Genomic DNA, 144179 nt, shown 5'->3' with positions numbered 1-144179 from the left:
ATCATTAGAGCAAAATCATAGTGCATTTTATTATGAAAACAATGCCACACATTAATCTACTAACACCATTGATAATGTATTTGAGGATCACTTCTCTCCAGAGAACCAAATAAAAAAAGCTTGGTCATCCTCCCAGATGGTTTGCACGCCATTTTCATCAGGTCTGCTCTGGCCGCCAAGCAGGTTTATGAACAGACCGTCACTGGTCTGGGGTGGACCCAATCTATATTCACTGGTGCTCGGAGATGTAGAGAAAGGAGCTAAAAGGGCAGAAGATCAGTAAGCGAGGCATCGATCAGCCATTAGGCGTTTACATGTATTTGGGAAGATCCTTCTCCACCACCTGGAAAGAAAGCAAGAGTAGAAGTTGACATCCATTGTCTGAATGACAGTAAATTATCACCTGGAGAGACATCACAATACACACATAGTATGTGAAGTTACAGCTATAGTAACATACAAATCTTGCACTGTTTTTGTGTGAATTATATACTAGAAATAATGTCAGCTTAGTGTCCTCTCTCACTCTTTCCTTTCGGAATAGTCATTCAACTTATTCATCTCATTTGCTTTAACTTATTCATATTCACAACACAACAGTGGAACATTTTTTTCCTGTACACAATGTTATATCTATCTATCTAGTAAATAAAAACATGTATAAAAACAAAACAGAAAAACTCTTCCCAGGCCTCTGAAGAAAAATAGCCACATGAGATAAATATAAAGTGTGCAACAGTGGGGAGAACAAGTATTTGATACACTGGGCGCCCAGATAGCTCAGTTGGTAGAGCAGGCGCCCATATATAGAGGTTAAACTCCTCAACGTAGTGGGCCCAAGTTCAAATGTTATGTCACTCCCCTCTCTCTCCCTTTTTACGTCTTCATCTGTCAAAATAAATGTCCCAAAAAATAATCCTTAAAAAAAAAAAAAAGTACTTGATTCACTGCTGATTTTTCAGGTTTTTCTACTTACAAAGCATGTACATGTCTGTCATTTTTATCATAGGTACACTTCAACTGTGAGAGACAACTCTAAAACTGTTTGATTGAGTGTGTGGACAGGTGTCTTTTATACAGGTAACGAGTTCAAACAGGTGCAGTTAATAGAGGTAACGAGTGGAGAACAGGAGGGCTTCTTAAAGAAAAACTAACAGGTCTGTGAGAGCTGGAATTCTTACTGGATGGTTGGTGATCAGATACTGATGTCATGCAATAAAATGCAAATTAATTATTTAAAAATCATACAATTTGATTTTCTGGATTTTTGTTTTAGATTCCCACTCTCACAGTTGAAGTGTACCTATGATAAAAATGAAAGACCTCTACATGCTTTATAAGTAGGAAAACCTGCAAAATCGGCAGTGTATCAAATACTCGTTCTCCCCACTGTGTGTATGCTCCTCGATGCTGCAGGCCAGGGTTCGACTCCGACCCGCGGCCCTTTGCTGCATGTCATTCCTCCTCTCTCTCCCCCCTTTCATGTCTTCATCTGTCCTGTCAAAAATAAAGGCAGAAAATACCCCGAAAAATAATAGAAGGTAGATACATACACTGGGATCATCCAGGGGTCCGTATCTCTTCACTACCTGACCTTCTCTGTTGATCAAAAACTGAAGAGAAAGAGGAAACATAGAAAACTCAAAATCAGTGAAAATGAAATTTATGAACAAAGAATTATTTTCCGTTTTCCTTTCAGAATTAAAAACTTGTATGGTACATGTAGAGTCTACTTTCAATAAGAATTCTGTACGCTATTTGTAAATACTATTAAAAAAAGGGCGTGTGCTAAGCACGGATGCACAAGAATACAGCAATAGATTAATCATTTTCAGCTCTATCAACCTTGGTGGTGTCTAAATACATAATAAATAACTGATATGAAATATTTACCTTAGTGAAATTCCACTTGATACTGCTGCAGGAATGGAAAAAAAAATCACACATTAGAAAATAATCACTGAGTAAACACCATGACGGGTCTGGCTCCATTTTAATCAAAAACATATTCCCCAGTTTGTGGATGATGCCATTATAGTATCAATATGCCTGTGATATCACCACTTACTTTCCCATGAAGCCTTTCCCGTTCGGCTGTTCTTTCAGCCACTTCCACAAAGGATGAGCGGTGTCCCCGTTCACATCAATCTTACTGAACATGTCAAAATGAGCGTTGTAGGAACGGGCAAAATCCTTGATCTGAGTTTCGTTGCCAGGCTCCTTCAAAGTAAAACAAGTTGAGAGAAATCATTAATACAACTGGTCAGCACTATTTAAGCACCATGTAAAGTGCCCTACTAATCCAATGCCAATAAAGCAAATGGTGGCTTAATTTACAAAAATATCAGGGTTTTTCCTTCATAGAGGAATTTTTGGCAGCCCCAAAAGAAGTTTTAGCCAGCCCCCAAGGAAAATCAACAGCGACAAAATTATAACAATTGACAGTACAAATAGTAATTCAAATCCTCACAGAATGTATTTAGGAGCAATTTTCCAAATAACCATTAAACAAGCAGAACATAAACTTGAATATATGAAAGCTAAACTCAGTTGTATCTGCAGAGTCAGTCAGTACTGAACCCTCCCCGTGATTGTACCTCCAGTTTTTAATTCTTTTTTTTAAAGCAGTTTTGATATTGTTGGTTTTATGTACATTATATACATTTTTGTTGATCAAATTGTCAGAAATAACAGCAAAATGCAGTGATTTCTGTTAAATAAGGTAACACAGACTCATTCAATTAAATACATATTCCAAAAAAAACAACACAAAAACAACATTTATCAGTAACATACCTGGTTCCCAAACTGGTTAGAAGGGAAGCCAAGGATGCTCAAACCTCTCTCAGCGTACGTAGCGTGCATCACTGCAAACTGAGAGTAGTTTACTGGGGTTTTGCCTCATTTAGAGGCAACATTGGTGATGATGACAACATTCCCCCTGAAAATACAAAGAGGCACACATACATCATTTTTGGTGATGGTAGGCTTATGTATTAGGATGTTGTAGCACATTTGTGTCTTAGAAATGTACCTGTATTTTTCCAAGGAAACCAAATTGCCATCAATATCTATTGCCGAGAAGTCATAAATAGACGTGGCCATCTGCCAGTCCTCTGTCGGAGCAGACTGTAAAGGGGAAAGAAATGAGTTATGGGAGCTTACTTTTAAAATGCACACAAGATAACAAGCTGTATATGGTTTTAACATAAAATAAATGGAAAATAAAATAAAGAACACATCCAATCATTCCACAAAATCTGTCATTGTCCAAAAGCAAGCGCCAGTACTGCAACACAAGTTCTCCTCTCAATTGTTCCTACCATAGCCTGCAGCAGGACAGAGAAGAGGACAGTGGACCCTATCAGGCGCATGACTACCCTTCAAGAAGGTCCTCTGAAGGCAGAAAGCGTTCAAATCTGTAAACCCCCTGAGCGGATTCAGCTACAACCTCACCGTCAGACCCAAATCCCACTACAAGCAGAGAGAGCACACAATCCGCTGTCCTCATGTACAGGGAGCGGCTGATCATTAACAGAATTGATCGGCTGTGATTGTCCAATGGGTCCCTCTCAAATCGAAAAAATACACATGTAGTCCACAGTCCACAACATTATCACAGCCTTATCAAGAAAGTTGACCCCTTATGAAAGCTAAAATGTAGGCCATGTGGGGTTTAGCCTCATGTGACCAGGGCAAAGGCCAACAGTCTGAAGAAATACATAAACTCATTATGCAAGTTGCTTAATATTGGAATTGAAAACAAAAAGTTGCATCAGTGAATGAGCACACATAACCTCCTTAATATTACATCCATCATTAAAATCCCCCAAACACTTGTTAATTCTACCAAATATTCCCAATCTGGGAAAACAACAGAGTTGGTGTTTCAAGCAATTACAAAACACTAGTTTATGTTTTGTGAACAGCTCTGTACCTGCCCATGTACTTCTCCAGAATGGTAATACAGCAGTAGAAGCACCGGGCAAAGCATTGCACAACACAGGCAACACACAGATCTGATTATTTCACACTGATCTGGCTACGTGGGAATCCTGCTTTATGGCTTTGACAAAAGGTTACAATATATACACATTACTCCATTAAAATCTTTACAGATACTTTACTGTTTGATCAAAATATACATTTAAGTAAAGAAAAAACTTAATGTAATGAAAATGACAAATGAAATGTGTTATGAGAGGGAAAGTAATGAATATTGTCAATTGAGGGTATGGAATATAGACAAAACTACTTCTGGCCAGGAGTCCCCTTCACATTCATATAAATACCTGTATTTTTGGTACACTGGTTTACTAAGGTGGAAAGTAGGCTACCTAAGTACATTCCTACTCAAGTACTGTATTTACGTTGAACTTTCACTTGAATCACTCCATTTGTAGACTACTTTACACTTCTATTCCACTACATTTATTTTTCAGACACATAGTTCCTAGTTTCTTTGATATTTTATTATGATAGTTTTGTGTTTGTTTTGCTTCTATATTACAAATCCGGTTGTAACGGCCAACGTCCTTGTGACCCTCTCAATGACTGTACATATGTTGCTGTACTTCGAAGACTGATTTAAGCCTATCAGCTGATACCAGCAGACAGATGGAGCGTGTTGATCCAGATACATCCAGAGTTACAAACCACACATGTGCCCCTTCCACACTGCAGCCCCCTCAGTTATGTAATACGCAGTTCCCACAGTGCGCTGCCTGTGTCACGTTAGTGCGCCACCAGGCGGTCGGGGAACAGAATGAGAAAGAGATCGGATGTGTTGTGCAACGTCACGAGTATTTACATACAGACAGTATCTTTACCAAAAATCCCTCATTGATGGTGAGGAATTGGTAAAGGAAAAACGGTGATTGTTATAGTTAGATAATAGTCTGACATCACTGTTTACGCAAATTAGAAATCACAGGAGCACCCACACCACACATACCAAGTACCGTAGTTTACGTTACCGTTTGGGATAAAACGAAGTACAGTACCATCGTTAGTAGTACTCCACAACTGGCCACAGCCCCAAAAGTCAAAACAGCAAATAACGGCCTCATTCTTTAGATAGGAGAGGCCACATTTATTCCAATATAGCTGTACTGTGACTGTTCTGTGACTGCTAGTACTGCACGACTCCGCCCCGCGGTTTGTTATCAAACACTTTCTTTAACTGTCTATGGTGAAACAGCGGTGGGTGAGCACCGGAAACAGGAAACAACACCTATGGTCGGAATCGGAATCATACAACCATTATTAAAAAATATATTATTATTATTATCACTATTGTCATTATAGCATAACTTAATTTTTATATTTTTTATTGTTATTTGTATTATTATTATACAGACAATGATGCAAGTCAAATCGTACGTATTTTGTCAAATTCCACACACACGTTGCGTCATCAGCTTGCGTCAATAGAAACGTGCGTCGCACACACACACACTGGCCTGCCCGCAAGAGAGAAAGTGTTAAATTAACAAAAATAAACTTGAGATTAAACCTAGAGCAGGTGGGACGATATGGATGACGAAGAGGAAACATACAGGCTGTGGAAGATTCGCAAAACCATCATGCAGGTGCGTTTGTGTGAATGTTGTTGTTTCTTTTAGCTTACTTTAGCATGTAGCTTAGCTAGCTAAACCGGAGGTTCCGCTCTGTAACGTCGGATACGTGAGGTTTTCTGGATTTCGATCGTAAGTGTAGGGTAGTTTATCGGGTTTGTATTGACAAGCTGTTTTTTGTTTGTAGCTGAGGATTTTGTCAGTGTAATTTAACCGCTGAGTAGCTTGCTTTGCAGGAGAACTGCGTTAGCTCATTTGTTCAGGAAGCAACACAACGTTACAGTTTACTAGGACTGAGAGACTTAAATACTTTACTAAATAAAGACGCAGCCTCAAGGCTGGAACCTATTTTGCCTTCTCGTCGCTGTTAGAGGTCAGCACCTAAACAGGCTTAGGAGGGAAGAGTCTGTAGTCTGTTCTAGTTTTGCTTCTTAAATACGGTATGACGGTTTGTCCTGGGCACTCCCCCACTTGATGGTCTCCCCTTCCCTCCCCCTCAGCTGTGTCATGACAGAGGCTACCTGGTGACACAGGACGAGTTGGACCAGACACTGGAGGAGTTTAAGAGTCAGTTTGGAGACAAGCCCAGCGAGGGTCGCCCCAGGCGCACAGACCTCACTGTGCTGGTGGCACACAACGATGACCCCACCGACCAGATGTTTGTTTTCTTTCCTGGTAGGTTCAAATCTATTATTAGATAGAATAACAGGCGGCTACCAGTCCTTTTATTCATATTTATATACATACACACACATACCGTGGCTTGCATAAGTTTACACACCCGTGCTGAAGTTGATTTACAAAGAGCAATAAAAAAAAAAAATCTTTTGAAAATTGATCTTCATGTCTTAATTGAAAAATAAATGAAAATCCAACCTTTTAAGGACACCAATTTTCTTTGTAAATGAATTATGTATTATAAATAAATAAATGCTCTTCCTTAAAATACAGGGGGCATAAGTATACACACCCCTTTGTTAAATTCCGGTAGAGGCAGGCACATTTTTAGGATCCTGGAACCATGAAGTTACTGGTCTTTAAAAATAAAAATGGGCCTGTCTTTAAATTGGTGTCCTTAAAAGGTTGGATTTTCCTACACTTTTTGAATTAAGGCATTAGATCAATTTCCAAAAGTTGTTTTTTTTATCACTCTTTTTAATCAACTTTAGCATGGGTGTGTAAACTTGTATAAAAAAAATACACAAATTGTACTGGAACTAAAGATGAGACCAGTATATAATATTAAGTAGGGAGTAAAACTGTGTTGAGCATCGTATCTATGGATATGCAGCTATGTGGTATTATGAAGTCATCTTTTTCTTCCCTTTTCAGAGGAGCCCAAGGTGGGAATCAAGACGATTAAGATGTACTGTCAGAGGATGCAGGAGGAGAACATCACACGGGCGATCATTGTTGTTCAAATGGGCATGACACCATCAGCCAAACAGGTAAGCGCCTGCGTTGTAGAACATTGTAACCAAGGCAACACAAAAATGTATATAAAATGGATTAAACATGTGATTTCTGATCATGTCTTGTAATTCTGCTGCGACTTACTTGCAGTTTCTCTTTCTGTTTTGGATCTTGCTCTCCTGGTTAACATATTTAATGAAATGTCTCCTTACAGTCTCTAGTTGACATGGCACCCAAATACATATTGGAACAGTTTCTACAACAGGAGCTGCTTATTAACATCACAGAGCATGAGGTAAACAACAGATTGATAAATCCATTGTATTAAAATCCCATTGAAACTATGAATTATCTTTCAGACAATGCGTCAGAGGTAGAATTACATTTTTGATTTGTGTTTCAGCTTGTTCCAGAGCACATTGTGATGACAAAAGAGGAAGTGACTGAACTTCTGGCAAGATAGTATCCTTGTACACACGGAACTAATACATTTCAAAATGATTTGCCTGCATCTTCAGAATACTCACTATCAGTAATAATGTATGACAAATCGGTTGATTTACCTAAAGACCACCATCAAGCTGTATTTAGTGTCTTCATGAGACTCAACTCTAAAGTATGTATTTGTAATCTTCCTTTAACATTTTTACCTCAGTAAATTAAAGGAAAGTCAGTTGCCTAGGATCCAGGCCGGGGACCCTGTGGCTCGCTACTTTGGCTTGAAAAGAGGACAGGTAACACATCTAGGACACGCTTTTTATTACATGGTGCTGTGTATTTGATCCTGGGTTGTTCCTCTAAAGGCTCTGACGCACCAACCCAACGGACCGACTGCCTCCCCGAGTTGGTCAAAAAAAGTGCCTCGGAACACACCGGAAGGACACTGACTTGAGTGTACGTTCTGCGAGACGTAATACGTCTCCAGATCAGCAGTGTTCCCTTAATCTGTGTTGTTGCTCAAATCGGCAGCTGATTGGACAAATGCATCACCTGGGTCTTACTTCTCCAGAATTTCAAACCCAGACCGTCATGGTTGGCTTGTTTGGAATACAGTCTCAAAGTTTACAAAAATAGTTAGCCAAAATGTGTTTCTGAAAACATTTTAAGCGAGAAATAGGCCACGCAGATGCTGAATCTGTCTTCATTTCAGATCGAGAAAGGTCAGTTTAAAAATATTTTCATCCGATTTTGAGAGGTGTTAGTCACACTCATCCCACTTCTCATTTCTCATTTCCGAGTTAGCACTCCACCAATCAGATTGGTCATTGATTCTGTCTGGCTAGTCCACACAGCATTCCGGAACGGCAGAAAAACATGCTCTGGTTTATTGCCATTTCTTTAAACCAATCACAATCGTCTTGGGCGGTGCTAAGCTCCGCACGGAGCCTCTGCAAAATAGCCTCGGGAAGTTAACTTGTTTTGGTGGAACATGTACGTTCAAAAGAACTCAGATTGGACTGAGTCTAGCTAGCTGTAGTTAACCATAGTCTTCCTAAATCTACCAGAGTTTAGAATTCCCTCACAAAGAAAGTGAAAGGAAGTTGACATCGGCAAACAGACGTGCATCCGGCTGAATTTCCTGCGGCACCCGAGCAATCCCGGAAGTGGAACGTTGAGGATATAGACTATTCCTCTTCAGTAAGAGTGTGATCACACAAACAGATTTACTCATTACATAACGTTTTTACGTAAGTAGAATGTTATTACAACTAACAGGACTGGCACGTAATAAACTGGACTTGTTTTTTTAATACACATGAAAGTTATATGCATGTAATGTTGTTCCATAGCTGTATTTTCAAATTACCCTTTACTCATTTGCAAATATACAATATATACAATACCCAACATGGGTGGGGTGTTTTTTCTACAATTTTTCCAGGTAGTAAAGATCATCAGACCTAGTGAAACAGCTGGAAGGTACATCACATACAGACTGGTGCAGTGACAGACAGGTAAGGGTTACGAATACATTTGCAGGGTGTTATGAAAGGTCAAGACAGTCACACTGATCAAATTCAGCTTGTGATATTAAACAGATGCAATTTTTGTGTTGTACAATTTATTTTTTATGTAGCATAACCATATAAAGATCCTACGTAGGTTTGTTTTACTTTGGTTGAGGCTGTCCTGGGATTTACATGAGGTCTCCACTCTGTGCTTTTAAGACTAAGGTAGAAGTTGTCCCATCCAAAATGTTACAGCTAAATGTGTAGGAAGGTCAGAGATGTTTGACAGACACCATCTATACATGCCCACTCAGATCTAATCAGCCGAAGTGTTGCTAATTTTAATAAACCTGCTTTGTATCATATTCTTCAGGATCAACATTTAGGAGGACCAGTGAAGGAAACGTCTTTATCACTCAACCTTCTGCTTTTGACTTGTTTAAATTGTTTTTTTTTTAAATTACTTATTTTGTAAAATAAAACTATTCAAAATGGAGTCAGATGTTGTATTTGCAAGAGGATTTCATTCACGTCACCTTTTGTGTACAGTATTTAACAAACTTCAAATTACTGAAAGCAGGGGACACAGTAATAATTCTATCTACATCATACTGCGATAGTTTTAGATGCCTACCTTTTTTTTCCTTTTGAAAGCCTTGAAAGCCATGCTGGACTGACTGAACTGGCCGGGTTATTGTGCCTGGTATGTTGCAGTAAAATCTACCACAGACACGCACACACTGCAATAGTGTTCCTCTAGTACCCTCCCCACTACCTGGTCAGTGCACATTGGCCACTGAGAATGGTTGGTAGTACCTACCTACCTCATTTGGGTATTGTTCTTCCTGCTCACCTTTAACTGTTCCCCATTTGTCTTTACTTTGCCCTGTAAAATACACGTCAAAACATGGTCGTAGATAGCATCAAACTTAGCTTTTAAAATAAAATGTTTATTAAAATAGGTCAAACATCCATAAAAAGGTAATACAGGCAACATTTATAAAAGAGACTATTAATTCTTTTTTTAAATTTATTTTAGTGCTGAAAAAAACCCAGCAGCACTTTGAGAATTGGCTTTTGCTACCCACCTTCTCAAGCTTGCAAGAGCAAAAATTAGAAACACTTTCAAATACAAACTATATAATTGGAGTCAACTTCATGAAATGACAAGATTAAATTGCATCAAATATCAGTAAGCATGCAAAGGTTTCACTGCTGGGATAAAATCGATACAGCTGCAAACACCTAAACATTAAAAACTTAAATCTTGCTGTACACAACAGCCTTCTCAGATGAAGGATTCGCTGGATTTCAATTACTAAAACAAGATCAATAATCCAGTTACTCAGCTCAAACTAAAAGAACACACACTCTAAATATTAGACAAACTCAGGCTCACTGTCCCGGTTTCTGGTCAGGGGTAACTTCTTTCCACACAGACGTGCCAGTTGAAGCCCAGACAAGCTTAACTTTGGGGAGCATGGATACTTGTTGTTGTTCTGGTTCACATTGAGCTCGGCCAGAGAGGCGCTCAGGTCCTGCTCTGCCCCGGTTTCATCGTCTGGAGGCCCGCTGTCTGGCAGCGCAGGGGGCTCTGCTACGTCGTGGTCCTGATCGGCGTCTTGTTCCGGGTCCGTTTGGGTTACAGACTGGCTGGACAGGTCCAGACTGTCCCTGTAGCTCAGCTGATCGTCGTCCATGCTCACCTCGCTCTCCTGCTTCACCAGGCCGTGGCACTGTGTAGTCCTCTGACCACTCTCGTCCAGCTCCGAGTCGGAGTCCGGGAGCTGCTCACTAGACCCCAGCGACCCTAAAGAACTTCCTGTGGAGATGAAGAGGCCAATGGTTGCTCAGCTTTTAACACATGCTAAACATAAAGGCCACATCCTAGCAATAATTACATTTTAAAGAAGGGAAAAATGTAGTTTGCCTACTTTTGAATATCATAAAGTCAACGGGAACCACAAGAAGATGTGAACTTTTTTTGATTTACAATCATTTAAAAAGAAGGTTAGTTGATTTACATTTGCAACATTATTTTACAACCTAGGCTTTCTGAACACTTACCACATCCCTCCTCCAACTTGTCAGATTCTGGTTTATTTGGCTCCTCACTGTCTCCATCCTCCTCTCTATCAGCAGAGCTCCCGATCTTCTTATCTGCAATACTTTCCTGAACCAGGTGGGGAAGGAAATTAAGAGATTGTTATCAAGAAAAACCATGTGAAAGTTTTTTTTTAGCCCTTTTAAAAAAATTTATATAGACAGAACATCAAAACTTGCAAATCAGGAGGGAAAAGCTGTATGTCATAACTCTGGATGAGAAAATTGATGTAGCGCTTCTGTTGTTTTGCCTCTTGGCAGAGGTAAACCAGGTTCTGTTCATGCTGTAGACTGTAAAAATGAGGTTCATGCTCATAAGTAATTTGCTGAAGCACATTAAAAGGGTGGCCTCACATAGCGACCAGTTTAGTTCAACTGAATGATAATGTGCTGAAATGCAAATATTTGGCTGGAGTGTCAAATCCTCAGGACCATAAAACAGGTAGTCACATTCATTGCCTGTTCATTTATTGCATTTCATTTTCATATTTTTTTATAAGGCCCACAACACCAAAAAAGTCTCAGGTGTGTATTTCAGTGTCCAATTTACCACAGTTACTATCACAAAATACACACACACCTACCTGCAGAGTGGAGGTGGAATCAGAGCGACAGGTTTTGTTGGACTGAGAGGTCTTGGACTGGAAGATAGCTGAATAGAAGACTATGAGGGCCTCCACGATGCGGGCCTGGTGGGGGTAATCAACCAGAGAGGACAGGGAGATCGTGGCCCCAGTCGGACGGGGACGCATCAGGGAGGGACCAAACACAATACCCAAGTTACTGGGACTCATCTTGTTATCTTCCTCTAGTTCTGCGATTCTGGAGGGAAGGAGGAGGAATAAATAAAGAGAGCCTAGTCTTTTATCTTCCTGTTCTTTTTTTTTTTTTTTTTTTTTTGAAATGACTGACCTCCGGAGGTGGCGAATGATGTAGCGCAGTGTAGCAACGTTAGCCTTGGGCAGCTCCTTCAGTAGCTCCTTCAGCTTGTTGACCAGGACCAGGACCTCTGGGTCGGTGTCTGGGCCCAGATCCACCAGCTCCGGACCCTTGCCCGCTGCTGGGTTTGTACTGTTTGACTCAGCCTCCTCTCCTGAGGGGAATGCGTCACCATGCAGACTCTCCTTCGCCAAACCCATCAGACTGTTGTACAGGCGGAACAGCATGATGGGCTCTGGCAGCTGGGGGTGACGGATGCAGGAAGCGTTAGAGGGGCTGAATTAAGTAACAACCTTTAAAAGTATGGGGTAGCAAGAAAGGTGTGCTAATGACTACAGAGCTACTTTCATTTCGAGCAATTAAATTTAACCAGATAATTAAGAGAGGGATCATTAAAAACCCTCAAAGTCAACATGTCAGCCAGGGCCTAGGTAACTGCCAGCGAGGAATGCTTTGCTCAGATAAAATAAACTGCAGTTTTTACAAAACAAATCTGACTTTGACTTATTTAAAAAAGGAAACACAAAACATTTGTGAGTTCAGCTCTCAAACTGATTTACTAACAGTTTATCTGGTTATTAAAGAGCAACTAAAGTCCAAAATAATATTGTTCTAAACTTGTGAGTGCAAGATTAACAAAAAAGGATGAGGAATTCCATACATTTAATTTGATTTTTACTTTACTTGTTGATGGACCCATTAAGTACTTTTGTATTAATCTCTTTCAATTATCATTACTATAAATTAATTAACTACTTTATAATAACTATAATAAGTATAATAGCTAGATTTAACACCTAGACTGCTTTTAATTATTATATTAGAAAGAAAAACGTTGTGACAATCCAATTAATATATTGATGGTAATGCAATGGTGTATTAGCAAAATGTACTATAATACTGCTATACTAAGTAGGAGATAAACTACGTTATTCAGGTACATTTCTTTACAAGCTGCCACCATGATAGCTGCCATGGTTCCCGAGGCCCACACATCACCTGAGCATACTGTGTTTTACTCTTGCATGTGTACCTGTCTGAGGTAAAGCTTGAGGACGTTGCTAATGTCATGTGGTGAACACTGGGACAGCTCCACCAGCTCCTTGCCATTCTCAAAGGCCTGACACAGCTTCTCCACACGAGTCTTCACCCCGTTCACCCTGTAGATGCCCTGCAAGGAGGAGGCGGACAGTTTAAATACCTCATGGCAAAGATTCAGACATGCGGCTCTCACTTTAAAAGGTCTCATGACATGGTGCTCTTTGGATGCTTTTAGATAGACCTTAGTGGTCCCCTAATAACATATCTGAAGTCTCTTTCCCAAAATGCAGCCTTGGTGCAGAATTACAGCCACTAGAACCTCTCTCACAATGAGTTTTCCTTAGTATGTGTCACTTCTGAGTCTGTCGCTTTTGAGGAGTAGGGGGGGGGGGGGGGGGGGCAAGGTGGAGGCTGGGGGTGTGGCCTTGACCAACTGCCACTTTGCTCGTTTGAAAAGCCATGATTGATCGAGGTCATAAGGGGCAAGATTCCAGATCGGCCCATCTGAGCTTTCATTTTCTCAAAGCCAGAGCAGGATACCCAGGGCTCGGTTTACACCTATCACCATTTCTAGTCACTGGGGGACCATAGGCAGGCTGGGGGAGCTCAATGTTAAAAAACAACAACTCAAAAGTAAAATTGTCACGCCATGAGACTTAACAAATGGTAGAAATTCACTTTCTCACCTTCATCTTCAGAGCCCGTCTCTCTATCTCAGAGATACACTTGGTGATGATGAAGGGAATGCCGTCACTGGCACAGCTGGCTACCTGAGAGAAGTCCCTGCCAAACAACTGCAGACGGCCCTGCAGCTTCTTATGGCCGCATTGAATGGCCAAAGTCTCCAAACAGCGCTTGTGACAGGCCAGGAAACACTGAGGATAGAAGAGGAGATGCTGACCTCATCAATCTGGTCTGATCTTTAGTGAAATGCTTTGCGAACTGTAGATCTGCATCCCAAGTCTCTCTCTGCAGGTTGGATGTTAGGAGACAAGAAGCAGGACTCACCTCCTCGCACTCGGCCCCCTGAAAGTAAACATAGCTGTCGCACTCTCGGCACTTTGAAGGAGTCCGTAGCTTCCTCAGTCGGTGGGTCTGGGCTGCTTTAGACAGGCCGATGTTACGGAAAGGTCGGGTGGACACTACTACATCAGGATCCATGCCGTTCATGTCTGAGGACAAAGACCCACATCATAATCAGAGTAACAGTGGGACCCCCTTGAAAACAAGGTGATACACATTAAGCAGGTTTTTCTTCTGTATGGCAATGTTATTGAATAATCACATCAATAGTGATTACAATCTTACTTGGAGCTTCAAATGAAGGCACATTCCTGTCTTTCTCGTCTGCGTCCTCATTGGACGACATTGTTCCAGTGGATGATGTCCGAGCAATTTTACTGATGTCACCTAGGACCATTATACAGATTAAATATGATCGTTCACATATAAAAAGACACTTACAGCGTCCCTTTAGGTGGAAAAACCAATAGCATCTCCCTTGTGGTTATTTATCAAAGAGATATTCTGTGAATCAGTTTCAACAAGTTCTCACTCACTTTTGCTGGCAGTAGGAGACTCTAGGGCTCCCTCTCCTCCAACGCTGTCATCGCTCACTGTTGAACCCCACGACTTGTGGCCCTGTCCTAGGGATAACCAAGGGACATGAATATTATTATTATTATAGTCGTATCAGAATAATGAGATTACATGGCTAAATCGAGCCACTGTCAACCATCTTAGACTGGATAATTCAAAAAACATCTAAACTTGTAACTCTTGTATCCGTTTACTCTTGAAATATGGAATGAAATGAGCAAATGAACCATAGGCAAAAATTGACTGGATGTCTCAAAAATACTCCTCTTTACAAAACTACAGCTCAGTAACTTCTACGGCAGCAGCAGGCAACACTTACTCTTGCGGTGAGCCTCTGTGTCTCGGCTGTCTCCAGCTGCTGTCTCCACACTGGTGGCAGCACCATCCGTGTGGCTCGTCTGCTCTGTGTTGAAACTGTCATTCCTTGGTCTGTGGCCATGGCTACAATGTAGAATTATAAGACTATTTATTTGATATTTTTGGTTAATACACGTGTAAAAGTGAGCCAACAAAATCTGCCTACCAGCACATATCAAGCTCTTATAATCAACAGTCTATGTCTTGTTTGTTTAATCTGAATAAAAATCTGAGTGTTTGACATTGGGGTTTGTGCCAGACTTGGCTAGCGGTTTCCTCCTGTTTCCAGTCTTTGCTCTAAGCTAACCTAACTGTAGCTTCATATTTACTGTACAGATGAGAGCGATTTCAATATGGAAGAGAATATTTCTCCAAATGTATAAACGTTTTCTTTAGGGTTTAAACTGAAATCCTGGATAAATGTGGCTCTGACTGAAGCTCTTACTGTGACGATGAGCTGAAGGGACTGTAGCTCTCAAATGTGTATTGAACAGCCGGCTGCTCTGGTAACTGCAGGTCACGCACGTGTGCGGCATACTGCTGGCCTGGGTCGTACAGCTTACTGCTCTCACACAGAGTCTGGTAGTGGACGGGCAAGGCTACGGTCTGCATGTGCATGAGCTGGTAGTACGAGATGGTCGCCTGGTGGGGGAAAGAGTTACAACAAAAAGGATCAGCAAAGAGTTTGTCCCCTTCTGGCGCAATTTAGGCTTGGTTAGAAAAGGTCGACATTGTTGTTTTGTAATAATGAGGTTTGTGTGTGTGTGTGTGTGTGTGTGTGTGTGTGCGTGCGTTTGTTCTGACCGAGCGGATGGTCTGGTCGCTCTGTTTGATGACGTCCTGCAGTTGTCTCAGCACTGTGACCTTTGTGTGCTCCAGCTCCTGCTGCTGAGTGGTGGCATCTGCTATACATGTCCGGTAGGTGGCCTCCGCTTCATCTGACTGCAAACACACACACACATTTTACTTCCTGCATTCTTGTTATTTTCTGGGTTAATCAGTCAGATTTGAACATGGATAAGTCAATGAAGTGACATTGTGGCAGGAAGATAGTCAAATCAATTTCAACATAAACACGCATCACTGAAAAAGAACTTGCTCTTAAAATTTTTTAACATGTAAATCCTTTTTCATTCCACAGTGATGAAGCTCTGAAACAACAGAGCAATAGAATAAAGTTACTGATAAGAACCTTGTTGCGAGCCTCTTCCTCTAATCGTTTCTTCTTCTCCACAGACTTTGCTGTAGATCCTCCTCCTTCTTCCTCAGCTCGAGAGGCTGCCATTTTGGCCTTGTCGTACTCCTCGCAGCGGACCATGAAGGCTTGCTTGGCTTTCCGCAGGTTTGCTTCGCACTCCATCTAAACAAAGACAAATCATGTTTGGTCCTTACAATATCTTATTGTTATTAAGAGATGAATACAGTCTATTCTTAACATGTGGTCATCTGTACAAAATAGGAGGTCGTACTAGTTTTCTCTTAGCTCGAATCCAGTGTTCCTTGATCTCCTTCCGTCTCTTTTCGTGATCTTGCTTCCGCTGCATCAGAGGCTGCACAGACAAACGCATCTGATCAATACAATTGTGCGCAGGGGCAAAACACTCCCTTATTCAAGAAGGGCCACAATTCACAGATGTTGTAAAAGTGTTCACGTTTACCTGGATGAAGGTCTGGTTGTGCAGGGTGGCGTTGGCCTGCTGTAGGCCCACACTCTGCTCCTGGTCCTGCTCCAGAGCCAGAGAGTAGATGGAGAAGAGGGGCATTTGGGGCTGAAAGGAAGTCAACACAAAGACGGAAAGAGAAGCTTTGATTTCCAACACAAACACATGGTATTGCTTTTAAGTGTACCCAAGTTTTTGACATTCAATATCACAGATAACCAGTGAGAGAGATTCAGAGGTAAAATCAATAAGATTTACATGTGTTATGTTGTGTTTGCAGGACTGGTACAATCTCTGGAGGCCTTTGGAGAACTCAGTCTCTGGTAAAATAGAAGAAATGAGAACATGTGTTAGCAAGTTTTTCTACAGTGGTTCATGTACTAGGGCTGCATTACCAATTACCTTAAGTCAATGATTAATCTATATCTTTTCACAACTGATCGTATAGCTCAGTGCATCTCAAACATTTTCAATAATGTCCCCCCTTTGAAATCTTTTTTCAGCCAAGTACCCCCTGAATAGCGCAAGACATTTACAAGATTTATTTTCTTTTTCGGCCTTTATTTGACATAACAGCTTAGATTTGAAAGGGAAGAGCGAGGGGGAATGACCCAGGTGCCCCGCAAGACATTTTTGGTAGGAGAAAAAAAAAAAAAAAAAGGCTATGTAAAAAGGAGGTACAATACAGCACTGCCCCATCAGTGTTGATAAGATAGATGAATGGATGCATAAAAAGAAATGTCACGTACCCCCTGCATGACTCCTAAGTACCCCTAGGTGTACCAGTACCATTTGAGAAACACTGCTTTAGCTTATAAAACATTAAATTAAAAATGGCAAACACCAATCACAACTTGTGCAATTTCCCACTCACCAAGTGAGATTCTCTTCTCCACGTAGGTCATCAGGTCCTTCATGTACTTAGAGATGGTTTTGGCATAGAGCAGAGCAGAGTCCACCCCTCCTTCGCTGTTTTGCAGGATCACATCCACTGCCTCAGCTCTGCCTACACATCGACATACCCAAACAAAGGTCACTGCACATGAACAAGCACAGTTTGTTGCTATTACAACATAAAACCGTGTTTGCTGATTAGGATTTGTTGGAGGAAAAAGGTTTGCAGAAGAGGTGTAAAGATTCTGAGTGAGGATCAACAACATCCTTTAATTTTGAATACTGTAACTTTTTTCTCAGATTTTCTGTGATGAAGACTGAGTTTCTGCAGCTGACACTGTTGCTGTAAAACATGTTGCTGTATCACAGTCAGCAGGGGGAGACCTACCCAACATTCAGTGTGTGGAACAACATGTCAAAGCTTCCATGACCTGAATTTAGGTTGGATCCTTACTTTCTAATGTAAACGGATGACAGAGTACACAGACAAATGGGAGTGAATGTAAGGTCAGAGGTGTAGCGCCATCACATATCCCTGAGGGACAGAAAGAAGTCAGCCATAGCCAAGTGGGGGAGCAGCTGATCGCCTTACCAATGTCCTGCAGGTCGCCCCTGAACTGTCCCCCGTCTGCTCCCTGGCCTGTCGCAGCGTACAAGTTCTCCATCGACTACACAGCACAAAGATGATTCATTACTGACAACACACGTTAACACTTCACGTCATCAACTAAGGGATTTTTAGTTTGGAGTGGAAATCACCCTAGTGATAGTTGATTGAGGTGTACAAACTAGAGCACAATTTTACATAGTTTCTGACCCTGTTAGAAAACTAACTATTTTATTATTAATTTGGCATAAAAAAACCCACTGGTGATAAACTCACCCTGCTCTTCTCAGAGGGCAGCAGGGAGAGCAATGTGCTACTGTCCACCTCTCCCATCAGCAGTTCAGACACACTGAGGACAAACAACAAAGACACCTTTACATTGGCAAATATGACAAGTACATATATTGATGTGGTGAGAGGTCACGGTGAATAGAAAAGGGGCAGTAATAATGATCTGTGTAAAAAAAAACAAAAAACTAGCAAATGGCAGATTTAAAAAAAAATTGATTAACTCGCTTGTTGAAATACAGACTAGACAAAAAAGATGCATCTCCATCTTGGTGTATTACTGTTTATAACAGAAAACAATTGTCAAACAGAGGAAGAGAGGAGGAGAGAATGAGGAAACAGACACATCAGGCAGATTTCAACGGCTCTGCCAGCTCACTTCCTCCTCAAGCTCTGTGACAGATGTCTAAACTCTGAAATGGCACAGACTAGCATGTGATACACTGTATCACAGACACTGTTGGTGCACTCTACTCCAGTTACACATTCCTTTACTCTGGCTTTATTTCAATTTATCATATTTTTAAAGATTAAAAACGTTCAGGTTATATAAAAATATATATTTTTTTTAAACATTTAATGATTTCATAGTTTTTACGTTTAATAGTATGTTTAGTCTCAAATTCTTCATTCTTATTCATTCTAGTGATTGATTGTATCATCAGTATGTAGCAATCTGTTCACTTGGAGCTGCCAGGTAGTCAACAGCAATTTCAACTTTTGGTTTTGTGTCATACGGTAGAAGAAAAGAACCACTTCCTGTTTTCGGCTCTGCCTGATGCAAATGTGTCACCATCGCTGCACTTCTCTCTCCAATTCCCAATAACAGACTACTTTGTACGCATTGACACACACATACCCACTACCTGACACTTGCTTACTGTCTGTTAAAGAGGTAATACCGGGTCAGATACACTGGTAGCCATTGTCATTGTAGCAAGAACAACAATAACTTTATCATACAAGTAGTGATCACCATCTAGATACTTTAGGATGAAAAAATGTTGTAATTTCAATAAATCAGGCAATTGTGAAGATGTATTAGATACTCACTTGCTGCTAAAAGCAACTGCAATAGTTTCAATTGCCTTCTCAAAGTCCTTTTTATCGGCCTCGTTGCAGGCCTCATAGTGGAAACCTGAAAAATCACAACCATGTTCAAGTTTCAATTGTGGTTTAAAATGCACTGCTGACAACAATAACCATCACACCTGCACACCAGTTACATCAAGGTACACGTACAGCATTACCAAAGGCTGTGGAACAGTGGAAGTCATTTCTAGCAAACTGGTTTAAAAACAACAACAACAAAAAAAAAAAAACAAACAAACAAACATGTATTCATTGATCCTGTACTTTTTGTTTTCACTACTTTTCGATTCATGGCTGAAGGATTCTCCGCACAACGGACTGACCTTTGACTTTGGATATGAGCTTGCCAGCAGCAGTGAGGATCTCCACGGTGTTGAGCAGAGGGTAGGTGTTGATGACCTGCCGCAGCACCCGTAGGACCTCCCCCAAACACTCGTGAGCCACGGGCCGCTGACTCTCCTTACCTGGACAAGAGGGAGAAAAGAGAAAAGTATGGTTAGACGAGGAAAAGAGAAGACTGTAGTGCAGTTATAGCTTAACCACATCCTGGTATTCCATAAACTACGAGGCATTTGCCAAATATTTTCTAGCGGATACTTTTAGTACTGGTTAAGATTTTTTCTAGTATTCATTTATTTTTTATATCAACACAATATGATAATTGAATTGTAGAGACTTGTAGCTTGTTTCAGACAGGCAGGAACCCCATCACATCAAAGTTAAATTGTAAATAATGGCATTGCAAACAGGGATCAATTAATGGCTCTCAGATGTCAGAGTGTCTTTGAATGCATCAATAAGGGAAGTGTTCAGTCCATGCTAGCAAATGCATTACAACCCGTTGGTAATATTGGACCAAAAATAAGTTGTTTTCATCTATTTAAAAAAAAAGGAAACTTTTTTTTCTTTCTTTTTTAGCAGAGACAAGTTATGCGTTTGTGCTGATTAAACAAAATGTAGTTAAGGTGGCAGATTTCTTTGTTACCTTAGGACCGTAAACCAGGCTAGCCATTTCCCCATCTTTCCAGTATTTATGCTAAGCCAAGTTAAGAGGCTCCTGGCTGTAGCTTCATATTAACCGTACACATATGAGAGTGATAGATCTTCTCATCAAACTCTCTGAAAGACTGCAACCATGCCTATTTCTCAAACTGTCAAACTATTCTTTTAACTCTCTGCAGGTCAGCGTTTCTGTATAGCGGATAGAGACGGCCAATCTGAGCACAAACGGTTAGGTCAGTGATAATGGGCAAACATGTCTCCAGAGTGTCAGACAGGTTGAGTCATCCTACACAGTGTCAGCTCCTCTGCTTTGATGTCACTTGACGGACGGAAGGACGGGCACACGCACGCCAAGAGTGTCTGAGCAGCAGAGGCCAATAAGAACAGCGTGACCTGAGAGGATGTGGTCATCTCTATTGTATTGCAAGATTAGAAACTAACTCTGGTGTTGCGCTACACCTGCTGTCTGCAGCTCATTAAAACAAATCACCTTACTCTCCACTTGCTTGCTCTGATGTTAATGGAATAAAATGGGACCTATAGAAGCCACAAGGTTCCAGAGTAAGTGATACATGGACGGTAAATAAACTGTGATTGCGCTGCTGATTAAAGAGGAGGCATCGCAGCAATGCAGCCAACCTATCAGAGGAGGAAGTGTGGACGAGGCCCTTCTGTCAGAAGCTATCCATCATGGCTTCCTGTTTAGAAAGCACACTGGGTGGAGAACAAGACAGAACAGAGCCAGATAACAGCAGACAGAAAGACACACAAACAAAATGTCTTTTCCGTTTCATCTGAACCACAAAACTCCGCTCTGAAAAAGCCTTTGTTCAACCGTCAAAACCTCCACGTTAAAAAACAAAAACTGTTGTTCTCAAATTCAACGTTTGTTTAGCAGAAGTGGTGGTATTTCACTCTATGAGGATAGGTAGAGGTGTTTGCCATTTTAAGCTGCGCAGCATCACACAGGAGGGGGCGAGTGTGTGAATGAGGCTGAAATAAACAAGAAGCTGGCTTCCTGCTGGAGACAAGAGTGCGGTCGACTCTGCGGGCGCAGCGGAAACGCAGCCCTTTACTTGGAGAGAGGGCGCTCACAGCCATTTGTGTGAGGTGGCTCCACCCCTCTTCCTCCCCCCCCACATGCACTACGCACACGTGTCGGTGAAGATGACTGATGTAAGTTTAGCAAAAACCTTTTGTAGATACCTTACGTCTTTTCTGTGCAAGTCCCTTGTCAAAACTAACTGGATTGTGCAACAGGCCAACACTATTGTTCTGTCTGCAAACCTATTATACACATGTATACAACACAAAAAGAAACAATGAACTATTGTTGTACTAGCCACAAGATAAAAATCATAACTAGCTACACACACACACACACACACAAAGGCAACCGTTTTGTCTTCAGTGATGAAAACAAGCATTACTTGTGTCTTTAGTTCTGTGATCGCAGCACAGAGAGCGCTTAGTTAAAACCCACAACACACCCTCAAACCCTTTTCTGAACCAGCTGACAAGACAGGAGCCCAACTAATTTCAATGGTAAATATTTGGGATCTTCTACTTACTATGTATGAAGTCAATGTTTCTGTGGGTTGATTCGTAAAGCGGATCTGTCCAGCGCTCACCTTCAGCCAGCACGACGTCCTTCAGTTTCTCCACAGCCTCTGCAAAGCGTGCCACGTCCCTCAGCAGTGCTGGGATGTCCTCAACCTCGATGGCTGTGCTCTCTGGACCCTCAGACGAAGCAGTGGGGGTCAAGGCCCCTTTCCCCTGGCCTTTAGTGAACACCCATGACTGGAGCGGGAAACCTGAGGAGACACAGTACAAATGCATTAGGTCACTCACCAAGCAAACAGATTTTAGTTCTCTTTTGGAAAATTTTGGCTTTTTAGCCAAGTTAGATAAGACGATCAATGCCACGCTCATATCTGTCCTGTATGGGGTCACATCCTTAGCCTTACAGGAGGTAACACAATCCATCTACCAGAACCCTTCAAATCTCACTAATTAACATTTTATATCTTGTTAATGTAACTTATGACAACTAAATTAAAGCAATTAGTTGCTTCTTGGTCAGGAGCAGTTACTTCCGCGACTCTGCCAGCCAAGAAATAGTCCAGCACATCATCGCCTGATAAACTAATTGCATTTTACACTTTTTTGATTTTTTAAAGTTGTTAAGATACACAAACCATATATAGTATGTTAGTTAGCGAGCATTAACAAGGTGCTGACTGGCAGATGCGGTTACCTTTAGACAGAGCCAGACTAGCAGTTTCCCGGTTAGCTATTGAAAGCTAAGCAGCTGCATGCTAACGCTTCAAAAGTAACAGACATGAGGGGCATCGAGCTTCTTATACAACTCTGCCAAAACATGAACAAGCGTAGTTCCCAAATTGTCTAACTATTCCTTTAAATGTGAGGCTTTGCTGCTGTTCTATTCAACATCATTGTAAATTTGGCATCAATTGACAAGTCAAACTATTTGAGAATGTCAACTTTTGTCTCTGAGACATTGTGATGGATATTTTTTTTTTTTACATTGGAGACTACACTATATATTGGGGGGAAAAAGAATTCACCAAATCAATCAGTAATTAAAACTGGGATGCTGGGACTGCCACCTCTCCATACCTTGAGGCTTCAAAATCCACCTTCAGACTTTAGAGTCTGATCAAACAATTTAATAAAAAAAATTATCCTTCTGAAATCTTTTGCTTGTTAAATTTCAGGTAGGTAGAAGGTGTATTTTGTGCACTGTACTGTATGTGTGCGGTCTTTCTCCAGATTTTACTTTCTGTGAGAATGATTTGCAAGGCTGACAGGAAGTGGATCTGGGACCTCAACAAGGTGATAAATAATTCCAAATGTTGTGAACCAGACCTGCAGCGCTGGCATGTCTGCTCAGCGCAGTCGGTCTCTTCAGGGTGGCAACAGGGGACGGGCAGCCCACTCCTTGCATCGCCGCCAGCTTGCCGTGCTGGATGCTGGGGGTGCTTGGGCAGGACAGGGAGACGTCCTGGAACCCGGCAGAGGTCGGGGTCAGAGTTGATGAGGAAGAAAAGAATGAGGGTGAGGAAGAAGGGTGGTGTCGCCCGCATCTTTCCGAGGCTGCTCTTGAAGGATGGACAGCTGAGAGAGGGACAGGAAGAGGAAAAAAAAAAAGTTCACGACAAACATGATTTTCATCGCAACTTGAACGTCATGGAGGTCAACAAAATGGCTTGTCTTCATTCTTGTGGCCTTAAAACACAGCAGCGCTGTTGTTGGTAAACACACATGTGAAGACTTTCACAAGATCCTGTGTCGTGTTGCGAAACACTTCCTGACTCCAAGCTGTTGTCGGGTGTGGCAAACAGAGCCGGGTGTAGAAATGTACTGTTTGGAATAAGAACAGTGATATTTTTCAGAGAAAATACCTTCTCACCTGCCTACAGTACAGTGCCTACAGTTCCCTACTACTGCATCTCATCTCCCACTTATGGCAGACTTTTATCATTACAGTTTGGGGCCTGACATGTGTATCTCCGGCAAAGCGGAGCACTGCTTACTGCTACAAATAGTACTAACATTTGACAAGAAAGCATTCTATACATTTGTCGTATGTGTTGCACACATAAGATGCCATGCATATACTCAAACATACCTGCTTAAGCCATACGTTGGGCTTGTTGGGCAGTATGTCCAGTTTGTCCTTGCCTTTAGTCTCAGCTTTCCTAACTCTCTGACTGGTAGAGTAGGGGTTGTAGCTGTTTTTGCCACCACGTTTCAGCATGCTCCTTCTCCCCCTACAGCTCTGTCCCCATTCTAACTAAGCACAAGTTAACTTTAAGAACTGATCTCAACAGAGCATTCACACACACACACACACACACACACACCTGCAGTCTGACACTGCTTTAGTGGTTACCCCCCCCTCCACAAAAGATATACTTCCTATGAGGCAGAGGAGTCAACCACACATCTGCATCATAATGAATGTTTGAGTAGTTTCACACTGTGTCAGACTACAGTTATCACACCAGTCACAATGCGCGCACAACACTTGCCTTAGCAAAACTTATCTGGTGTTAGAAGTCCCCCCCCCCTCCAACACACACACACACACACACACACACACACACACACACACACACACCACACACACACACACACACACACACACACACACACACCCCCACACACACACATCACCCCTTGTCCGGCGCCCTCTCTGTAGCCTGTCCCCTCCAGCTGAAGTTTATCTGACACACACACCACACACACACACACACCCCAGCAGACAGGACAAACCAGAAGTGATGCGCTACTCACGGACTGTGCGCTGCTCTGCGGCCCGGGGCTTCCTGCTCGGCTCTTCTTCGAGATGGATGGCGTCTTGATAAGTTCCCGTTTCTTCCTGAACATCTTCAGCGTGCCTTTGCCGTCCATGCTGACTTCTTTTAGTTTTGCGTACAGCCCCCCACCCACCCCCCGACTCGCCACTTGGCTGGTCTGCCGCTCGTGTTCAGCGGAGCTCGGTACCATCCAGGCCGACGTGGAGCCACGATAACTGTCTGTCTGTCTTCCTCCTGCCGCTGTCGCACATCGAGCCGCGCAGACTCACTGACAGAGAGACAGAGAGACAGACAGCTCACCGCAAACTATTCGCTCCCGGCATCCGCTCTGCGCGCGTGCGTTCAGTTTCCTCAAGAGGAGGAGGAGGAGGAGGAGGGGATGAAATATATCTTTTCACTCGGTTTTGGGATGGTTAATTGCGTTTAAATTACACTCAAAACACTGTATTCCAGAACGTAAACTTTCTCATTAATTCAAACTAATTGAAAGGAAAAATTAACTACGTCCTGGCGCGAACTAAACAGTTGCTTTGTTCAAATTCACAGCAATCAGCTCATCCTGACACACGTGCGTTTTCAACACGTGACCCAAAGATTCCGCGTGCACCTGCTCCAGACATCAAATAAAACCAAAAACATGACAAACCCCTGATGTATGTTTTTAATATTCCTCCCTTTGCCCATGTGAGTTTATGATACTTTGATTTAATGCAAATGTATTTAAGAATATTTCCCATGTGAGCATAATATCAACGGATAATTAAATGTTTATAAACTATAGTTTTTCAGGAAAAGCTTCTGTACAAGATCAGGTAAAAATGCAGAAGTCACCTTACATTACTGTTTATTTTGTGTGTTAGTGGTATATGTTAACAGACAAATGTGCAAGGCATAAGATAAACCAGAACATAGTTGCAACAAAATTAACCTAACAGTCATAGAATAATCGAACATTTTCTTTTTAAAAAGTCATGGCATAGAATGTCAAATGAAGTCGTAGTATAGTATGTCAAAGAAGGTCTAGAAGAACATGACAACTCCACAAAAAGGGGTCGGCCCAGACTGGGAATCTTAACTAGGACAGAGTCACTGAGCCACTGTGCCACCAAATAGAGTATCTTAAAAACAGTCATGGTGTAGTATGTCAACCAAAAGTGATACAAAAAGTCTAATTATAGTGTGCCCGGGAAAATCTGGAAAAACATGCAAACTCCACATAAAAAGGACAAGCCCAGATAGAAGGTCTGCTGTGCCTACTTACTGGTGCAAGCCACTGTGCCACCAAATAAAATATGTTGAAAACGGTCATGGTATAGCATGCAAAAAAAGTGGCCAAAGGTACTGTACGTTTATCTCTTGAGACTAACAACGTCAGCGTGGCCTCCATCCGCAGGTTCAAACTCCTCTGAGACATTTCAGCTTTTAGAGTTATGAGTCCCTTTATGTTTGGAGAGTTGATAAACTATTTTTACTTTTTGTCCTAAAAGATGACAGAAACACTTTTATTGATTTCTTCCTCTGAGGCGTTTTAATGAGTTCAGGCACAGGCTTCTATCCATAGGAGACTCCTTTGTGAAACAGAAAACCCCAAATGGCAAAAGGTGGGACTTGAACTCAAAAACCATCTGACTGTGGAGCAGTTTCTTTCCAGTTGTACTTCCAGAATTCTGGAAAATTGTCTCAATATTTAAATGAAGATCCAACTTTAAAGTCATTTCACTTATGCAAAGTAGGTTTTAGGTTATTTATGGAAAGATAAATGCATTACACTATATTTAAGGGTTTGATAGGTTATCAAATAACTCTTAGTGTTAGGGTTTTTTTCAAATTTTATCTGCACATTTAAGATGTTTTAAAGGATTATCGGCATGTTTGAGAGATTTTAAGAGGCAACAAAAAGGAAAAGACAAGGTTGACGAAGGTGAAGATTCTTCTTTTTCTTTTTTTGGGTCTTTACCCCTGGAGATGGTCCAGTGGAGAAGAACGCCAACCGACTACCAGGACATGGACAGTCAAGACATATGCAGGTACTGTATGCCACACAGGACAGTTTGTTAAGAATCAACGTGTAAGTCATTTTCAACGGTGGAGCAGTGTCTTATCCAGTTGAGCTCTCAGGACTCTGAAGTTATCTCAATATTTCAACTGAGGTTCAACTTTACAGTCGCTTCACTTTTATAGAAAAGCAGGTTTTAGGTTATTTCATGGATAGATAAATTCATTACACCATATTAAAGGGTTTGATAGGTTATCGCTTATGTCTTGGAAAGTGTTGTTTTTTTTTTTTTTTCAAGGATTATCTACAGTTTTTAGATGTTTTTTAAAGGGCAACAAAAGTAAAAGACCAGGTTGATGAAAGTGATGTTTCTTCTTTCTCTTTGTTAATCACCCTCGGAGATGGTCCAGTGGGGAAGGATCCCGCCTCAGGTGTGTCACACAGAAATGGTTGTGAAGGTTTTAGGCTGTGCATGTCGTGTATAATGATTATTAAGTGTCATAAAAATAGTCATGGTATAGTATGTCAAAAAAAAGTCTGGAAGAACATGCAAACAAAGAAAGGGCCAGCCCAGACTGGGAATCAAACCTGTGTCAGAGTCCGGAGTGCCTGCTGGCTGGTGCTAGCTGGACTGGTGCTAACCACTGAGCCACAAAAAAGTCGTAGTATAGTACAGTATGTCGAGAATAATCACAGTATTGTATGTTGAAAAAAAATCAGCGTATCGATAAAAAAGTGATATGTCAAAAATAGTAATTATACAGTATGTGGAAAAAGTCATAGTATGACTTTTTTTACTTCATATACTAGGATTATTTTTTATTGCATTTTTCTTATGTATGTATGCAAGTATGTAGTAAAAAAAAAACAAAAAAAAAAGTCTGGAAGAACATGCAAACTCCACACTAAGAGGCCCAGCCTGGACTGGGGAATGAACCAAGGCTGAGAGTCTGCAGTGTGTACTTGCTGGTGCTAGTTGGAGAAGTGCTATCCACTGAGCCACCATGCCATCAAATAACTCGTGTTGAAAACAGTCCTAGCATAGTATGTTGAAAAACAGAAACAGGGATAATCCCAAAAATCTAAAAGATATCCAAAAGCTGAATAATTTTCTAATAGCTGAAGGTTTTGTGAATAGCTTAAAGTTTAAATGACGTCTGTAGATGAAATTATGGAGGAGGAGTAGCATTTCGAAGTGGAAGAAGCTTAAAGAGGATTTAAAGATTGCTCCACTGACTTACAATGTAAAAAGAAAAAAAAGCTTACTATTTTAAAAAGTATAAATGGTGGACAAAAGTTGAATACAAGCACAATTTCCTTAAAGAGCTGAACATTTTGATATCGGAATGGTTTCTGTAGTTGAAAGTATGCAGAAGAAGTAAGCGACCGTAAATCGTATGGAAGAATCCAATAACAATACTGTAAATGCTGCTGAATTAGCATCCACACAATTATGGTTTTGCCACATTGTACGATTGAACAAACCCACTTTTAAAATTTAGGGAAACAGTTTAATGTAGAAAAAAGTTTATAAGGCATCCAAACAATTCACAGATGTTCTGGTATATTTCTATGAAAAGACTCATTCAGTATGATTTCTAACACAACTATAGTGGTAGATCAGGCGCACACGTCCCTTCGAGGTTTATGCCTTGAGGCAGAGGTCCAGGATTCAAATACAACCTGTGATGATTTGCATGTTTTCCCCCTCTTTCTCACTTAACTGTCCTGTCAAAAACTAAAAAGGTGGAAAAGCCCAAAAAATAATCTTGTTACAGTAGCAATAACACACTGGGGCAAATTGATTTGTTTGACATGGAGTTATTGAAATAAAAATAAGGCACTTTGTTCTCAACATTGTTGTGAGAACCTTTCTTTAGATGTAAAACCTCTAGTAATGTCAAATTTGTAGAAATCGCCAATATTACACACCTAAACAAGGGCCTTAGTGTACATTTTCGGAAAAAATGTACAAAAGGATCCCAAAGAGTTTCTTGTGTGAATGAAGTAGTTTCCATTTCCTTGTTTGATTAGCAGACTCCATCTGTAATCCTCCATTCAAACTCTAGAGTTCTGTTGCAGGACCCCATTCAAAGTCATCCGCCTCGCCCTCGTCATCTTCAGAGCTATCGCTGCCTCGGATCTGTGTGCGTCGGAACTGGACGGCTTGGTGATGGTGTGCTAGCCTATCAAAGAGCAGGAGAGAAGGGTCAAAATTAGCACGTTAGCCTCAGTCTGGCTTTACTCTGAAACACCAAAACCGCAGGAGAAGACCTACACGATGAACTGAGGGCCCTTCTTCTCTTCAGCTTGTGCCTGTGGCTCTGCAGAGCGAGTCTAGAAGAGAGGACATGATGGGTTTTATACATTTACTTTGTCACTTTAGTTTTGCACAATTCTTAACATAAACAACTACGTTTAAACATAAGAAAAAACACATTATATCTTAACTCAAACAGCACTATAATGGTGTTTCTGGACTTTTAAGTGCATTTTCTATGACTCAGATATCCTTTACAGTACTGACAACCATATTCCAAAACATTTATTTTTATATTAATAGACTTTCCAGGCAAGAAAAGTTTACTTGTAGACTATGCAGTCAAACAAGGGAGAAAAAAGGATTAAAAGGAAAAAAAGTGAATGTAGCTTTTTCTTTATAAAAAAAGCACTATTTGATTGCCAACCCTCATATTTGAGATGTTCCCCCCCCCCCCCCCCGAGCATTTAAAATACACAGCATAGGCACAGTTAAAGTACACTGGGGCTGCAAATAACAATTGTTCTCATTATCGATTAATCTGCAAATCTTTATTAACAATAATTGTTCACTGTTCCAGGTTTAACTTTACAGGTTTACTTAAAAAAAAGACGAATAATTAATTCAATTGAAAATGTCAATTCACAGACCAATCGATTATACTTGGTTTAAGGTAAAGGGCTTCAAATACTTAAAAACACAGCTATAGTCCTTTAAATAAGAGCAACAACTTAGATACCTGTTGTAATTTCTCCTCGATAGCGGACAGGCTGGCATGTTGTGTGCTCTCAGGCTGCAACTCTGTGGGCTTTTTTACAGAGTACCGAGTATAGGGGTCGGGGGCTTTAAAATCGGGGGGTCCTTCCGATGGAGTGGTGGGTTCAACCACATCGAGCGCACTGAAATCTGAGTCTGTAAAACTGCGCTGAGAGTGGTCCTCCTCCTCGGCAGCGCTGTGAGGTGGGCTGTAACTCTCCAGGCGGGTTGTCCTGGGCTCGGGTACGTGCATCAACGGTGGGATTTCTCTCAGCGAGTTCGTGTCGTCGTGAAGCTCGGGGTCCCCGGTGGGGCTGTGGTCCCCGTAGGCGGGCTCCGATGATCGGGCTAAAGCAGCTCCAGCTACCCTGGAGCCTTTGGGGAGCGTGTTTGTGTTCTGACCGTGGTAACCCTCCTCCAGCTCCTCATCGGTGTAGGCGTCTCCGTCGGTGAAGGGCTCTCCATCCGTGTCCTCCAGGTCGCTGGCAGCACTCAGGTAGTCGGACTGGGTTTGGTCCAGTGCATCCAAGTCCTGTTCAGTACCACTCTCCAACTGGACAGAAAAAGTTCATTTTAGTTATTAGTTTAACATTGGACAGCAACAGAACAAACTAATTTGAACAGGTAATAAATGAAGTCTTTGTTTTTTGCAATAAATGAATAAATAAATAAATAAATAAATAAATAAATAAATAAATAAATACTCCAATTACATAAGGATAATCTTAGTCTACTTAATCTAAATCAGCAACTTTTGCTTTTATTATGTTTTACGTTTGTCACACAAAAGAATCATCCCAGTTTAAGACGAGTTTTAAATTTGTTGTGTGATGAAATTTCAAAATCACTGAAACCATAAATGATTTCCAAAACTAATCATATAATATCAATAATAAAATAAAGCATTAGTGCATGCAAGGTTGTAAATCTAGTGCTTAATGGTTGACCTTTGCCAAAACTTTGTCAGAATGTGGCAACATACTAGAGAAAAGGGGTCAAATGTGAAGTTTGTGTGAGTCGTACCGTCACTTCAGACACCCAGACAGGTTTTAACTGTTGGTGGCGGATCTTATCTTTTAGAGTCTCATACCAAACAGTGGAGTTGGACTGCAGGTCAATACGTGCTAGAGGGAAAGTCAGCAGAGAAATGAGAAGTGTGTATATGTATATAACAGACAGACAGACAGACAGACGACAGACAGACAGACAGACAGACAGACTTTTGGGGTCACTTAGAAATTTCCATTGCACTCCATTATAGACAGAATACCAGCGGAGATCAGTTGCGTTGTCTTTTTAACCAGGGCAACAGTTTTAAGATTACATTATGTGCTTACATAATTGCAAAAGGGTTCTCCGATGTAATTAGTTTTTTTAAACCGATATCAGATTATTAAAACAGAATGTGCCACTGGAACATTGGATGAATGGTTGGGCAATGTAGATATTGCAGTAAAGATCAGCCACCCACTCAGATTAGCTGGTATTCTGTCTATAATGGAGTGGTAGTGTAGTTTAATGTATTTTCAATGATTTCAAAGATATGACAGGGTCAGACTTTGCTCATGTCAAGTGCCATTACCTGAGAAAAGGTGGCTGCAGTTTTTCTTCAGCTTAAGGGCCTGCGTGTAGAGGCGTCTGGAGCTCTTGTTGGAGTTGGGGCTGTACTTCTGCCTCATGGCCTTGACGTCCTTGCGGCTGCGAGGGTCCAGGAACAGTACCATTGGGTGGTACTGGATGTAGTTCAGCCTTTCCACTGCAGTGGGAGTGATGTCCAGAAGAGGGTGCTTGTCCTGGGTAAAGGAGAAGAGCAAAAGGAGGGTGTGAGGGGAAAGCAAGAACGCAATCAAAACGAGGCTCACGTTGACGTTAAAAGTGACTTTCATGTTTTCTAACTTCCGGTCAATTACAGACCGGCTCACCTTCTCTGCTATTCTCCTCACTGTGTCCAGTTTAATAACTGTGGCGCTGCCGTCTTCTCCTCCACTGCGAGGAACCATGTCTGCCATAATGTTTATAATGTGAACATCAGATCAGGAGAACTATTCAAATTAAAAAGGTAGGAGAAATTTTCTTATGTGGAACATGAGTCTGGTGAAAAAGACAAAACAAACCTGCCACTTCGTATTCATCAGGCATCTCTTTGACCAGCTTCTCCATGGCGATATCATTAAGAGGACCCATCAAGACAATGGGTCGTTTGAAATTAGCTGGAGACACAAATAATTCAGGGCTATTGAAACTCGCTTGACATGTTGGGACTGGAGTTAAGACCTGATTCCACATTACATCATCTGTGTGTGTGTGTGTGTGTGTGTGTGTGTGTGTGTGTGTGTGTGTGTGTGTGTGTGTGTGTGTGTGTGTGTGTGTGTGTGTGTGTGCACAGAATCCCAAAATATTAGGATTGAATGTTGAACAGAAAGTGTCACATGATGCTTCTCCATAACTCCTTATGAGAAAAATAAATTACATTCTTGTCCAGCAGATAGTGTTAAAGATAGTGTTAAAATGCATTAAACCAAAACAAGGTGGGTTCATTTTCAACAGCATGGAGAGCGAAAGAAGACGAGAAAATATAGAGGCAGTGAGAAAAGGCTGGCTCCAGCAGGGATTAGAAGATGCTGCTAATCTGGAGGCATTTGGCCTCTTTTCATTTTGTGTGTGTGTGTGTGTGTGTGTGTGTGTGTGTGTGGTGTGTGTGTGTGTTGTGTGTGTGTGTGTGTGAGAGAGAGAGTCAAAGAAAGAAAAAAAACATGCCAACCTTCTCTGAGCAGGACTCTCTCGTAGGCTGGGAATTTGCCCTGGATAGTGAGCTGCAGCAGGTCCTCACGAGTCCGGCGGACGTTCTTTTCATTCTTTTTGTTCCCTCTGAGTCCTCGTAGTTTCCAGAATTCAGCTCTCGGCCCTGCCACCTGCTTCTCTCCGCTCACCCGCTGTGCTTGCTCTATGCTGGCCAATGTCTCTGCCCTGCAGGAGATGACGACAGATGTCAGAACTGCATCATGGATCTGGGTTAAACTTGAAATCTGAAAACTCTTTTCCCCATCTCTTCCCGACCTGGTCAGGTTGGGGATGGTGCCTTTCTCCATCTCGTGCAGGTCGTTCCCCATGCGGCTGGCCAGCCAGCTGCCCAACTTCCCACGGTGCATTGTGTCCACCACCCTGAACACCTCTCCTCTGGTGAAGCTCAGCCCAATGGGGCCTTCTGCCTCATGGTCAAAGTGGGTGCGAATGTAGAAGTTGTCTGCCAGGTTGGATTTGGTGATCTTCCTATAAACTGAAGAGAGGGGAAATTATGATTGACACATTCAGTTACTGATTGACAGTAACTTTGCCCACAATTATGATCTGAGTGGTTTAGTGATAAACGTACTGTCCATCTTGTTCTGAGTGCAGATTTCAACCCGCTCTCCTGTCTTGATGTTCAGTAGGAAGTTGGCTGCCTCTTCTCGTGTGAAATGACCGAAATCAACTTGATTTACCTGAAGAAATGAGAGAAAAGTTTGAGGAGTAAGACATTTGACCTTAAAACAGATATAAGATAGAGGACTTTTAAATTCCAAAACACTATAAAGTCATCCAACAGCTGACTTTTGCATATTAGTCACAGAGAACTCATTGTATTCAGATTTCATCTTAAAATACACAATGAAGTGATAATTTCTTGAAATTCTAGTTGTACATTTGATTGTATTTAACTTTTACAACTCGGAAGCTCAAATGGCAAGGAGATTTGATGTGAAAACCCCGGCACATAGCCATAAACATTGTGCTTACTCATGCTGACCTGTGGAAATCAGCACGCATGTCAAAATAGGGGCTGTAACTGAACTTTAAATAGAGTTTACGTTTCTAGATGTTGAAATAAGTATGCACCTCATCAGTTAAGCTTTAAAAAGTTAATAATGAACTACTGCAAGGTGTACAACCTACAGTGAAGTAATCTCGCATTATCGGACCTTCCTCCACAGCGCTGCGAAAAGGTCTGACTAGTCCACGCAGCATTCAGTGATGGGAGAAAAACAGGCTCCGGTTTATTGGCATTTCTTTAATCCAATCACAATCGTCTTTGGGGGTGCTGAGCGCCGCACAGAGCCAGAGTGCCGCAGCAAAATAGCCTCGGGAAAGAAACTTGTTTTGGTGGAACATGTGTACGTTGTTTTAGTCGTGCAACAGAAAACTCCGATTGGACAGATAGTCTAGCTAGCTGTCTGGATTTACCCTGCAGAGATCTGGGGAGCAGTTAGCCATAGTCCTCAGAAATCCAGCGGAGTTTAAAATTCCAACAAAAAGAAAAACAGACATTGGCTTAAAAGACATGGCTCCGGAACAATCCCGCAAGTGGAATGCTGTGGATATAGACTAACTGTGAAGTGTAATCCTCTCACCTGCATGATCTGGTCTCCTCCTTCTTGAAAGTAGCAGGGTGTTTGGCTGAATCCCCCTAAAAATGCCAAATCGTTGCCCCCAAAAGCTCGCCCCCCTTCCCTTCCTCACAAACGCCGGTGAACATTGAGGTCCCTGGCCAGAAGGAGATTGATATGGGGTAATTTTTGTTGATTCGGGTAATTAACCAGCTCAAAGATGGAAGATGGATATTTATGAGGGGAAATGGCATTTTCCCCCGGTTTAGGGGGGGGGGTAGGGGCGGCGGTGGGAATAGGTGGCTACACGTCTTGTGAAGAGATATGGAAACAGGAGACTCCCCGGGGTGATCAAATATACATCCCAAATTAATTTTTTCCCTTTATTTTTCAGTTATTACTATTAAGTCTTAAAATGTCAAAAAGAAAAGCAAAAAAAGCAAAGTTTGATCTTTTTGGTGTATTTTTGGTATGGGGAGGGACAGTGCAACCTTTTCATTATGGGGAAGTTGGCAATAAATTCCTTCAAGTAGGGTTTTTGCCCTTTTAAATACCCAAAGCTGTTTTTTTTTTTTTTATTGGAGGACCTATTTTGTGTATGTACATGTTTAAACTTTGGAATTTTTTCCCAAATTGTAACGTATTACTTGTTGTATCTAAAAATAAAAATAAAAAAGCTTTTTTAAAAAATATTTAACAGATTGTTATGTTAAAATTAAAAAAAATAAAAACACGACCAGAGTCAAACTCTTTTTCCTGACAATAGGTTATGCAGAGTTCAATTTAAAGGGCTTACAGTAGGCCGGTGGGGGCTTTCATTGAAAAACCCGACCTCGGGTTTCGTTCATTTGCGACGAGGAACTCTGGAGGGGGGAAAGCGCTATTTATAATAAGGGATTACACTTTAAACGAACAAGCCAAAGAAAATTCCCCAAAAAGATAAAACTTCTCAATAGACACAGAGTTTTTCCTTGTGAAACAATAATATGATTTGGGTTTTGATGGGTGCATTTTGGGTGTCCCTTTCCCTGCGGTGGCTTACCCCCCCAGAGCTGGCCTCCTGAATCCCTCAGCTGGTCGGACTTGAATGAGGGAAAAAGACAACGAGACTAGGTCAGGGCTATCTATTTTGGCCCAAAAGCTCTAAAAGAGGATGAGTGTTGGGAACCGGGCCTAAAACGCCCTCAAAAGGGAGGTCTGGGTAAAACCGCCGGGAGCCTCCTGTTGCAGGGCACCAAAAAATTTTTTTTGTCGGGCGGGCCCTTTAAAAGTTTTAACATGTAACGAACTACATGTCCGAACCTTTTTTTGTCACTTGGACATATAGAAACAATTTTAACTTCAAAATGAGATTGTTTTTGTATTTTCAGTTGAATGTGAAACTTAATGGGCAACCCTTTGCGAAGTAGTAGGTGACGGTGACAGATAGGATGTTCCTCCGATACCATATCGGAAACCCTCGATAGCCAAAATGCTGGATGGGTATGGGGCGAGTACGGATCAGGCCCTTCCCCTCCCCCTAAACTATAAAATAGGAATTTTTTACGGGTTACCCCGGGGTTAGCTCGGACACAGTTCTTCTTCCCACTTTTAAAAATATTTCGCTGCGTTTTTTAGGGGGCGGAAAAAGAATTGTCGCCTACCCCTCCTTAAAAAAGCTAGCTTTAGCGCATCATGTCGGCAGGTTGGCTGTACTTTACCGTGGATTGTTCCCACCGGTAGACGGCAACATGCAACATATGCAAGAAGCAATTTCAAGGGTGGCACGAGTGTTGCAAACTGAACAGCAGCAACTTAATTAAACATTTGAAGACGCGTCACGCTAAAGAGCACAACGAATTTACGAAAACTACGGGGGAAAAAGGACGAACTGCAGCAGCAAACTCTGGAAACTGCCTTCAAGTGACGAGATAAATTCCCCAAAGACAGCCAAAAAGCAACAACGATAACCAACAAAGTTTTGGAGTTTATTGTGATGACCAACCCCTGTCTGTTGTGGAACAATGTGGGATTTCGCCCTTAATGGAGCATTTGAAGCCAAGGTACGGTTTTCCAGGTTGTAAATATATCTCCGAAACTGCGCTACCCAAATTATACGAGACATTTAGGAAACACATTTCGTGTATGCTTGGGCAAAGACGTGCATGCAGACAGCTTTACCACGGACATTTGGCGCTCCGACGTGTGCCCCTGTCTTTGCTAAGTTTAAACGTCCCGCTGGGGGACAGAGAGTCAACATTTACCCCTCGAAGTGCGGAGCTGCACCCCACCGGTTCGCAGGGTCACATACTGGCACATTCATTGCCGAATCAATGAGGGGGTTCTAGTAAAGTGGAAAATCCCCAAGTCCAACGTTCTGTTTTACATTTTTATACTGTTCTATTTAAAAATATATGGCTTCCATTTGCTGTATTTTTTATTTTTTTTTAAACACACTGTATGGGTACTCGGTATCGGCCGATACCCACAGCACAAGTATCGGAATCGGTATCGGGAAGTAAAAATGGTATCGGAAATCTCTAGTACAGAGTGCGTTACAATGAGAGAACAGTTGTGTTTGTGTTAAGCAGATGAACCGGTCAGACATTCTGTTGTATCAGCAGTTCCCTGAAAGGTGCACTCACGTCTCCCATTTCAACTGTGTCTTCAGCACTTAAATACTACAGTAAATGTTTAGGAGTTTATTCCTTGTTGTTCTATAATGTTTTCGAGTATAATAAGTGAGAGCGCCTGACTCACTTTGTGATACAGAGTCTTTGGGTAACACCCTTCCTATTGACTCTGTACAATCAAAGATATTAAAGACCAATTAAGTAAGAATTCAGTCGACTATCAACACACATTTAATAAGCTGTAGGCATATTATGTGATCAATTTCTGATTGTACACCTGCTAGGGTCACTATCAACAGCCTGCTGGTTTACTGTCAACAGTGTTGGTTAAGGTTAAATTTAGGCCATACTTGGTAAGTTTAGAGTTAGATTTCTGGTTAGTCCCACAGGTCATCTTTATGAAAAGAGTATTAACTTATTTCAATTTTCAGTATGAAGCAGTACGTTTCTTAGCTTTTGAGAATGTTGGGTGGTTGACTGGTCTTGCCAACAGACAGCGGACATGTTACAGGTGTCTCTCACCTGTATCGGTTGTTAGCCGAGTTAGAGTTTGTGCTCCCTGTAGAATCCCTGCGAGGGACAGATGTATAACTGGCCTCTGATTCAGACTCTGACCAGGGGGAAAAAAAATAAACCTGGGTTTTGAAAAAAATTTTAACTGATATCGCACACTTTTTTAGACGCCAAATTATTAGTAGAAAAAAGTAGAGCACACCCGGAAACCCACTCATTAAAAAAAAAGGCCCATCGCATGAAAATTTCATTTTTATGGGGTTTTTTAAAATTTAAAATTGATTTCCCCCGCACCCTACCCCCCCCAGGACAGAAAGGTGATGGGTTAAACCGACCCCGGGGTATCCGCTCTGCCTTTAAGAAAAGAAGCCGTGGGGATCTGGAATTTCCCCTTATGGGGTCATAAGGAGCAAGGTTACTCCCCTTTCTCGCTTGCCCCCCAGAGAATTTGGCCCCCAAGAGAGAGACCGGGTTTAAAAAGAGCCAAGTGGCCCCCCCCTCCTCCCCCCAAAAACTACAGACCAAAAAGGGGCCAATACAAAGGGGAAACTTTTGGGGGACGGCTCGGGGGCTGAAATTTTCTGCCCCAAAGGGAAATTTGGGAAAAAGATTTCAAATATGGTATTGGGGCCCTTGGGGGTTAAAAAAGAGCACCAAAGACCCCCATGTCAGGGGGAAATTTAAAAAAAATTCCCAAAGTATTTACTTTTAACCCTTTGAAAAGTGCCAAAACGACAAAAACCCTTTAATTCAAACAAAAACACGACCCCGCTCCCCACATGCATAATGCTCACTAACCCAAAAAAACGTTTAAAACCCAAAAACATTATGTCCAATCACCCCACACCTTTCCGGAGCTGGCATGACTGGGGGGGGGCCCCCGGGGCTTTTAGCTGGGGCGGTCCCTTGGGGTGCAGGTCAAAATTAAGACTCTGGAAGAAAGAGGGGGGGGGGAGGGGAGGGGGAACAGCAAAACCAATTTTCGTTTGGAGAAGGGGGACCCCTGGCTAAAAAATGATGAGAAATGAGCGAAATGGGAATATTTCCCTTTGGTTTGAGGGAGCTCTCCTTTGATGGTAAACGCTTTTTGGATCAAAATTAAAACCCTCGTGTATTAGTAGTATTTCCACTTGTATGCTGGTTTACTTCAAATTTTTTTTTTAAAGGAATAAACATCCCCTTTTTTAAAACGGGAACATTACAGATGATGATTGGTGGTTTTTTCAGTGATAAGGTCCTCTGTTTAATCAGTGACCCTCGGGGGGAATGTTCGGAAAGTCACTTTTTTTTCATTGGGTTAAAAAAAATGCAACACAAAAACCTTGGTACACATCAAAACAGAAATCAAGCATAATCCAGCTACAAATAAGATTTTAAAGGGCCAAAAGGCAAAAAAATAAAAAAAAAAAAAATCACAAGACAGAAAAAGGCTTTTGTTTAAAGGGGAAATAAAAAAAGTAAAAAGGAAATTTTTTTTAAAAGGGGGGCGAGTTGCCCTGTCCCCTTCCCTGAGATCTTTTTTGTTGGGGGGGGGGTTGGGGGTGGGGGGTTTGGAGGTTGGATGGACCTTCATCTGTACCTGTATCTGCTGAGGGAGTCCTGACTGTACGTGGTGCTCTGCCTCTGAGGAGGCGCCAGGCTGACATCCGACTCAGAATCAGAGTCTGAGAATGAGAAGAACAACAGTTATAGAAGATGGCAGATTAAAACAGCAACCAGTACTGCTTTCCCTGTGCTGCAGCATAAAACAAGTACTTTCTTTTTTTTGTAAAATCACGTCTCACATCGTCGTTTTATTCCCTTCTGCCAGTGTTTTAAAATGGAGCAATGGAATAGTGGCTTAAATACCACTTTAATGTTGATACACAGTGTGTATAATACGTATATATACACTCACGGCAAAATTTTGGGGTTTCACAACATAAAAGCATGGATCCATCCGCCTTGTATCAACGGTTCAGGCTGGTGGTGGTGGTGTCATGGTGTGGGGAATATTTCTTGGCACTCTTTGGGCCCCTTGGTACCAATTGAGCATCGTTGCAACGCCACAGCCTACCTGAGTATTGTTGCTGACCATGTCCATCCCTTATGACCTAATGTACCCAATTTCTGAGGCTATTTTCAGCAGGATAATGCCCCATGTCATAAAGCTGGAATCATCACAAAACTGGTTTTTTGAACATGACAATGAGTTCACCGGTACTAAATGGCCCCACAGTCACCAGATCTCAATCCAATAGAGATCTTTTGGGGGGTGGTGGAACGGGAGATTCGCATCATGGGTGTGCAGCCGACAAATCGCGGCAACTGTGTGATGCCCTCATGTCAATATGGACCAAACTCCCGAGGAATGCTTCCAGCACCTTGTTGAATCTAGGGCCCCAAAGAATTGAGGCAGTTCTGAAGGCCAAAAAAAGGGGGGGCCAAACCGTTACTAGCATGGGGGGACCTAATAAAGTGGCCCGGGGGAGTGAGTATATATATATAATATATATATAATATAAAATATATATATATATCATACATATACATACATACAGTATATGTATAAATAAAAATTTAAATTTTCTTTTAGAGTCCTTTCAATCAAAAAATTTTAGGATTCATGTTAACCTTTAAAAAGTGTGCATTAAAAAATGCAGCTATAGCCTGATACTTGCTAGCTAGTTCACACAAGCAGCTAAATTTATTGTGATACAAAACAAAAACAGGATAATTGGGTTTTGGGGGGGGTGTGTGTGGGTGTGTGTGCTGACCTGGGGGCAGGACTCTGACAGGAGAGTTGACCCTCCTTGGGGGCTCTTGGCGAACATTAATGGGGGCGGGTCTCAGGCTAGTGAAAGGCAGATCAGGAAGAACTCTGGTCGGGGAGAAGTGTGAGGAAAAGACGTTTAGAAAATATCCGGTGGGAAAAAGGTTTTACTTCTCATTGTGTTGGCCATCATTGGGATGTTTTAATTTAAGCTTGGAGTTGAATCAAGCTTTGTCCTTACTTGTATCTGCTGTCTGGGCGGGGGCTCTGTCTACGTGGTGGAGAGCTGTGGTCAGAGTCAGACTCCGACACTGGCCTGCGAGGCTGTGAGACTGAAGAGGTGCTGCGAGAGGCGCTCCAGTTGGGGACTACAGGAGAGGACCGGGGGTTGGGGAGGATGGACATACCAGACATAGTTCTAGCATTTAGTTAGAGAGAGAGGAGAGAGAAAAGGAGGAGAGAGGGAGAGAGATAGAGAGAGAGAGAGAGAGAGAGAGAGAGAGGAGAGAGAGAGAGAGAGAGAGAGAGGACACACACTCATAAGAATTTTAACTATTGATACTTAGGCAAATATTTTATTGGAGGTTTGACAACTTACTGCATATTAACTCTGATAAAACTTTTAATCTTCTTAACATTCTAGTGCAATTTGCATGTCATGATCGGCCTTTTATCCACTCATCTGAAGCATACAGGTGATGTGCCCAAACACAGAGTCTGATGAACATTTAGTCAATTAAACAGTAATGAAAATGAACTGACTTCTGTTTGCTGGAGCGATCCCTAATGTCCGGACTGCCTTTCCTGATAGGAGGAGAGGCACTGCGATCCGAGTCAGACTCTGATGGAGCTAAACAATAAAAAACAGTAAAAAAACAAAAAAATGAATTATTGACTATGTAACACCACCTACGTCTTCGATCTCAATGCAAATTTCAGCATTCACAGAAATATTAAACCATTGCTTTCAGTGTTAAGTTACAGCGCCACACACAAAAAAAAAAAAAAAAAAAAAATCACACTCAGGACATGATCAACAGTGTACGTGTGCTCTATGTGTGGTCTGACCTCTGCGAGGTGCATAGGTTTTAACGGGAGGCCGGCTCAAGGTGGAGTGAAGTGGTGATGAATCCCGAGACTTGGCTGGAGGAGCTTCAGCTCTCGTTCTGAGTAAAAAAAAAAAATATTAAAAAAAAAAAAACTCTTACTACACGTCTGTTCAAAATACACAGCTCACAATACCATGCTTTTCCAATATAAGCATGAAAACGACAAACCACAGTTGAAAATACTATGTTATTTTACGGTTACTGTGTTCCCTACCTGTTTCCTGCTCCTCACACATACCACACAAAGATGACGTGTGTGGCGCAAATAGAGGAAATGGCAAACTAATAACTACCTATTAAACAAACAATGCCAGATGGCCTTGTGGATAGATTTGGAAACTAGCAGGTCAGTAGTGAGACAAGTTTTGTGTTACAGACACACTGAAATAAATCTCTCAGGAAAAAGAAAATACTCTGAACTACTATAACAGTTCAACTACTACTTCTTCTTTATGTTTATTACTGTGGGTGGTAGGGTGGGTGATGTTTGTACCTGCGTGTCCGTTTCTCTCTGGTGGGTTGACGAGACGTTCTGTGAGTGGGGGAGTCTTCGTCAAGGTCTGAAATATCTGATGGGAGGCAAAAGACAACGTCAATTTGTGAAGCCATTTGTTTTCTCTCATTCACGTCATTGTCTTGCCTCTTACACACTGTGGTTCAGAGCTGCTTACCCCCACCTTTCCTCCCTCCCTCTGTCCCGCTCCCTCCCTCACCTTCCAGTTCAGTGCTGCTGTCTTGGCGGCGGTCGTCCTCACTGTTGGGGGGACTGTCCTCCACCTCTGGGATGCTGACCAGGAACTTGCGGTTGTCCCTGAGGACCGTCATGGTCAGTTTGCCCCTGCTCTTCTCCACCAGGTGCTTGGTCTCCAGCAGGGATAGATTCTCCGTCGTCATGCCATTGATCTGGTCAAAGAGGCACATCATTTAACATGATTAGAAAGCGGAAAAAAAAAAACGGACCTGTAAACATCTGTTCGACTGAGGATTACATTCATGTTGCTGTGTCAACACTACGGTTTCAGATTAATCATCCAAATCTTAATTTTCACCTTAAGGATGAGGTCTCCCTCCTGCAGGGTTCCTTCCTTTGCAGCCAGGCCGGTTTCTGTCATGTGCTTGATGAAGATCTGACTGCCTAGTTTCAATCCATACTCTGCAGAAACGAGAGTCCAGTCAGACATCAGTACTGTATTTTGTGCTGTTGTCCGCTTTTCTAGTCTTAACGACTACTCAAAGCGTTTTTAAATAGTACAGGAAGGAAGCATTTACTGTGGCCGAGGCTGCCGTACAAGGTGCCACCTGCTCATCAGATAAACACGTACACACATTTACACTCCGATGTCTTGCCCAAGGACACTTCGACATGGGACTACAGGGCCAGAGATTGAACCATCAACCTTCCAATTGACAGGCAACCGCTCTACCACTGAGCCAAAGCCGCCCCCTGGGATTACTTCAGGACAAACAGGTGACTGAAGTCTTACCGTCTGTGACTTTCTTTTTAAGCAGTGTAGTTCTGATGGGTTTCTCTGCAACATCCTGAGCTGGCAGCCTCTTGTACCCCGACGACATCAATGGTAGTGTGTTCCCATGCCCGTTGCGGTCGGGCGAGGGGCTTCGGGCGCGGTAGCGGTTGCCGTCTCGATTGTCGCTGCCGTCAGAGTAGCGTCGTGCTCGTCTGGGAGGGTCCTGGTCCAGCAGGTTGGACTGGGAGACGGCTCGAGACGGTCTGGTGGTGGCTGGGATCTGGATCTTGCGAGGGCGTTTCACTGTCTGGAGAGAGAAAGACGAACAGGGCCAGAGATTTAGACACTCAAGTGGGCAGCAATACATCGTAATTTAGGGGTTTTGTTTTGGTTCTCCATACTTACTACATTTGCAGTCTTGCCACATGATTTGAGGGTCTGAATGGTGTAGTTAGAGTACACGTTCTCCATAGACACTCCATTGACCATGACAATTTGGTCTTTGTTGCTGCACAAGCACATTCACATATGAGTCTGGTTTGTTGGTAGGTTAACAGACCTTTCAAGTAAGTAATAATGTTTTGTTTTTGTTTTTATAAAGTTCCTACAGAGCCATCGTAGTCAACTTACAACAGTCGTCCTATGGCTGGTCCATTTGGCAGCACATCTGACACCACCACAGCTGTATCCCCATTGTCTGGGTGAGGCTTGTCCTTGCCTCCTGAAATGGCAAAGCCAAACCCCACTTTGGGGTCCTGACATTATGAGAGAAAGAGACAAAATTACAGCAAGCATGTGACAGAGTAACACAAACAAAGAGAAAGAATGCTGGAAAGTAAGTGGGCAGAGTATGAGCATGTGTAGAGAGATAAAGGGAGTGGCGTTCAGTCTGAGGCAGGATAGTGAAGAGGCAGCTGGCGCCGTGGGGCACAGCAGGGTGTGTCTATCTGAAATTCCTGCTGGAGTCTGTGCTGTGAAACTGAGGGTCTGAAGCACGGTCAGGCATTTTTACAATACCAGCGGAAACGATACTGAAGTTACCTCTGGCCCATATGTCGAGCATCAACTTTCACTTCCGTATTTGAGCAGCCCCTCGGCACAGACCAAACACCACTGATGCACCAAAGATAAGTGGTCTGCACTTCACATTTACTTTAAATGTGAATTTCATGTAATTTGTTGTTTTTACATAGTAGTTTTTAACACGGTTTACATAGAGTGAGAAAACCCATCCATATCCTTATCATAACCACCTAACACCTTCACATTTGAAGTACTTCATAAAAGATTATTTAACAAATAACAACTTACTTTGATCAGTGTTATTGTATGTTGCTCCCATATTGTTAGCTCCTCCATACCAGGTTTCTGGAAAGAAAGAAAGAAACAATAATGAGAATAAATGTATGTTTTTGCAAGAGAAGCTTTATCGTTGACAATGATCAATCACAAATAATTAATCCTGATACCTAATCCAAGTCCTTACAGAGAGGCCAGTTGAGTTTGAGCCAAGGAGGAATAGTGTGTGTAAGACTCAACCTGTCAACATGCTCTCACCTGTCTCAATCCTGCCTGACCAGTATGGAGGAGGGGCTACCGGCTGTGTGTGTGTGTGTGTGTGTGTGGTGTGTGTGTGTGTGTGTGTGTGTGTGTGTGTGTGTGTGTTATATTATATATATATATATATATATATATATATATATATAGTCAGTATTTTATGTTTGCTGCAAATACAAACTAAATAACCTGAATAATAAAACATAAATAAAAATCATAGCGTCTCCCGGCCATTTTCCCCCGCAGAAAACTGCTACCAGCCAGGCTAAAGCTAATATAGTTAGCCCAAAGAAACAAGCAGAAAGCTGCTACCAGCCAGGCTAAAGCTAATATAGTTAGCCTAAAGAAACAAGCAGAAAGCTGCTACCAGCCAGGCTGAAGCTAATATAGTTAGCCTAAAGAAACAAGCAGAAAGCTGCTACCAGCCAGGCTAAAGCTAAATAGTTAGCCTAAAGAAACAAGCAGAAAGCTGCTACCAGCCAGGCTGAAGCTAATATAGTTAGCCTAAAGAAACAAGCAGAAAGCTGCTACCAGCCAGGCTAAAGCTAATATAGTTAGCCTAAAGAAACAAGGGGTCCGTCCGTCCCAACTAACATTACAGTTCAGAGCCGCGACGCTGGAAACATAACATTAATCTAAAACAGAAGTCTGGGTCTGATCTAACGTCATTTACACTGATCTAATTGTTCTTGGATAGGTCTACACAGAGTTTGTTGCTAGTGCGCATACCATACCGGTCTGATCAATTTATCTAACTGACGAGCTTGCCCCGCTAGTCCACCACAACCTGAAATTTAGAGGAAGCAACATGCAGTCACTGTCATACACTTTAGCCTGGATTGATAGTATTATATGAATACAATGGTGTCATGCTAGTCAACCAGCGTATTTCTACCTAATTTCCCTCTCTAAAACCACTTCAGAAGAGTAACGTTAGTCACAGCGCTTACTTGCTTTGGTGTCTGTAAAGCATTAAAGTTCAACAAAGAATGGTTCACATTAGAATAGATACTTTTTAAAGATCCTTTTTTATCTTCTATGTAGATGCACTCCCCTACAAAATCCCTGCAGTAGTCGAAAATGATTTATTATTTCCAAATAGAGCTATTTGTCATCTTTCAAAAATTACTTTTTCTTTTTTCATATCACAGTGGAAAAAATATCGCAACATCAGATTTTGTTCCAATATCATGCAGGCCTACCATGCAGTGCTGATGACATAACATCCGGGGATTTTCAGTAAGTGTACACACAGAAAAAGAAAACATTTTATAAAAGGAATGTAGGGTGGGACCTAACAGTTATTTTCATAATCAATTAAGGAGACAGTTATTTTCTTGATTAAAATGGCAGAAAATTGAACAAACTGCTGCTCTGCCTCTCCCTTCTCTGTCTGCACTGCATGTGTAGATCAACCAATAGAAATGCTTTCTCTCTATCTTTGAAATGACCTGTGATTGGCTAATGTCTACTTTCACGGCTAGATTTCCTAAAGCCTAACAGAGCCAAGCAGGGGAGCAGAAGTGTAGTTTTCTCTCAGCCTACTTTAATAACAATATGCGGAAAGGTTCATATGGATTTTTTGCGCCTACCACAGTTAATTAATTAATCAATCAATTAATTGTTTGGCCTATAAAATGTCAGAAAATAGTGAAAAACTGCCAGTACAATTTACCACAGCCCAAGGTGGCCTCTTCAGATGTCTGTTACTATCAGATATGACAAAGAAAGAGCAGCAGGTCCTGAGATTTGAGAACATGTGAGAATCAGAACTCTAAAAATAAAATTATCCGATCTGATTATCCAATTAGAATAGTTGCCAATACATTTTCTGTTAATTTACTAATCTATTATCCACCGAATCTGGCATCTCTAGATGCAAAATATTTTCTCTTTAGAGACACAGAGACATTGTGCCTGTTCTAATAAGCACATTTCTACGTTTGCCACTCTGTAAACAGTCAGAGCACTCCGCCCTGGAGGCTGAAATAGTAGAGCCATTGTGTAGACAGTCGAGTTTTCACTCATATAGGCTACTTGTTTGTTTTTTATGAAGACGCTTTTCTACCATTGGTATGAATTCACTTTTATATCCCTAAAGCATTTCACTTACCACTAAAACTAACACTACCACTAGCTAACATTAGTCCTGCATACATAGCTGACAACATGCACATCTCGTGTGTATCATTTCCCACAGACTTTGCCTGGGCTGACCGTGGACTATATTTCAAAGAGCACCAAAGGCGCCTGCTGAGTTACAGTGAGAACAGACAAGGCAACTTCTCTAGTCAGACACAGAGATGTTGCAGTCTAATGATAGAAACAGCTTGGAGTTTGTTCAAACACAAGGGCAGAATATGCAGGTCACACAACCAGTACAGGGCGATGACAGTAAACGGCAGTGCAACCATTAATGGGCACAAACACCAGCCAAGTATGGCCTGTCCCACCCAAACGCATCGCCTACAAATACACCATGAGTTCATTGATCCTGCAAAGATACCTTTTACAAAACAAGATTGAAGTCAATTTAAGTACAATAAATAAAAATAAAAAACACTGATCATTAGGGGCAGAAATCTCAAATATGATGACACAAAAATCTCAAACTTGCTGGTGGGGTCAACCGCAATCACAGCTGTGCAGTGTGTGACCGGTGAACAGTGGGCCATTTGTTTGACCAAGTTAATCATAAACCTGAGTGGGAGGAAAAAACACAGTAACTGACCTGTTTGCTTAAATAAAAGCTGGCTGAGGATTTTCTTAAATCAAATTGACAATGAAACCTGAAGGGGTTAATGTTTGATATTGTGGTTTCACTAAAGCTACAGCGTGTGACTATTGGGAACTTACAACTGAATGTGGACAACAATAATCTGTCAATTTAAAACACTAGATGGTACAAGATAAAATAGTAACTAGTTACTGCATCTCATTTACAGTCCTTTATCCAGCGTGGATAAGAAGATCATCCAGAGTAAACGAGTCAAAAGAGGATTATAAACCAGAATTCGCAGAGATCATAAATGAAAAATTGCAAACATGATGCCAAAACATCTTCTTTAACCGCCCTACTGAGAAAGCTAATCAAACTAATGTTGCAATTACTGCTGTACTTAATTCTCATCCACCACTGAAGGTAAAGGAAGAAACTATGCAAATAGTAGTCATGCTATCAGTCCTCAGTCGAGGGAATTTCCTAAATATAGGTTGAGATTTCCAAAGTCGAATCAGGCTTTTGTACAAAAGGAGATCAATATCGGTCTGTTTGCAATAAAGATCATTCCTCTCAGTGACAAGGTGTGGGTCATAAAGTCATAAACTAAGTCTTTTAAATATATAGTAGCACAGGAAAAGCTCCTGGAAAAATCGGTTGAGTTTAAGCCCACTAGCTCCTGCCCCTTTAAGTATTCCCCCCCACCAGCTCTCAGAACCATCTGGCTGGGCGATTGCACTGTACATATCAGTAATAATTTAGGTCCTTTGTTCATTTTTAAACAGCTCCGTTTTTACTTTCAGGCAGTGGTATACTGTAAGACCATTAATGCTTCGTGTTCCTCTCTCTCCACTTACCACGTGGTCTTTGAACCTTACTTCCATTTCCCACTGGGATGTCTAAGGGAACGAAACACCTGTGGCCTCCGGTGCTCACTGAACAGCCAGCTCTTTATATTCCATATGGCAACACCGAAGCAAAACAATCACAGATCCCACAGTTATCCCCACTCCAGTTACTTCCTCCTTAGATCAGCTCTGTAAGGAAGGTTGGCTCCTGTCCAGAAGAAATCGGATCTCCTCCTGCTGAAATTATTTGTAATTTGACCAGCTGTGGTGTTTCTCTCTCAGCAGGGAGAGAGGAAAGAAAGATGGTAGGAGAGAGCTCACCTGGAGCGCTCCTCCCCCACCCAACCTTTGCCCACTCTCCAGTGGCCTTTGATAAACAAGGGTTGAAGGTGGAGCCACACTGCCTGACTAACCCCCCCCCCCCCCCCCATACACAGATCGGTGAAGGAGGAGACAGTCAAGAGTGATGAATTTTAGCGGATTTTAGATGTTAAAAAAACATGACAATGGGAATTCAAGTGAACACACAAAGAAATACAAATACATGCACATTTCATCAGTTATCGACCCACTGAACTTCAAAATTCTAAGTTGGCTGCTTTCAAGTCAGAACAAATACTTTTCTACACTTAAAACTACAAATTGTGCCACTGCTTATTCCAACCTTCAACTGACATTGTTCTGAATTGTGCAATGCAAAACTTGTCATGTCTCATGCAAAACTTCATACACATTTCCTTGTTATTCAAAATGCCATATTTGTGGGGCTGCAAATAGTTTTTTTTCGTTTAGTAAAATAAAATGTAAAATAATGACAGCCTGAGAAGCAGCCAAGAAAAACCTACTACAGCATGTATGATGGAGCCAGGCTGACAGATGGGGGCGCCAGGGTTTTTTGCAGATATTTTGTCCTTCTATTTTCATCGGGGTATATGTTGGCAGATATGCTAAAAATTGCGGTGCCTAAATGTATATGTGACCTTTTTTTTTTAAGTATAATGAACTAGTATTATTTACAAAATGTATTTAAAAAATAAACACTAGAAGCTACATCATCATTAGATTCTTTTTAACTTATTAATATCATATTACAGTCTTAGCATTTCTGAAGCTGTAACAAGCAAATATTTAGTATTTGTACTGGTATAACAAATTACTTCTATATTAAGCTAATAGAATAAAACCTGTCGCGGAGTACTAAAGGGGAGCTTTGGGATCTTGACAAAAAATGTAAAGTACAGATCTGGGGCTGGACTAAAGCTTGGCCAGAACACATGCATTTTTAATGAGGCATCTGGGGGGGGGGGGGGGGGGAGTAGTGCAACAACAGGTATTATGTTTTGGGTAATACAAAAATGGGAAACAGATTTGGGGTAACAAATAAAAAAGATCAACCCTATATGCATATAAAATTTACCCAAAAAGAAAGGCCCGCATTAACATGGGGGTTTTTACTTGGGTCAAAAAAAAAACAAAAATAGCCATTTCAAAATTTTTCAGGAATTTTTTTTTTTTGTTTTTACTAAAACCCCCTTCCACCATAGTTTTACATAATTTTTGGAATTTAGGTCAATTTAAAAAACAAAATCCCTAGAATTTCACCCAATTTTGAGTTAAAAAAGCAGAAATGTGAATTATTTTTATAAAAAGTTTAAAATCAGAGGAAAGTTTTCAGGTGAGTTTTGCCCGGAAAAAATAAGCGATCAATTTTTATTTTAAAAAACGTTGCCCGGAATCCAAACCCCCTTTTTTTGTAAATTTTGGTTTTTAAAAAATTTTGGTTTGGGGAAACCCATTTTTCAGATATAACTTTTTAAAAAGGGGGCAAATTTACCCGGAGGACAAAAAGGAGGGGTTTAAAAATTTTTTTTGCTACAGTTTTCAGTCCATCCCTCCACTTACAGGAACCCCGCAGAGTGGTGGGGGAGGGCCCCGGGGGGAGAGAAGGGCCCAAAAGGGTTTAAATAGTTTCTCCTCTGCGTCAAAAATTATGGCGATAACAGGTTGGGGTCTCTTCTTCGAAAATAAAAAAAAAACCTGCCCATACCTCATCGACGTGGAGGCCATAGACTGTATTCAGCCCACACGGTCACCCATGCAGCCTCTAAAATCCCAAAAGACAAACAATCACGGAACTTCAAAAGTATTCCACAAAGCTCTTAAATTAAAAAAAAAAAAAAGAAAAAGAAATCAAAAAAAAACAAATTTTTACATTTTCCCCGACTTCCCAAAAGATAGGGATGGTTGTGGGTCAACCTGCTTTCCCCGAGCATGGTATTTTTTGTGTGGGTTTGGTTAAATTGGGGGTTTTTTCCCAAAGGGGAGCAGCAGCAGGGAGGTCCCGGTGTTGGGCTTTGTTTTAGTCTGCTGGGTGCGAAAGGTTACGTCGGGGGGGAAGAGAGCATGGGCGTTAATAATTTAGGGGGTTTTCTGGGAACCCCAAGGTCTGCGCCCTGGGGGAAAGTTTCCTGGGTTCCCACAAAGGGCCCCCGGGGGTTTTAGGATCAGGGGAAAACCCGGGCAGGGGAAAGCGGGCGCGTTGAATTTTTAAAATTTTCGCCGCCTCAAAAGAACGGGTTTTGAGGAATCTCTTTCAGTTTGACTCTGACAATCGGTGCCCTGCCTAGTCAAGACACACAAAGAGGAGCAGTTATGTACCTGAAGGGAGTTGAGAAAGAGATAACAATACCAAATCCAGAGAATGTCTATCACACATTGGTGTGTGGATATGAAATTTGTCGGTTTAAAAATAATTGCTACAATAACCTGCGTTCAGCCAGGTGGAACAGCTGGCCTCTGGTCAGCCAGGGCACCGGTGCTGAATTATTAATAGGTTGGAAGAAACCAGAACAGCAAGCAGCCACTACTGTTACTGAAGCAAACACTTAGCAAAGGTGTGCCCCCTCTAGTAGGTAAATAATCACTCATGCCTGTGTCGAGTCTTTTCAGCAGCAGGTGTGTTTCATTTTTTTTTATTTTAAGCCAAGGCCACTCCTGTTGGCCTACATACATGCAAACGTACAACGCTCAACTCCAGAGTACCTTGTTTCACCAAATGTACACAGAGGTAGGGCTGGGTTTATTTAATCGATTCTCCAAATAAAATCAATCTTTGAGTTGAGTTCTTCATATAAACTGGTTAATTTTTTCTAAATATTTTAAGGGTTGCTTTTTGCTTGTACTATTAACAGCATGCGTTCGCTCAGAATCTTTTTTATATGCAAGCAAAAATAGATTAGATTAGATTAGATGATACTTTATTCATCCCACAACGGGGAAATTCCTTTGTTACAGCAGCAATTAGTATCGGAACTGAAGTTTCCCTAATATAAATCGGTATTAAAAATATAATCGAATCGGGACCTTGTGACCCAGCCCTATACAGAGGCCTACTTTTACGTTGACACATAACTGGAATTTTTTTGTCATGCAAATAAGCCACTATAACAAATATGAATGACTTAGACAGACATGAAGACATAAAGCCTTGACTACAGCGGTTAGTAGTTGATGAGAAATAGCACAGCTTTTCCTTGCAAGTATAGTGATTTGAAAGACAAATACTTGAGGTGTTTACAGAGCCCACAGAGTGGCTGTAATTAGACCACGGCTCCAGCTTCCACTCGCAGAGGAATTACTCATGGCGTGTACTGTCAACAGTGGTTAAGTACTGCAAACACTCACTTTAAAGTGGACTCTAGGGCTGCACAATCAATCGCAGTTTTATCAAAATCGCAAAACGGACCAGTGCAATATCCAAATTGCAGGGGGGGCGCAAAATTTGTTAAAGGCAAAATATGTAATACTCTGAATAAAGTGATGTAGTGCTACTGAGACGTACCGGTTTACAAATCCTATCCTATAGACTAAAGAAATCATTTTTTGTTTGGTACGGATCCTCGCAAAAACCACACTATGATAATTTTTTCAATGAAATTTAGAAGATACAAAAATTATCAATCCCTCCAATATCGTTAATAACATTGCACTATACATATGCATAGGCTACACACACACACTAGATTTTTTGACATAGGGTCGATGTGATGAAGTACTTTGATTAGCTGGCTCAACCAAAACCAGACATTCATGTATGGGTTTTTACTCCACTAACAATTTCTCAATTGATAATATACATAACTGATATAGATTTGTATCCATGGTACCACCCATCAACACACACAGCTCTCTTCAAGGTGACAAAGACTTGTCAAGAGCCAACATCTGGGACTCAAATCCTGAAACACCTTTTTATGTCAATAGAATTTTCCACAACATCGAATAATCAAATATGAATCTTAATCAAACAGTAGCCTACGTCTGTAAATACAATGATTGGAGTCAACAGAAAGGAAGACGCAGCGGTTTGGGAATGCAAAAATCGAAACTATTGTGAAACTCGGGCAGGCAGGTAGAAACTTGTGTGGCAGAACCAGTAAGGTGAGGAAAATGGGGCTCGCAGCTGACACACACACACACACACACAAAATACCCTGTAAATTATGTCCACCACAGACCAAAAAATCTTATTGACAAAAACTTGACGCTATGATAACAACCACAGCTGACATGTAGGGCTGTGATAGTAAACATCCAACCCATGATGAAGGACTCATTAATGACGCTAGAAGGCCTTTAGTCCGGTAAATATCCAGTTATAATCTAGCTATAGGACTCAATGCTAGCTCCGTGGCTAGCGCATACATCCTTTTGTCTAATTCACACAAATATGTGTTTTTAAGTTGCTTCAGTAAAAAAGTTTCACTTTTAAATGTTTCTTTTCCACTTCTCCTTCCCCTCGTCAGACTGCTGGCACACACTGAACGCCAGGCGTTCCCTGTGTAACGCTACGAGGAGACGTGTGAAGCTTGTGAGGCAGTGAAGCTAACGTAATGTTACCGAATGTTACCTGAAAACTTCCGCTCTGTAGGTGCTCCTCGGTCGCTATCACGCGAGTCGTCCAAATTTTAAAAAAACAACTAAACTCTTGAAATTCTCTTTAACGTCTCACTTGCTCACGGGCACAACTGCCTGAAAACTTTCTTCTAAATCTTCCTGAAGACAGGTGGAGGAGTGGCGTCCAATGTACAGGTGAGTTTCACGACGTCATCACGCGAGTGTAACGTCACTGACAGGAAGTTGGTCCTTCTTCTAAATAATCCTCCACCCAGTTTTTTTTTCCCCCCCCACATCCGATAATTCATCTACCCAGTTTTAACCCTCCTGCTCTCGGGTCGAATTTGACCCCTGTAAAAAATGTCTTTATCTGAAATATGGATTTCTGTCAAAAAGAAATTCCAAAAAAGTAACGTGGATGGTTTCCAACAACGCTCCTCACAAGTTAAATAAGCAGTTACTACTTTCATTGAATGTGTGTTTTTGGCCATTTTATACAACTGGATAAAAAAAGGGTGTGAAAAGTGTAAAAAAAAAAAAAAAAGAAAATAAAAATATCAATAAAAGTGACTAAAATGTAAACAAATAACGAATAAATTGACAAAAATGTGAAAAGATGTCGAAAAAAGTAACAAAAATGCCCAAAAAAGTGACAACAGTAAGATAAAAAAGAAGCTTTAAAAATTAGGGGAAAAACCCACGAAAATTTCAAAAGGCTCAGAAAAAGTCGACAAACGCTGAAAAAGTGATAAAAACAAAAGGGTTGAAAAAGATGACTATAACCTCGATTAAAAGGTTTTCCATTTTAAATTTGGACTCAAAACTAAAATTTCCAGGTCGGCGGGAAGACAACACGAGGGTTAAATAAAAAGTAAATAAATAACAAAAAAAAAATGGGTAATTTCCTCTAATTAGTAAATTTGTTTCTGGTACTTAAGTATATTTAGATTGATCTTTTTCAATGTTGAATGTAATACTTGTAACCGTTAATCCATAACTGTTGATCCATGACATATTTTGTGTGAACTTAAAGTTGAAGATGTTTGAAGAGTAACAGTTCTGCCTTCACCTTTTCTTTCTGCTCTATTTAATCTATTCAGTTCATTGTCTTTGTGTTCCTAGTTTAACCCTTGTGTTGTCTTCCCATTAACCAGGAACTTGTCCTTCAGTCAAAATTGATTTTTTTTCCAATGTTTTTGTCCTTTTTCTGATTTATTTGTCACTTTTTCCAGCTTTTGATGCTATTTTTAAAACCTGAGCTGTTTTAATAACAGGCTTTACACTTATTCTTGGAATTCATGGTCAACAAACCTCATTTATATCAATTTAGACATACGTTTTTAGTTAAAAAAGGCAGAAATTATGAATTATTTTGACTAATAGTTAAGATCAGAGGATGTTGAGTGGATCTCAGATGGGTAGATGTCAAAGTTTAGTCCGGATACTGTTTGGAAACCATTAAAAAAAAGAATTAAAATGCTATAAGATTAAATAAAACACTAATCCAATGAAAGTAATCAACTAAATAAGTAATCAAAGTAAGTAAGTAATTTTATCTGAAGAATGTTGCATGGAATCATCCATGTTATTTTTGGGCAATTTGGTTGAAAGAAATCCATATTTCTGACGTAAAACACTTTGAAACGGGTCAGTTTGACCCGAGGACAACACAAGGGTTAAATCAATGAGGGGGGGGGGGGGGGGGGGGGTGCCCCCTCCGCCAGGCTTTTCCTAAACTGGGCGGGAACCCTGATGATCCAAGGACTCAGATTCAGCAATCTTCAAGTTTTTATTTGTTTACAAAGTTAAGATTGCAATTTCATATAGTCCTTCCTTTAATGAGTAGAAAACTTATTTTTTTTTTAAAGAATTAGTCGAAAGGCACAAATTTTACAATATATACATTTGGATCTAAATTATAAATATATAGAAAACAAAAGCACAACCCAGAATAAAAGTGCTGAACACAGTTTTTTTTGTTTGTTTTTTACAGAAAAAATAGGCTTTGTTTAAAAATACATACAATCAGTAGCATGTTTTTTGTTTCATTTTTTTGTTAGCAATAAATTATTTCGAGAGTGATAACATGTATGTTATATGCAAACGGTGGAGAAACAGGAAAGATGGTTACAGTATACACAGAGCTATCCATCAAAGATCAGAAAAAAACAAAAAGCTTGCAATGCTCAATCATAACCCACAAGAGAACAGTAACTTGATTATGCCATTCTTAGTGCAAAATGATAATAAAACGTTCAAATTATACGGTTACTACAAATCTTAAAAAAAAAAAAAAAAGAAGCTTTTTTTCCTTAAATGCGGTCTCATATCTCTCAAAAGGGACGCTTTATTTGGGTGGCTACAAAACAAAAACAAAAGGCAAGTCTATTGCAGACTGATGTCTCGGAATGTGCCTGAGGAGGAATATTTAAAGCAAAATTATTGAGGGTTCCAGAAAAGACATGTTATAGTCTGCTAACACAAATTAAAAAAAAAAAAAAAAAAGTGTTTACAAGAATCGGAAATACTGTGAGCCTAAACCTATGTTACATTGAGGGAGACGGGAAGGCTTGGACACACCAGTATAATCCAGGTGCTAATCGACTCAAAGGTGTGTCAGTTTTAACATGAATTAAATGTCCCAACACGAAAGGAAAGTAAAACTGTCCACAGAAATATAATGTTATGTTTCTAAAAAAGAAACCGCCTTTGCTCTTTGCCCTAAGAAGGCATAAACATTTAAAATCACTGACATGTTCACAAGGACAAACAACAAGCCCATTACATTAAGTCTTAAAACATAAATACAGCAAGAGTCACAGCACAGAGTTAAGAACAAAACAGCACATGTACTGGTTAGTTTCACCACTGCTGTAAGGGGAGTTGATCTATTTCTGCTAACGCCCCGCCGTTACACCTCTTGTAGGTTTCTTCCTGAGATTGATAAAAGGTCTGCTATGTTAGAGCCAGTAACTTTAGGGGGGGGGGGGGGGGTCTGTGGAATACTTTGGTATCTCTCTGCGAACTGAAGGCCTGACAAAAGGTCTACGAGTTGGAGAAACAATTGTACTTGAGAAAAAAGCAAAACTGAAATGAGCAGAAATAAATCCAGACACTGTACAGCAGTACAGAACAGTGCAATCTTATTTGGTGGCAGGTTATAATAGAATTTGTTTTATAGTAATCTTGAAAACTAGAAACTTCCCTGACCAAACATTTTGTCAACTATTCTAATAAGCAGGATAACATATCTAAAATCTAAATATCCCTTAAATATAAATAACAATACCTTTTATAATAACGATGACTAAAACGCATTGCGTTCATCCCGTGAAAACTTACTATACAAAGGTTGTAAGCATTTCAGAATCAGTTGGACTAAAAGACTATGAAGCACAACAGAAATAAGAAGAGTCATCCCATGCAAAGGTAACCACAAAGCTCTGCCTGTTGAGCGTAAACAGTACTTAGGCATTTCTGTTTCACAACAAATGTAGAATATGGTTTTATTGCTTTTTGATCACTTGAACTTATCCCGGCATTTTGTCACGAACCGACTACAGTGCATCATTTTCACACAAAGATGGCCAGATCTCACAGGTTTTTAAATATGCACTATCATACACAATGAATATCACAAATCTGCACAAATCAATTGTTTTTATAGCCTTGACGCCTGTAATGGAAACACATTTAATGAGAAATTTGTCTCAGACTTGCTGCTAATACCAAACCAGATTTTGTTGAAAAACAGCTTTTCAGACCTCAAGACAATAAAACCTTGAAATTCTTTGTCATCCACTGTACTTAGACTTGAAAACAACTTTTTATATGTATGTTGGTCAAAATGAGACCAACAGCAAAGCATTCGAGACGTTCCTGAGAAATTCAAAATCAGATCAAAACCGGGAGTCACATCACTAAATGTTATCGTCAGCTTAAACAAAAATAAAGGGAGATAACATTTTTGGACATAATTTCTATCCATGCTGCTCAATAATCTGTGCTATACTGACCCCATATAGCACATTGTCATAGCAACAGGGACAGAAGAACACAGGAAAAAAAGGACAAGTCCACAGAGACAATCATACGAGCACATACAGGCTTAATAGAGGCTTCTTCCTGAAACCCACCACCATAGTGTAACACAAACGACTGACTGACTCAGGGGGCTAAAAGTTACATACAAATATACCATGTTTAAATTAAAATGAATAACCAACGCTTAAAGAGTACAAATCTATACATTAGGCTACAAGGATTTTTAAAGACTGCATTTAAAGATTTCTCCAAAGGCACTGTTTGCAACAGCAGACTGCTCTTCCTCTCCCTTTTTCCTCACACTAGTGTTCATACAAGCAGGGAGAGAAACAAGAGGGAGCATGTAGAAGAAAAGAATGAAAACTGAGGCATTTCATGGCTTATCAGCTAAAAGATTTCATCTGGGTTGTTTTTTTCTCCTTATCTTCCAGTTCAACCATATCTCTTGTTTCACTCAAACCAAGCCTTGCATACAGCCTTGTTTTAGTCAAGACAAACGGCCATGAAGCGAAGTAGCAGTAAAGCAAATTCTAAAGATGGGGTTTTAACTGGTGAAAGGCCTTTAGGGCTTCCAGCAACTTCACCAATCATACCTCGTAAAATCAGCAGCGGGGAGGTTCATTAAAGATCTCCGAACCTTGGTGAATGAGCGTTTGTTTTGACAGCTCGTATATTTGATTAAATACAGTTATGTTGTTGTCCACTTTCACAGCTGCCTTTCACTGTGGTAGACACACTTTGGTGCAGAAATCTTTATTTTTGAATGCTTTTTTTTTTTTAAAGATTATTGGTTTTTTTGGGGCTTTTCCGCCTTTAATGGACAGAACAGCTAGGTGAGAAAGGGGAAGACATGCAGGAAATCATCACAGGTTGGACTCGAACCCTGGACCGAGGCATAAACCTCTATGTATATGTGCGCCTTGCTCTACCTACTGAGCCAACTGCGCCACTCTGGTGCAGAAATGTGATATTGATGGAGCTTGCTATCGCCTCAACAGCCTCAAGCAGGTGAATGTTAGAGGTGGATAAAGAGAAGGGTGAGCCGAGTGCAGGACAGGCAGTGATGTGACTATAGGCCCTGAGGGGAGAGGGAGTAGGTCCGTGGGTGCGGTCATAGACAGCAGCAAACAAGACAATCTGCTTTAAAAGACAAAACAAAAGAATGTGACCTAAAAAGAAAACAAAGTCCAGACAAACTGTTGCTGTTAAAGCTCTGAGTCTTCCCGGTACCTAATGACAGACGTCCGGTCCAGACCGCGCTGTAGCATGCTGTTCAGAGCCTCGCGAACGTCAAGAGTGCCGGAGTGGCCGTTGGGTAAGGACAGCGAGTCTGACTGAGGGATGAGATAGTTGGAGGAGAAGTGAGGGGAAGAGTTGGAAAACAAAGAGGAGGACGAGGATGGGCTGGAGAAAAGAGAAGAAGAGGACGACGTTGGCATGAGGGTGGATGCGGGCAGGAGGCCGGCGGAGACGTGTGAAGCCAGGTTGTTTGAGGTGGAGGACGTGGAGGAAGAGCAGGAGGAGGTAGAGGGCGAAGGGCTGGCTTTCTGTGTAGGCATCTGGGGAGAAAGGGGCAGGTCAAATAAATCTAATAAGTCTTGGTTATTGGCGAGCAGGTTGTGGTTCTGGTGCTGTGTTGCCTGCCGATGTTGCTGCTGCGGCTGCTGTAGCAAAATAGGCTGCTGCACTGGTGCGGCCTGCTGGGCATTTGGTGCAGTCCGAGAGATTAGAGACTCCAGGTTAAAGTCATCTCCGAATACGGTGTGTACCCCTAGACTGTCCAGATGCAGTCCGCCCTCCGTGCTGTCTGGGGACGGAGATGGCGAGCTCACAGTCAGGTCCAAGATCTCATCCAGGGGATTCTTGGAAGACAAGTTGGGAGACAGTGTGGTCTGATGGAGTGGATGTGATGGGTTCTTCAGCTGTTGAAAAGGGGTGACAAAGGACTGGGGGTAAAACTGGGAGAAATTGGAGCGGATGCTAACCGTGTTGGGGACAGGGCCTTGGCTGGTGGTGGTGGTGGTGGTGGAATTGTTGGACCAGATGTGGGTCCTTTGCTGGGTTTGGCTGTGTTTTCTCTGTAAGGACAACAGGTGTAAGTTCTGGGGGGGCTGCTGTAAAGGGGGCTGGGTTTGGGCCTGCAGTCTCTGTTGCTGAGAGATCGGATTCTGGGGGGGAGGCTGAACAAGGGAGTGGTTAAGCATGGGTTTCGAGTTGAACAGATTTGCCAGGAGGTGCTTGTTCTCCTGCTCCATTTTACGATTGCGCTCCTCAACCAGCCGCAGGTCCGCGGCCTTCTGCTCCCTCTCCTTTCGTCTCCGCTTCACCTCCTCGTCCATTTGCAACAGCTCCTCGCGCACACGGGCCACGCAGTTTTCTGGAATCTTTATACCTGGGAGAGATGAGCAGCATGGTCATGCCACAGGTATTAGTGAGGTAAATACTCAAAGACTTTACTGAATAATTGTTTACTAAACACCAGACCCAAATCTTCCACCAATAAACGTTTCATTTAAAGGTGATATAACAGCATATGTATTAACATAGACTGGTAGGTTTGGCACTGGATATGCACAGCTATGTGCTTCTGTGATGCCTTCTCCATTTTATGATTCTAAAAATACATATTTTCTACAGTGCATTTGTCTTTTTTTATCTTCATGCTGTTGGGTTTTCGTGGTTGTCAGGCTGAACCGCAAAGTGTTCTGTGTATCTGGCCTAATAACTTCAAGAAATGTCCGTAAGCATTGATGTATTATTCAAAAGTTGATAGAAGAGAAATGAGGAATGTGAGCAATAATTTTGATTCCTTCATTTGTCAGTAAGAAGTGTCAACAACATATTTTACCATCAAAACAACTAACTGACATCTGGTAAATTATATCCATATTTTAAAACTTCCTCTTCAGTTTTATCAATGTTTAAAGTGTGAAAGATTTTGTAACCACCAGTAAAAATGAGACTTAGTAAACTGCATATGACGTGCATCAGGGGGGATGTACTAACCGACTTGCTTGTTATGCTGTTTGGTTTTAAGGCGGACAATCTGCAGGATGCTGGAGCTGGTGATGTCAGACACCACATCGGATACACGCTTCCACACACGCAACAGAGCACCACACAACATGTGGTACTGACGGAGGCGCATGCCCTGCAAACACTCCTGACCTTCTTCTATTTTCTTACACTTCCCATTCCTAGGGAAAGGACAGGAGAACAAAAGTCAAATGTTTCATGCAGACAACACAAAGAGCACACAAGTTCCTTACATATCCCTCTTTTAGGAAAAGTGTATGGCAGGTTGAGGGACTGACTGTTGGCAAATTATGCGCGACCTTAGATGGCTCCGATCTAGCATTTAAACACAGTTCCCTGGTCATCTGGTGATGAGGGCACATGTGAGACTTGCAGGTTATTTCTTCATGACTAGTTCTCAGGGGATCTCCAAATCCCTAGGAATGGCATCTGACCCTAAAACCAACCTGACTAAATCCTAATGAGTTCCAGCCTGATTGGATGCATTGAGCCATTAATCCCAAGGGACATTGTGGATTCCTACTTACCAGTTGGCATGACTACACTTCTTGAAGGAGAAGGTGAACTGATTCTCCCAGCTGTCCTTGGCTTCTTCTGACGTCACCTGGAATAGGAAATGTATAACACCAAAATCAGCAAAAAAACTCCACAGTTTGATAAAACACCATTACACGGCTTTAGAAATACATCTTTACCAACATAGAAACTTTAGTAATAAAGGGGTGTCTTTTGTTTTAAACCAAAGGTCAGAGCATAGTTTTATCTTTTTTTTATTTTTTATTAATCATTGTAAAAGGAGGGAAACAGGTACAACTTTAATAAAGAACAAAAATATAAAGGGATTTTATTATTTCCATTTTCATTTATTGAGCTTTCCTTGAACACTGCCTGGTTCAGTACTCTTCCATGACCACTATGGGGCGTCAGACTCCATATACTGTATATACACTCCAAACAGCAACTGCTGTTGGGAGGAAAATGTCACTCCTGAAAATCTCCATATGTCCATACATAACCAAAACATTTGGTTTTGTATATTTTTGTTTTTAGACCCTTTCATTGTCTGCTTAGGAAAAACTATACAACTCAACTTTATAATATTAAGATGAAAGTAAAGATGTTTTTTTGCTGCTGGGTGGAGACATTGTTTAGTATTCAGACACCAATATACAGACACAACTATAAGCCCAACTTCCTCATCAACGGACAATCAAGTCATTTACCTTCCGGTAACGCTGCTGCAGGTTGTCCAGGCTCTCGGGATGGGTCTGCTTGCCAATATTAGGCTTGTAGACAATCAGGTTCTTGCCTCTTCCTTGCTCGGCTAGCAGCACACATGGGTGGTTACCTCGCAGCTGTGGAGAGGCCATGCAGAGAGAGAATTATTATCTCAGAGACAAATACATTCTTTGAAGTGGACATCTACTGTGTCATCACATTGCTATTCAGTGAAGTTTGTTTTAACTAATAAAACATATACATATAGTGCCTTTTACAGTAGAGCACGGGTTTAGTTTGCTAATTATAACATGGTCTCACCTTCAGGGACAGGTAGAATCCCTCGTCAGGGCCACTGAGTTTCAGTGACCTGTTGAAGGCCTCCTCCCAGGGCATGCCTCTGTCCACACTGATCTACAGGGGCAAAAAGGATCACAGATTTAGGCATATGCTGTAAATGGGAAGAACCAAGCAGCTATGCAACCACACGCTGCTGTCCTGAAGCTGAAACAGACTCATGCACAGAAACCCAGAATTACTTCTGACATATATTTAAAAACACACAGACATAAGACTCATTGTCTACCACAGTCATGCACGTCTCCCCCTATACTTGCTAAACTGGTCCTTGCCGTGCAGCCTTCTGCCTGGCTGCCAACTTTGAAATGTCAAATGCAGGTTAACCTGCAGCCAACCGCTAATAGCAGAAGGTATCAGTAATTATCCTGTTCCCACTTGCCACTAGTGTCTACATAGGCCCCTGAGCCCTGGGCTAAGCCTGTGTGATAACAGCCTTACTGCTGGCAAAGTGACATCAATCATCATATAGTGCAGAGGTAGCTACTTGAGTTAGCTCTCGGACTGCATGTGGAACACATTTCACAGTTGTATTATCTTTGTATGCCGCAGTGCGAACCTTGTCATGAAAATCTTAATGGATTTATAGTCACTGGTATTTGCTTTCTGGGAAGATTTCTTAACATGCATTTGTCATTGTTCTGTTCTATTCTATTGGCTTCCTACAAACCCTACTGGATTTAACTCAAAGAACAGAGAACACAAGATTTGTATTTTTTTATGTATGATGTTTATCCAGAGGATTACCCTACTGGTTTGTGAGTGCGATGCCTCAAGATTAGCCTGGGCCTGTAAATGTGTCTATGCTCCCCAGGCTGTCTGTTGCCCTTCTGGTGGTGGCGACATCATCCTACATACATTCATCTAGGCAATACAACATTGCGGCTCTGTTCTTGGTTTATGCAACACAATTCTTATTTTGGCTTCTTTAAAACTAGGGCTGGACATTGTAGGGTATCTCAAGATTTGATACAATCGTGATATTTTGCCCACAGTTATGAGACTCACAACTCAGGAGAATCAGTGATGTGCATAATGTTTAAAGAAAGACAATATACCGAAAATGAGGTTATGAGGTGCCTACCTTATACAGAACAACCTGTCCATCCTGAGGGTTTCCGACTGTCAAGAAAGTTTCCTGCTTTTCCTCATAGATCTCATCGTTACCCGGGGCAAGGTCTGTCGGAGACACAACAGAACAAGAGAACCAAAAGATTACACACAGTAGCAGATTAGGAACCATCTCTCTTTTTTAAATCAATCCCTTAAGGGCCAATGGCAATCCAGTTTAACAAACAGAGAACTATCAGTGTAATGATCAATATTGTAAGTTACATTTTTATACAGTTAGTCTGTTATTGAAAAGCCTGTCAATATATTTCAAACAGTTTTTTACTTTTTCTTTTCGTGGTTGTTGTTACGCAACATTAACATTTTGGACCACAAATAAAATTGCGTTGTTGTAAAACCATGCTGTGTTTTGAGCTCCACACCTAGGATTCCCATGTCATATTTGCCCTCCTTCTTGTCCTTCTCGATTAGATAGTCAAAGTTGTCGGTGAAGTACTGGAAGAGATAGTTCTGCTTGTGGACCTCCAGGCCCAAGATGCGATTTAAGAACTTGGTGATGCTGCAGTCTGGGATAAAGACACAGCACAGAACAGTTACTGCAGCTGATTTTGTGTTGACAGATGAACAAAGAACACAGCTAAAGTTAAATGTTGAAGTAAGTAGCCTGGATCGACGTATTTATCTTAAGCATACAATATGCCTGCAAGCCTCTTGGGTACTCTACCTTTCTCAGTACTGATCCCAAAGCGAGACTCTCGACAAAAGATGCCCACATCCATCATTCCAAGTTTCATGTCTGGAATGAAATAAAGAAAAAACGTTGTTTTACTGATCAATCACAGGAAACTCTGCTGGTGAAGTTATCTGTTTACAGAAGGTGACAATCAACCAAAGCTCAAACATACCTCTGAAGAAAGCGGCATCACCCCCAGGGTAGCCTTTGGGAGGGGGCACCTTGTTCTCTATGTGGCCAAGGATTGCTTTGGTGATTTTGTCAAGAGCCTTGGTACCATACTGCAAGAAAAGAGACATACAATTGGTATACACAAATTCTCTTCAGCTAGGATCCTGTATACTGCTAAAAGGGAGAGCAAAACTTTAACAGTTTAAGTTAAAAATAATCCTGTTTTTACATTAAAAAGTCAGAATGTTTTTTTCACAAGGTAAATTTGCCTACCTTGTTCTCAAAGTTGTACTTGCTCAGGTCTCTGGATTCTGTGGCTCTTCTGTCTCCATGGGTCAATGCACCCTGCAAAGTGGTGGATTAGCAACATTATTATTATTGTTATACGTATTAGCAGTATTAGGGTTGCAGGCTTCCGAGCATCATCACACTAACACACTTGGACAAAGTGATGTGGGATGAATCTGTTAACTATGAACTGCGTACAGTATATGATAGTACTATACAGTCATAGGACTTGTGGACTTCTAGCCCTCTAATTAATAAATCCTGCTTTTTAAAATAGAAGAGATCCAGTATTTAACATGATTATGTGTGTTATTGTAAGTGTATGTTATTGTATGTTTTTGTTATCGTAAGTTTATGTTATTGCATTAACTTTTTATAATTTCACAAAATACAGAAATCCTTTACATTACACCACATATGAATGTTTGCCATGTTAAATTTCAACTGAAAGAAACACTTTTTAATTACCTGGAAATCTACAACTAGAGTCCCTTTCACACACACAAACCTAAAATTATCTACACCAGCGGTCTGCAACCTTTTAAATATGAAGAGCCATTTTAAAACCTTTGTGTTAATCAGTGTGCCATATCAGCATTAAGCCTGCCATCATCTACCAACCCTGCTCAGGCAGTGTTTTCTATCCCTTGGCATCGCATTCTATGAAGAAGGCAACCAAACTACTGTAAATGACAGTCTGTGCTCCTGCCAATGGCTGTGAAAAAGCTCATTTGGCATGCGGATTGGAACATTTCCATAATACTCTTGCACACTTATTAGCTAGTGTGCCATTTGTTGAGCTACCGCATGCCAATAGTGGCACTTGTGCCTATGGTTGCTGACATCTGATCTAAACATTACCCATCAGATCTGAAAATGCAAATTTCCCACTCAGTTGGATCAGACGCCAACTGCTCTACCCTGCAAGCTCCTTAGCACAAAAAATCTTGACAATCCGCGTTGGTAAGGGCCATTGTCGAAAACATCAGACAAATTCAAGGAACGATAGGAAACTTGGTGTTTATAACCAAATTATGACGGCTCAATGAAGCACTGTAATCCCTGTCATGTTCAGTCTGCTGCACGCTCTACCCATCACCACCCCTCGTCTAAACCCAACAGAGTATTTCCGCTAAGTGAGAACGCATCTGACATGGACAATCTCCTGTTGTGTGCTACATGAGTGAAAGGGAAACTCCGCGCTTACGTTAGGGTCCAACTGCTTGGACATAGTCTGGGATTCATATGTGAAAATGGCTTAAGTCCGATTTAACTAAGTTGTGTACTAGTGTAGTGTAGGTGTAAAGTGAAACCTTTTCTTTAACTGCCTGCTACACTGTGCCTCAACAGGACTTTGAGCAACATTTAAGAGACACAGACATAAGACAACTACAAGACAAAAGTGCATGACAAAACATTATTCAACCACAATCTTAACTTAAATTTTAAGTGTGGGGTTTATTTAAGATCTCAGCCTGTGTGGTTTTTCATCCTTTACAGATTTCAAATGAACTGTAAGGAAGGTGGAGGAAAATTTAGAAGAAGCAAAGTCAACAGCAGATCAGTCTCAGCTGCTAGCTCTGCCCACACAGGAAAATGCCTTGAGATACCAAAACAAAAGGGATGTCTTGGCCAAATATGACTTCACTACTGATCTGGAGTCAGCCGGTTGCAAAGGTATTCAGCAGAAGCAATGCTGTGTGTATGTGTGTGTGTGTGTGTTGTATCGGATTCATGCAGGCAAGTAGACAGATGAGATGTGACCTATTCTTGATGCAGATTTACCAAAAAACGGCTGGCAAACACATGAACGACTTCCTGGAACCGCCGTCCCATAGCACCCCCCTTACCGTTTTCCCAAAAGAACTGTCATGCTGTGTCACCATGGAAATAAATGATGACGAATAAATAACGCTGGTGCTGAAAAGCATTGATAATTATGGAAAATTAGAGTTATAAATTATCCAGACAAGCTCCTTTGCTTTTTCTGCTTTGCTTATTCAGTTTTCCATTATTGAACTGCAGAAGGGAAAGACCCAGAATCTTTTGAGGTTTGTGGAGAAAAGTCGATTTTTAAGCAAACCAACAATAAAAGAGACCATGTGGAGAGCTTATAGGCTAGGGAAAACCCCAGGAAACAGGAAGGACAAAGGGTAAAGCCAGGGTGAAAAGGCAAATGGCAGATCAATAAACACAAAACACAGATCCTCTCCGTTTACAAGTGGAACAATTCTTCTCACACTCCAAAGGACAACAAGAGGAAAAGGATTATTTTCCCATGAGACAGATTTTCACTCAGTTAAATGGAAAAATCTAGTAAATGTGGAAGAATTGTGCAAAAATAAGAAGAGCAAATGAAACACCCACACACCAAACTCAACTATAAGGATATGATATTTACCAGGCTCTCTAGTCTCTTAGCCACAATGGAAGCAAAACGTCTCTCCCCAGCCAACTCGGAGATGAGGAAGATGTACTCTGGGGCCGTCACCTGATTGGACCGATGTGTGCGACCTGGAAGGACAAAGAAAAGACAGTATTTATACTACTAAAACAGTAAGAGCGAGGAGGCCTACAGACTAAATCCATTTTACAGTGCACATTGTTAATTCCTTACAGCAAAAATTCATAATTTTACAATACAATTTTAACAACAAAGATGAATGAGCACCCAGTGTCGTGACTGTGGTGTTGTTGTCAAACAGAAATCTGAAGAACACTGAATGGAAATATTGTTGACAAACAAGGTAATCATTTCCTAATGTTTGAAATTACACAATAGTAGTATGAGTTGATGTCCATTTTGTGTTATGAAAAATAATTTCACACAAACTTATCTTCATGCTACTTTGTGTGCAACATCTCTGGTTACAACAGACTACAAAAGCCAGCCAGACAAAAACAAGTAACACAGGCTGCATCTACTCACAGAATGGATGCATTATTAGTAACAGAAAAATAAGAAGGGGATATTTTGGTGACATGATAAGACCTGGAACATCAAATGAGATCTGATATCAAGTAAATCTAATATTTACACTATGAGCGGAGATCCCCTTTTCAACAGCCAACAACCAAAAAAAGAAAACCTTTCCACAAAGTTCTTCTTTGGAAGCCAAGGAAAATGCAATAGAATCTCTTATGAGGACATAAATAAGACTTTCTATGTGTATTTGTACAATGTGCATGTGTATGAACACTAACCTTCCAAACTTAAAGAATTAAGCTAAGAGTGAGTTTCACAATAAGTAGGGAGGCTGGTAATAAAAATTATTACTTAAGCAGTTTTCTAATTATGGCAAACAATTTATCCATACACTTCTCTGTGATTGTGTATGTGTGAACATGATGTGTTGAGTTGAAGCTTAAAAAAATACATAATGGATGCAGACACTTACTAAATCCTTACCTACATACACACGTACCAGTCAAAAGTTTGGACACACTTTCTCACTGACTTAAATGGGAACTGAATTCTAAGCCTCTCCTGACGTTAAGGGAGGAACTACGCCTCTTTATATTTCTGATACCCTGTGACCCAAAAACTGCTGCATGTTGTTTCAGGCATTTATGTCAAAGAGTCCAGCCCATCTTTCTAGCTGTGACATCATGAAGTGCGGTAGCAACAAATGTGGAACTCAACATCCATTGATAAGAAATTACACAATATGATGAGTCATTTTTTAGACAATTTTTTTTTTTAAAGTTTTTTTTGTGTACCTCTCTTTACTTTTAAAAGACTTATTGTAAGATTACATTTCCTGACTCACCAAATTGCTGAATGGCCCTGTCTGCACTCCAAGGCAGCTCTAAAGTCATGTGGACCCTGCGCTTCTGGTTTCTCACTCGCTTGTCCGCCTGGAGGGAAATCCCAGAGCTGGCCGCCTCTGAGATGATGGCCACCAACTGAAGGAAAGAGGTTTTTTGGTATTGGTGGACATCGTATTGACCATTGTTTATATTGCAGTACATTTCTTTAAAACACAGATTGTTTGCAGCCAAGTCATGGATTTGTAGCTACAAGAGATCATTTATATCTATTTGACTGGTGTATCTGACCTTCTCTGCACCCATGAAGCGATCTTTCTCCTTGATGTTGATGTGGTCGATGGTAAGCCCCTGCTCAGCACGTGACTCATAACGGACGCTGCCATCAAGACACCGCACCACACGACCCTTACGACCAGTCATCTGCAGAGAAAAATATTCAATACATTGTCAGACGTTTTGCCGTAAAAAACGTCCATGTTTATTTGTTGCTCTTTTTTGGGAACATTGATTTAGATGGTGAATAAACACGTGAATCCCACCTGTACCATTTAAGCTCATTAGATACCTGTGGACAGGGAGTTTATAGTTCAGTGTTTTAGGCATGTACCTCTGAGACTTTATCTGGTCCTCCAAACTTATCGATGAGCTCGTCTAAGGTATTGAGAGGTAGTTCTTTTCCCAGCATGGATATTTTATTGAGGAGGCCTTGTTTCATCTCCTCTATCCTGGCTGTGAATAGGAAAGCAGATGGGACATTAACCATGGAACCCAAAAACAACTGGGCATGGAAGGTTGTTTCACCGTCTTGACATGTATCTGTTTAAATGGGACTGGACACACCTACTAAGGCTGAAAAGGCGTCTTCCTACTGACAACACAAACTAAAGAAAAAGATATCTCCCTACCTGTCTGGCAGCTAGTGTGGTTAACAAAGATGACATCATCATTGTCTAGCAGGGAGTCTGGTGAGGAGTTGGAGTCCGTGTCCATGCCATCGGAGTCACTACTGCTGTCATCGCTAATGTTGATCACACCGCCGCTGTCCATGGTGTGCTTGTGTACCTTGGGCTGGCGACCTCTAGGCTTCCCTGGTTGGAAACACGAAGTACAGCTCAACAACACTTTCTGTAGTATCATTCAATGAGAGGCCAAGAAATAGACCACACACACACGCACAAAAAAAAAAAATATTATATATATATATAAAAAGAGAGAAAATACACAAGTGCAAAACTTAATATGGGAAGTTTGCTGTTCTAATGCCATTTCGGGTACACATTCTTGCATGGTGTTCACTTACGTTTTCTCTTATTCCCTGGTGCCTTCTCTCTCCTCTGTTTCTCTGAAGGGAAATGTTTTGTTACAAGGGACTGGAACACTCCCCTAAAGGAAAGAGGAAGAGGAGAAAAAGAGAGAGAAACCTTTATTCTGACAGCAAAGTGGTCAGCCTTATGATAGCTGTTAGGTGTTGACAGACATGTTGCGTGTGATCTAATATGCCAAACCTTCAGGCATGTCTGCTGTGAGAGGATTAGAGTCAAACAAGTCTAGCGTTCTTGTTTTTCTTGGATGAGCCATTTCATAATTAAAAAGCTGCTAATAACTGAAGAAATTGTTTGGTTTAATTAAGGATAATGGTGAGGATGTTGATGACATGACCTGAATACTTTATATTTTACTGAATGCATGTGGTGAGAACATGTTCTCCATCGAGATTGGCAAATCATTTGGCAGTTTAATGAAGCAACAAAATGAAATGGAAGAAACCCACAGGCTGCTATGGCTTCCAGCAAACAGATAGAAACCTTTCCATACAGGGTTTAATGTATGAGAAATGCTAAACTTTCCTGTTTTCCTAAAAAACCTTGCTGTTGCGAGCATTTAGCTGTTCAGACAGGGCTGTAACCCAGAGAAGACGTTTTGTCATTTTAGTAAATATTCTTTCAAATAAACACATCAACTTAAAAACATACAGTATCAAAACAAACCAACAGAGAACATATTTCTTTTTCACTCACTCTGCTGCAGAGACAAATCTGTCGAGATGCCCGTCATTCTCATCCAGGACTTCTCTGGTACGGGACTCTCCAGTAGACTGCAGCCCAATAACGATGCACTGTGGTGGAGGTGAACCAAATACACATCAACAACAAAACAGGTCTACTGTGTTACCTGAAGTCAATTCTATTGTGTTGTATTATACCACAATTATTGAAAAAAAGCACTCATCTCAAGTTGTGTGAAATGCTTAATAAAACCTTAATAATGCTTGTAGATTCAACTAGTAACATTCAAAACTCTGATATTCCTATGCAGACAAAACAACGTTTTGGCCTAACTATGCTTCAAACCAGCTTTAATTTACAAAAAAAAAAAAAAAAAAAAAAGGTATTCTGTCCTTGCAGCTTATCTATCCAATACCAGTTCCTGCTTGAATTTTCCTGGGGAATATTTATAGTCTTATACATTGTTAAAAGGTACTATACCTAGTGTCACAATGTTTGGCTGTCTTGTCTCAGTCTACAACTCTATTTTTGGGATCCACCAGTGAGCGGACCTTGGCACAGATAAAGGTTTTTCAAAATAGGCTGGTGAGCACCAATCTGACTGGGGAAAAAATACAGAGCTTACTTTGGTTACCATGTCCCTTGGCCATTTTAGCTAGCCTGCATCCAAAGGACCTGGCAACCGTCGTTTGCCCACTGGGCAGAATTTCAGTTCAGTATATGTGTGGTTTTTGTTTTTTTAACTTACCACCTTACAATAAGCAGGACATAAATATAAGACCAAAATTTTACCAGTAAAGGCTAGCTTGTTTAGACCCAGTTTGATGTGTGTTTTTGGTCATTGTCTTTTTGGAACACCCAACTGCGCCCAGACCCAACCTCGGCTGATGGTTTTAAGTTTTCCTGCAGAATTTGGAGGTAATCCTCCTTCTTCATTATCCCATTTACTTTCTGCAAAGAACCAGTTCCACTGGCAGCAAAACATCCCCAGAGCATAATACTACCCCACCATGCTTGACAGTAGGCATGGTGTTCCTGGGATTAAAGGCCTCACCTTTTCTCCTCCAAACATATGCTGGGGCTGTGGCCAAACAGCTCAATTTTTGTTTCGTCTGACCAGAGAACTTTCCTCCAGAAGGTTTTATCTTTGTCCATGTGATCAGCAGCAAACTTCAGCCGAGTCTTAAGGTGCCTTTTCTGGAGCAAGGGCTTCTTTTCTTGCACGGCACCTCTCAGTCCATGGCGATGTAAAACACGCTTGACTGTGGAGACTGACACCTGTGTTCCATCAGCTTCCAATCCTTGCAGACCTGCTTCTTGGTGATTCTTGGTTGACTCTTGACCATCCTGACCAATCTCCTCTCGGCAGCATGTGATAGCTTGCGTTTTTCTTCCTGATCGTGGCAGTGACACAACTGTTCCATGCACTTTATACTTGCGTATAGTGTCTGCACAGTTGCTCTTGGGACCTGTAGCTGCTTTGAAATGGCTCCAAGTGACTTCCCTGACTTGTTCAAGTCAATAATTCGCTTTTTCAGATCCACACTGAGTTCCTTTGACTTTCCCATTGTAGCTTTTGTAGCTGAGTCTAATCACTGGGTCAAATGAGCCCTATTTAAATGGCTCATGAGAAGTCAACAGCTGTAGTCAATCAGAATCACTTAGAAGAAGTGAAGAGGCCATGACATGAGCTAATTTGATTGACACAACTCGCTACATCACCAAAATTGACATATTTTGTTGCTGTATGTATATTTTGACCCAGCAGATTTGGTGACATTTTCAGCAGACCCATAATAAATTTATGAAAGAACCAAACTTTATGACTGTTTTTGTGACAAACATGTATGTGTTCCGATCACTCTATCACAGAAAAATAAGAGTTGTAGAACTTATTGAAGACTCAAGACAGCCATAACATTGTGATTTTCTACAAGTGTATGTACACTTTTGACCACAACTGTACATACTATATGACTCAGTGTTCAAGTGTGTTGTGCTGACCTTTCCAGCCTGCAGCTCTTTTTGGGCCAGCTCCACCAGGCAGCGGACCTTGGCAGCGATACAGAGGTATTTGAAGAAGCGCTGGTGAGACGACCAGAACTGCCCCCAGAGCGACTTCCTGCTGACCAGGCCCAGCTCATCAGCTGCACGCATGAAGACCTGCAACGCCTCTGCCCACTGGACAGAGATTCACTTTAATGTATAGTGTGTTTTTTTTTTTTTTAAATCTTACACACCTTACCATAAGCATACACAAATATAATAGACACAGGCATGATGCTTACCAGTATGGCAGCTTTGTTATAGACCAGTTTGAAGTCATTGTCCAGTGCGATCTCTTCAATGCGGAAAGACACCCCTGAGAAGCTAAGCTGCCTGGCGATGTACATCCCGCTCACTTTCATGTCCATGGCAACAATTTCCATGGCACCGACACCTCTGTTTACAAAGAGCATATAAATTATTCAACATAACTCAATCACGGATCAACCAGCCATAACCACACACTGATTGTGAATTATTTTACCACATCTGTGGGGCAATATTAAAAAGTTAAATTGGAATTCTATTGAACTGGAAACAAGCACAACGTCCCACTTTTGATCAAAGACGTCATGTGTGGTTTAGTTGAAACATTTTATAAAATTTGGCGACAGTTCACTGATATAGTAGAATTTAGGCGATACATATCCCCTTGGATCTTACGTTAACTTTTAGCTATGATAACTCCCTGTACTTATCTAATCCGATTATCTTTTGTACAGGACCTGTTGTGTTGGTGTCTGTGTATGTAAATATGTTTTTATAAAACTGTTTCTGTGATATATTATGGAATTTGTATGCAATAAAGTTAAAAGTTTGCCTTCTAAAATACCAATAAATAGATAAATCGGAGTGCTGTCCTAGTCTGGCCTTTATAAAATGGTATTTTCCAGTAAGAGCTACAATTTGAAGACACATATCCACATGATTGAAAGGCAATCAGAAAACAGAACACTTTTGAAGGAATTCCGCAACGTGTCACCCTACAAACCTCTTTTCAATGGCGTGCAAGAAGTCATCAAAGGCTCTGAAGGGCGTGCCCTCACCCCAAATACCCAGGCGGCTCATATAGATCATGTTCTTTGGCTCAGAGGCACCTGGGGATACAGATGGGAAAAACAATATTCTAAAATGTTTGGTTGTATTGCATTACGTGTACAAGTGTGTGTTTATTTGTGTGTCAGCCTACCTGTGGCACTGGCATACACCACTCTGGCCCGGGGCAGCTTGTTTTGCAGGTCAAGCACTGCCTTGCCCATCTTTGTAGATGTGGCATTCTTGGCTTTGTGGCATTCGTCAAAAATAATCTTTAATGGGGAAAAGTCAAGGGCAAACAATGCAGATTTTGGAACACAAATTTGTGTTAGAAAACAATTGGATTGGATTATTGTTTAAATGGAAGGATACAACTCCGTCAAAGTCTGGCTTGCACCAATCTATGATCTGTTTAATTCTTGTCCGGTGCTGCCCTCCTGCCTGGCTCTCTCCAATCAGCGCAGAGTAAGTCGCAAACAGGACTCCTTCTGAGGTAGCTGTGTCTCCATACTTAATCTACAATAATAAATCAAACATTCGAAAGAGGAGAGTATTCGTGAGATGTGTATTAGCATTTACAGAGCCACACTGTCGCCAAATATAGCGTGTTTCCTGGATCCGCTTCTCATTGATGCACATATAACTCAAACAGTTGCCAGGAACAACACATTCTCTCCGCTTGTCACACTAAGTCCACCTGGACTCACCTTGTTTAAGGCATGCACAGGAATATTCTGAGCATCTATGTCTTTGAGATCCCTCTCTGCATCAAATTTCAGGTCATTGGATATGCTGAACCTGAGGGCAGAAGCAGGAAAGTCAGTCATTTGAACGGCTTATGCACTAACTAACTGCATGCAACACACAATCATATAAATTCATTTTAATTTTGAACCCTGATTGAAATCCAATGAAACTGTGGTATTTACTTAGGTTTAAAGTTATTTCTTTGGCCCCTCTATGGGGTCTACCAGAGTTCTTTATCTCTCATACCATAGTGATTTCTTCCTTCCCTTAAGGTAGTTCTCCAGGATGATTCCTGCCACGGTGCGTCCCTTTCCGACCCCTGCCCCATCTCCGATCAGGAAGCCTGCCCTCTGGTTGTTCTGAAGGATAACCTCGTGTTGCTGAGGGCGCACAAAGAGAAAATGCGTGGACAAAGATGCCTGCATAATAATACCATTAATCATAGAAGCAAAATGAAAAATGACATTATGTACTGTGTGTGTACCTGGCAGGCATAGATTATGGCCTCTAGCTGCAGAGCTGACAGTAGGCCACTGTTTATAGTTCCCTCAGGGATAGACAAAGTGTATGTGATGTCAGGAGGAGGGACACTGGATAGCGTGTTGGTCTCCACCACTATGTCAGGATGAGAAATTCCTATAGTGGCTGTAGAGAGGAAGAAAACAAAACGGCAGTTTAAAGAAGGGAAAATTTCACAAACGTGTTCAATGCACGAGTGTGTTGCTATATTAAGAAGTAAATTGTAGATGTAATAATAGATAACTAGATGTTGACATTTAGTCTAGTGACCTACATTTCGAAGGTCTGTACTCAGCATATGTGTCTACATGTCCCAGTTCCTCTGTCTCCTCTTCTTCAGCATCCTCTTCCTCCTCTGGGGGGGACTGGGTTCTCTGAGGCTGGGAACACCAAAGAGATTTTAATAATGTAATTCACATTAATAATAACAGCCACATTTGGGAGTTATGCTTCTTGTTCCAGCTTATGTGAAGACAAGTTAGAAAATACATTGTAGCTGAAAAAACTGTAGTAGTAGTTAGTAAAAGGTTAGCACAGCACATCTAGAGCTCCTTATTTGAGAATGTTAACCAGTGCAACGGTAAAAAAAACAACTTAAATTACCGGTGCGTAAAACCAGCTGAAGCAGAAGTAATAAAGCTTCAAAACATGTTTGTAACTGTTGACAGAACAGTGCTTCACATATTCCGGCAACGTCAGATTAATGTTATCTGAGAAACTGGAAATGCAAAACAGTCCCATTTATATTAAACTGTCTCTTTTCTTTATACGTAGAATATTAAATGAGGTAATCCAGTTTATTGTATAAGATCTGTTCTCTATGCAATGTGCATTTGCGCAATGCCCAATACATTCAACATGCAATGTTTTCGTCATCTGTGACCTGCCAAAGAAGGAGCAACCATTACAATTTCACTCATCACATGTTACTAATGCGGCCCTCAGTCATAGATTAGTGGCATGTTATGTTGCCATGTAAAACAATTAAGCCTCATCTTGTGTTGCAAACACAGGGCAATAACAGCTGCACATTAGACATATAACATACACTGAATATCTCTGCATTACTGACAACTGCCACTAGGCTCATCTAGTTAGAGAGCTTGGTTTCATTTTAACATCAGATTGGAGAGGTTGGTGTGGCTACCTGGAATCCTCCTAAAGGTGGGGTGCTGATAATAGCAGTTATATCATCCAAACTGGCCAAGCCATGAAACCTGCTGGTGCCATTCAGCTGTCAACAAAACATAAAATGAAGAAATACAAAAAACAAATGAAAACGGTTGCAATGCATAAGAAAAGAGTAACAGACAAAACATGATATGTCACTGTATGTGTGTGTTGTGTATAAATGAATGTGCATGAGTGTGTGTGGCCACTTCATGGATGTCTGATGGAGCAGCACTCAACAAAATGCAATTTGTTGTCTGGCGGTGAAAAGCCAATGACAACAACAACAAAAGGCAGATAAAGCCATGAGTGTCTGGGCAACATAATGGATGAAATGATGGCAGAATGAAAAGGAAAACATAAAAAGGCTTTCAGAAAGCAGCAGAAATAAATGTACTCTGATTCATATCAAAAAGATATCCTTGGACCCATCTAATTCAAAATAGACTCAACAACAATACGAGCAGGGACAGAGGATTAATACTCAAGAACAAAGTTGCTCTTCTCAGACCGACTTGGAGACCATGAAATACAACACTTCAAAGAGCTTCTTTAAAGGGACAGTTCAACAAAAGCAAAGATGATTATTGTTTATCTCATAGAATGAGTAATACCTGTATAAAAGCCAAATAATTGATTTTTTCTTTTTTTTTTTACTATTTTGTTTTACGAGCCGACTGCATCACAAACTACTTTCTTCAGTAAGTTTTTTAACATGGACTGTATAAAATAGGTTTGTGCTCCCGAGCGCTGCAATGCCCTCCCTTCTCTTCATTGAAGCCGCTACGTTTTCAGGCTTGTGGTGATACGCAATGTGCTATCGGTGCCAAAATAAATCTGTTTGGTACTGTCAATTTGTTTTGGTTCATATGTGCAATAAAAATTACACTTTGTGAGAAAAACAATCGTGGCAGAGAATCGTGTTTATATTTTTCCCTGAATCGTGCAGGCGTACTACCCTGCCCTTTGAATTATCAAATAAAATAAACATTAAAAAAACATTTGTTTTCCCGTGTGTAGATAGCAGTGACGCCTGGGTTAAAACAGTTTTAGCGTGGATGGTGTTTCTGTATTTTCAGAAGAATTAACACTAACCCAGCTACACCATGACAGTCCCATCTGAGAGTGATAGGCGGCAGAGAGCCAGAACAGCACTAATGTTTTACGGAGCAAGAGGGTCAATCTGATCCTTGCCTGCTAGTGCTTGGTGTCCATCTCCATGACAGAAGTGTGTGCGCGGATTCAAACATGTATGTATTACATAATAGTTGTAAGATGAGCTATTTGTGTGGTAATCTGTGTGTGTATGAGTGTGTGTGTGTGTGTGTGTGTGTGTGTGTGTGTGTTACTGACCTCCAACTGGCTCTGTGCTGGTGCGTTGGTGGTACTAGTGTTGATGTCCCAGAGGGTAGGTACTGTGTTCAGGTTGTCTGGGCTGATGAAGGACTGGGCATCAGCATACTCCGACAGGGAGTCAGCGGAGAAGAGAACAGAGAGTTTGTGGAGAGGTCATCAATGCAGGACAGGTCCTGAAGCCAGAGAAAGAGAGGGGTGTTAAGTTCAACCACTGATGTATGGCAACATCATGGGCAGAGCAGCGAGTCATACTGAAATTTCTACAGCTTAAAGAGTGTTTGTGAAAGTGACAAATCAAAACCAGTGTATGCAACCACAGCTAGACATAGCCTTTCCAAATACTCCCTTTACCATCGAGCTTCATAGTTAAATAAAGGAGAACTATATATCCTTATTATATATCCTAGTGCAGACACAACACACAGCTTGTGCAACAGAAGAATAATGTGTATACCTAAAAAAGAAAAAAACGTTATATGGATAGGAGTGTACCACAGACAATAAAGGTGGCCCATTCATTCTGGATTTCAGCCAATACTGCACTCTTGTGGGAGTAACACAAGTAGCCTAAACAAAATCTAATCACACACAGATGTGTGAGAGTGAGCACGTAAAATAGAAAGCGAGGGGCAGGCATAATGAGAGTGCTTGTGTCCGTGTGTATCATTTCAGCTATGGCTGCCTTACAGTCGCCCCTCTATTCATATCTTTTCCAAGCCATTAGCATGCTGCGTTCTTTAACTAGCTTCTCCCGGGCACCCTTGGGCCCCCTGAGACTTATAAACATCGATGTGGGGAGATAGGGATAGATGGATGGGAAGGGAGGAGAGAACATGGTAGACAACGACAAGTTGAACGGAGGAGAAAATGTTTTTGGAGATGGGGGTATGAATCTCCATTTTGCTGTATGTGTTTACCAGAGTGTAGTCTGAAATGTGTGTTTTATACTCTGTGGGCCTTGTGTGGAAGTTCCCACACCCCCATGTTCTAACTTCACCCTGCAGAGGTACATGAAGCAGCCTTTTATATTACCACACTATAATACTACACTGTAGTCCAACCTGGCCATGCTTATTCACTTAGATGAGATGATTGATACCCCTCTCATTTCTGTGCTGTAAAGACATGAGTAGTGTAGTACTGTATATAGTTCTACCATCAGCAGCAGGCTACATTTGCTTTGCACAATCGCCAGGCTTTTTGTAAGCATTTTAATTTTTTTAAACATTTTATTACCTTAAGACAGAGCTAATTGCTTCCCAATTTCTAGTGTTTGAGCTAAGTTAGCCATCATATTTAGTATACAGATATGACAGTTGTATAAATCTTTTCATCCAAATCCCGGCAGGAGTACGAATATAATACACAATGTTGAACTTTTCTTTTAAGGCCTGGTTGTCTGTGCTGTAAACATTGTTATTATTTATACAGTAAGTATTACACATCTCTGTAACTGTCCTGCATTTAAACATGGTTTGGCACCTCCACAGTGACACTTTTCAGATACAAAATACTGTACAGCACAATACATAATGAGTTGGGTTGGCGCACAACTATGTTATTATGACTGAAAAGGACTAATAAGCAAAGAAAAAGTCTAAGCTGTGAGAACCCAAAGTAAAACTGTCCTGAAACAGAGATGATAAGTTGTGATGCTGCCTTGGTCTCAACAATATAAGCTGCTACTGATTAATGCTATGAAGCTGTGCGGACATAACCTCAGTCATAGCTGCCTGTTAGCCATTACTCACAGTTCATCTGAAAAGGTTGCACAGGCAAGCAAGATGCAACATGACAAAACAGCAGGTATACAAACACAAGCCCACCCTTACAGACACATGGGGTATATTTTTGCCCTCTGACGTTAGAGAAACAACTCGCTGACCGTAGCGTGTGGATGTTTGTGTATTGGAAAGAGGTTTTTCAAGGGTACATACGGCACTCAGCTTATCAGCGTTTGCTAGGAGCTCTATGAGTATGCCTTTTTCTGCAACTCTCCCACTCTTTCCTTTTTTCCGTGTGTGAGTGAGAGAGTGAGAGATACAGCTGAGTGGAACAGCCACTTTTTCTAGGGTGCCAGAAGTGTAGATTTAGAATGTAGAGAGTCTCTGTTAAATATCACTACCACTCCCACATAACCTGTCGCTTTCTACCACGTTTCATTTCTCCATTTTCTTTGATTAATACTATCAGTTGTGTATTCCTATCCAATTCTAGTATATATCACCAAATGCTCTCCTTGCTTCTTTTTTGGCTCTACTGGCTGAGGATAGGCTGAGTAAACAAGAGGCTTGGAAAAGGGATACTGTGTCACCAGACGCATCATTTCACCGCAGCAAATTGGGGAAAAACACAGATGAGCACATAGTCATATGTATTTTACCATGGAAAAAATGTTTTTTTTCCTTGCAACAGATTAAATCACAAACAGCTGATGAACAAGGTTAGTAGAATAAACATTTAATGGAAAAAAAAAAGAACTGGAAAACTACTTAATGAGATTTGATATGAAAATACAGCTTAACTTGGGTTTCAATTAAAAGATACTGTGTGAGCTGTCATAATAGCTTTGCTTGTAAAAAAAATTGTTATGAAACCCTTAATGGTTTTGATATGCTGCATTACATTGGATGCATTCAAGCTCAAACTGAAACTAGTCCTATATCAATTTATTCTGAAAATATGTGATTTGCATTTGGACCTGCAGGTCTATGTTAGATTATGATATGACTTCTATGTTTTCCACATCATTTAAATTCATGTAACAGAGCATTCTGTGCTGATGCAGTGTTGTTATCAAGGAGACAGACAGTCCTGATGCAGGGAGTCACAGAAAACTGCGGCAGGTTGGTTGGTGCTAACCAAGACAAGGCCAACCTCAGGACCATGCTAATCGAGTTGTTAAGCAGAGCGTAACAGAGGCAGCAGTGTTTGTCCCCCGGCAGGCCTGTACCCAGGGCTAGTTCATCTACTGTTCCTAAGACTGGGCCCCTGCCGAGCAGAGATAAGGCTTGAATTCCAACTGCTCTGATGGTAATCAGGCTCCCTCCACAGCACACAGCCACACAACCGTATAACTACTAATCCTGCCTGGCTCTCTCTTGCTCTTTTTTTCTGCCGTGCAATAAAAATTTCTTAATGTGTGTGTGTGTGTTTTCAGAGAATCAAATCTGCTTCAAATCTTTGTTATTTCTGAGCATGCATCTGAGTGTGCGCATGCTTGTACACATACACAGAAGAACATGTGAAAACCCATGTGCATGTCATTTCTCCGCCCTGCTGTCTGCCTTGCACATTGTTCCCACTTCAATTTCTCCTCTGCTATGAATGCTAAAGCCAGCAGCATATCCACCTCTTATTCACATGGTAAAGTGCACACGCACGCACACGCGCACACGCACAACGCACACGCACACCACACACACACACACAAAAGTTTGGCCACCCTGCAGAGTTTATAACATGCCCCGTTTGGAAAGCTGAGACCTGACAGCGTCAAGGATTGTTCTCAGTCATCGTCTGGAAAGACCAGGTCAACTTTAAGGTTTTAAATGACCAGACTCCGCTGACCCTGCCCCAACAATCTGCACCATGGCTTCTTCTAAGCAGTTGCCTTGAAAACTGAAACTGAAAATAGTTGACGCTTACAAAGCAGGAGAAGGCTATAAGAAGATAGCAAAGGGTTTTAAGATGCCAATATCCTCTGTTTGGAATGTAATTAAGAAATGGCAGTCATCAGGAAAAGTGGAAGTTAAAGCAAGACCTTGAAGACCAAGAAAAATATCAGACCGAACAGCTCGCAGGATTGTGAAAAAAGCAAGTCCAAATCCACGTTTTACTGCACGATCCATCCAGAAAGACCTGGCAGACACTGGAGTTGTGGTACACCATTCCACTATAAAGAGATACTGGTACAAATATGGTCTTCATGGAAGAGTCATCAGACAAAAACCTCTTCTACGTCCTCACCACAAAAATCAGTGTTTGAAGTTTGCAAATTAACATATAGACAAGCCTGATGCATTGTGGAAACAAGTTCTGTGGACCGATGAAGTTAGAATAGAACTTTTTTGGCCCGAATGACCAAAGGTACGTTTGGAGAAGAAAGGGCACAGAATTTAATGACAAGAACCTCTGTCCAACTGTTAAGCATGGGGGGGGGATAAATCATGCTTTGGGGTTGTATTGCAGCCAGTGGTACAGGGAACATTTCACGAGTAGAAGGAAAATTGGATTCAATAAAATTTCAGCAAATTTTTGACGCTAACTTGATGCCATCTGTGAAAAAGCTGAAGTTAAAGAGAGGATGGCTTCTACATATGGATAATGATCCTAAACACACCTCAAAATCCACAGTGGATTACATCAAGAGGCGTAAACTGAAGGTTTTGCCATGGCCTTCACAATCTCCTGACCTCAACATAATTGAAAATTTATGGATATACCTTAAAAGAGCAGCGTGTGACAGACAACCCAGAAATCTCAAAGAACTGGAAGACTTTGGTAAGGAAGAATGGCCGAAAATACCTCAAACAAGAATTGTTTGCCCAAACTTTTGAGCCCCACTGTATATACACATATACAAATATATGTACACTGGGGTTCACACAGTGTATCCACAGAAGCAGTAACTTGTATTTGAATGTCTGGATCATGACAGTTGTCTGCCTGGTGAAGCTGAATGGAGGCACACAGCAGTAAAAAAACAGCAGTAACAATCCTCTTGAGTGCAGAGCTACAGTTGCTTGATGGCTGTATTTAAAGTGGTGGATATCAGCTCTAATGAACAGAACTGGAAAAATACACTTCCAAACACAAACCACCCACAAACAGCTTGGCTTCATCATCTGTTATGGTTGGTGTATTTACAGTGTTGAGTAATCTGAAACAAATAACCCCCTCCTTAAAGAATAAAATGGTGAATCCATGACTATGAGACGTAACTGCTACAAAGTACATTCAGGCCAAAATCATTATTAGCAATTACAAAATACTGAAAAGGTGTTTTTTAGCTTCAAATATGGCTTTGGGAGAAGTAAATTAAAGCCGCTACTGATATAATGACTACAATGACACTGGATATGACACCTATGATAAGCTCAGGCACTGCCATGTCTTACAAGGAAATCTAACAGCCCTATCTTTTTGTTAGCTTTATAAAAAAGAAATCCATGTACTGTGTACCTCTCTTTATCAGTAAATGGTTCTCCTTACTATTAAAGGAAAAACAGTGTCTAATCAAAAATCCCCATCAATCATAGGTGTGTATCACGACAAAGACCGCTTGGGTTAAAATATATGTATGGCTCATCAGATAGGAACCCTTTTTTAGCACATTTCCTTATAAGAATAAGTTTAGAAGACGCAGCTTGTGTTTCCTAATAAGCTCCGTTATGTTACAATCTTACCCTCTGAAATCAAATGAAGACAGTTGTCTAAACTCGTATGCAACTGTACCCTTTTTCCTCTAAAGGTTTGGTAAAACCCTCTGCATTGTAGTTATTACCACTTCTAACTCCAGTGTTATCCAGGAGAATATATGGACACCCACATGCCTCCTGTGAAACACATGGTGTTGCCAGCTGCTATTTCACACCGGACATTTCTTTAGCATGTTGTAAATGTCAACAACTGTTGACATGTCAACATGTTGTCGCTGTTGCAGGGCCACGACAGGGCCATGATTCCTTTGTGACTTTCCACCTGTAAAGACCCTTCAGTTATTTTTTAATGCAGTTCATGACAAAGCCAAAGGCTGACAATAAACCAACCTTAAACAGAAATGACTTTCTTTGTTACTGCTTTAATTAGAGGCTAATGTGATCCCCCTATTATCAAAAGGCAAGCGTCAGGTAAAGTACTGTAAACATAGCCCTTAGCCTCATCCTGTAAACTCAATAACCTGCCTCAGCTTTAAGGCCAGGCTAAAGCCCAGGCAGGCAGGCGGCCCATGTCCTGGGCTTTCCCCTCCTACACACTGCCAGCTTTTCCAAGGCCAGGAAACAAGTAACCCTGTCCTCCCACTAACCCCACACACCCACATGTAGATACACAAGAACACAAATCAAATGACCTCGTTGTCTCACACATACTGTACATTTTTATCACCTTTTACTTACTGTATTACTCACAGTCTTTTAAACTCCATCCCCCTTGTTTCCCATCCCATCTCTGTCACCTTTTCTGCTTGCCCTTTTAGCCTCTCACTTTGTGTTTATCCTAGTTTTGTTTTTCCCACAGAAGTCTGAAGCAGGAAGAGGCTCTATTTAATCCAACACTTACTTTTCACTGATATTAATATGACTCAACATCCTTTTGGGAGATATTATCACTGGCTATAAATGCTGATAAAATGCCATGCATCTTGTTCGTAATGTAGGTAGTTCAAAATGACGGTGTTACCTTGATTAACCCTGTCAACGAGACAAGCAGTTGCACCGAAAGCTACGGTCTTAGCTGTCAATTTTTGTGGTGTGTCTATGTAGAAAGGGTGGTGGGACGGTAGGTTTACAAACCACCCATCCCACACTTATCATCAGTTAACTAAAACAACCCCCCCCCCCCCCAGGCTCTCCCTTCTGGGGTCAGCTGTTGACCTTGTCCATGCATTCAACAGAACCTTATTGATGGCCTGTGAGTGTGTGCGTCTTTTTAAGTAGTGGGGCATGGAACTAAAAAGCCATCACTGGTGTCTCTCTTCCTGTCTGGATTATGTTATGCCAAGCTGTCTGCATGTCTTGCATCCCTGACATATCTGTTGAGCTGTGACTTTAATAGCACAGCTCAAAGCTTTTCCTTTTCCTTGACCATCTCACAGACTTGAAGCAAACACTGATTTATGAGCAAAATTGAGAAGACTGGCAGCAGTTAGAGCCCTTCTGAATTAAATATAAAATTGTTTCGGTGCGTTATAGTTAAGCACACCAAGTGTTTTGTGGACAGTAAAAGCAGTCTTTGTATACCGAAATTACTTTATTAGACACGCAGACATAAATCAGCTCATCCCGTCACAGAGCTTTGATCAAGGAGCCAATTTGTCAAAAAGACACTGTCTTTTTACGAGTACAAGCATGGAAAGTTTTACATCTTGTTTCGGACCCTTTAGTCACACAACCTCCAGCCAAAAAATACATTCAAACACTTTTGAAAGTCCTTCACAGACAACTAAAAGTCTCAGGTCTAGAGAAGTGCTCACTAGTTGACATAATTGACATCAAAGAGCTTCACTTAGGACCCCGCCAAGCCGAAACTGATGTTAAAAGGCCTCTGACAATGACAGCTGAAATTACATTTGCAAATGTTATTTTAAAAAGGATGGTCTGAGAAACGATAATAATAATGGGTTCAAAAGAAAAATCATTATATAATCTTTGTCTATCTCACAGACGATCACATACAGGCTAGACTTGACTAACATTTCAAGAACAATCAAAGCCAGTCCAGCAACCTTCTGACAGGCAAGCCTTCATGTCGTGCCAAGTCTGAGTAAAGCAAGCCAGGTACGGCTTGATGCTTACAAGTCTCCTGGAAATTCCTAGTGTTTTCATACATTCTGGAAAAGAAAAGGATGTCACGTCATTTAAAGAACTGTAATGCAAGTAGGAGAGCCTGAAACTTAAGCTGACTTAGTAGAAACTAACAAGGCTCTACGATCCTCATGGTACTGACAGCAAATAAATCTTCTTGGCAAATATAGATTCTTTCTCCACCAAAGAAGGACAAGCAAAGTTAAACAAGTGAAAAGTAGCACAAGATTAGAAAAAAAAATAAGAGAACTGAGGAAAGAGCCAGAAATATAGAGAGAAGCAGTGACAAAGATTTCAAGTATTTGGGGTGGTGCCTAGAGGATGTTACGCACAGAAAGATGCCATGAGGATGAGATGGCATGCACAGTGGCATGTCTCAGTAGTTTATCCCTGTTTAGTCCTGAAAAAAGACTAAGAAATGATATGAAAAAATATGGTGGGCATCTGAAAAGGATGTGTGATTGTGAAATTAAGAGAACATAAGAAAACAAAGAACACGAAAAATGACTCACACAGCTTCAAATTCTGTGTGTGGGTAATTGTGTTTGTGTGATAACTAAATGCGTGTGTGAGCCTGCTTCCTCCGTGTTGAAAAAAAGTGGATGTGAGGGGAGTGTTGACGCCAAGGTGACGTCACAGTTATGGAGAAATGTCAACATATCACACACAACACTTACAGGGGCAAACGCTGTCATTTTTTACAGTCACATGCAAAATGGCCTAGAGAATAACTAAAATTGGTATTAAAATCTAAGCAAGACAATGTGACTGTGTTAATTGGTCACAACTTTAGAGAACACTGGTGGCATGCAGTGAAGAAGAAGATTGTATTGTCTATAGAGGACAAAAACATCATGCTCTAACAGGGACTTGTCAGAGCCTCAAGTACATTTTCACATGTTGATATGCATGTGTAAATTGGTAATAAACAGTACAGCAACACTGACATTTAAAGTGATTTAATGTCTGAGGAATGGTGGACTTGTTTCCAGTAAGTTGCTGAAGTTGGTTGTGCTTACTGGGGAGGGTATTTACTCTCTTCCAACCACGGGCAGAGTAACTGGGACACCAGCCACTTTAACTATTACGACAAGTCGACTAAACTTTCACATCATGACGGTTGCGTGATGGCTGACAGATAAACTTAAAAGGCTTTTTGATCCTGATTAAAAGGTTCTTTTAACACATAATAAAGTACATTTTGAAGTTAAAAGAACCCTCCAAAAACAACTACAACCAATGTTTACTGCATGCGTTTCCCACTTTGGGGGGAAAAAAGGGAATGTGCTTCAACATCAATTCCATCCGGTAAGAGACACAGTGGCCCAAAACTATTTCCATCACACACGCGTCAAAAATACTGTATTAGTGTGACATCCCACCAAGAGGGCAGAAGAGATCAACAACTAAACATTAATTTCTGGTCTACAGAAGAGTTGACTTTGGAGGGCGGAGAGAGAGAGGAGAATGACGTGCAACAAAAGGACGTTGGCCGAAACCAAACTGGGGACCTTGTGATTACATGGAACACATCTTAACCGTTCAGCTACAGGATGATAAGGTGACAAAGTTTGAAATTTCAAAACATACCCATCTGATTATACTTTTAAATTCCAAACTCAAGTCAAATGGAAATAAGGACAACAGCTCTGCTATTATTAAAGGCAACCACAGATGCATGAAAACTAAAATCTTTTGTTTGTGGTAAACCTGTGCGGTGACAGATTCACCCTACTGCAGTGGTTGTTCTGTTTCTGAATACTGTCAGACCTGACATATTTAAGGCATCTTGTATCCTGCAAGAATTGTTTTAATGTCCAGCAATAATTAGCTTAGCTAGGATATAACCCCGTTATGTTGTCTTTTCACGAGCACCACCCTGGGTTATTCCACTGTTGCAGTTTTAATTGGCCATTATGTGTGATTCATTTAAACACAATGCTCACAGGTTTAATTATTGCTAACAATGTAAGATATTGGTAAAGATGGCATGCAAGATAAGAGATAAGATTTTCTTGTTCCGCTGTTCATTTTGCCACTCATCATCAGGCCAACCCCCATGCGCTCACTCATCCTCACTATCATTGTTTATTCACTTCCCGTAAGCTGCACGACTAGACCATGTTTGAGGTTTAACGTAATACCAGGAAACTGACAACATGTGCCCACCAAGAGGCTGCTGTGCTGCAACCCTGGCCTTAAAGTATAGGATCACAATTTTTTCAATTCCTTTTTTAAAGTCTGGTTTAAAGCAATAGTGAAATTACCAATAAAAAAAGACTTGGCTTTGGAAAGAACCCACTGATGGCTGAAGCCTCGGATTTGCTTCATATAAATGTTGGAATACCTTTTTGGAACAGAAACAGGATAGTGAATTTTGGCCCCCATCTTCTAGATTTAAAGCACATTAGGAGGGTATCTCTATATTGCCAGTATGAAGAGGAGGAATAAAACCTTCTTCAGTGTTAATATTGGAACCTGGCTATTTTTAAATATAGACTAAAAGTTGTGAACTTATCCTTAAAAGGGTGTAGAACAGATGTTGTGGCATAAGGTGGAAAGTAAACATGCATATTGATGCATGGATATATTAACTACATATGTTGTGGAGAGAGACATCCCAGCCAGCTTGTCAGGGAAAAACCAACAGAAGAAAATGAGCCCCGGTTACAGGATACGCAGCCAACCCAACTTCAGTCTGTACGTTTGTCATTTAACAAAAACATTGTTGTTTGAAGCATAAACTAATTGAAACCAACGATTGGGTCATTTTTTAAATGAGCCAATAAACTTAATCAGAAATTCAGTGGAAATGGGCTTATCAAGCCTTGCCCCAATAAAGGCTGTAGACTGACTGATATGAGCTACAATTCCACCAACACTGTAGTCTAATGAATAGCAAATAAAAATAACAGTTCAGTTCTATTTACAGCGCAGAACAACAATAGCCTGAAATATGATTGCCATCCAGAAAACAGACAAGAGTGCTATTTAGCCTCGCAAGATATCAGGTTCTCACATTTACTGGAAGACAGCAAGGAGTGAGGGAGACAATCATTTGTCATAGTTCCTGGCTGGGAATGAGAATCTCAAAGGCGTGCAGTGTAATTGACTGGCCACTTTGGCCTGCCAGCAAAGACATGTCATTTTTCTCTTTTAATAACCAGCAGCAGGGTTTGGGTTAATATGCAGAAATAAAAAGTGGAGTAGATTATTGTTTTCTGTACCAGAAATTAAGCTATTCCCAACTCGAAAACGGCGGTCAACGGAGAACGCTAGTAAAAAAAAAAAAAAGTTCTTAGTCTAGGATGTCTTTGTCCAGGATATCGGCCTTTGTAAGCATTCAAAAACTTGTTTGAAATTGATTTCCACACAGTTTAGCTGAGTAACCTATCACTCACTTTAAAAGTGTACAGTTTTTTTTTAATAACAGATTAATTTTAATGTAGGCCAAGCTCTAGAGTGAAAAAACAAAATGACGAAAAAGCACGGGCCTGCTCCCCTCAATGATCGGATTATAATATGGCAGTATTTTCAAAATAGAAAAGTAAAAAGAAGAAAAGACAAAAACAGCCATAAATGAGTAATAAAGTGCTTACTAGTCTTATCTAGAAGTTCCTTGATAAGGACAATACAACTCAGTCACAATTCAAAGTTTTCAATTACTGACTGTGACATAAAAAAAAGAAAGAGTTTAACAAAATAACAGCAAGTCTTAAAACAGCAGACTTGATTTAGCGTATTATACACAAGAAACAGTAGCAGTACCAGTACCTTGGGAAGTGGTTGTCCCAGCTGTGAATACAATTTAGTCCAGAGCTGCATGAGCGACATGGGTCCAAACGGTGCAGTGTGGTGGGGGGGAAAAACACACAAACACACACACACACACACACCCCTGTTCACCTAATATCCCTGAATGCGACAGCCTCTTCCATTTGTTGGTGTTGGTATTGACCTTACAGATGGTGCACTTCTGCCCAACAGTGGACTCTCAGTAGCCCTTTCACGGTTCCGCTCTGGTTCCACACACACATCTGCATCTACCGCAGGTACGATCTGGGCAACAAGCTCACACATACAAACTCTGTTCCCCTCACAACAGAGACACGAGCAAGTCTAAAACATGCTTCCTGCTTCACCAGGACAGTCAGGTATTTGCATAGAGGGCTTAGTCATAGTGATTGTGGACTAGTTCCTCAGAGCTCAAAAAGGTGGTTGGAGAGTGAGTGAGAGAGCAGAGGAGGGGAGGGGAGAGGTGGGGAGAAGAGGGAGGGAGGAGGGAGGAGCTTTCAGGAAATGATGCTTTTGTTGGTAAGTGACTAGAGTTACTGGCAGTCAAGCCCATTTTACTGTACATGGTGTAACTCAACCGCATTTGTAGTGTAAACAGTATTGCGCTGTGGACCTGGCCGCTCCTCACACCCCGCTGCTTACTGCTATGTATAATGGGCCTGGGCCACTATTAAATGATTATTATACTTAGAGACAGACTCTGCCTGGCTGCCTGTCTTACCTCATACTCTGCTTTTGTATTTGTATTGGTCTGCATAGGCTCAATTTCAGGGCTGCTGTTCTGGTAACAGTTACTTTATATAAATATATATGATTAACATAATGACCCATAGCTTAGAGGTGTAAAAGCTAAATTAGAATGAAGCAAACAACTAGTGTAATAATTAGCTGATGAGCAACAGTATGATCCTCCTAAGAATGCAGGTGCAGTTAGTATACTTGAATTATCAATACGCCTGCCAAAACATTCCCTATTAATCCAGCTCTGTTGTCTTAATCAACATTACATGATACTTGACAACCAAATTTACAGTTTTCATTTGGACCAATGCTGAAAACAATTCTAGACAGTTTAAGTAAGGAGGAGGCAGCTGAAGTAGTCAGGAATGTATTAACAGGTCAAGTGGCAAGCTGCAAGTTTGCCTTTTCGAAAGGCTCTGTGCACAATTGCACACATATACTTCATAATAAATGGCCATTCCGGCTTACTGGAATAAGGGGCATGATGGTTGAAAAAAAGAATATTCTGGGAATCTGGTGGCAAATGGATTCTTTCAACAAATCCAAGATGCTGATCAAAGACAGTGTCGTAGATAGTGTTGTAGAGAATGGCTTCGTTTTCCCAGTCATAAATGAGGATATTGTGGTATTTAAAAACAAGTAATTTGACTTATCTACTTGATGAATGGAACAGAGGGGCCCTTTGCATACTCCGCTTCCAGGAATACATGATATCAAGTCAGCATGGTCAGGTACTGTAATGTCCATCTCTGCCGGACTGAAGGGGAGTCAGCCTCCCAGAGACCAAGTGGCGCCTGTCCATGGTGTCATCATGGTATGAGTGGGAATCCTCTAAATAGGGGGTGTGTGTGTGTGTGTGCGTGTGTGTGTGTGTGTGAATCATTAATGAGCTTCTTTTGAAAACTCAACGCACCTTCATTGGATTACAGTCTAAAGAAGGAGGGATCCATGTCTGATTTTAGACAACACACGTACACAGTTGGTGTACAGACACTTCACTCCCACAGTTACATGCACATATTCAGCTTATCCTAGGCTGTCATAATTACAACTGCGAGTGTAATTTTACATACGACACCTGCGCCATTCTGCAGAAAATTCTTTGTCATGTTAGATGAACTTACTCTGTTTAATGAAATTGCTTTTGCACAGTTAAATATGTATCATTAATACAAGTGTGAGCATATTGTGAACACTATTCACATGTACTGACACAATGCGTAACTGGCAATGTAAACAAAGGTGCAGTAGGTCTAAACTTGTATTTGTTTAGAGAACATAGTTTATAAAATACAGGCTAGATAAAGGCTGAACCATCCAATGCTATTCCATAATAAAAGTAGATCAGCATACACCAAGAAAAACAAGATCTTTTATTGTCAGTAAAATAAAATCCAGATAGAGTATCTTCACAGTGAAAGAAACAGTTTTGTTAGTAAACTATAATCAGCTGCTACTTACAGTTACAATGGGTTAAAGACTTAAGACACGTTCAAGGTTTTGGGTATGACGTGTTTAGCAAATAAAGGGTTTCCAATTCCATGTAAAGCAAAACTGAAAAGAGCTGTAAAAGCAGACTAAATTCTAAACGCTTCCTAGAAGGGCACTGTGCAAATGAGTATCTGTGTAATAGCAAGAGGAACTGCATAGAGAAAGAACAAGAGTATGTAGCAAGAGACAAACACTGGATATCCCTAAACGTGCCTTGTACATACGTGTGTACAACATATAGAGTGAAGAGTATGTATGTGAATTTGTGTGCTAGCAAAGTATCGTTCACTCTTTGAGGTTAGCCAGAGTGGTTTGTGAATGATTCTGGGTTTTTTTCTTCCAGTAAGTCTTGTTTTCATTCTGACGCTCTGCATAAAAGTTCACATACTTTATATCAACAAATGACCCAACCTTTAGACAGGTGTGCACATGTCACTGTGGCAAAGTTCACAATTCTCCTTCAAACCACAGTGAGTTAGTTTAAGATTTCAACTCTTTTTCTGAAAGCACAGTACTAGTGCATTTCAATGGTATTAGTACTATTTTGTGCTGGCTACAGATTTTTTTATTTATCTTTTTTTTTTTTAACCACCTCGGATGGTATGTGCACAGTTGGCACAGTTGAAGAGTTCACAGAGTTCATTTTACTAAAGCTACAAGACGCCTCAGCCTGCCATCAATTCCTTTACAGACTTAATGTAAATGTAAATGTCAATGAAAATATGAAATATGATAAAACCTCAATTTGGTTTGGTCAAAGTTTCCACTGTTTGTATTAATTCCACTGTGCCCAAGCTGAGTGTTTGGATATTGCTTTGTTTTAGGGGCTCCTTAGTTTTTCCCAAGAAAGGATCTAATGTGTAACTGTTATTTCTGCGGACGTTTCCTGGGAAAGCAATTTGGTGCCGATATATCAAATGATCGAGCTTTATGTTTTTGTTTTGTTTTCCATAAAACCATTATCTAGATCCATTTAATCTGTAAAATATAAATATCTACAAAATAGAAAATAAATGACATACAAACATCTAGATAAATGTATGTCACTTAAATTAGTGGACATGGGTTATTTACTTAACTATGGCATGCATGAATTCCTTGCAACTTAATTTACTACTATTATGATAGATTTGATGCCTAATAAGGAAAATGATATAGTTTTAGATAGGGCTGCACGATTATGGCCAAAATGATAATCACGATTATTTTAATAATTATTTTTATCACGATTATTATCACGATTGTTGATTTTAACCAAAACAAATGTTATAGTCACATAGGCTATTTATAACTGCTTTCGCATCCATATTGTGCTACATTCTTGAAGTTGAAGTTGTATGTTGTTTAGACATACAGCTGCAACACATGTAAATGAAAATTAGCTATCTGAAATAAATAACCTAGGATTTTTTTAAATGTATCTCTGAGAAAACTCCTTGTTTTCAACAATAACTGATTAAAAGAGCTAGGGAGAAAGAGGGAGTGCGATGGACGTTTATGCTACTCACAGGATGACGGCTGATTCACAATGAATGGGTCCATCGAGGGTGGAATGGCGGGTCAGCAAAGTTGCACACATCGTGTGTATGAAATGTCTGTATTGTCATTTTTATGTACTATAATATTCTGGCCATGGGTCACATCTCTGGCCCAGGTCCAGCAGGCTCCGTGTCACACGTTGTTACTCTACCAACTGAAGTTAGTTGCATTTAATAACTTCTGTGTTTTTCGACGTGGCCGCCGCGATAGCAGACAGTTTACCAGCGGAAATACAGGTTTGCCTCCCATGCTTAACAATATACAGCTGTTTTAGTTACAATTAAAACTGTAGACAAATTTCAGAAGTGTAGATCGGCGGCCACTGTGTGGCGGGTGGCGCAGAGAGTAAGAGGAGAGAGAGTAGAGGAGAGATCCAACACAGGCACAGCTTTACAGAAGAAATGGGTCATGTAACAAAAATTAAAACATATCGATATAAACATTGCAGCGGGTGCGAGGACATTAGGTGTACCGGTGCGACCTAGAGGAAAAATAATACTTGCCCTCGAGCCCTGTGAGCTAACAGACACTAACTAGCACCGACTAGCACTGGTCGCTGCTGTTGTCTGAAAAACACAGACGGGACAAAATGTTGTGTTTACTGGTAAACTGGTAAACCTTGAGACCAGCGTATAACCGACTGCTATCTGTTGAATTTTCCTCCCGTTACTCTGTCCTCTGTGACTGTCTACATCTAGAAACTAAGCTACGTGATGCAGGGAACAACTCTGACTGGCTCATGATCAGACAGTGGTTTATAGAGCGGTAGATTGGCTTTGCAAAAAAACTCAGCGTTCTATGAAATGACGCATTTAAAATAATCGCTCGATCACGCAAATTTGATCGTGGGAAGTCAAAATCGTGATCGTGAATAAAATTCGATTGATTGTGCAGCCCTAGTTTTAGAACAGGTTTTCTGGTGCCATTGGGCCAAATCTTACTAAAAATGTGAGATGCCAACTTTATCAAAATCATAGTACAGTAGCCATGTATTCAATTTCAGTTATCAGCTAGTGACATATTGTAATTGACTAATAATAGAAGAAGGCTATTAAGTCTCAAGTGGGGTCTATTGATTCAAATACAAACAAACCTTTGGCTTAATCTAGAGACACATTTCCTGTATACATACTCCAACAGTGTGCTCCCTTACTATATCAGGATATTCCAACAGAGCTCTGGTGAACTGCATAAACAAACTGTAACACTGCAGGAAGCTGTGCAAAAGAAAAAGAGATTTCACTAATGACTCTACAGCTGTCACTAAAACAAGGAAATGGCTGAAATAAACATGGTAGTCACCAAACAAACTAAAAAATAACATCAATAACTTCACCCAGTCACACATGCCTCAACGCCTTCAGTACTGTCATGGTTCAGTAGTGCAAAGAAATCCTGCTTTCTGGTTGTAGACGGACAGAGGGAAAAATGGGCATGGTCAGCATGCAATAACGATGGTGGGGAAAAAAGTGGAGGATGAAAAAGGGGTCTAAGCGTGAGGTGGCGGATTAGTCATGATGACCCCGTGACTTATTTTTTCTCTGCATGCCTCACATGGTAGGGAGTGTCCAAAACTAGAAAGAACAGCTGAGAAAGCACAACACAAGCACAAAACGTCTCTCTCTTCCCTCTCAGGCACCATAACATTCCACGTCTCCACTGCCGGGAAATCAAACTTGCTGCTCATGACTGCACCAATGATGAAGGAGCTCATTTGAATTTTACCACATAAAAATGACAACTGTGAAGCCATACATTTCTAAATATGTAGAGAGATGAGTAGATCCAAAATGTATCACATGACCCTAACCCTCAGAATTACTTTTAAGGAAGAAAGCCATAGCCAGATGGAAAACTAGGGAAACCCCACGTGAATCACAAAATCCATGCCAGCACAACAACGCACGTGATGAGGATGACACATAACTTTCTTGTATTTTAAAGCCTTCATGTGTAGTCTTTGTTCTTGAAATTCTCCCCCCGCCCCCTAAAATACTAATGCAAACATTTTTAAATTTTTTTCTTCTATTTTTCCATCATGTAATCCACACACCTGGACACAAACATGAAGTGAAACTTCTGTAGTTTTTTGTGTCTATTTGTGCTTCTCTTTAAACTGTTGTTAACTGTCAACAGTATGTTACCAAAGATCTTTGGAAATTTGATTTCTACTAAGGGGTTAATAAAGTACAACAATAATCTGTAAGGATCTAACTTAATTTGGCAAAACTTTGCTGAGCATCAAATTGAATAAAATTTAAAATATAGCCTTAAGCTTTCATTAAACACTGTAAGCCTCTGTAGCCTCCAGAGACAAAAAAAAATCCCTCAATTAAATGTTACAATGTAGTACATTTAATTTATTGTATTGCAGTCTTGGGAATGCTGTATTATATGTATTCAATAATATAGTAACATGCAAGAAAAAGTAAATCTTTTTCCTCATAATTTGTCAGAGAAAGCCCTACGCACAAAAAAACATTATGCATAGGAATTTTATTTACAGAAAATAAACCCACCACTGCTCTTGGAATAAGCAATATATAAGGAGACAAGTGGACACATACAATCCAGGTGAACAGCAGTGATGATAGCTGATACTGTACCAACATTTTGTATTATTCAGTGAAAAGCCTTCAAAACGCATAGTCAAGGTACGAAATGCCTTTTCCCTAGACACTGATGTTCAGCCCTTACCCACCCTTATTTTTTACTGTTTTGGCCTCATGTTGAACCAAGACAAACCAAGATAGATATGCCCTCTCTACTGTCGGACAGGCTATTGATAAAGGGGGATACTGTAAATCTGCTTGGTAACCCTTGACTGCCCTTTTTGACAAACTCATCATCGTAGCATTTCTTTTTTTTTTTTTTTTTTAAATATGGTCCCATCCATAATGGGACTCATCAGCTCAACCCAAATGGTCCTCCAATTAAAATATCACTGGCCTGTGTCATTACAATTGGCTCCAATTCATATAATTCTAACTATAAGGAATTGGCTGGACAGACAGACACAAGTGCACTGAAATAGAAAATGTAAATGATGGATAGTAACCATCTGGAACGGTGAGGTAAATATATAAGGGAGTTGAAGCCTGCTCATTTACTTGGCTGTCCCAGTCTAGCAACCACGTATCATGAAATGAACATCCAAGTCTAGTTCTATCTGCCTGGGTTGGGGATAATCCCAAAGAGTATTTAGTTAAAAACAAGTCTTTAGCAACATATCTCACTTTGTGGACTTATTCCAAGCATTGCTGAAAAGAGATTCTGGGTGCAGTGTGGAAGTGTAAAAGAATGTTAAATTACAGTGTCTTATTAATGACATGCCTTGACAAGAATGGGGCAGGTACTGCTGCAGTCGTCTAGACAACACTAGCCTTTAATCAGGCTGCTCTATGGTAAATTAGGCAGAGCTGAATAAACATGGAGTAGATGATGAAAGAAGTAGGTGGGATGCATGGCCTTTCCTCTGATAAGCAAGTAAGAGAGGAACACGTGGAAAGAGCAAGAGAAAAACTAGAAAACTATAATACTTCCAATAGTGTTTAAGTTAGTTTTAAGTTGTGAGTGTTTTTATATTGGCTTTTGTTGGCACTAAAATTTGTCAGTGTTTCTTTCATGCAAATATAAATATGCCAACATGCACAACAGATATCACTTGTTTTCCAGCATAGAGAAGGTTTTTATGGGTCTGATTCAACTCATCGGGTGTGACGTTATGCCTTAAACCATTTAAATCTGAGCATGCGTGAAAGTTGGTTTTAAAACCGGATGCGAGCCATTGGGTACGGTATATTTTGAACTTTTAACTGCCACCAGAATTTTGTGTTTTCCTTGACATAAATTACCATGAATTTGTGCCTGAAAATGCATCAGAATGCTAGAAATGAATTCCTTGATGTTCAATATTTTCTGGGAGAGGACACCTACACCCCCTGCTTCATGCCCCCCAAAATGCCTATTCTGAGCCAGGAAAACCCTGGATATTGAAACAAACCTGAGAGAAGTCTCCATTCCTAGAGAGGTTGAGGCCAAAGTCCACGTCAGGGAATCCGGAGTAAATGTCCATGGGCACAACCGGAGTGGTGGTGGTGGTAGTGCTGCTGTTCAAGTGGTATTGCCTGGAGGACAAAAAAAAAAAGTTTGTTTGTTTAACACATACTTCTTCGAGTAAAACTAACACATGCCGTTTCCTTTACCCTCATACAATTACACAAATGTAAACTTATAATAACATGACATATTTTAATAATGAAAAGCGAGAGAAAGGCACCTCATATGATCAAGTGACACAAAAAGAACAGAGATTGTTTTCTGAAGAATCGAACACTTTCTTTGTGCATTACATCATGTTTTCAGCAATTCCAATGCATCACACAAACACTTTCAGTTTTGTTTCTTGACCACGATCTGAACATTTAAGGAAAGGACTAAGAAAGGACTGATGCCAGCAGAGTGAAGCAATACGGTCTAGTAGCTTTCTAAATAACTGTATCTAGGAGGACTCCAGGTGTTCAAGTCAGACAGGCAGAAAGAGGTTTAATAAAGATGAGAGAGAGAGCAAGAGTTTGACTTTTACACAGAAAGTCAAAGAATGGAGAACAAAAACAGCCCTTACCCACTTTGAGGATCAAAGGTCCAATTATCATTAATACCAACAATTCTCCTTGAGCCTAATGTTAATATCAGAGACAGGTCCACATGCCTTGTATTCCCAACATGAGATATTTCACTTTCTTGCTTAGTGCAAGTCATTATAAAGTAAGTAAGTTTCACTGATAGTGGTGGACACACACTCAAAACGAAAGCAAAACCTGTAACCACACCCTGCCACGTTCCTCTCATCCAATCAGGTGCCAGGGCTCAGGCTCAGAGAGATTGAGCTTCGCATAAGCTATTCACCTGATTTGGCTCAGAGTCCTTAAACGCGGATCAGAAATCAACAATGTCATTTTTAGACACTTAACAAAAGATGCTATTATTTATTATTTTTTTACAGATAGATAACTACTTTATTTGTTGACAACTTCATAATAGAGGGAATTAAAGTGTTGGAACTCCTGTATGTTTCAAACACCATAACAACTTTTATGTTGCAGTTCAATGGAAGGGCTGTTCTTCAAAACACACTTAAGGTTGATTTAAAACTCTGCATTGAATCTACTACGTTGTAGGTAAGTACGGAGGTACGCCTAGATACTAACCCCACGCCATAGCAACTCCCCAGAAATGTAACTTTTGGTTGCAGCAACAGAGACAGCACAACGGATTGGTTCACTTGCCCGTTGCTTGGTAGTATTGTAATTCCTCCTACTCGTTTCTGGCTGTTCCTTCTCCGTGAACAACATGGAATCAAGGAGAGGGTTAACTTTTCCTGCAACAGCTTTCTGACTGTGGTCAGAGAGACACTTTGTCTCTCTGACCACACACCAACCTATGTACTGGCTCTGCTATTTACCAAAAGGAGATAGACTAAAACAATGCAGACACAGCAGAGCACCAGTATAAATCCTCACAACGGCGTATGCCCCTTAAGTAGGTCACAGCACAGGCTATGCGTAAAGCCTACGACCAACAAAAAAATCTTAAACTATCATCTAAGCAACATCCTTTCAACACACTTCAACACCTCAAGTGCAGTAAAACTTTAAAAAATAAAGCCCAAATTAGCAGAGATAATGCATTAATGCAAGTACTGTTAAGGCAAAGAAGGACAAACTTTATTAAAGCAGAACATTTCTTGCAATTTAGAAAGGAGCAACAAACAAGTAAATAAGTTTTAACCAAGGACCACTCTTTGCATTTTCATGTAACAACAGTACATAGAATAGCTATATTGTCCTTCAAGTAAGCAGCAGGGGACTATGCAATTTAAACAGAATTCCACAGCAGTCAGCAAAAGTTCCATAAAATCACTGTAAGTAAACATAAAATGATAATCAACAGTATAATGTTACTTCCACAATACAACATTTCATTATTTAACCAGAAGCAGTGAACAATGACACCCAACGATAACCAACTTCTAAGATTCCTTGGAAGACCTCTTCCTTACAGCCAACCCAATCGTGACATCTTATTCTAATGAAAATATCACCTCAATTTCACAGCCTCACTGCAACAAAAAGAAAGAGGTGGAGACTGATGTCATTTTCTGCAAATTTGTGATGTATAATGTTCAGTTTGTAATATAATAAAAGCAACAATGTTAACCTTAAATACTAACAGCACACAATCTGAGCCTTTGCGATTGATTATTTGAGAGTTGGTTATAGACAATCAGAAATAAAAGATAAAAAATAGGAGCAGATTTGTGGTCGGTTTCTCATTCTTCAGCAAAAGTAAACAAACACCCAGACTCAGCTATGTGGGACAGATCTAACCATCTTACCACAACTGTAACTGTTGTTTGCTAAAAAGATTCAACACAGTGGGCCTTATTTTCTCTCTTTAAATTGTTTAGAAAAATAAAAGCAATAAGAGAACAGGAAAACCCAACATATTTAGGTAGTTCATTAACATAACAGTGTAGAGCCTAATACTGCATTCCACCGTCATTTGTTTTTTGCATATACAATGCAGCCTGTAGTAGTGGAGAGTGACATATATGAGGATAAACTCTTGTCCAGACCAGGGATCTATTTCACAAAAGCAGGATTTATAAATCCAGGACAACTGATAAAGCGAGCCTTGACCTAGTGCATCCTGACTGTGTGTGTTTCCCGACAGCCAAGCCAGGTGGAAGAGGTGCGACTAGGTTGGCCAGGCTGAAGTAATTTGGATAGCTGTGCGTTCCCGGCTTTCTTTAACAGACCGTAAGGTCGATCACAGATTCACTGATGCTAAAATGGAGAATACGCATTGTTCATAATTGAACAGGGTGAGTCACAGCTTCTTATAGAAGTATGATGAAGTGGGGCAGTCAGATGGCTCAGTTGGTGGAGCGGCCGTCCACATACAGTGGGGCTCAAAAGCTTGGGCACCCCAGGTAAAAATTTGACATCACCTGGTCTTTCCAGACAACGATTGAGAACAATCCATGACACTGTCAGGTCTCAGCTTTCCAAAGGGGGCGGTGCATGCTATAAACTCTGCAAGGTTCCCAAACTATCGCAGACGCCATTTTTTTGTTTTCTGTTATTTTGAAAGTGTAAATGATGAAAATATAATCAAACTTTTTGTGACATATTATACAAATCTGTCAATTGATGCCTTTTGGAGATTTTTCCATCTTTTCTTGGCTTCTTTATGCACATTAACACAAATTTTTACCTGGGGTGCCCAAACTTTCGAGCCCCACTGTATGTGGAGGTTTGCTTTGCATCCTAACAAAAACAGAACATTGTTATATAAAAAAAAATACTACCTTTTAAGCGGGTTAGTGTATTGGATTGCATTGTGTTGTACAGGAGTTGCTGTTATGACATCTGTGCTCTTTAAACTCCAGTGTTATGGCCTAGAATAGACCTGTTCCTGTTCTACTAACTCTACAGAGTCCCAGTGACATTTTAATCACTACTCATAAGAATAGTTTCTGCTGTGCAGCGGTGAGTGAGTACGTCAGTCAGTGCATCCATGAGTGCAAACAGAGCACCGGCCCATTCACATTTTCTCCTCACTGATACCATGTGATCAAGGTACTCCTCTGCTTATTCTCAATGGCCATCAATGGGGAAAGACAACTACAGGCTTTAAAGGTCAATAACATCATGACTGTATAGTACAAGTCAGTTGTACTAAACCGCGGCCTGGAGGTCATGGAAGAAAAGAGCTTGGCTGAACAACAGAAATACTGAGCGAAGGAAACGTGACTAGGAAGCAACGCAAAAGCTGGAGCATTAAAACCTCGGCCCTGTTAACTTGGTCAAACAGAGCAGAACCGAAAAAAACAGTTTGAAGTGATGCAGCAAAAATGGTTACAAAGAGTTACCTCCTGATTACAGTCCCGGTCCTTTGTTCAAAGAACATGTCTGGTTGCTCTGGGACAAAACATTTACTGGCAGAGAATAATGCTGAATTAAAACCTCTTCAAACCACAGGACGTTTCTCTTGCTAGATCAGGGCATTTACAACACAATAATGAAGTCACAAGATGATGGTCAATCCCACCAATCTCGTTCTAAACCACAGTACACATATGTGTACATTGTAAGACAGAGAGTGATGTCAGAAAATTCTTCTTTGAGTGAACCTGAAACCAACAGACCGTGCTCTCACGTCATCTGCTGCACAGACAGCAATAACAATACACAACACTACTAGTTGAACATTCACTTCCTGAGTTGAGTGTGAGAATGACACAAGTAATTCAAAGTCATTTTAGTTGTGACTCAAATAGCATGAAATTGTGTCTTTAAAATAAGAAGTTGTATCTATTGAATCACAAAACAGACATACACACCCATGTGAATCTAAAAATCAATCCACACATTCCTTATTCTTAACAGCATTAGTAAAAATAATACCATGTTGATGTTCACAGTTAGTTTTATTGTACTTTTTGGAATTTATGATCAATAACCCTCATTTATATAGAATTATACCTAATTTTTGAGTTAAAAAAGCAGATTGAAAGAAGAATGAAAGTGATAAATTGTATTTGCAAAGAGCGGTGTATGGAAGCCAATCCATTTTCTTGTGGTAATTTGGTTAAAAAGAAACCCATATTTCAGATATAGACATTTTTTAAATGGGTAAAATTTGACACTAGGGCAACAGGAGGGTTAACAGGTTTGAAGATACTGATGGTTATCATGGTAGGGCTTTCTGATAACTGTGATACATAGTTCAGTTACTGCACAGCCAACATGCAGACACATTTTTATACAGAAAACATATGACCATTAATATGAGATTGCAATTAAAGGTAATACCTTTTCTTTGCTGTTAGCAGACACTGCTACAAACTAAAAGTACATAACAGCAGTTTTGGTTTAGTCTCTCTTTTATGCCTACATACTAGTGTCCTCTGTCTCTTGTTTTATTAAGTTATTATAAATGAAATACATCTCTAATAGAAACACTCATTGACTAAAGCCAAGCTAAAGGCAAACTAGCACCTAAGCAAGTTGAACCAAAGCTCTGTATGAAAATGCGTGTTGACCAATTCAGATAGGTAGATGGCTTAGCTGCATCTTTTAGCTACATTGATAGTGTATTGGGGTGTGATTGTTGTCAAAAAAGTATTCCAAGTGCACAGCAATCCTGTGGTTCAGCGGATGCAATGTAGAAACAGAAGGACTGCTGTTGACGTGCTGCTTATACTACATATGGAGCAGACAAGATGTTGCACAGCCTTTGACAGACACACACACAGACACACAGACACACAGACACACAAACACCTTGTGTGGGAGCAAAGAGACAAACATCTGAGCGGTGAGGTCATTAAAACAAAGAATGCAAGATGTTGAGATTAACCCCCTAGTAAGGCCGTCACCAGGCCAGCCGCTACAGGAAATTAAGGAGGTCTGTTAAGGAGACCATCCCCGATGACGTGAATGTGTGGTCCCGTGTCTGGTTAAAAGTGAGATATTGTCCTGATTGTGTTAGGTCAAGTGTCAGGAATGCAATAATGGGATCCAATAATTTGTAATAATTAATAGTCCATCAACATAAGATCAAAAACTTTAAAACTTGGTCTCAATTTTACTGTGAAGCAGCCTCCCTCACATTCCATGTTCAAGCACTTACACACGCACTTATAATTCTATTTTAACATTTCTGAACATATATATAAACCTAGTGCCTTTTATATCTACTTATTACACCAATGGAAAAAGACTTCCTTTCACAGAATACCTTGAATTTATAGTATAAGTCCCGTGTAATGTTCACATAGTGAATACATTTTATATTTGCAACTTAGTCTGAGTGTTCTATTAAGAAGGTCTAATATAGGCTGTGTGTGTTTGTTTGCCATGTAGATGTTGCTGTCTCACACAGCAATGCATCAAATTTAACAAAATATAACAAACCTCGCACTCATAATACCTACATATAACTGTAACACTTGAGAGTCCAGAGCTTATGAGGCATTTTGTTAGCTCAAGTGTGGAAACTTAGTTATTGTGCAATATCAACAGTTTGTAGCCCTCAATCTAAAAGCCAATGCCTGCTGTGCGTACTGGAAATGTGTTATGGAAAGTTCTCAGGCACCATGTATGACCTGGTGTCAAAAGTGACTTCCAATGTACTGTTCCCTTTACTGGTCATGTTTTCAGCTGATATACTGTCATTCTCAGCTTGCGATTAAGCCAGATATTGTCAAAGGTGTGTGTGAGTTTGTATTTACTTACTGGTTTCCAGATTGCATAGGGCAGGGAATGCTGTATCCAGCCTGCTGAGAATAGGGTCCCCATGAACCAGAGGCATATATTGAATTCTAAAAACAGAATAAAATGAAAATCTGTCATGTTACCAAAAAAAACAGACATATAAAACTGATCATCTTAAGTGCAGTAGAGCTGCTTCTTTTTGTTAACATAATGTTAAAGAAAATAGCAGGTTTTATGTGTTCATCCCTTCAGAGATAAATGTTTTGGCAAAATGAACAGCAAGCTGTATCACACTTTATTTATTTGTTATGTTTACAATAAGGTGCAAGAGAATACTATCATCATCAGTACATTTTTTTAGTGATATACAAAAGTACAGGAGGTTCACATGTATTAACATCAAATTGCATCTTCGCTCTACAAGGTCTTTGGAACTACAAACCATGTGTTACTGATGACAGAGTACGATGACTTAATTGTATTTCAGTGTAGCCTTTTAACAGTTCAGCCATATTTTCAGTACATATTCCTAATGATATCTAGACAGGCAGATAGTTTTGATTTTATGAGCGGAAGTTTCGGGAAATTCTTTTAAATTCCTGTTGCTACCCCATAGTGGAGGTAAATGGAATTTTCTTTCATTTGCTTACATGGGAATTGCAAAAAAAAACAATGCTAAGCTAAGAATGGCAATGCCTGCCACAAGTAGGATCACTTCCTTTCCCACACACTTGCAGATGACTACTACTGGCATTGTTTCAACCTGTATTTTTAGGTAGAGCTGAAGTGTCTTGACCCATGACACTGGAGACAGTATAACATGGCGAGGAAAGTGAAAAGAAAAGAGCCAATACATTCAAACTTTGTCAGTATGTCATTTTGTTTTATCCAACACTCCAATGTAAGAATGCATGGTTCTTACAGAACATACAATTGATACATTTTACGCAGTCTTTTGGGATTGATCCCTAGCCCTATTTAGAAAATACTGTAATACTTTAAACAAAACACTACATATATCCTATCAGAGCAAAAGGTGAAATTTAAGTTTATTATAAGAAATGTATCTGACATAACATAAAAGTGAGTAAAACCTTTGATTTGCATTTGCAGGGTTTTCCCTACAATTATAAGGCTTAGGTGCAGCACCTGAGACGGTTTGGGCTCCACCTAAGCCAAATAAATGTGAAATCAGTGTGAGAATCAAAACTGACTAAATAACTTTTCTCACATCTAATGATTGTAGTTGGTCCCCAGTGGACTAGACAATTTTTGTCTTTAAGATTTTTGAGAGTTATTTATTTATTTATTTGTTATCTGCTCTAGCTTTTCCAATGTTTTTATTCAAAATTATGTCAAATTGCATTTCTTTTTCCTGATGGAAGACCCCTAAACCTCCCGCAAAATACGTGAAACTAAGTCTTCCACAAACCAAGGGACAACACAGATTTGTATACACAATACAGGCACATGGACATGATGACAAGAAAAAAACAAAAAAAACACGTAAAATAATTGAAAGTGCATATAGCGTCTAAATAAATGCAAATGAAATCCCGTAGCATACCTCCATGTTAGGGGTGGCCACAGAGAACAAGCTGCTGTCCAGCTGAGGGCCTTCTGGATGCAGGTAGTTCTCCCCGTCCATGGCCAGCGCTGAGGGCAGGGTGGGCATCAGACCAGAGCTTCACACATGACCACCAGCTGACTTAGGCTATGCACCCTCCGACCGCTGCACACACGTTGGCTGTGTCTAAGATAGCACTTCTAACAAGGGCAAACACTTTCCATGACCTGAGGAAGACAGTGGATATGGAGGGATGTAGAGGAGAGGGAAAGAAGGGCAAAGAGACATTAGAAGAGTTGCAGGGAATTGGTTCCAGCGGACATAATGATATCACATCAACATTTCGGATGTGTATAAACGCACGTGTAAAGAGTCACTGAGGTCTAACATTTGCCCATTTCAATGGCTGTATGCTTTTGCGGGGGGTATGATTGTGACGTCAGCTTAGTGGTTGTGTCAGCAAGGTAGGTAGAAAGAAATAGAAATCTTTAGCCAAATAATCACAAATTTAATAGAGGAATTTATTTAACTTTATAATTATTATAAATACTTAGGTAGCCTATCTTTGAAGTAAAAAAAAAAAAAAAAAAAAAAAAAAAAATACAAAGGGAGGTAAAAAGATCAATAAAGAATTCTCAAAAAAGGCTGGCTTGCAAAAGGCCAGGTCAGCTCAGCTGTGTCTTTCTCCCGTTGTGTCCCGCTGACTCTCCTACCTACACCAGCCCCCGCACACTGTCCCTTCCCCCCTTTCTAACTGCCTGTGCACTGTGCGCAGTGCTGCAGCACATGAGGAGAGAGGGGAGGGGCTGCTCCTCACGAAACAGATTCAGAGAGTGTTTTGGTGGCCACAGGAGAGAAATACCTTGCATGCTCGCTGGACAATAGGGCAACTTTTTGCCAGATTTGTTGCTAACCGCTTTTGTGAAAAAAAGTCGCTAAAGGGGGTTCGAAAAGTTGCTAAATCTAGCGACAAAGTCGCTAAGTTGGCAACACTGGTTTCATGGAAACAGACGCTGTGTGGGCGGAGGGGAGGGGCTGTGCATGTGTGTGTAGAGTGACAGAGAGACGGAGGAGAGCAGGGAAAGAAAATGCAGCTGAACAAATGCGTGTTTTAAAAAGCGTTAAAAAAAAAATAAAAAAATTGAGAAACGCAATGTGTGGCTGCCGGTGTTGGTTGTGGGGCGCACCGCCACAAATTAGTCTATGTGTGGGAAACACTGTGGTGTAAGAAAGTTGTGACGAGCATTGATGAGATCATGGGTGCAAATGACACATACTCAGACTGAACCTGCATAAATCTATGATGAGCAGAACATAAAAACATGTTTTACTGTGTGAAATCAGTAACTCTTATAACATGAAGCAGATTATAGACACATAATTGGTCTTACATCTCAAGAATGATCCTAATTGTCACCACACAAACTGAATCCAGATCTTTTTCCTAATGTAGTGAGCATATTTATTGACGGACAGCCCTTATTTGCTGGTTATGATCTAACATCACTGAGGACCAATTAAAATCCTGATAGGAGGTCCACAACAAAGCAAGCAAGCTGGGAGGCAGAAGAACAGGCCTATAAGGTATAGCAACTGATTACAAACGTAGTGATATTTGACATGAATATTATGACTTATACAACTTATTTGTTGTTGGAGCAGATAGTTTGATTTTGTGTTATTATATATTTTGAAAGCCTAGACTAAATGTTACACACAATTATTAATTTTCACAATCAAAGTGTAAGCAGCCCCAGATATTAGTCGACATAGTACTAGCTCTGTGTGTGTGTGTGTGTGTGTGTGTGTGTGTGTGTGTGTGTGTGTGTGTGTGTGTGTTGTGTGTGCGTGTGCGCGTGCGCATCTTTAACAGCTCAAGCTGAGCGTGCCCAATATGATGACAGGTTAGACCAGTCTGGACTAGGGTAGCACGATATTGACAATTTTCTTTTGCTTCTCTGATTCGCTCTGTTTTTTTTTTGTCTTTATCTATGTCTTCACTTACACTGTCACTCTGTCCAAATATGCACACACTCACGTTGTACGTGCCATTGTGTTTGTCACGTAGTGGAGCTGTGTGTTGACATGCACTAACATGTGCAAGTGGCACGCTAACTGGCCAATGAAACATGATCATTATAGCGTCTCAACCGGTGTCTAAATCAAACACAACTAAGACACACAGACAACGGACAGGACGCATTGCTCCACAAAATAAACAAAATAGTGCATACTTATTGCAACACTTTCAATATAATATTGCACAACATGAAGAATAATCGCAATAACATACTATGATCGATATATCATGCAACCCCTAGTCTGGACACAGGTAAAGGCCACTGCAATGCCAACAAAGCTCCAAGTCTTAACACACCAAGCGCACACGCAACGCCACACACACACACACACACCACACACACACACACACACACACACACACCACACACACACACACACCACCACACACACACACCACACACACACACACACACACACACACACACACCACACACACACACGGCTTGTACTTCTGCTGCCTAACACTAAGGTTTTATGACAGTATAATATGGAATAATGTGTATAAAATCAGCTTCAGCATACTACCACTATGTGCTTACAACAGATGTGTTTCTGTGAGGTCTATTGAACACAAATGGTAAAATACTAAAAGTATTATGTGGGCAAATATATAAACAAAGTTAATTCTATTTTACATTTAGTCTGAAAATTAACATATCTCACCATTTGGACAGCTGAATCAATACCGTCTCTCAGCACTCCACAATGCATGTCTGTGTAACGTCAATAACACTCCGTTGAATCTAATTAATCAAACTGTAACCTTCCTTCCCCTCTCCCTTCCTTCAGTTTGCACCCAATCTGGAACGCAGGCCAGACGTGTTCACTGGGGACAAAGCTGAGGTAATAAATCCTAATCGAGTTCATGATGGTCTAAATAAGAAGGCCTTTGTGTGCATGTGAGAGAGAGACAGAGACCTGACCCCAACATATTCAGTACGCACATAGCCAATACAAACAAAGGGAGGCCATTTTACCCCCAAGCTGCCAGTTTGATACTGTCTGGATAAGGGTGATGCAAATGTAAAGACCAAAGCAAAGAACCAACTAGTATACTTTCTTAAGGGGTCTTAAGCAAAAGTACATGGATTATGGACAGCTTGCAGATAAAAGCAGGCCCAGAAAAGCAGAGCAGCTCAGGGCAGTAAGGGAGTGTGTATCGAGAGCCTTGTGAGGCCCCTTTTTGTGTTGCAGAATTGTACTCAATGCAAAACACAACAAGGCTGATGCATCGAAAAGTTCCTAAGCATCTTGACAGTTCATTTAGGTCATAGGTCTTCATATATTACTATACGCCCTTTCATTCAACATGCAAACCACACGCAGGTTAAATGCACATTTGTACTTAAGCTGAATGGGTATATGTGTATATGTGCTGGGTTGACAACCCTCATTCAATCGTGATTTACTTGGCCAAACTAAACTGAAACTTAATTTTGTCACTTAATTTAATGTAACTCTGTGTTTTTCTATTGAATTCTGTGGTTCTGCAGTGATGTGTGTAGTCACTGAATGATTACATCCAAGGATTAATCTGTGACAGCAGTCTGAATGCAAATTCAGTAGTGTGAAGCTCATTTCAGCAATATACCACTGTATGTGAAAGCCAGAATACATAATTGTCCCACAAAACAGTAGAAGTAGTAGTAATAGAATATTAATAAAAATAAAGTATAGGCTAGTAGTAGTATACATTCCTCAGCCAACAGAATGATTTGATCCACAAGTGTGACAGCTGAAAACCCACTTCTGATTAGCCTGAGCAGACAGGTGCTGTCATTCCATTACCCATTGCCACGTCACTCCCCAGTACCATGCCAACTACTGTCTCTTAGCAACAGAAGAATGTCTTTCTTTAGCTGTCCCCCTGTTACCAAACCCCCACCCCTCCGGCGAGCTTCTAAGGATAATCAATACTGATCATTGTAAAAGTGGTCCCACATATCTCCTTTCTGTAAGGCCTCTCATTACCAGAAAACAGCAAAACACCCTACTACCTCTAGCATGAACAAAAAAAAGGAGGTGATAAAGAAAGATAACAATAGGGGAAAGAGGGTAGGAGATATAGGAGAAAGAAAACTAAAGATAAAGAACGAAACGTGCCAACTGCAGCAAAAGGGACACAAGGAGTTCATTCATTAAATAGCAGCACACACAAGTCATTTTTAGAACACTGCTCCGTTACTTTAAAATGGTTTTTTTTGTCAATATTTGGATTTACAGTCTGTATTAAGACTGCTTAGTAAAATGTATGTGTATGCCCACTATGGCCATTTTAAAATAACACACAAAACCTTTGTTATAAGCAGTACAGAGAGAAAGACTCTTTTGCAGTGTAATCTGTTAAATCTGTTAATTACTTCAAAAGGTTACTGCTGGTTTTTGTGCAACCCTCTCTCTCTCCTCTCTCTCTCTCTTCTCTATCTTCTCTCTCTCTCTCTCTCTCTCCCCCTCTCTCTCTCTCTCTCTTCTCTTTTCCCCTCTCTCTCTCTCTCTCGGGGCCTGGTGCAGAAGCCACTGCAAGGAGATTAGGCCTTTTCATGGCAGTAAAATCTTTAAAAACTGAAACAAGCCCATACATTATGTGCTATACATGTAAAAATACACTGACTGACTTATCTTGACAGAAGGACTGCATACATTAAGATTTACTGATGTTAGAAACAGTATTTCTAGCAATGTGGCCACATTTGACGCCAGTTGGTTGCCTTTGGCTGCATGAGTCACTGTGTATGTCAGCCAGACAGAGGTTAACAAGCAGCATGCTTCTGTCACTTCAAAAACACAAGATGTGTGTTTATATGATTTCACCACTCAACTTGTGCAGCATGTACGTTAGGTGAGGGGTAAATTGCAGTCTGTGGTAGGAAGGACTGCCTGGTTGTATGCTGGTGGCCTTTTGTTAGTATCAATGTTGGCCAGAGCACATGGGGATCATCCAGGGAAGTGTGACTTCCTTAATCTGCTAAATCACGATTAACGCTCACGAGGAGAACAACCACCCTGCCACTCTGAATTCCCTCACATGTTGAGTGTTGATATGTAATCATACTTCCACACACACACACTTCTAAATCATTTGTGTTAGGTATGACATTAATAGGCATTTGGGTGATAAAGTCGTAAAACACAAGTATGCTGGACACCTGGATAGCTCAGTTGGTAGAGTGGGCGCCCATATATAGAGGTTTACTCCTCAACGGGCCTTTGCTGCATGTCATTCCCCCTCTCTCTCCCCTGTTATGTCTTCAGCTGTCCTGTCATTAAAGGCCTAAAATGCCAAAAAAAAACTAATCTTATCAAAATAAAACATGTGGGCTTGGCTATAAAATTTAGGTTACTTGGAAACCCGGTTCTCAGAGTAGCATGAGTGAGATGTCTCACTAGGGATAACGCCTCCCTGCGTATTCCTCAGAACATTTATCTCTTTACGCCAATCCTGTTTGGTGGTGACGAGTGTGGGCGTCACGGGGTCCATCCCTTAAATAGCTTACGCTACGACGCGGACACTTTCCAAATAAGCACTCTTTCGCTTGCCCCAGAAAGAAGGGTTGTTGGTGAGACATCTCATCATGCTACTCGAGAACCGGGGTTACGCAAGAAACCTAAGTTCTCATTCATAGCATTCTTTTCGATGTCTCCTATGGGATATGGGGAACTCCCGTATTGCCAGACAAGCTTACTCAAAAAACACCGGCACTCAGGTAGCAATGCTCCGCTCCAGCGATGGCTCAGTGCCATACTGCACGTGCCACGCTCGGCGCAGAGACGTCCAGTTTTAAACGAACAAAGTGAGAGGTAAAGACCAAGCATGCTGATGACAAATGTCCTGGATTGAAACGCCTCTAAATAAGGCCCAGGAGGCAGCAAGGCCGCGAGTTGAGTGAGCACGCAGGCCTGTGGGGCCAGCACACCCTGACACGTGTAAGCCAGAGCATGGATTCCACAACCCAATGGGACAGCCGTTGCTTTGTCACAGGCTTTCCCCTGGGGGGGTTTAGCCCAGGACACAAAGAGTGGTCATTTCCGTCGAAAACCTGCAGCCCTGTCCATGTAAAAAGTGCAGAGCACAAAACGGACACAGCGCGTGCAAACCCCCGTTCCTCTGGGAAGAGAAGGCGGGGAACAGAGCGCCAAAAGGTCAAATGGGAGAGCATGAGCCAACCCCTTGGGCACAAAGGAGGATTAGGTTTTTCAATAACACCTGACACGCCCGGGCAAACTGGTGCAGACGGAGCACAGAAAGCGCATGAATGTCGCCAACCGTTTTGCAGACGCCAAGGCCAGCAGCAGCACTGTCTTAAAAGAAAGATGCTTAGGTCAACCTCCCCAGGGTTCAAAAGGGGGGCTAGCAAGCCCATCCAACACCACCCCCCCAGGTCCCTTTTGGGGGAGTCAACGCTTGGAAACAGGGAGCAGCCGTCGGCACCCTTCATAAAACGGAAAACCCAAAAGGTGTGGGCAGCTGTTTTACCATCAAACCCCACATGACAAGCGCAATGGAAAGCCAGGTACCCTTTATGGTGGAGAAGGTTTATGTTTGTAAAATAAAGTCCTGCAAGAAATGACAAATTTGGGCGCCAACAGGGCACTGAAAAGAGCCCATGTCCTCCCTGAGACACCATCCTAAAACACCCCCCACTTACAGTCATACAGTGTCTGGTGGAGGAAGCCTGGCACTTGAATAGTGTTAATACGTCTGTGGGAGCCGACGTGTTTAAATTGCACCATCACGGGCCAAGCCCATAGCGCCAGACACTCTGGGGGCGGGTGAAAGATTGTCCCCCCGCCTGGGACAGCATGTCCCTGCGTAGTGGGAGTTGCCACGGCTGTCCGCCAAAGGAGCAGATAAATCTCGCCACCCAGTGCATCGCTGGCCAGTGTGGAGCTATAAGAATCACCCTGCACTGGTGCTCTTCACCTGGATAGAGTTGGGGGTATCAGACCAGAGGAGGGAAAGCGTACAGGAGAGCTGACGCCACCCTGGGGGGACCCGCGCCCACGCAGAGGCGCGTCTGGATGGTATTGAGAAAAAACAGCGGACACTGCGCATTGTCTTCGATAAAAAAACGGTCCACTCGCCCGGCCATAGGCGCCCACACCTGCCCCACAAGGGCTGGTGCAGAGTCCAGTTGCCGTACAGCGGCGCGCCCTGGACAGCAAATCGGGCACGTGGTTCAGAGCCCGGGGACATGTGTCGCTTCAGAGACAGCAGGTGCCTGCTGCTCCCCAGTATCATCTGCGTGCAGGTGTGTAAATGACGGGAACGCAAGCCCCCCTGACGGTTTATATAGGTACGTTGTCGTGTTGTCCGTTCTCACCAGAACATGGTGTCCGTTGGAAGCGGCAGGAAAACGCCTCAGGGGGAGAAACACCCCCAGGAGCTCGAGGTAATTTATGTGACAGCGCCGGAACTCTCGCTCCAAACGCCTCTCACAAAACGGCCCTCCGTGTTCCCCCCCAGCCCGAAAGGCTCGGTCCGTGGTGACCCCCTTCCGAGCCAAAGGGCGGTGCCCAAGGTACTCCCTGCGCCAAGGGAAAGCCCGGATGCCTCCAGCGGCGCAGCGCCATTCCGCACTCCACAGTAACCGTTTCCCTCCGTGCGCCATGACGCACAGGATCCAGCCTGAGGGGGGAACCCAATGCTGGAAATCCCTCATAAACAGGCGGCCAGTGGGATCACCAGAATAGCCGCCCCCATAAGCCCAGTAACCTCAGACTATCCTGAAAACAACGGACCCGCGTAGTCGAAAAGCGCGAGACAAGCCCGATAACCCTCACTCTCTCCGCCGACAGGGGGTGTGAAAGGGCACCGAGTCCAGAGATAGCCCCCGAAATATTATATTTTTCACTGGGAAAGCACACCTTCTCTGTGTTTTATTATAAAACCAGATTGGTCAATGGTGGATGAGGATGCGCGTTTGCGTCACAGACTCTGCTTTTGACTGTGCCAAAAGGGGCCAATCGTCCAGATATGTAGCCAGACGGAGACCCTGCCGCCTTAACGGGGCTACAGCTGCTTCGGACACCTCACGAACACCCCCGGGCTCAGAGACAGACCGAAGGGAAGCACTCTGTACTCGTAACAGACACCCCGAAAGCGAACCTCAGATATTTCCCGTGCGGAGGATAGATCGCAATATGGAAATACGCGTCTTTCAGATCGACAGATGTGAAACCCGTCGCCTGGCGCACCAGACGAAGCAGAGACGCTGAGTGAGCATCCTGAATTTGTATTTTCGGAGGTATTTGTTCAGAGCCCGCAGGTCAAGGATAGGCGAATTCGTTCCCTCCCGTTTCGGGACCAGAAAATAACCCGGAGTAAAGCCGCCCGACTCAGCTCGGGGGCACTACACTTATCGCTCTCCTTTTAACAGCGAGATTTAATTTTCCTCCTGGTAGAACGCGAGCTGACTCCCCCGGCCTGTGTACGAGTATGCCCCAGAAGCGAGGGGGGTAACAGCAAATTGAAGCCTGTAGCCCCGAGATATTGTTCTCAGTACCCCGGCTGAATTGTGATAGCTGTCCATCTCTCTCTCTGATAAGAGAGAGGAGTGGCAGCCCCCAACGTGTCCCTTACACTCTGTGCCCTCATTAACTGAGCTATGAGGCCATTAGTGGCGGGACTCGGAAGGAAAACCTGGTCGGGAATGCGCATGCGCGAAGTGTTAGTGCACTGACGGGGCGTTGGCATCCCCCGTCCGAGAGGAGCCCTGGCTCCTCTCTGGGGCGTGGAAGCCAATGAGCCGTTTGCTTTTTGTTCATTTTTTCGAACTGCGCCTCGACATTATGTCTGGATGCGACAGTGAAACATGCTTTAATTCTGTTTAACAGAGTGAGTGTGTGCTTAGGTGACTTGGGGGGGGGCAGGGCTCCATCGCCGCAAAAAAGTCTCCGCTTCCCTTGGAGGGGGCGCGCCGTCTGGCAGCGCGCGCCACAACGGGACGTTGGGGGCCACACCTTACGAACACAAAAACTGGGGCTGGGAACGGGGAAATTCCAGCCCCGACGCGGTTGGAGGAGACCGTTTGTCAACACCCCTTCTTCTTTTTTTACCTGCTGAAAAGCTGCCGGGCTGGCTGTCCCGGGGGGGCAGTCGTCTGCGCAGGAGCTTTTCTGGGCCAGTCCCCTGCCTTCTGCTGGGGGTGGGGCCGCTGGGGCGGGTTGGGGTTGCCGCTTGGGAATTGACTGAGCAGACCCCCAAGACGATTGAGAGAAAGATGGGGGCGTGCTGGAGGCGGGGGGGGCTCTGCCTTTTCCGAGGGAAGGCAAGTTGAAAGAGCTCGTCCTCCTTCTTCTTCGCCTCACACCTCTGCTGCATTGAGGCCAGAGCGGGGGCCGAAGAACCCCGTCGGGACGACGGGCAGTTTCCAAAATGTCCTCTTTTCCCTGTCAGACAGGTTCGTCAGGTTGAGCCATCTAGCCCTTTCCTGTAGAACCATTAGCCCCATAGATTTACCTGTGGCCCGGACTGCACAGCGCTGCACGCGGAGGCAGATGTCCGTGATCACAGTTATCTCTTCCCACAAGCAGGGTCTGGTTTGGTGACCATGTCCTCACACAGCTCGCTTTGGGACGCTGTGAGCATGGAAAGGGGACATTCAGAGCTTTACCGCTAAAGCTGCCGCTTTATACGCCCTCTTCGTTCAAGGCAGACTGGAAACGGTCCGCCTTGACGGCAGTGTGGGGGTCCGTGAGGTTTCAGCAGTCACCGCGGGTGGAGGTGGGCTGCAACCAACGGCTCCATCGGGGGCATGGGGACATTCCAAGCTTCTCCATGCCCTCAAACTCCAGGGAGGAAGCTCCCTGAATCGGGGTTTTTTCCGCTGAAAAGGGGGGTGTTCCCCGAAGAGGATACCTTTCCAGCAGTTAAGGAAAAACTGGAGAGTAGGTTTTGCGACCTCTTGGTCAGGGGCAATTTCTCCCATCATAGGTGATCGGGGGGGCTCCACCACGACCGCGGGCCAAGGATGTTCAGCCTGGACGCAGCGCGTTTACACACGTCCTGCATGTCCATACTGGGAGGGGGAAGCTGGTACACTTCGTCCCGTCTCGAAGGCAGACACAGCATCAGGCTTGACAAACCTGGGGGAGGGGATGAACATTTCAAATCGTCCTCGTCTTTCCCTTTATATGAGGAGCTCCGAGGAGTCCTCTCCTCGAGTTTCCAGTGAGTAGTCCTCGCGAGCGGGGCCGCCCGGGCCCGCCAGCTGGCCCCCGTGGACCGGGCAGGTACGGCATCGCACCAGACACCTCATTGCGCCGGCAAATTGGTGTGGGCAGGTATGGGTCCTTCCCCGACAAGTAGCTTGGGCGCTAGCCCTCGGCGAAGGCTCTTCATGGTAAAGCAGGCACAATGCCTGCACGAACCAGGGGCTTCAACGGGCCCGGGGGGGCGGTTCCAGCCGAGGCAAAAGAGCAGACCTGGTGGTTCCCTGCTCGAAATTTTGTTACCACAAAGGCAAAATCGAGCCCCTGAGTCTTGTGTCTTGGTGTGAGGGACGTTCAGAAGACATTCGTTAGCAGGAGTGCTAAAGCGAAGATACTGAGCAGTAGCTGGGTGCTAACGCGCAGAAATAGCCTTACGTGAAACGGTAGGCGGATAACGCTCCAGTCTGTGGTGAGACGAAGAGTCGTGTCGAAGGCAGCTAGCGCCGGGACGGAGAAGTTTGCTAGGATGGCTCCGGTCTGTGGACAGTTTAGCTAGCTAGCCTGCAACGACTGAGATATGCTTCGAAGCGAGAAGAGGTTTTAGAATGGGTCCCCGTCGTAGCGTAAGCATTAAGGGGGATGGACCCACGTGACGCGGACTCGATCACCAGCCAAACAGGATTTGGGGTAATGAGATAAAGCTGTCTGAGGAATAGCAGGAGGCGGGATCCCATAGTGAGACATCGAAAAAGAATGCTATGAATGAGAACACTATATAGGACAGTTTTAAATGTGTGGGACATAGGGTGTGAACTCCACTGGTCTCATGATTTGATTAGGATTATCATGCCAACCATTCAAATTGATTCGATATCCAGGTGCATCACGATGCGCCACCTCTTCATCGATTGAAACTTTGTTAAGTCAATATGCTGTATGTCACTTACATGTATGGGTATTTCTTTGCACTCGACTGAGCTTACAGACACAGAGCAGTACTGGCTGAACAAGTCCAGTACAGACACAGCTGTTGCTGTTATGTATGAATCTATGATAAGTCTGAGTGGAGGGGGAAGCAATTCTCCATTGACTTGCCTCCTTGTCAATTTCATCTGCTAGCAAATAGAAAAATGCCTAAAAGCTGGTGTGTGGTGGGGTAGGGTAAATAACCCATACGTTTTTATAAGCTGCCAACCAGAAAAACTAAGTTTTTATGATGACAAAAGTGAATATAGATATGATGAATCAGCAGGAACAATGTGAAGACTGGGGGATCTAGTTATGGGTTATTTACCCTGTTAGTAGTGAATATCACCACACAGCAGCTTTTAGACATTTTTCTGTTTGCTAGCAGACAAAATTGACGAGTAGGCACCTTCACGAAAGACAAATCAAATCAATGGTGCCCCCCCCCCCCGGTAGGAGCGGCACTTAAATATACTCTGTGCTCTGCTCTATAAAACACACAGAAAGGTTTCTCATGTGACGGCCCTCTGTTTGGCATCTGTCACTCTCTGTTGTAGTCTGCATGTGTCTTCCCAACTAACAAGCTGGCTGACATCAATCATTCAATCCAATGAACGACACTTGCTCATCACGAATCTGAGTCCATCAGCATCACCAGTAATCAGGTTAGAAAAGATTTAGGCCCAGCTGCCTTACACCAGAGCAGCAAGGGGGCTTTTAGTTAGTTATGATTGCCTAGACTGACTGGATTAATTAGATACTATAATGAAATATTCATAAAAAGGAACAAGTTACTTCCCAGGGAAACGCAGGGCTCCGTCATTTAAAACACGCTACATTATTAATTAACACAGACACAGACACAGACACAGACACACAGACACAGACACAGACACACACACACACACACACACACACACACACACACACACACACACACACACACACACACACACACACACACACGAAAGGACATAGATATAGGTACCAATTTGTTCAGCATTACAGACATTGCCATAAAGGGGCTGTGGGCAGCCCAAAGACCGGGTACGACATTGCCTAGAGAATAATGATCGGATGACTGTGTAACTAAATCTGCTGTCTTATCAAAAGCCGGAAATAGAAACAATTGGGTTTTAAGAGCCTGTTGTTATTGCATTTCGTTCCGTTTAAATATTTATCAAAAGGTGCTCTCTGGACTGGGACAGCATACAGGAACACATTGAACAAACGGGCATTTGAATGATTTGGTCTGACTGAAAGGCAGGGTTCAAAAATTTAGTTACTTACAAGAGGATAACACTTAATCTTAATTAGATTCTCATCAACCCACTTCAAGTGGCTACTTAGCACCTTTTTGCCATGATGATAAATATCTTTGTGCCCACAAACAATAATTGAAGGAGACATTAAAGTGACTTAAAAGGGAAAACCTAATCAGCCGCTCATGGCTCAGAGGATGCCTTTGTTGTGGTAAATAAAGAGGAAAGACAGGCGAGGGCAGAAAACAGTTTGATAGTGCAGAGAAGTAGGAAAAGATCACAGACAATGGTTTGCAATGGCTTGATGACACTCATTTTTGGAGCAAATCCCTCTACTTCTACCACCAGCACCCACCAGAAATAGATCAAAGGCTGACTAGATCAGAGAGAAGGATCCACTTAGCTGCTTCTTTGCCCCATTTTCCTCTGACATCTAGGACGATGACACATGCTAGCTGAGTGTGGCTCTCTACTTATTACTGCCCCGGTTTAACTTAGGTGAACAGACAATAGCTTATTTTACCGAAACTACTTTGCATAAAAAAGTACTCATGTATGAGCAAGCTATTGATTCTGGATTCATTTTCTAAAAGCTATACGTGTGTATTTTGCAAAGAATGCAAAGAAGCTAACTATAAATTTCTAACTTAAAAGGGGAGAGATATGCTGTGTAATTGCAGCCCAAATAAAAGTATTTTTGTCTTTATAATATCATGTCTATTATAATATTATCAGGGGTGCCCTGGTAACGGCGTAGGTACTAAGGCTCAGTCCTTACCACAGTGGCCTGGGTTCAATTCAAACCCGCAGCTCATTCCTGCACGTTGTCCCCCTCTGTCCCACTTTCCTGACTACAGCTGGCAAAAAAAGCCATCTTAAAAAAAGCCAAAAATAATCTTTAAAAAAAAGATAACATTACCAGACTTGCAATCGCAGATAAATAGAAAACCGAAAGATGGAGTCTGTGATTCTAATACAATACAATAAAATTCAGTGTATCTCCTCGCAGTCCGCTGGCTGTCTGTTATGTAGTATATATATTATAGCAATATATCAATGCTGTATCGATATCGCGATATTAGACTAGATATTGTCTTGGATTTTGGATAGATCATAATATCGTAATATGGTAAGTGTTGTCTTTTCCTGGTTTTACAGGCTGCATTACAGTAAAGTTATGTAATTTTCTGAACTTACCAGACTGTTTTAGATGTTCTATTATTTACCTTTACCCACTACGTCATTAAATCATTTAATTAAAGTCATTAAATCATTTATCAAAAATCTCATAGTGTAAATAACATTTTGTTACAGCACCAATAGTCAACCATACAATATATTTTTTTTTAAAAGCACAGGTTGCTATGCCATTTTTAGACTAGACTTTTATGCAATATAATATCTGATAATATATCTTTGTTCGCAGTACCACACTGCATTGTCAAATTTAAAACATTTATTAACATAATGTAACAATAACTTACTATGTATATCTTCAGTCAAATTGTAAACTTTACAATTAAAAAAAAAAATATATATATATATATATATACACATATAGTTTGCAGACGGGCAGACACTTCGGAGGGTCTGCCGTAGGTCCATTTTTACTGTATTGACATTACAGAAGTCTCTCGTTAGCATCTTGTATGCTATTTGTCGCAAAGTGACGCATGTGCAACTCACAGCTTCACTCGTAGTAAAGTGACGCATGCGCGACTTAAATCTGCACTCGACTCACATCTGGTACTGACAAGGTGCCTTGAAGACAATGGTCACAGCGCTGCCTTGACCAAAATACTTCCACACCGGCGACTTCAGTGAAACAGAAAGAGGGGTTCAAGTTCTGTCGATGGGTCTCCTGCATCTGCAGTTGCCATGCTAACTTTTGACTGGCTGTAGCTTAATTAGAGGCGGTTGACTTGCAGCACTGCAACACTTTTTTTATGCTTGACAAGCCAACCGGACGCAACATGGGGGCGTGGCACCATTGACAATTCCATTTTTTCATTCAAAAATCGAGATTGGGACTTCAAGTCATGACTAATGACTTGGTTGTGTTCCAGGCAAAGTCAACACAAATGCTTCTAGCTAGCGGCTACCTACCGTTGACGTTAGCTAGTGTTAGCTAATACAAGCAATTTCTAGTCTGCAACATATTTGGGCTTCATTAAACAATCGTATGTGTATTGTTTTGATTACAATATGCGGAATCACTTTATATTGCCTATTTACGTTTATATTTATGTCTTTATTTCCATTGCTCACTGTTAATTACCAGCATCTGTACAGAATCAACAGGCGCCGACATTGTTGTTTATATGTGTGATGTCAAAAACTGTAACTGGGAGTACAACGATCTGGTACGAGTTCACAAGTAGTAAGTTACGGGTGTGACTGCCGTTACAGGGCACTTTCATGGATAGAGGGTTGTGGAAACAAGTTACGGGTTGCCTGGAACGCAGCATTAATTTCGATGACACCCTTACTTAATGGTATGTCGCCTTTTAATGTACAAACATCTGCCCAGAAACAGCACTGCTCCTCCATTCCCCTCTTTTCCTTGTGGTACAGTATACTTTCTATCTATCTGCATCAGATACATCACAACTTTAATGCTGTAGTCTACTCATATCAGGCTTTTCCATTTTCAAAATATGAACCATCTCCCTCTCCATTTCTGTCACCCTCCCACTCTATATTGTTGTCATCACTGGTCCTGTATTTTCTCAGTGATATTGCCTCCATCAATATTCCTCTTTTCTTCCTTCTTTCTAGTGATAGTCTGTTGTTTTGCACAAATCTCTCTCTTGTCATGTGCTAGCCATGTCCCTATTTTCACCCAGCCTGACCCCCAGATGGATTCTGATGCTGACTGGAGGCAGCTGGTTCCCTGACTCCACCCCATATCCACCCCTTTCCGTCTTGGTAAATAAGAGGCCATCAAAATACCAGGCAAAAGATATAAGATGCACATTTCACAAGCAAACAACACAGCACAAGGAAGCAAAATCTGGACTACTGCACTACAGTGCAGGATACAAGACAGGTTTTAAACATGCATTTTGTTTATATATAATACAAATAAACACAGGAGAGTGAAATTCTATAAGTGAAGTTGACAATATAAATGTTTCAGTTTTCTGAACTCTTCCCTGCTGCTGTTCAAATCCAGACAGTACTCTGCTCCACTCAGATTGACCTCACTTCTCTGGCAGGCAGAAGAATATTGCACCACATGCACACCATCGGGGAGCCTGTCTCTGTCTGTCCATCTGTGCCACTTTGCAATGCTACATCAGTTCGATTCAGTTCATCTTTCTGGTATCATCTGATGCTGTGATCATACTCTTGAACACCAAAACCACTGCAAGCCAGTAAACCATGCAGAAAATTTGCCTTACAGGCACAATTCGTTCTTGAAAAAATTATGTAAAAGTGATTAAAAGGTCCCATGGCATTCCCTTGAGTTTTTTGACATCAATATGAGTTCCCCCAGCTTACCTATGGTCCCCAAGTGGCTAGATATGGCAATAGGTGTAAACCGAGCCCTGGGTATCATGTTTGGCTCAGATGGGCCGATTTGGAATCTTGCCCCTTATGAGGTCATAAGGAGAGAGATTACCTCCCCTTTGTCTGCTTTGCTCGCCCAGAGAACTTGGCCTATCCACGGGAGAGAGAAATCATGGCTTTTAAACGAGCAAAGTGGCAGTTGGTCAAGGCCACACCACCAGCCTCCACCTTGCCCCCCCCTCCTCAAAAGCTACAGACTCGGAAATGGCACATACTAAGAAAAGCTAATTGGGGGACTGGCTTTCGTGGCTGTAATTCTGCACCCAGGCTGAATTTTGGGAAGGAGACTTCAGATATGGTGGTGGGGACCAATAAGGGTATAAAATAGCATCAAAAGAGCACCATGTCATGTGACCTTTAAGTAGAAGACAAAATAAAGGGGTCAAAAACACAATTGGACAATCACTGGCGTTACTTTTATAAGACTGTCCACAAAAACATTTTTCCCAGCTGAAAATGCAAGCGCTCTACTGAAAACACCCAGCTTGGAGCTTTGGATGCACAGTCAGTCCGATAACATTTAGCCTAGAAAAGTTGCATGATTAAATAATTTTATCCCCAGTCAAATTAGCTGGAGTGCCAAAGCGGAAGTAGCCGGCTCAGCCGGTGGATTGCGCCTGTTTTATGGGATCCATAGTGTGGAGTCATTGTGTGCCGATCCTTCTGGTATTTTTACACGCAGCAGATTAAAGGGTAATTTTTTTTCTTCTTTCAACCTGGACTCTAATTTCCTATGTTTTTGAGTGTAAATGACTGATCGGAACAACAGACTGGTCAAAACTGGTCAAGTATTAAGCGTGAATGCTGTAACCGGCAGCTACAGACCAGGCTGCAATGTAACGCTATGGGGCAAATGTGTATCAATTTCATCCATTAGTCAATTTCGCTGTTTTTGCCACTGAAAGGCTGGTTGAAAGCCAACCTAAAACTGCTTTTCAGTTTTATTTTATTTCTATTGACTTTGAATGATCTAAATGTTCTTATATAGCCCTTTTGTCTTAACGACTACTGAAAGCGCTTTACATAGTACAGGAACCATTCACACACATTCATACACTGTGGCCGAGGCTGCCATACAAGGTGCCACCTGCTCATCAGATAAACATTCACACACATTTATGCACAGCATAGGGAGCAACTCGGGATTCAGCGTCTTGCCCAAGGACACTTCGACATGGGCCTGCAGGGCCAGGGATCGAACCACCAAGCAATTGTTTTTATGTGTAAAAAAAAGAGAAGGGCTGACCTCCTTAGAAATCCTGTCTATAATATTGTCAGACACATAGAAAAAGTATCTGAGATTGACAAGGGCAAAATAAGCACTTTTGTAAACGTTAATAGAAACTGCAACTTTTTTGGCTTCATGGACCACTTGGCAACTCTCATAGGAATAAATGGGGCCCACCTCCAACGATGTATCTAGCTATCTTATACATCCATGCAGTCAACGAGAGAACAGTCAAGCCGCAGACAGTTGTTTATAGCTCCACCCCCTGCAGAATTCTTTTTTTTTAAAGATTTCTTTTGGGCATTTTAGGTCTTATTAGATAGGACAGTTGAAGACAAGAAATGGGGGAGGGAATGACATGCAACAAAGGGCCGTGGGTCAGAATCAAAGCACCAAAGACCAAGCCTCCTTACATGGGCTCTACCAGGTGAGCCATCCAGACGCCCCACCCCTTGCTGATTTTAACAGAGAATCGTTCATAAATTAAAAAGTAAATTGTCACTCTGCTAGTACTACGTTCTTATGTGAGTGCTCTGATTAATAAATATATTTCAAAATAGGCTATATGATTTACCCATTCAGCGGCAATAACGGGTTGCTGCGCTACAGTGGCCGCCGTATTGCATGTAAACAAAAAGCTGCTTGGTTGCTTCTCTATTGTCATCGTGTTAAACCCACCAACAGCGCGCGCCAGGTGGATAAGTCTGTTTTTGATTGGTTCCCGCAAATTTGTAACGGAAGCAGGATAGAATAATGTGCAGGTTTCCAGCCTGAGCTGCAGGGCTAATTGAAAACACCGGCAGATCTGGCTGGGTTTACCCAGTCTAACGCATCAGGCTCCTTAGATCCAATTGTTGACTAGTCGACTATATGGGGTCACCCCTTATAGGAAAATATCTAATTGTGATTATTCTGACTGATATTATATACTAGCCTTTAGGGCTGCACGATTATGGCCCAAATGGCCTCATATTTAACAATATACAGCTGTGTTAATAAAAAATGAAAACTGTAGACAAATGTCAGAAATGTGGACCGGCGCTGTGTGGCGGGGCTGCACGGAGAGTAAGAGGAGAGAGAGTAGAGGAGAGATCCAACACGGGCACGGCTTTACAGAAGAAATAGGTCATGTAACGCAAAATTAAACCATATCCATATAAACAACATTGCAGCGGATGCGAGGACATTAGCGCTGGTGCGTCCTAGAGGAGCTAACAGCTAACAGACACTAACTAGCACCGACTAGCACTGCTCACTGCTGTTGTCTGAAAAACAACACAGACAGGACAAAATGTTGCGTTTACTGGTAAACCTAAAGACCGACGTATAAACAACTCCTATCTGTTGAGTTTTCCTCCCGTTACTCTGTCCTCTGTGACTGTCTACATCTAGAAACTAAGCTGCACGGGGTGCAGAGAACAATTCTGACTGACACATGATCAGACAGTGGTTTACGGAGCGGTAGATGCGGTGCAAAAAAACCAGAGCGTTCTATAAATTGCTCGATCATGCAAATTTGATCGTGGTAAGTCAAAATCGTGATTGTGATTAAAATTGATTAATTGTGCAGCCCTACTAGCCTTATATATTGCAATTGCGGAATGACTTACAATATTGGAGGGAATGATCCTTTTTGTATCATTAGTCTCATTTTCATTGAAAAGTATTACAACTGGCCGCCTGGGTAGCTCACCTGGTGGAGAGTATGCCCATATACAGTAGCTATAGACTATTACTAGGACCTGTACCAACTAGTCTGTACAATGGGATTGTAGGTTTGGCTCTTTAGAAAAAGACAAAGATAAGCTAAAAAACTGCAAACAGAGCAAATGCATTTAGGGAAGGAGGACTGAGCAGGTCAAAATATGCCACAGGGTTTAAATGAAACTGAACTGGCTGGGAGAAGCGGTGAGTCAGAATAGAATGATAAATATTTATTGACTGATGTTTATCTCTCCCCAAGGGACGCTCAAGGTGTGACGAGATCTCGTGGTATTAGATGTAGCAATACTAAAACGTTACGATATTTCTCGGTAAAAAGAGTTGTCTTGTGATACAAGTACACAAGTGCAGACCAGCAACCAGCATGACGGAGTCATGCTTTGACCTCAAAATTGATACTAGAGTAGCCCTACTTCTATGTTTACTGCTGCAAATAATGAAACGCAGAGGAGCAGAAAAGAGCCTTCTGTGTTAAATCAACGCTGTGGGTAGGTATGTACGTAAGTACGTGGGGATACAAAGCCTACGTTTGACCCTACAACGTCGCCTGACGTACCTCTCAAAAACATGTAACTACACATTGCGGCGACGCTCGGCCGTGTCTTGGTAGCGTTGCATTTCCCCCGACTCACTTTCTGGTTCTCCTTATCCATAAACATTAAATCAAGGAGGGCGTTAACTTTTCTTGCTACAGATTCCCGACCATAGTCAGAAAGCACGGGGGAGACACTTTGTTTCTCTTACTATGCCTCTAGAGTCGCTACTCACTCCAAAGCTAATCATTGTCACTCGCTCTACCACACACTCCCTAGTACAATTACATTCATCACAGGCCAGACATCAGAGGGAAGCTCTGAGATCAGGGTCCAACCTGGCTGCACATGTAACAGGTTGCCCAGTTAAATAGGGTCAAACTAGGATATTACAAATTTCACGTTTCATTGAGTTGGGTGAAAGAATATTGTGAGTCATCAAGTCTGCTATAACACTCCCAAGCATACAGGACAGGGAAAACATTGGTTGATCATAAATCTTCAGTAAATGTGAATATATGACCACTGTACAACACATGTTACTCCAAACATTTTGAAATCCAGGTTGTATGTCGGCCTTCAAATTATATTTGTTTTTTTACTTCCCAGTTCATCACTCATTAGGCTGGTTAAACCCAAGCTGATAACTGAAACAATGAGACACAAGGTATTCAATCACTCATCAATTGGACACAAGTATTTCACTCATATTTCCTTCCTGGGTGAGACCCATTTTGAAATCATTGTTTGCTTTTCTAAGAATGATGTTGACACACTTCTTCCACAGAAAACCATAAGGTGAGGAATGCTCTCTTGCATTTCAGTCATCTCTTACAAAGCTCTTATGTGGCTTGTGAGACATCCATGTAGCCTCCAGGTCTGGATACTAGTTGGGACATGGGATACTCAAATAGCCCATTGTAAAGGACCCGTTTGTTTTTTGTTGCGGTGTAGAAGTGAACACTATGGCCACATATTCCTAACAACTGTCACTTGTTCTTTCACTCTCTTCTGACCAAACATCCATGTTATGTTTAATACATGAACTGTAATCAAATGAAGGCCAGATTCCGGGAAAGCAGAAACCAAATCAAATGTATTACCTGGCCCTGATCCCCCTCCTCCACTACACATTTCTCTCTCTCACTCTAATCAGCCCACGGGCCATAAATTAGATTTATCACTGGCACCAATTGGAGAGGGGAGAAAAACGGGCTAGTAAAGATGAAGGCAGAGGGAGAATGGAGGCCAAATGAGCCATGGTTGAGTCCTAGATCACATTTGTTTGAACTCACACCACCAGGGAGTGTTTCAATCTAATACCACAAACAAAAACGAAAAGAGTTTGCTACTTCCTGGTGTCAACTATGTAAATGTGGTAAACAAAACCAGACCATTACATTTAAGCTCATTTATCCGGCCCAACTTGCTCATCCTGTTTTGTAAAATACCTCTATGTTCTACTCTGTATCATCCTTACATATCCTGTAGGCTCTTAACACAGTATCAACAGATCTGGTGGACTGTTGAGTGAGTCGCTGCGGGGCAGTCAGCCATTAATTGTCTAAAACACTGGGAAATTGGAAAACTAAGAGTTGTGCATCACAAACATGCAACTTCACTCTCACCTACATTAATCTTTTCAGAAGTTCCCTTTACTATGACTGCTTCTGCAGCCATGGGTAGGGGGCAGGTATTTGCGCAAATCCTGAAAATATGACACTGCATGCTGGTTGCCATTAATAGCCAGATTATATGTGTGAAAAATATCAACTATTTTTTGAATTACAATTATTTGGGTTACACTAAAATATAAAAAGGGAACCCTTTGATGAAACCATTTTCCTGCTTGTAGGGTTTTATCTGAGGACAGCTGTCTTTGAGGAGTCTCAAAGACAGACAAAAAAAAACAATCCAATTGTAAAACAGCCTGCCAGTTGCTATAAAACCCTATATTGGGAGGGAGAGATAGACCTGTCTGCAAGAGGGATCTGACAGCAAGTGACAAAAAGGCCATTGACCATGTCATTGGGATTAAGGGCACTCAGGTAAAAGACAGGAACCTAGCATGTCATTCAGATATCAAATAGTCTCCATCACTAAGGGGGGTGGGGGTGGAAGGAATGACATTATTAGACAAATAAGCCAGCCACCATAGCAGCCCACTATGTCAAGGCTTACATGAGGCCCAAATAGCCTTGGCTGCAGCAACAGACACACTGGAAACCAAAGAGTGAAAATTGCAGAAAAGAAAAAGAATTAGAGGGGACAGCTTTGAAAGCTATTGTCATTTCCCACCGGTCACTCGTCCAGTTTTCTGAGTCGACCCCAAATATCACAGTATGCATTTGTATCTGTCACATATTCTTCCCTATATTTTCGGGTCAGCTATTTATTTATATCCAAGTAATGACAAAAAAACAAACAAAAGTGCCATTTTACACCTAGTGAATAAGTCACAGCATGGTGGTAAAGTTGCATAACGCAGGGTACACTTAATTACACACAAAACAGCCGCTTCTTTATAAGCTTTAACGCTTAAGCTGAGGCATACTTTGTTCCAACACCGTTTAATTCATGTAAATATATTTGGGGAAACATACAATGTTTACTATATACAGTTACTTTAGCTACCACAAATGTAAGACGAGCAAAGTTTATTGTTATTAAGTAGTACAGTATTACTAACCTACAACTACTACGCCAATTTCATTTTTAATCGTAATGACTATACATCTGAAAGCATTGTGAGATCTACTTTTTTTTTTTTTTTTAAACTACCGTTAACTCAAGGTTAACTCGAACTGTGTGAGATTATACTAGAAAATTACATTGCCATTCCTGCAATTCAACTATCCATCCATCTGCAATTCTACTAGCGTTAGCCAATATTTATGTTTTACATATTAAAGTGCGCATACTTTTACGCGGACTTTGGGCAACATTTCCACACAACCATTACCGTAGTAAGCCGAAATGTGCCTTCTTCTAAAGAAAGGTACAGAGGCACATTGGTCTCAGCACAGCACAAAGAAAGGCAGCAGCCAAGGCTATACGTTACAGTGTTGCTTCCACTACTGGTAGCTTGCCGATCGACAAACGGTACATTTACAAACGCTAGCAAGAAAACTAACGTTGGCTACAACGTATTTCTGAATTGTCCACTTCAATTTCTAAGCCAATAATACCGGACGGAAGATATAGCAAGACCATAGTTAGTTGAATAATACAAGGCATACTACAAATAGCCAATTGTGCTAGCTAGGTTAGCATAGCCGTTTTCTGACTTTGGGTATGTTCGATTTGTACATGGCCTGTGTTTGTTATTGGATTAACGTCGCTGTCTAAATAGCTAGCTAGTTAGTTTACTGAAGACAATGTGATAAAGAAATAATTTGTTTAACGCTGGTAAGCACACAAGCGAGCATGCCACACTTTTAAAAGAAACGTAAGCACGGAATTTGGCAACGAGCCACATTACTTGCTGGATAACTAGCTAACGTTAATAGCAAAGCAATAGCTTATTACCGTCTTTACCTAACGTTAGCTACGTTGTAACTAGCTAGCTAACGTTAGCTACTGGCCTTTCTTGACGATGGCATAGTAATGCCAAAAACATTAGTAACACCACGTCTCTTTTCATTTGTTAACTTACAGGTGACGTTATTACAATGTCCCTTGGTCTCAACTAATTTAAAGTTTAGCGATATCATCGCCTAAGATACCGCTAAACTAAAGGCAACCGCTAACGAACCGGTGTAGCCCGTCGTTAAAATCGTGTGCGCCTAGGAGAGGCTGCCCAGAACACATCTTGATGTAAAGCAACTGCCGATGTGTCGCTTGCCTTTTCACAATATCCTCGAATTACACTTACCGGTAATAGGTTTCTTATTCTCAAACCAAACCACGAGCACACCGGCTGATTTTAAACGAAGACTCGCGTCAAAGTAACAGAAATAAGGGAATTTATCCAACTTATTCTTCTTAGTTGTTTTCTCCACTTCCTGATTAAGACGGTGCCATTTTGAATAGCGAAAAAATATTTCCGCCGCTGTCGTCACGCGCAGTGCCGCTTGGGGATCGCGAGCAGAAAACAGCCAGGCCATAAATAGTTCATCACTGGGATGTTCGCACACCCAAACCAATGCTTTAAATTAGAATAAATAAGTAAAACAAATGAAGGCAGACGAGACGAGAAATTAACCAGTTACAGCCCAGCTGTTCACCTCAGTGTCATTAAATAATAATAACCTAATAATAGTAAGCTCAGAAAAAACGTAATTAGATGTAGCCTAATGTTAAATAAATAAAAAATACTATAGGCTAATATGCTACTTATTTATTAATTGATATCTGTAAGACATTGTTAAGTTAAACTCTATTCTGTTCTGTTGTTAGGTTTCTGTAAATAACATCACAGAGTACGGTCTAGACCAGCTCTTTTATGAAAAGCACAAAGAGATAACTGTTGTTGTGATTTGGCGCTACATAAATAAAATTGAATTGAATTGAATATTCTGCAAATTGAAATGATAAGGAAACTGTTTAGGTTGCGTAAGGTATGGTGTATATAACACTACTGTATAGATAGATAGATAGATAGATAGATAGATAGATAGATAGATAGATAGATAGATGTTTATTGATCCCAAGAAAAATGGGAAATTCCTGTGTTACAGCAGCAAAATCAGTCACAAAGCACAAAATATAAATATAAATGAAATACTAGGAAAAATATACATACATACAATATACATGAAATAATAATACAAATAAAGTAAAAAGAACAAATATTTGAATATGTACAGGATGGGGGAACAAAAATGTGCAACTGCTTAAATAATATGCTAAAATGTAAATGTAAATAAACCAAATGTCCAGGTTGCATTAGTGCAGTAGTGTGGTGTCCAAAAGTCTCATCTACCACCCAGAGATGACATGTTAAAGAGTGTTATTGCTTGTGGAATGAATGATTTTCTGTATCATCCTTGAGTACGTTGTATGACCAGTTAAAATCTCTGGAAGGGAATTGAGCTATTGAACTATTGGTAAACTACTATAAAATTTGAAAGTTGAGTCAGGCCTTTTCAACGAAACTATTGTAGGAAAGAGGTCTATGACTAAATGTTCCTCCATGAGACGTTGACTATAATTGATGTGATTGTCTTTCTTTAGAGAGCACCTGCGGCTGCAACTATTGGCTATTTAAATTGAGAGTCCATTTATTTTTGTCTATTTCTTTATTCAAAGGCAACCTTTCCTCCGATCCCTTCAATTAAAAAATAACAAATCATGGTAGAAGATAAAGAAATTCAAGCATAATAACAACGTTGTTTAAGACAAATACAAATCTTTTTTTCATGAATAAATTATAGTTTCTTTCACTGATCATATCTGGACAATTGATTTCTCTCTCAGTTTAAAAAAAAAGAAGCAGGGATTAATTCATATTATATGCTTGACCTTTCTGTATTTTTTAAGTGTATGGTTTTCTGTGCAACTGAACATGAACCAAATATATTTAGTTATTGTTTCATACATGGTATTTTCATTTTAGCAAATCACCTGGACTACTTCCCCGTAGACAGTTATTGTATAAAAGCATATTTAATTTTTTATGTTAAATCGAGTACATGTCCATCTTCCTCTTGCAGGTCACTGTTTCATTTTGGCATCCATAAGCCCATTCTACGTTATTGAACAACAGAGCTGGAAGAGCTCCAGTTGTTTCCAGCAAACACACACTGTCACTGCTTTCCGGGTATAACAGTCCCCTTTTCCCAACAACGGAGGGTGGTGGGAAGCCAAGGGCGGTGCTTGCGCGCGTGTGCGTGTGTGTGTGTGTGTGTGTGTGTGTGTGTTGTGCAAATTTAAGATACTGTTTGTGAAAGATATTGGCAGTCCGGGTTGTACTTTGTCTTCCCTGTCTAATATTGCTGTATTGTTTCATATCAGCAAGGTGGTGGTTGATGATACAGGAAGTGAAAGCAGCATCCTGGCACATTTTAGTCAAACCTTAATGATGCATGTTAGCTTATCATTGAGGACCATTTCAGTTAAGACAAATATTGCTCTTGAAATTTACTAACTTCACTGTATGATAATTGGTTCAACATGACAGCACAAACCTGTGATGCACCAATTCCAAACACAACGTTCAGAGACAATTTTTGGGGGACATTTTAGGCCTTTATTTGATAGGACAGTTTAGACATGAAAGGGGAGAGAGAAGGGGACATGTAGCAAAAGGCCACAGGTTGGAATTGAACCTGGGGCTGCTGCATTGAGGACTAAGCCTCTGTAAAGGGCGCAGGCTCTGCCAGGTGAGCTTCCCAGGCGCCCCACGTTCCATGACAATTCTGATACAATTTTAATATTCTGGATAAAAAGCATAACCTACCTGATGTCATACCTCAAAACTAAATGGACTGTTGGCCCAATTCAGTAGGTAAGGAGTCTGCTCTTTTAGTTTGAATTTGGTGCACCCTACTGGAAACATACTGCAAACACTTGGTTTAAAGTGAACTGGATTTTGAACTCATCTTAACGTTGAAGCAAAGCAATGTTGTAGGCTACACGGCCACAATGAGGATCTGCCTCCATCATGACTGAAAGCTTTTTCAGTCATGAAAACACACCTTCCTGACAGAACTACTCTTTCAAATGCAAGTGGACGGCGTTTATCTTAAAGCACAGGAACTATTCATTATTCACACACACAGTGGCCAAAGCTGCTCAAATACACGATAACAGACAAAGATTAAGGACACTTTGACATTGGACTACAGGGCCAGGGATCGTACCCTCAACTATCCAATTGATAGGCAACCGCTCTACCACAGAGTCGCAGCTGCCCCAATTTTGTGTGTCTATTCAGCAAATGTTTGTTGTGCCTCTTACTTGGTTTAGTAAATATTACAGCACTCTCAGTTCAGATGGACGTCAAAGACATTTCCTTTGTTTAAATTAGCTTTACAGAAGAAGCGAAAAAGTGCTTGTTACCAAACTCAAACTAGTGGACCTACTGGAATGTGAAAATGTCTTTTGATTGATATATGTTTGGCCACAGTTACCATTAAATTAGTTAAACTGAACAAAATTATAAACGCTTTTTTTTTTCACCCCTATTTTTCATGAGCTGAACCAGTCAGCATCTGGTGTAATAGTCAGGGTCGACCTGACTGCAGTTTATCGTCGTAACCGACCTGAGTGACTAACACAGATTTAGACATATTTGTGAACAATATTTAAGAGAAATAAGCCTCTTGTGTGCATGGAAAAAGTCTTAGATCTTTGAGTTCGGCGCATGAAAAGTGGGGGCAAAAACAAAAGTGTTGTATTTATATACAATTCACTTTTGATGCTTGACCTCCTAAATATAATATAGTATTGTCACAGCCAAGGAATCGATACAACACTGTTAGCGTATTTGTGAGTATATCTCAAAGCTTACAATTCATAGTTTCATCAAACACAACATTAAAGGCTGTGTAGAACAGGAATCAGGTTAATTATAAAGAGTATTGCGGCATAAAGTGGAATGTGGGCCTGTTCACTAATACGACTTATGTAAATCTCTGACAAAACCAAATTGCGTAAGTTTTCCCCCCAAAAGCTTCTTTGTCTCCACTTCATTATTTTCCCAGTAAAGGCCATGTCTGCCTGGGGCCAGCAGTAATTTGATTAATCCACCGAAGGAGTAGCCAGACGGTAAGAGCCTGCTCTGCTTCTTCTCCATTCTATTCAAATTTACAGATCTCATACGGGATTTTATTTCATGCCATTCATATAATTTAATTCTACTTTAAAAACTGTATTTCATTTGTTCCAGTTCTAATGAATCGATTGATCTCTTGGCACCATTTTAGTATTGATTCGATCAAATATTAGCACAGTATTGCTGGAGCAGATTGCTTTGACTTAAGACTGTGTTGTATTTTATTTTAGTGCTGTAGATTCTACAGGGAGAAAGGCTGAACAGCTGTCGAAGAGATGGAGACCTTAGTCTTTTTATTTTCATTTTCTGCCCTCGGCATTCTTTATGCCATGAACACCATTCCTGAGTTTCAAGAGTAAGTCCTTCCAATTTCTGATTTCTTATCACTCGGCTTATACCTAAGATCTACATATTGTATAGATTCACACTTTTCTGTTTTGGGAAAAAGCTGTAAATGAGTGCTCTAGCATTATAGTTAACAACTTGAATACAACCACAACATATACAATTAATACCCATACTAGCAAGTATTACCGTAATAATATACAATCTATACTGTTACAATAATAATTAAATTAAAAGTATATAAATGTACAATACTGTAGGTGATCCAGACATAATACCTTACCACCACTAGAGCACACTGTAAGCTTAAAGCTCATAAATCCACAACCATGTTAAGCAATACTAATTTTAGATATATTTTTTTTTCTTCCAAGAGTGTATTGCCAATGGCGTCTTTAGATGTGTAAACTCTTTGAATAATTAAACCTGACATTTTTTGGAGGGGCAGGAGAAAGAATAGGGAACAATGAGACGGGAATGTGAACAGAATTTAGGGAGCTAATCAGAAGTGATGTTTAGGATAATTACTTTTCTGAGCTGTAAGAAATAATTTTCTTATTCAATGGTTATCTGGTTTGCCTTGTTTCTTGGCATACTGCCTTTATAGTACTGTCTACAGTTGATGATTGTGAACTGCATCTCTGAAGGCTGAATAAACAGAGCCTGCGTGGTAAAACACGTTCCCTCACACTTTTTACCGCTTTTAGATTTCTCATTTCCGACAGACTTTTACACGCCTCCTGTGTGAATCTGTGTGGGCATTGACAATCAATACAGACTGCACAGAAGTGTTTGATAAATTGCTCTTGACATACAATATGCCTTATGCTTTTCCACTCTGCAAACAAACTGTATTGGGTGCATAAATCTTCCTGTACTGTTGAATTGGAGAGGTAGCAAGGGAGCTTCCCTTTGCTCTCACAGCATTGTTTTCCTTCTGTAAGCACACATTGGGAGTTTTCTGAGGATGTAATATTGTTTACTAGGAGATACCTTGAGCACATTCATCTTTTCCAGTGCAAGGCAGCGGTACCTTTCACCAGTAAACATGGAGGGCAGTGCTGAACTAACATGGCCTTAGCTGGCTGCTTCCCACACCTCTGATTACATGATTGATTAAACCTTTGCAAAGCTGTGATTTTAATATAAGCCACTGGTAGGCAACACAGCAGCTAACACTGCAAATATAGAGTTTAACAAAGGAAAATTGTTACCATTCTGTAACTTTGTCTTTGTGAAAAGTGGACGTTACCTGATCAGACTAGCGAGATACGGTAAAAAAAGGTGTTAAATATTCTCTATTACAAAACATACAATGCATACAATACAATGACAGAAAGAAAGATGTAATCTTGCAAGAGTTTCATGACAAATACTAGCAACACAGAACCAGAATTCGCTTGCCAAACGTCAGGACCAAGTCACACTTAATATGTATTTAAAAAACATGAATTAAAATGAGACTACTCCTTGTACTCTAAGCAACCTGAGGTGATAGGAGATGAGAAAGGTAAATCCAAGGTGACACTGCCGTCTCACCAGGAATCTGACTAACACACCAGCAGTGGCTGTGCTCCATCTGGGTGCAGTTATCAAACAGATTCCCCTCACACTTCAGCATTATTTTCTCCCTGTGCTAACTCTGGGTGTTAGGTGATTATCATTCTCTCTGACAATCCCATTCATCATCATTTACTAATTTAGCACTGCGAATAGAGGACCGACACAACTTCCATGGGAAAAACTAATTAGTAAAGAGAATGAAGCAGAAAATCAGAGGGAGATTGGTGTCTAAAGTGTCAGCAGTGAGATTGTAAAGATGTGTTTATGTTTCTTAGATAACAGTTGAATTCCTTTTCTTTCCCAGGCCTTATACGATCTTGGCGACCGGCGTCGCTGTGTTGGTGGTCGTGTTTCTGTTCTACTTCCTCATCACTCGTGGCAACCCACCTAAAGATGCCTTATTCTTTGGTAAGCATGTGCATTTCCCAACACACATGCAATATGTTTCCAAATAGTTGTACAAAGGTTGAATTGTATTTATCATGAATGGGATTTCACCTGATATGTTGAAAGCGGCTTAGACTGATCAGGCTCAGAGCAAAGCCCAGCCACACTTTTCTGAGGCAAGACTTACCAACCCCCTCTACGACTGACCTACCACCCCCCCCCCCCCCCCCCCCTCCATGACTGACACAAACCCTTTTCCATTACTGACCCAAACCTCCTGCATAACTGACCCAACCCCTTCCAAGCTGAGGAACTTCACAACACTGGGACACACCTAAAATTTTAGATATTCTTTAAAGACTTGAGCAAAATCAGAGCTATTGGAGACTGGTCATACAGGAGAAGAAACCTGTGAGAAAATATATTGTTCTGTTTAAAACCATGCATACTCCACTACTCCACTCTAAACGCCATATGGACCTTTATATTCACTTTGATCATGTGACAGTGGCAGCTTGTGCACCTTTCACACACGTTGGTTAAGCTTTTCTACAGTCATCATCATCAATCTTCATTTAGTTCTCGGAGGTCCAATTGAGGGCAAGCCCTCATTTTTAAATGTAGCCGAGATTCCAGAAAATAAATACACAATAACGTTTTAATTTAGAACACAATACACAAACAGTGCAATAATTGAAAAATACAATCCCTGGGAGAGAACAAGGACATGCAAGTCACTAAAAACAATTGTGTGATTTGTGTATAGCTATCGGTCAAATATGTTCTCCATTTCCAGCCGAGGGTTTCCCCCACGAACTTAACCCGGCAGCTGATGCCACGGGCTTTGCCAGTGGGACAGAAACGAGGCGATATATCGGTAGTCTGTGCCCAGGGCGATGCCAGTGTTGTGCAGGAGAACAACAACAATGAGGACAAAGCTGTGGCAGGCTCCTCTCAATGATAGAGAGCCATAATCCCCCTGCTATCTCACCTGTTAGATGTCAGAGATAAACCCGGTTGTCCTGAGGATTACAGAGACACTGGAGAGACAAAATCTTTGTGTGTGCATCTGTGTGCAAAGAGTGTGCGAAGGACAGATAGGAAGGATGTGGTACAGCGCTTTAAGCCGTGGTATCTGCAGAAAGATGCCTGTGTCATAACACAAAGTGATTCCCTTTATAATGACATTGTGAAATAAAAAATCTAGGCAGCAAATCATTGAAATGGCTTTTACAGATGTTCCCTATGAACCTAAATCACTGATGCAGATAGATAGATAGATAGATAGATAGATAGATAGATAGATAGATAGATAGATAGATAGATAGATAGATAGATAGATAGATAATAGATAGATTAACAAAGTTAAAAACATTTTAGACATTGAAGCCTCTGATCCTCTGGCTCTGGGCCTTTTTGACGTTTGGTTTGTCAAAATTTATGTGCGGACGCTTTTTTATAATTAGAGTTTTTTTAACTCCACTGGTACATGCTCTCATAAGGTAGCAATATATTGCACGTATTTTCCCCATTTCGGCATGTGTTTTTTCCGCCCTGTCATTGGTGTTTAAAGATATTTTTTCCTATGATGCCACTTTCGCCACCTCCGTGCTCCACTTCTGGAAAGAGGGCTCCACAATTGTGTTTGTTAATACTGATACTGTTTATTCTATGTAACATCCATCTGCAGTTATCAGTGTCTATAGAGTCAGTTCATGCACATTAAGTATCCCAAAACAGTCATACCTCCTTAACTGGTGTGTACAGTTGTAGCCATGGATGAAGGGTCCATTGCCTCATATTGTTTACCCCACATGCTACTGAGCCTCCCATCGTGAATGTGGACTGTGCAATTTATAGTAGCAAAGGCAACATCTTTCCAGTCATTAACTGTCCAATGGGCATGTTATCCACTATAACATCCTTTTACAGTTTATCATGGACAGTAGAGGTACTCTTGTGTGTGCCCAAGCTGTTGTTATACTCCTTAATTATATTGTGACATTAAATTTCACGTTGCACTGCACACTGATGATGTCTTTTAATGGTCCAAGGCATCTGATCATCTCCCACGATCATCTGCTAAAAGTCTCCAACATGCTCTAGCTAATGTTTCGGTCAGCTGACGTGTGTTGTGGTCCATTCATTGTCTACCACCAGTGAGATTTCGGCCTTCAGAAAGTCCACCATTGGCCCTGGCCTCAAACCTGCCCTCCTGGCACTCATAATAACCCCCTTATCAAAGGGTTTGGTCATGCTCAAAATAAGTTTTTAGTAATTAATTTGAAAAGAAAGTCTTTGAATCTGGAAAGGGAGTTGCTGGTGTTGTAGTTATACATATGCAAATGACATAGAAGGGAAACACTGTTTATTGTATTTAAGTGCTGGGGTGTGGGTATTGGGTACAATTTTTAGCTCTCAAAACCCCCACACAGGAGTTAAACCATCGACAGACGAGTCTGTAAACATCATGGTACCAGTGTGGCCAGGGTTTTTCAGTTTAGATTATTAGTGTGACCCACATGCCAGTCATGTGTTTGTGCAGCTTTACACACTTCACACATGGCCTTTCAGCTCTGCTGGGCTCTTAACCTGAGGATAGAAGAAAGCTGTTCACCATGGACTCAATATACAGTAAATATGCCTCCGGCCTAACTCATTGCTCAAGACTTAATTTTCTCCCATAAATCACTGACAGCCAGTTAAAGGGAAATATCTTGAACTAAAAATACATTGAAAAAAGGCTGGGAATTATAAGTTTAGGTTTTCTGCCATTCCAGTCTTAGCATTCTTTGCTATAAGCTCTATGTGTGTGTGAGTAGGTAGACAAAGCAGATTGAGTTATTACATGGAACTTTCAAAATCCCAGTGGCTTCTAAATACGTTGTTCAAAGCTGACTAAGCTGCTTAACATGTCATTAACATGTCAAGGTTTCCCTCACACACACACACACACACACACACACACACACACACACACACACACACACACACACACACACCACACACACACACCACACACACACACACACACACACCTGAAACAAACTGGCTTTTAAAATAAGTAATTTCGTCATTTCCAGCATCAGGTAGATGCTTTTATTTCCCTGTATTGTTTCTTGCCTTTTGCAGTTTTTGCTGTATTTTCCTTTACTTGTGCCATTGACCTGGTGAGTGCCTTGGAACATGATGGCATTGTCTCCGGCTTTATGGAATTCTATCAAAAGACAGTAGGTTTCTTATTCTTACATCTAAAATGCTGATAATACTAATGCAACAATAACTGGATTTAGAACAACAGCTCTATTCATGTAATGTCTGTGTTTTAGGGGGAACCCTATCTGGGGACAGCCTATGGCATCATGATGTGTTACTGGGATGGAATTGTGCACTTTATTATGTACCTGATGATGATCAGCAGGATAACAGACAGGTAGGTGATGGTTAAGTCAGTTCAAGTCACATCAAGCTCATTTATCTTACTCTTATCATATAATACCTTATCTAACTGAGCAAACAACTACATTAATAAGTTGTGGAAGCTGTCTGAATGTAACAGTAATACACTGCATTCCAGCCCTAAGATTACCATTAGGAACATGATGGGCTTCAGGCTTCCTGCTGTTTCCAAATATTTGATTTTGCTTAAAGAAATATAGATTCATGAGTTGCATTTTATCACATAAAATTCACCCAATGGCCTGAATAAAACAGTATTTTCAGGAAAAAAAACAGGGGGTCCTCTACTCTAGAGTGAATAAGTCATGGAGTGCAGTGAGGGAGATCAAGAGTTTGGAATGAGAGCTGCCTCGGGGCAGGTGCTATCATGGAAATGAAATCTTCTTTTAAACAATGCCAGCTTTCGACACTAGGAGAAATTGTGTTCGGCTTTGTCTTAAACAAAACATGTATAATAGACATTGGGAATCGGCGCTATATAAATAAAATTTAACTGAATTGAAATGATAGAACCATGTGTTACCTCAACTGGCCAACACTTGGCTTATCAAACTTGGTGTTCCTTCTTTCTTACATGTTATCTCTACAATAGTATAATCACCTTTATTGTTTTGGTTTTTCTCCCAGGAAAGCCTACCGTAACCTGGGCTTGTTCTGGGCTGGCTCATTGTCTGCCAACATGAGTGTGTTCATTGCTGGTATACTGGCAGGTGAGCCTCATCACATATTCCCCACTTTACCAGTCCCATGATTCCAAGCGTTAATTGAGTGAGCATCTGCACTGCGGTGTACCATAAGTGTCACAGTTCAGCCTGCCAACAGAATACACACACGCTCCGTGCCTCGCCTGCCGTCACAACCCGCAGAACAAAGCAAGAAACAGACTTAAAGCATCTGTTGTTGGCATTTCAAACTGCATACATGAGTGTCAGTCTATTCTCCAGGCAAAGTGTTGTTCTCTGTTGTATTATCACAGACATACTGCACTGAATGCCTTTGCATGAAGTCCCCTGTAGAGGTTTCATTTAGAAACTTAATTACAGATTTACATTGAGATGTTTACAGTGTGTCTTTGTATGGGTAATTAGAAAATTAACAATTTTCTTTTTCTTTGTGGCAGGTAAATATGGGTCAGAGATCCGTCCAGCCTTCTGCATCAACTTTCTCTTCCTTTTGATGCCTGTATGGGGAGCCATCACACTGTTCGTCAGGCCCAAGGACAGACCACTAATCGGTGGATACAATGTAAGTCTAACGCATGAATGTGGAAAAGGTTTAGAGCAGTAGTGTTTGCTGATTGTTTTTAATCAGGGTAACACAGCGCAGACCAGTTAAATATGATCCAGACCATGAAAGATGGCAAATGGTGGCCATTTAATTCATTTAAATTCATGAGTTGCAGTGATTTTTAGTGGTATAGTCAGTGTGATAGTAGGATTTTCCAGTGTACACACCTAAATCTGGAAAATCATTGGAGATTGTTAGCAAGTGGAGATGCAATGTTTTTACCAAATTTCAGTATGATGTTTGCCACATAAGAAACAAAATGATAAGGCTCACCTCACCTCCCCTCACTGTGATCTTGATTCAAACTCAAGTTTGCTTGGTCTTAGATATTATTTGGATTTGTAACAGATACAATCAATGTTTTTTCCTATTATAATGGAACACATCAACTTATGTGAAAGGTGTTGCTTGTCGTGATTAACCCACAGAAAACCCAACACTACTGTTCCCCTCAGCTTGAAAGAGATTTTTAGTTTTAGCGTCTGTAAAGTCAGGGTTTTGGTTTTCAGGCCCACAGCTTTACTCTTTTGGCTCACTCTCTTCAGCGTGGTTTTCAGCTGTGTTTTAGCTCTGATGAACCGACTTGATGCTACCTGCCTGGCACCAAACAGCAGACATACTAAGTTAGCGACCCGCTAGTGAACACAGAGGAGCAGGTGTTGTTAAAGTGAGAGTGAGAGTATGCTACGAAACAATTACCTTGACTAACCAGCTCTATACGGCACAATGTGTTGATCCACAGGCCCAGCATGCTCAGAGCATGAAGCTGATCTGGCGTCCCTCGGATATGATCCTGGTGGTGCTCCTGTTAGCTGCCATGGCCTTCACCGCACTCAGAGGCTTGGTGAGTGTACATCACATCTGGACAGAGTTGAGGGCCAAAAGTTAAGTAGCCTGCAATCTTGCTCATGAGTGTTGAGGATTCAAACCGTATATATTATTTTTGCTTTAACAAGCAATACATTAAATTAATTGAGCCATATTGAAGTGTTGGGTATTATTTCTCTGAAAAATCTGGCTTTAAAAAGCAAAGATAACTTTGTACACTGTATATAATCAAAAGGAGCCTTTAACATACTTATTCGCTTTCTTACCAAGAGCTCGATAAGGGGATAGACATTAGTCTTATGTTGGTGAATAAAACTACATCAAGCAGCCGGTTAGCTTAACTCAGCACAAAGACTGGAAAGAGCTAGAGAGGCTCTGTCCAAAAATCCGCCTCCCAGCACCTCTAATGCTCACCAATTAACATGTTATATCTTGTTTCTTTACGTGATGATACAGGAACATCCTAGACATGATGCAGTTTTTGTTGTTGGATTATGTTGTCTTTGGACAGAGCCCGACTAGCTGTTTCCCACTGATTAAGCTGCTGGATGTAGCTTCACATTTACTGGACAAATATGAGAGTGGAATCAATCTCCTCATCTAACTGTCAGCAAGAAAGCAGATAAACATGTTTCCTAAAATGTCAAGCTATTCCTTTAACCGTGTTCAGTATCAAAATTGATACTGAAAACACTTGGACGTTCATTTGTCATTTAGACAGTGTCAGAGAGATGCTCAAATCTATGGTAAACAGTTGGAGTTTTTTGGTGTTTCAGATTGAACATTATATTGTAAGGTGTTCTTGTTATTTTGTCCGCCCTCTACAGGCGGCTCTGGACTCTCCACTCGAAGCCTGTTCCATCTACCTGAAAAACTATGAACCCTACCTGAAGGATCCTGTGGGCTACCCCAAAGTGATGGTGAGTGTTTTCCTTTCTCTCTGTCCCCACTCTCAGCCTGTGTGTTTTCTGCAGCAGCACCTGAGCGCTCCTCTTCAGCCTGTTGTAAATAAAGCCACACAATGGACCTCTGCTTTCCAGGATATCACTCTGAGTTTGCTGGAGGCTTGTCCTTATCTCCTCCACTCTTTTCGTCTTAGCTGATTACGGAGCCATTTTTCATCATTACAGCAACAAAGAGCGAGGGTTGAGAGGCCAGCGCATCTCTCTTTCATTTGTGTAAGATGGATAGCAGATTAATATTGTGACTGGCGGTGGGTCTGCTTTCTTTTTAATTTCTTCCTCTGACCCTACTCCGCTGTGGGTTTTTTGTTGTGTTTTGTTCGGTGTACACAGCTTTGTCAATAGGTTATCCAAAGACCTTGTCGGGCCTGCAGTCCAGTCACAATTGCTAGTCATTGATCAGACAGACGAACCACATGCTGAGAATTTGATAAGCTAATCCCTCTTTTAAAGCCCCCCATCAGCATCTCACTGGGTGGGAGGAGGGTGTGTGCAGCATGTGAAAGTATTTCTTGGGTAGTGGCCTTTGCAAATCTGTGCTTGTGTGTGTGTGTATGTGTGTGTGTGTGTGTGTCTAGCACAAGCTGATGGATGTTTGTGTGTATGTGTGGGTGTAAAGAAATGAAATTAGGTTTGGTCTGTTGCACAGGGTTGCACTGTTTCTGAACTGACCGACCTCTTTATTCATTGATGATGATGAACGATATGTGACAGATTTCCATGGCAGCACTAAAAAGACATTTGAACAAAAGACTGAAGGGCATATATGATTGGCTTTCAGGCCCTGGGCTGAACTCATTAGGATTCATCTAGACCTCAGACCGAGAATAAAAAGAAACTGTTCAGTGGTATAATTTGAGTTTTTTTTTTTTAAGTGGGGAAACTGGCTTTCGCCAAATATTTTAAGTTGAAGGTCAAGACCGTCTCTGGAACAACTTTGTGCGGGGAGTAGTCATTTGTGCTGCGGGTGCAAATTTGTGTTTGAGAGGCTGTAGAGCTGAGAAGTGTCAAAATGCTCCAGTACTGTACTTAAGAACCATTCAGAGATACTGAGACTTTACATGAGTATTTCCATATTGTAAGAGTTAATTTTACTTCTTTACACTTCAGATTACATGTGTCTTATGGCCGCAGTTAATAATCACACTGAGGATAAAATGTTACATTCAACATGAGATTAGATTAAGGTTATAAAAGGATGCCGTGTTAGTTGTCGTAGCTGGACCCAGTAACATCTGGACCGTATACGACATCAAAACACTGTAACACTTTAACGATTTAACGCTCTAGAGCAGGGGTCTTCAACAGGGGGTCCGCGACCCCTAGGGGGTCCGCGGAGGTACTGCATGGGGGTCGCGAAAGTTTTGGTTGATTAGACTTTTTTTTATATCCCCCCCCCCTGCAATTTTTTCCACTAATTGAAATGTCTTTAAATACACATTAACATGAATTCAACACACTGTAGTAAACAGATAAAGGGAGGCAGAAGATGTCTTTCAGTCATCAATGCACACATGGCACTATAGGACCAGTTTGATATAACACAATTTTATACAATATATATAATTAGGGGGTCCCCGCTCCATCTCGCCATCAGTTTGGGGGTCCTTGGCCTGGAAAACGTTGAAGACCCCTGCACTAGAGCACACGTGTCAAACTCAAGACCCACGGGCTAAATCCAGCCCCTGGCAAATTTTTACCCAGCCCATATGTCAATTCTGATTTTCCTCCTTTTTTGGCATTTTCTTCAACATTTTTGTCAACTGTGTGAAACCTATACAGTCAAAGATATTTGACTTTTTTGATGACATAAAAGCAAATAACTCAACATGTTTTTCCCTGGATGTGATCCTCATTTTCCACGGTGGCCCTTAGGGAAGCTGAGTTTGACACCCCTGCTCTAGATAAGTACATTTACTTTTGATACATACCAACACTTTACTGATAATACTTGATAACCTTTTATTTTTGCTGCAGTTATTTAAGTATTTTTACATACTAGTAGTGCAACGTTCATGCAGTAAATGATTCTGATTGTAAGTGGTTGTATTTCAACATTAAACACATCCCTCTTCTGTATTCAGTAAGAGTAGGGGACGAGCACTGCAGTCTGGAAGAAAAGGAGCATGTACTGTATTAATTATCTGCTGGATTGTTGGTCAAGGCCCAACAACATAGACTGACAGTGACGATGGCACTTTTCACTAGATCCCTATTTACTGGAATATACTAGACACTAACAATTGTATATACCTATTGAATATACGCATGTTGTAAAAAGAGATCAAATGTTTTTAATAATAAATAATCAACCAATCGAATTCTTACAAGTTATCACGTTTGTTTTTACAGATGCTGTACTTGTTCTTCTATGGACTCCCTCTGTTGGGTGCTTTTGTTTACGGTCTCCTCAAGCCCGGGTGCTCATGGATGTCAGACTGGACTGTGTTCTTAGCTGGAGCCATGATCCAGGTAACACCACAAAGACAAGTGGTCAATATGTGAAACTGGCTCTGAATACGTAGTTTAGGATACAGGTGTTGCATACTGAGGTGGGTTGCACTGGCAGTTTGGTGCATTACATTCAGTCACTTGGGAAATTAATTTTTTTTGCCTTTTAAGTTTAGATTGCCTTTCATTTATTGAATTCAAATTAAAGTAAAGTTTAAATTCAATACAAAGAGGTCTGCCATGTTTGACTGTAATTAAACTCATTGTAGCGAGCTCTCATCCTGCTAATAATCACCTGGATCACATATTTCCTGTTATAAACAAGCTGGTTGGTGCCTTCCCCCATACCTGACAGAAAGGATCCATTAACCATGAGGAAGCATTTGATTAAAGCCTTGTTTCCCTGTTTATAAGAAGTTGCAGAAACTCTGTTTCCTGTTTGTACATCTCCTGTGCAGCGGCTTATCTTCCCCTTTTAGAATCCTTTTCTGTATACATTTTAATGGTAGACTAATGAGTATGGCGGAGAGACTCAAGGTAACCTATTCCCTCCTAGTTATTCCTCTGGCGGGTTGGTGGAAAGAAACATTGATGTTTGACCATATGATTCATATGACCTCGCGTCAGTGTGAATATCTAGAACAAAATAGTGGAAGTAACAGTCTTGATAGGTACATTATGCAGTATTAGTAAATGGAAATGCTGGCTAACTTCTGTCTTGTTGTCTGTGTCTCCTTTTAGTGCCAGTGGGCCCACATCGGGGGGTCCCTCCACCCTCGTACTACAGCTCCATTTCGTATCCCAGATGATACTTTCTGGTGTGTGCTGGCAGCTAACTTGCTTTACACACTTACTCCCGTCCTGGTGGTCTCGCGGGTTTACAGTAACCACTATTTCTTCCTGAAGATTGCCCCCTTTCCTGGGCAGACAGGTTTGCCAAACAGCGAGGAGAAAGATACTAAGTACAAAGACAAATAGTAATTCTTAAGGTAATTACTTATCTGAGGGTTCATGAAGAGCTGTTTATGTCAAATGCCAAAATACAAGATTACCTTGCTCGACATCTCTGGATTTAGTTTTTATTTCAATGTTTGCTCGCAACACTTTGATTCATTATGTCATTCATAAATACTGAAACAGCTGATTGGTCTGTGAAGTTGGTTTGTATAGCAAAGTGTTTAGCCTGGCTTGTGGCACGGTTCTAGGGATGGCAATGCGGGCTAGTCTGTTGGTCCACCACTTTGGTCTAATTTTATGGATTGTTAAAGAAATTGGATCCAAAAAAAACTTTTGAATGGATTACCATTAAATTAAGGTAAGACATTTATGGTGCCCATGCAACAAACTCCAATTACTTTGGTGATCCCCTGAATTTGACTCTTGCACCACTGTGTGGTTGACATTTTTGGCTTTAATGAAATATCTTGAAAACTGGATCCATGTTGCTAAGAGGATGAATCCTTTTGACATTAACGATCCCCTGACTTTTAATCTATAGTGCCAACTTTTTCTGTGAAATGTCTCAAAAACTAATTGATTAACTGGCAACCAATTTGGTACGGATACACAATACACGGTTCCCAATGATTTTTTCTTATTACTATTTTTTTCCTTGAGTACCAACAAGAGGTTGAAATTTGCAGTTTGGAGTGAAATATCTTGACAGAAACTGTATGGATTGCTGTGAAGTTTGGGAGAGACATTTATTCCCCCCTTACGATGAACTATAATAACTTTGGGGATCCTCCTGATGTTTCCTGTAGCGCCAGATGTCAGCTGTACATGTGCTTAGAGCTAATTAACAAATGTTAGCATGCTAACTCGCAATACTAAAATAAGATGGTGAACATGGTAAACATTATACCTGCAAAAAAAATCAGCATGTTAGCATTGACATAGTAAGCGTGTTAGAATGCTAGCCAGACTTCTCTGTTTGCTGTTCCTTTTTAGCCAATCAGTGAGAAAAAAATAGATGAATGAGCATTACAGCATCAGTAATAAGACCCTTCTATTACCTTGTACCTTAAGGACTCCAGCAAATTGGACATTGATGGTTGAAACAGTGTGCTGCTGGGGTTTCATATTTAGGCCCAATCCCAAAGTCCGGACTCACAGACTCACAAACTTTGGTGCGCAAATTATTAAGGGGTTAGGGTTGTCCCATTGACAAATTTCAAAGGATGTTAAAGTGTGAGTACACACTTACCGAGCCCTTTCCACGAGTCTACATCAATGCAGACTTCACCAAAGGGAATTACCCACAGTTCAAAGCGCTGTGACGTTTACCGCGGAGACCACAGGGGAAATCCGGAAATTACAAAGGTTAAACAACAGCACGACATACGACCACGGAGGGGAACGGACCTGTTGTCAAGCTTGTAAAATAAATTTGGAATCAGGCAGCCGTCTCCTGTGCCTTGGCTGTGTGGAAAGCAACAAAC

At 41.2% G+C, this 144179-nt stretch overlaps 6 protein-coding genes across 9 annotated transcripts; 2 read left to right on the top strand and 4 right to left on the bottom strand.

Annotated features, from left to right (window-relative positions):
* Positions 1–2: 2 nt before the first annotated feature.
* gpx4a (glutathione peroxidase 4a) lies at positions 3–5224 on the bottom strand. Of its 3 annotated transcripts, none has more exons than XM_032526862.1 (7): positions 5004–5224; positions 3035–3129; positions 2797–2941; positions 2069–2220; positions 1894–1918; positions 1554–1613; positions 3–343 (listed from the first exon to the last, which is right to left on the bottom strand). In XM_032526862.1, the coding sequence occupies exons 1-7, from the start codon at positions 5067–5069 to the stop codon at positions 311–313; spliced, it is 576 nt and encodes a 191-aa protein (XP_032382753.1). In that variant the 5' UTR covers positions 5070–5224; the 3' UTR covers positions 3–310. The 3 variants fall into 3 exon arrangements, with proteins under 3 accessions (XP_032382753.1, XP_032382752.1, XP_032382754.1); XM_032526861.1 differs by having other exon boundaries at positions 4977–5192; XM_032526863.1 differs by lacking the exon at positions 5004–5224 and adding an exon at positions 3324–3603.
* Positions 5225–5415: 191 nt separating this feature from the next.
* Positions 5416–9434, top strand: polr2eb (RNA polymerase II, I and III subunit E, b). 2 transcript variants are annotated; one of them, XM_032526849.1, is made up of 8 exons: positions 5416–5591; positions 6077–6251; positions 6909–7024; positions 7204–7284; positions 7393–7451; positions 7645–7723; positions 8872–8944; positions 9312–9434. In XM_032526849.1, exons 1-7 carry the CDS (start codon positions 5535–5537, stop codon positions 8935–8937), a joined length of 633 nt encoding a protein of 210 aa, XP_032382740.1. In that variant the 5' UTR covers positions 5416–5534; the 3' UTR covers positions 8938–8944; positions 9312–9434. The 2 variants fall into 2 exon arrangements, with proteins under 2 accessions (XP_032382740.1, XP_032382739.1); XM_032526848.1 differs by having other exon boundaries at positions 9301–9405.
* A 533-nt stretch (positions 9435–9967) lies between these two features.
* On the bottom strand, positions 9968–24990 carry arhgap45b (Rho GTPase activating protein 45b). Its single transcript, XM_032526846.1, is given in 25 exon segments — positions 9968–10760; positions 11006–11111; positions 11626–11863; positions 11954–12222; positions 13014–13151; positions 13708–13896; positions 14030–14193; positions 14330–14431; positions 14581–14667; positions 14940–15061; positions 15423–15619; positions 15782–15919; positions 16170–16337; positions 16447–16527; positions 16636–16746; positions 16897–16958; positions 17513–17644; positions 18125–18200; positions 18416–18488; positions 19481–19565; positions 19843–19983; positions 22153–22335; positions 23411–23611; positions 23614–23659; positions 24842–24990. Coding segments are annotated over 25 exon segments (3669 nt in total). The 5' UTR covers positions 24959–24990; the 3' UTR covers positions 9968–10317.
* Positions 24991–28650: 3660 nt separating this feature from the next.
* On the bottom strand, positions 28651–48140 carry tjp3 (tight junction protein 3). Its single transcript, XM_032527084.1, is given in 25 exon segments — positions 28651–29046; positions 29139–29197; positions 29860–30429; positions 30900–31000; positions 31459–31669; positions 31799–31878; positions 31991–32086; positions 32638–32843; positions 32934–33153; positions 33250–33358; positions 34265–34364; positions 37375–37471; positions 38853–39029; positions 40122–40225; positions 40359–40535; positions 40880–40967; positions 41186–41283; positions 41720–41795; positions 41940–42129; positions 42276–42379; positions 42711–42999; positions 43098–43200; positions 43323–43447; positions 44004–44060; positions 47826–48140. Coding segments are annotated over 25 exon segments (3585 nt in total). The 5' UTR covers positions 47853–48140; the 3' UTR covers positions 28651–28925.
* A 9441-nt stretch (positions 48141–57581) lies between these two features.
* Positions 57582–126818, bottom strand: sbno2b (strawberry notch homolog 2b). Its single transcript, XM_032525035.1, is given in 33 exon segments — positions 57582–59148; positions 59763–59953; positions 60320–60396; positions 61016–61147; positions 61332–61424; positions 62452–62546; positions 62861–63004; positions 63163–63234; positions 63344–63452; positions 63616–63687; positions 66032–66144; positions 67401–67536; positions 67690–67821; positions 68009–68130; positions 68307–68489; positions 68702–68784; positions 69420–69517; positions 71412–71588; positions 71696–71849; positions 72445–72550; positions 72643–72760; positions 72861–73004; positions 73196–73286; positions 73482–73615; positions 73720–73880; positions 74029–74134; positions 74902–74988; positions 76278–76402; positions 76405–76453; positions 95376–95499; positions 101677–101762; positions 103223–103449; positions 126614–126818. Coding segments are annotated over 32 exon segments (4809 nt in total). The 5' UTR covers positions 103331–103449; positions 126614–126818; the 3' UTR covers positions 57582–57961.
* A 3510-nt stretch (positions 126819–130328) lies between these two features.
* tm6sf2b (transmembrane 6 superfamily member 2b) lies at positions 130329–142799 on the top strand. Its single transcript, XM_032526443.1, has 11 exons — positions 130329–130449; positions 130687–130811; positions 132669–132772; positions 135884–135981; positions 136081–136184; positions 136838–136920; positions 137331–137455; positions 138240–138341; positions 139153–139245; positions 141640–141759; positions 142480–142799. The coding sequence occupies exons 2-11, from the start codon at positions 130732–130734 to the stop codon at positions 142714–142716; spliced, it is 1146 nt and encodes a 381-aa protein (XP_032382334.1). The 5' UTR covers positions 130329–130449; positions 130687–130731; the 3' UTR covers positions 142717–142799.
* The last annotated feature ends 1380 nt before the right edge of the window (positions 142800–144179 follow it).

The sequence above is a fragment of the Etheostoma spectabile genome, chromosome 9 (assembly GCF_008692095.1).
Source record: "Etheostoma spectabile isolate EspeVRDwgs_2016 chromosome 9, UIUC_Espe_1.0, whole genome shotgun sequence".
Taxonomy (NCBI): domain Eukaryota; kingdom Metazoa; phylum Chordata; class Actinopteri; order Perciformes; family Percidae; genus Etheostoma; species Etheostoma spectabile.
Note: the sequence above shows the minus strand (reverse complement) of the source record. Positions and strands in the feature narration are given on the sequence as shown.

Coding starts and splice junctions, on each gene's coding strand:
- polr2eb (XM_032526849.1), top strand. CDS start 5,535: ATGGATGACGAAGAGGAAACATACAGGCTGTGGAAGATTCGCAAAACC. Junction 5,592..6,076: donor TTCGCAAAACCATCATGCAG/GTGCGTTTGTGT, acceptor CCTCCCCCTCAG/CTGTGTCATGACAGAGGCTA. Junction 6,252..6,908: donor GATGTTTGTTTTCTTTCCTG/GTAGGTTCAAAT, acceptor TTCCCTTTTCAG/AGGAGCCCAAGGTGGGAATC.
- tm6sf2b (XM_032526443.1), top strand. CDS start 130,732: ATGGAGACCTTAGTCTTTTTATTTTCATTTTCTGCCCTCGGCATTCTT. Junction 136,921..137,330: donor CATTGCTGGTATACTGGCAG/GTGAGCCTCATC, acceptor TCTTTGTGGCAG/GTAAATATGGGTCAGAGATC. Junction 138,342..139,152: donor TCACCGCACTCAGAGGCTTG/GTGAGTGTACAT, acceptor CGCCCTCTACAG/GCGGCTCTGGACTCTCCACT.